The 139091-nt window shown below is 50.1% G+C and overlaps 6 protein-coding genes and 1 long non-coding RNA gene across 18 annotated transcripts in view; 3 read left to right on the forward strand and 4 right to left on the reverse strand.

Moving 5' to 3' along the window:
• Positions 1 to 1924: 1924 nt before the first annotated feature.
• Hapln2 (hyaluronan and proteoglycan link protein 2) lies at positions 1925 to 3785 on the reverse strand. The gene is made up of 5 exons (XM_038312003.1): positions 3698 to 3785; positions 3124 to 3477; positions 2884 to 3000; positions 2588 to 2770; positions 1925 to 2208 (listed from the first exon to the last, which is right to left on the reverse strand). The coding sequence occupies exons 1-5, from the start codon at positions 3783 to 3785 to the stop codon at positions 1925 to 1927; spliced, it is 1026 nt and encodes a 341-aa protein (XP_038167931.1).
• Positions 3786 to 17026: 13241 nt separating this feature from the next.
• Positions 17027 to 27749, forward strand: Gpatch4 (G-patch domain containing 4). 2 transcript variants are annotated; one of them, XM_038311481.1, is made up of 8 exons: positions 17027 to 17138; positions 22104 to 22237; positions 22634 to 22707; positions 22804 to 22896; positions 22993 to 23079; positions 25768 to 25850; positions 26100 to 26150; positions 26339 to 27749. In XM_038311481.1, exons 2-8 carry the CDS (start codon positions 22159 to 22161, stop codon positions 27138 to 27140), a joined length of 1269 nt encoding a protein of 422 aa, XP_038167409.1. In that variant the 5' UTR covers positions 17027 to 17138; positions 22104 to 22158; the 3' UTR covers positions 27141 to 27749. The 2 variants fall into 2 exon arrangements, with proteins under 2 accessions (XP_038167409.1, XP_038167410.1); XM_038311482.1 differs by lacking the exon at positions 17027 to 17138 and having other exon boundaries at positions 22104 to 22239.
• Positions 27750 to 27850: 101 nt separating this feature from the next.
• On the reverse strand, positions 27851 to 29873 carry Naxe (NAD(P)HX epimerase). Its single transcript, XM_038311483.1, has 6 exons — positions 29646 to 29873; positions 29469 to 29577; positions 29255 to 29365; positions 29059 to 29172; positions 28367 to 28514; positions 27851 to 28106 (listed from the first exon to the last, which is right to left on the reverse strand). Exons 1-6 carry the CDS (start codon positions 29807 to 29809, stop codon positions 27904 to 27906), a joined length of 849 nt encoding a protein of 282 aa, XP_038167411.1. The 5' UTR covers positions 29810 to 29873; the 3' UTR covers positions 27851 to 27903.
• An 8674-nt stretch (positions 29874 to 38547) lies between these two features.
• On the reverse strand, positions 38548 to 45030 carry Ttc24 (tetratricopeptide repeat domain 24). The gene is given in 11 exon segments (XM_042054171.1): positions 38548 to 38766; positions 39986 to 40144; positions 41617 to 41672; positions 41974 to 42071; positions 42138 to 42158; positions 42208 to 42316; positions 43937 to 44140; positions 44286 to 44308; positions 44310 to 44491; positions 44493 to 44685; positions 44687 to 45030. Coding segments are annotated over 11 exon segments (1608 nt in total).
• A 14841-nt stretch (positions 45031 to 59871) lies between these two features.
• Iqgap3 (IQ motif containing GTPase activating protein 3) lies at positions 59872 to 97741 on the forward strand. The gene is made up of 36 exons (XM_038311339.1): positions 59872 to 60024; positions 60465 to 60542; positions 63156 to 63232; positions 64357 to 64424; positions 64512 to 64625; positions 64839 to 65017; positions 65414 to 65492; positions 66312 to 66475; positions 67264 to 67351; positions 69760 to 69923; positions 71425 to 71582; positions 72811 to 72932; positions 73006 to 73169; positions 75048 to 75138; positions 75886 to 76053; positions 76127 to 76266; positions 76346 to 76516; positions 79134 to 79217; positions 79376 to 79447; positions 79543 to 79612; positions 83459 to 83667; positions 84238 to 84390; positions 84687 to 84850; positions 85145 to 85369; positions 87084 to 87224; positions 89266 to 89350; positions 89534 to 89766; positions 89994 to 90126; positions 90206 to 90308; positions 90751 to 90877; positions 92220 to 92307; positions 92920 to 93132; positions 93433 to 93599; positions 93834 to 93935; positions 94351 to 94459; positions 96995 to 97741. Exons 1-36 carry the CDS (start codon positions 59872 to 59874, stop codon positions 97106 to 97108), a joined length of 4770 nt encoding a protein of 1589 aa, XP_038167267.1. The 3' UTR covers positions 97109 to 97741.
• A 12946-nt stretch (positions 97742 to 110687) lies between these two features.
• LOC119801159 lies at positions 110688 to 114872 on the reverse strand. The gene is made up of 2 exons (XR_005283143.1): positions 112721 to 114872; positions 110688 to 112184 (listed from the first exon to the last, which is right to left on the reverse strand). It is a non-coding gene; the product is annotated as an uncharacterized LOC119801159 (long non-coding RNA).
• The window catches only part of Mef2d (myocyte enhancer factor 2D), a 32944-nt gene continuing 5633 nt past the window's right edge, over positions 111781 to 139091 (forward strand). Inside the window, exons 1-10 of one of the 11 annotated variants that reach the window (XM_038311646.1) lie at positions 111781 to 114696; positions 115004 to 115308; positions 127307 to 127484; positions 127973 to 128176; positions 129661 to 129798; positions 130733 to 130943; positions 131121 to 131177; positions 132786 to 132976; positions 133416 to 133436; positions 134586 to 134715. In XM_038311646.1, coding sequence (XP_038167574.1) covers positions 127431 to 127484; positions 127973 to 128176; positions 129661 to 129798; positions 130733 to 130943; positions 131121 to 131177; positions 132786 to 132976; positions 133416 to 133436; positions 134586 to 134715 — 1006 coding nt within the window. In that variant the 5' untranslated portion in view covers positions 111781 to 114696; positions 115004 to 115308; positions 127307 to 127430. Of the gene's footprint in view, positions 114697 to 115003; positions 115309 to 115455; positions 115948 to 116364; positions 122353 to 122390; positions 124944 to 126012; positions 126937 to 127306; positions 127485 to 127972; positions 128177 to 129660; positions 129799 to 130732; positions 130944 to 131120; positions 131178 to 132785; positions 132977 to 133415; positions 133437 to 134585; positions 134716 to 139091 lie in introns of those variants that run through there. The other 10 variants (XM_038311638.1, XM_038311639.1, XM_038311642.1 and 7 more) reach the window with 10 other exon arrangements.

A 139091-nucleotide genomic window follows, 5' to 3' on the forward strand; every position in this document is an offset into this window, starting at 1 on the left:
TTGTGCAGCAGCTAGGTATTTAAGGTTTTCCCTAAATTTGAATAAATGGCATTTGGCTGATCTCCTTTCAAATGACCCAGGTCTCTTGTGTGTTCTTTCAATCTCCAGGCCCTTGCCCGGCTTCCATCGGTACAGTGGTGCATGAACTGTACCAAGAGTAAAGCAGACACAGTTGTTACAATTGGAGGCCCCACTGGGATATCAGGATTACACAGCAGCTGTTCAAGGTGTATTCCTTCAGGGACTATGATGCCCCTTTCTCTCTTTGAACTCGCAGTAATATTAGCCATAGTGCTTCCTGTAGGGCTAATCCTGACAGATCCCCAGGCCTGGACTCTGACAAAATTTTATTACCTCTGCTGTATCTAGAAATAATAGGTTTAGATAGTTTTTATCTGATTTCTTTAATAACTCATGCCTTGGCCCTTATAAATAATAAATAAAACAGACCAATAATCCCTGGTCCCATAGCTGGCTTCACTGGAATCTATGATGAACCACCTCACTCCCTGGCCCCATGGATCTGCTTGTCCTTGTCCTCCGAGGTCTAATGATTGGGAGCTGCCTAGTTCACTGGCTGCTCCCGCACCCACTCCTTCATCAAAGTCAATGACTGAAGTGTAACCTAAGTAAACGAATGTGTGAAGTGACAAGACTACCCTGTCCTGGCTCCCTCTTGTGTTGGCTTACACTTGTCAGCCTCTACCCGCCACCTCCAACAGTCATGCCTAACACACTTGTCAGCCTCTGCCCGCCACCTCCAACAGTCATGCCTAACACACTTGTCAGCCTCTGCCCGCCACCTCCAACAGTCATGTCTAACACACTTGGGATTTCTGTGACTCTGGCCACAGTCCCGATGAATTAACCAAAATAATTCGTGTTTATAATAAATGAGGAAGGTGTAAGTAAAAGATACTGGCTATGCTCTGCACAGACTAACTATGCTCTGCCAAAAACAAATGTTGCAAGGCCATTCTCCCTATCACCTCACATTGACGCCCCCCTCCCGTCCCAGGGTACATGCACTGGGACTCTAACCCACTATCAATCCCAGGCCAGAAAGAAAGGACTCATTTGTCTTAATCTGCATGGTTGCCTGTATCTTTCTCAAATGGATTTATTATAGAACGTATGTGAACCATGTGTCTGCCTAGTGCAGAGGTGGGGTGGGGGGGTCAGAAGAGGAGCTGGAGTTACAGATGTTGTGGGTTCTGGACCACTGAGAGAGCAGCAAGTTCTCTTAACTGCTGAGCTATCCACTGGGTCTTTACTATCTTTAATTGTACACTTCAGCTGGGTTGATCTTAGCACTCAGGGGACAAAGGTAGACTGATCTGTGTGAATTCAAGATTAGACTGGTCTACATGGTGACATAGAACAACCAGGGCTATAATGAGAGACCTGTCTCAAATTAATTAACTAACTTACTAATCAATTAATTAAAACAGGCCTTGGAAACGTTTCTAAGTACATTTAAAGGTGTGCTTACACCCACCGAATGTCTGTTCTGTAAGGCCTCAGCAGTTTTGGGAGTTTGGAGTGCTTCTGGCAAATCTGAATAAGAAATTTTTGGGTGGCTGGCTAGATGTAAGGACAGCCAGGCTTCTCCCGCGAGGATGTCCAGGCCTGCGAGCTTTCCTCTCTGCTCTCCTAGCTCTTGATGGCATCTCATCACAAACCCTTAATTTTGCTGGGTCACAGAGGCAATAAAGCCTCTCCTCTAGATTGTAGACGTGTTGTATGTGCTTTGGGTCCAAGGCCAAAGCCTCCAAGTCCGACAGCTTATCGAACAGAGAAGAAGACGCCATGTTATTTTATTGGTAAGTTAATGCCTGGGACGCCCCTCCGCCCGGGAGCCTGGAGCGCCGCGCTGGCTCTTTCCGTCGAGAAGTGACTATCACAAGTGGCAGGGGCAGTGCGTTCACTTCTCTGCGTAGCAGTAGGTTCCGTAGGCCGCCTGCTGGGGCCGGGGGAAGCCGAAGCTGCGCACCCCGGGGTCAGGGAGACCCCCGCAGCGCGGCCGCGGCGTGGTGATGGGGAAGCGAACGCTGCCGTCCGCCAGCCAGCCTCCATCGCACCGATCCAGTCCCGAGAACTTCCAGGCAGCGTAGAGGTGCCCGACCTTGGCTACTACAGCTCCCCGCCGCCGGCACGCCGCGTGGGCTTCAGATAGCGTCAGTCTCCCGGGCACGAAGAACACCTGGCCTGGGAACGAGAGAGGGTGACCGATTGCCCCAAGTAGCGGGTCCGGAGGGGGACGCGACAGCGAAGCTGGGGAAACCCTGGCAAAACAGTGTTTGCGGGAGCCCAGAGGAACGCTGTCTGGGACACTCCAACTCTGCCAGAGTCCGCCCAAATTATTCTTCTCCGCTAGGCTGGCCGCACTGGGCCCCGGCCCTAGACGCTCCCCCTCCGCCCTCCAGGCCCCGCCCACGACCCTGGACGCTGGCCAGCCCCCGCCTGGTTTACAGGTCCTGCTTTCACTCAATCGGGCCGAGTCCTTCCTTCTGGCCAAGGCCAGACCACGCCCTTGCACCAGGATGGAGTCCCCAAACCCGGCACAGCTTCCAAGCAGTTGGCTCACCTGTCAGCGCCGAAGTGAAGCAGAAGGCGTCGTAGCGGTCACGGCTGCGATCGCGGGGCCCGTAGCTGCGGATGCCTGGCCGCCCTTGACCGCCACACGGAGCGCGCGCGTTGAGCACAGGGTAGCGCACCGAGCCCTCCAGCAGCCAGCCGGCGTTGCACCAGTCCAGCCCCTCGGTCCACGCTGGCGGAGCAGGGGGCAGGGAGAAGGGAAGTCACCGGCCCAAGCCAGACTCGAGCAAGCTTGCTGGGACCGGTGTGCAGCCCGGGGCGGTCAGTCGGGGATCCGGGGCTCACCCTGGTACAGTTGACTATAAGTGGCCAGGCGTCCGTCCTGCTCCTCGCACGCCTGCTTCGCCTCGAAGTAATTGAACTGGTAGCGGCCCCGGCTGGGTTGGTACGGAAACACCACACCTGGTGGGTGGAGAGCTTGGGTAGGACAGTTGGGTGCGGGGAGGAGCGCCGGCAGGGGAGGCTGGCATAGCTGAGGTGGCCGGCACAGCTAGGGAACAACAGTGCTGGAACAGAAGAGCTCACCCTCCAGGCGCAGGGTCAGTGCCACGCTCTCGTCCTCGATGCCATTGATGAGCTCGCAGCGGTACCGGCCCTCGTCCTCCAGGCGCACGCTCTTGATGACCAGAGAGGCGTCCAGTCGATGCCCCCTCCGCATGCTGGCACGCCCTCCCAGGTGCCCGTAGCCTCGGGCGTGCAGTCCATTGGTGATGAGGATTATCGTTTCTCGGAGCTCCCCGGGCTCCACTTTGCTCCAGCGTACCTTGTAGCTGGGAGGCGAGGTGCCCAGGACGCAGGGCAGTGTGGCCGTGGCCCCACGACGAGAGTGAATGACCTCGTGGATGGGGAGCAGGAGGTAGTGGGGACCCGGATGGGGGGCTGAGCAGAGGGGCCACAGTGGCAGGCCTCTTATCCTCCCTGCCCCAAGTGCCCACTCAGACCTAATCCCCAGAGGCTTTCCTGGGGACTCACTGGCACCACCCTCACCTCTCCTCACTGATTCTCACGCCCTAGGTACTTTCAACAGCTGCTCTTTTTAGCCCTCCATCCACTGAACCCTTTCCCAGTGTCCTGGTTGGGGGCTGGGCTAGGCTCTTACCCGGGTTCCCCAGGGCTTGGTGAAAGGTGATGAATGCCCAGGGGAGAAGGACGCAGCAGAGTGCATGGAGAGGGATCCGACTCGGCATGGCGGTGTCAGCAAGCGCCGTCTGCGGGGCACAAACGACAGACACTCCTCAGTACTGAAGGAAAAATGGGGAGGGGACAGAGATGAGGATCAGCTTCCTGCTGAATATGTAGAGGCATTTATCCAGGGGAGTAAGAGGCTGGTGGCGGGTTGCCTCAGCCAGGAAACCCTGCCTTAGCATCTCCTCCGGGGTTCCCTCATCCCATCTGCTTCCCAAGCCTGCCTTTGGGATGTGGATCTCTGAATTCATTTGACAGCGTCGCTTTCTACCCCAGAGTCAAAGTTAGAATGATTTCTCCTGCTTGGAAGAGTGGCTCTCCTCGTGCTGCTGATTTCTTCTTCACACAGTTTCCAGGGCTGGGGGCTCCAGCCCGCCCTGCGCTGCTAATGTCTATCCCCAGTCTGACTCTGCACTGGAGTCCAGGCGCAATGGACCTAAGAGGCATCAAAATTGGGCCTTATCTCTGGAAAACCTCCCTTCATTCTCCAATCTGTCTCGCGGTGGAGCATGAAGTCTACTGGACCAGACATGGAACTTTTCCTTATGCCCTTATCACTGGCTAAACTAAAGCAGGACACACACACTGGTAGGCTGTGTCCCAAGGGTTTCCCGTGGCAGAACATAACATTGTAGAATTATGTCAACAGTTCCAAGTGCAGCAGTCAGTCCGTCTGTCTGGGCTGTGGGTCCTGGACTCCTTTTGTACTTCCTATTCTAACCATGGTGAACTTTTTTTTAAACAAATGGTGGATTGATGACCCCTTGACTTGTTTTTATTCAGTCACAAAAAGGACTCTTCCATATGCTAATTGCATAGCCTTAACTGAGTAACAAAGTCAGCCTCAGTGTCCTGATTAGTACCGTGGTAATAGCCTGCGCCCTGTGGAGGCTAGTCCTCCCGTCAGCCTGAATGGATTTAGAATTGCCTCTGGGCATGACTGTGAGGATGAATTGAGGATGAGGTCCACCCTGTGGGCAGCACCATCCCAAGGGCAGGAGTACCAGACAGAATAAAAGGAAAAACCTGTGAGCCTAAATCAGTTTTTCCTAAAGCTGTTTCTGCTGGATATTTTGTTCACGGCAACAATAAGCATAGCTAACACACTACACTCAGCAGTGAATTAATCAAGGATTTGTAAAAACTTAACCCTGTGCCTGGCAGGAAAGAGCGCTAGAGAGTACAGAGTAGCGGCAAGCTGTGTGTGCACTGTTATGAACTAGCATTAAATGATTAAGGGAAGGAAAGATGGGAACAGTGGCACAGGGTAAAGAAGGCCTCAAAGAGTATCCAAACGCTGGGCTCCAAAGACCAGTTTGTAGCTGGAGAAACAGGTTAGTTACATTAAGATGGCTCAGAGGTTGGGAGCACTGGCTGCTCTTCCAGAGGTCCTGAGTTCAATTCCCAGCAACCATATGGTGGCTAACAACCATCTATAATGAGATCTGGTGCCCTTTCTGGCATGCATGCAGACAGAACACTGTACATAATAAATCAATCTTTTAAAAAAGGAACTTTCCATCAGGTGGTAGTAGTGTACACCTTGCACTAGGGAGGTAGAGGCAGATGAATCTCTGAGTTTGAGGCCAACCTAGTCTACAGAGCAAGTGTTAAGATGGCCAGGGGTACCCAGAGAAACCCCATTTCAACACCCTCACACATACAAAAGAAAAAACTTTCCAATAGGGGTTGGAGATACCTGAGTTTGGCTCCCAGCACCCATGCCAGGCTATTCACGAGTGCCGTAACTCCAGTTCCAGGCGATCTGGCGCCCCCTTCTGGACTCTAGGAGTACCTACTTCCGTGAGCGCGCGCGCGCGCGCGCGCGCGCACACACACACACACACCCTACCACATACATACACACGAATAATTAAGGAAAAAAATAAGAACTTTCCAATAGGGCTGGAGAGATGGCTCAGTGGTTAAGAGGACTGAATGTTCTTCTAGAGGACCCAGGTTCAATTCCCAGCACCCACGTGGCAGCTCACAACTGTCTATAATTTCAGTTCCAGGTGACCTGACACCCATGACAGAACACAAATGCACAGAAAATAAATAAATTTAAAAAAAAAGAACTTTCCAATAATAAAAATGGAGTGCCATAGTAGCACACCTTTTATCCCAACACTCAGGAGGCAGAGACAGGTGGATCTCTGTGAGTTCGAGTCTAGCCTGGTCTACACAGAGAGTTCTAGGACAGCCAGGGCTACTTAGAGAGACCTTTCTCAGTTAAGACAAAACACTGTGTGGGACAGGAGTTCATATAGGACAACCTGGTAAGTAAAAGTGACCTTTGCTTTCGGAAGCTGGTGAGATGGTTCCATGTGTGTAGGTGATACCACCAAGCCTGACGACCTGAGTTCAATTCCTAGCAACCCATGTATTTAAAAGAGAGAACTAGCTCCCAAGTTGTCCTCTGATTCCATTCGCACACCCTGGCACAAGCACCCACACCTGAACACAAAATAATAAAATGCAATAAAATGTCTCTAAAATAATGGACCAAGTGTGATGTGGGTTAGCCTCCATCAGCATCCTTGAAGTGCAATCTGATCTAGCCACCTTACTGTATACTGTGTGTTTATGTCTCTGGAGATTCAGGGAGGCAAAAAATAATACCACAGGGGCAGTCCCAGAACTGTGAAGGGAGAGTTTGCTGGGGTTTGATTCCAGACCTGACAGCCTTGAGCTCTTAGCCACTGGTCTAGAGTTCTGTAGTTACGAGAAACTACATATATCATTTCCACACCCCTTGTAGAAAGAAGCCAACACAGTGCCTACCTGAAAAGATGACCTCTCCTCTGAGGAAGGGTGTGGTGCTTAGCAGCTTCCTATCCTGCTGAAGAGGGTGCAATGGAGGTACTGTTGTGGATGCTAGGGGTTCAAAGCACCCTAACGGCCTCAGGACTTGGGCATCTGATCAATGCTCTGACTCCTTTGACACTTCCAGGAAGGCTTGTTTCCTGTGCCCAAAGAAGCTGGATGCTGAGACCCGTTCCCCAGCTCACACTAAGCCAGTGGTGACAGGATCGGTGGCTCTTGCTGTCTTGAGGCCAGGCCAGGTCAGGATGACGGAGGACAGAGCTGATCACCTAGAAGAGAACAGAGAGCAACTTCTCCTGTTCTTAGACCAGGGGTGGGACAGACCAACTGCAAGTACAAGTGTGTTGGTCCAGGCAGGGTGTGGATGAGCCCTAAGTGTGAATCCAGCTCTGTATTTCCATATGGGCCCCTCCCTCCACCAAAGCCCTCACCTGTGCCCTCCGTGCCAAGCTACAAATGGCCTTTTGGAAGAGACTGTCAAAGTGGGAATCACTTTCAGAATGTCCGGCTGCTTCAGGGCCCTGACCCTTTCTGTCTGTCTGTCCTTTCCTTTTCTGTTCCCACCCCAATGGGAACACAATTTCCCATTGTCTCTGTCTTTCCCCTATTGTTAGATAACAGGGCTCTTTTATTCATCCCTTGGGTAATGGCATGGAAATGTCACCAGCTGGGGATATGGGATGTGGGATGCAGGACAGGCTGGCACAAAGCACCGGAAAAAGGCCTGGGTGGGTGGTTAGCTCCGAGCAGAGACTAACATCCAAGGAGGATATAGGGGAAGGCTGAAATGAGGCACTCTCAGTTCTCCAAACTCCAACTTTGTCAGGAGAGTATACGTGATGGGGAACCACCTCATCTGTTCCTGGGAAGGCACATGCGACTCTTAGCAAGGTGGAACTATGGAAGCTCCCTGGTAGTTTTCTTACTATTATAGAGGTATGAGTGTCGCTTTGGGTGTATGGCGGTGCACGTCTGCGCCCACAGCGCCCACAGCGCCCACAACGCCCTGAAGGCCAGGAGAGGGCATCACAGTGTGAACCACAACTTGGCTGCTGAGAATGGAACCCGGGTCCTTTGCAAGAGCAACAAGTGAGCTTAACCACTGAGCCATCTCCAGCTTCTAAGACTGAGGTCATCTGAATAGGCAGCTTCTCTTTCCTCCGCACAGGATCGTCTTTGTTTAAATTCTCAGGAGAACTGGTGAGATGCTCAGTAGGTAAAGGCACTTGCCGCACAAACCTAGCAGGCTGAATTCAATCAGCAGAATGCACATGGAAGATAAAACTGACTCTCAAAAGCTGTCCTCTGGCCTCCATGCCCAAACTCAACCTTCAGTCCCTCATACACAATAAAAACAACAAAAATTTAAAATTCTGAAGAGGCCAAGTGTGGTGGTTCACATCTCTAATGCCAACACTTGAAATGCTGAGGCAGGAGGATTGCCATGAGTTTGAGACCAGCCTGGGTCACAGAGTGAAATCTTTTTTAAAAAAATATATTTTTATGGTTTATTTAACTTTATTTTATGTGCATTGGTGTGAAGGTGTCAGGTCCTCTGCAACTGGATCTTCAGACAGTTGTGAGCTGCCATGTGGGTGCTGGGAACTGAACCCGGGTCCATCTGGAAGAGCAGTCAGTGCTCTAAATCACTGGGCCATCTCTCCAGCCCCCACAGAGTGAAATCTTCCTTGAAAACAAATAAAAACAGGGTCAGAGAGAGGCCTAGAGAGGTTGAGAGCACTGGCTGTTCTTCCAGAGGACCTGGGTTCTATTCCCAGCACCCACACAGCTCACAACTGTAACTCCAGGCCCAAGGAATCTGACACCCTCTTCTGGCCACTGTGAGCACCAGGCACACATATGATACATGAACACACATACAGGAAGACACGCACACATATGAAATAATATTATATAAGTTAATTTCCTAAGAGGAGGATCTTTAATCTCTTGGGCAGAAATTGACTTCCTCTCCAGTTTTCCCGGTCTGCCCTCCTGGTGAAGTCTACTCCCACAGAGTTACAGTTCATGGACAGTCGTACAAAGCTGAGGTGTACACCTGGAGTGGTTCTCACCTGTGTACACCATACAGACAGGTCCCCGTTGAATTCAGATTAAGACCAAGATTACTTCTCCTTCTTTTTTCTAAGATTTTATTATTTTTAGCTGGGAGTGGTAGCACACACCTTTAATCCCAGCACTCAAGGCAGAAGCAGGTAGATCTCTGGAGTTTGAAGCCAATCTGGTTTATATAGCAAATTCCAGAACAGATAAGGTTACATATAGAGACCCTGTCTCAGAATGAAATAAAAAGATATTATTTATTATTTAGTCATGCGTGTATCTGTGTATAGGTAAGTGCAGGTGAGCGGCTGAGGAGTCCGAAGTGTCAGGTCCTACGGGACAAGCAACAAGCAGTGTGTGCTCCCAGATGTGGGTACTGGGAACTGAACTCAGGTTCTCTGCATAAGCAGTTCAGGCTCCCAGCCACTGAGCCATCTCTCTAGCCCCTTCAGATGGCTTCTTAGCTGTCCTTTTCCCTGTGGAACAACCGCACCTGGTAGCTTGTCTACTTTTAGAACAGAGCCCAGATGGGTAGAGATGAGAAAGACTATACTGCCCACCAAAGCTGATTTACAAATTAAACTTTTCACCTTTTTGTTGTTTGATGTTTGAGACCGAATCTCACTGTGTACATTTGGCTGGCCTGGAACTTGATGTGTAGAGCAGGTTGTCCTTGAACTCACAGAGATCCACCTGCCTCTGTCTCCCGAGCGCTGGATATAAGGGCATTCGACACCCCACCCAGCAAACCCCACCACTTCGTCACCTTAAATGTGTGTGGGTGTTTTACTTGCATGTATGTCTGTGCACCACATACATGTCTGCTGCCTGCACAGGTCAGAAGAGGACATCAGACCCTCCCTGGAACTGGAGTTACAGACAGTTGTGAGACTGCATGTGGGTTTTAGTACTCGAACCCGGGTCCTCTGGAAGAGCAGCCAGTGCTCTGAACCACTGAGCCAGCCCTCCAGCCCTCCAGTTTCTCTGCTAACGCTTCTCCTCTCTTGGTCTCCCTAAGCCTGATGAGTTCCCAGAATATCGTTTGGGAATACCTGACAAGAGGCCCAGGAGTGTACACACTCCTCAGGGCCAGGCTGACCACCCTTTTCTAAGCCGCCACACCTCCCACCCTCAATCCTGCTGCTAAGCCTTACTCCTCCTGGGACCTAGCCATCCCTCACTAGTGAGGAAACAACTAGCCCGCTGTCTCAGGGTTCAGGACAGCCTGATCCTGTGCATCTGATTGGCTTCCTCCCAAGGCAAACAAAGGAGAGAAGCCAGTCTAGAGCTGCCCGCCACCCGGGAGGGGCTTCTCCTCCCCGGAGCGCTGGCTCCTCTCCTCTAGTTGTGCACTGAGATTCCCCCAGGGAAGGGCTGAGCCTGGCCTCTCGGAACTACTACTGCAGAAGGAGGCCTCTAAGGAAGACTGAGGAAAGGGCACCTGCTGAACCGCCTGGTTGTGTGTTCAAGGCTACTTCCAGTTCAGTGCCCTGGACCCCGTGAAAAGGAAGCAGGTGAGTGCTCCTACTTGACTTAGCTTATCTTCCCTGGTTTAGCGGTTTCCCAGGAGAGGTTTGACCTCAGGATTCCACTCCCTGTCCGCACCTTCCAACTTGGTGGCCTTGGTCAAGTCAAACATGGTCCCAGGTGTGTGTGTGACTGCCAGGGGCCCCTCCGCTTCTCTAGGTGGCTAGATCTTGCCACATTGAGGGGTGAGCCTGAGAATGAGCCCTGAGGCATCTCGCTTCCGCTCAAGGCACTGAACTGATTAGAGTGAGGGCTCAGATAAGAAAGAGAAGTGCGGGGTGAACACTGCGTCGGAGAGATTTGAAACCACTAGTCTGCAACAGCAACAGCCCTTCAGATGAAAGGAAGGAGGGAGGGAAAGAGAGAGAGGAAGGCAAAAGACAGCACAACCAGACCTCAGCCTCCATTACAGCCTAGGTATAGGCTACTGCCCTGGCAGGAGACTGCACCTCCTCTCATTGCCCTGCCAGCCCAGAAGGCCTGGCAGAGGTGCAGCAACCTTCTCTCCACTTTGCTCCCGTGAACAGGAGTCCCCCATACCTGCTCGGAACCTAGAACCCCAAGGAGGCTGTGGGAGGGAAGAGCTCCCTGACATGAGGCTCCTTCCTGATACCCTGCTCTTAACCCAACCTACCAAAGGCCCAAGAGATCCAGAAGCTCTTCTCAGGGTTGTTGAAGGCTTAATGACTGAATTTTAATCTGCTTGCAACACTCAGTCCACTGCTGTGTTAAGTGAGCCACTGAACCAATCTTTTGTCCAGCTGCCCCTGTAGATAACTGAATTTCTTGACCCCTCGTTCTGTTAGACCACCTTGCTCTCCTGGGCCTTAAAGCTGCTGTTTCTGTAGCTCCACAGCCTTACCCTGAAAACCCCCCTGGTGCAGTCTCCCGAGTAATCCAGCTGTGGACTTGAGACAAGACACCCGGATTTGCCATCCAGCACCTGCTCTCTTACCTGTCTGTTGGTGCACACTCCTGGACTCACATGGGTCAGTCTTAAACCCAGGCCAGATGGAATGGCTGGAAGAAACAAGGGCTCCCCATTTTGTTTCTTCTTTCTCTACACTTTGTTGAAGAGGCAAATCCACCTCAGCGAAGGGGCTGTTTATTTCAGAACCATGAGGGGCAGACATAGTAGGTGTGATGGCTATTCTTGGTTGTCACTTGATTACATGTGGAAGTAACTAAAACCCAAACAGTTGAGTACACCTGTGAGATTTTTCTTGATTGAATCATCTAAAGTGGGAGGATCTGCTGTCATTACTGGGGTGTGCAGGCCCATATTTCTATACGGCATGGCAGCCAAGCCATCAAGCCATAGGCCACACCTGAGATGGGTCACAGATCCTGCCAGGCAGGCTGTCACTAACCTAACAAAAGGTCAGGATGTTTTGCTCCTCCCTTTGTAATTTGGAGGATGCCTGATAGAGCTGCTGATTCAAACCTACAGTGCCAGCATATACAGCAGACAGGTAGTTGTGGATGTGACTGAAAGCCATTTACCTGGTTACCTAGGAGACAGAATGCTAATGTATTTCCCCTAAGTTAAGTTTTGAGATAAAGACTGTTTGAAGAATAAAGGAAAAAAATTCTTCAGGATGTGAACTCAGGACTTCATGAGGGATCACTAAAAATCTCCCTCCTGATAAAGCCATGTGAGTTGTGTCTTTATTCCTGCGTCTCCACACTGGTCCAGGGAGAGATAGTTTATGTTGGGGTCTGGTCAAGAGAAATAATTGAGAGTCCGGGCTAGCATTGAACCCCGAAAGGGTGTTCCCTGACAAGTCTGCAATACCCATGAATCCAAAAGGGGCACAGAGATGAGCCACTTCAGAGACAGTTTCAGGGAACAGCATTTGCTTCACTGCATGTGAGCAGCTACTTATAGAATGGTGAGCACTTTACCTCAGACTGGACAATGAGCGCTCATATCATCAGGGTCTCTGTGGGAAAGGAGGTTGCCTAGGAAGAGTGAGGAGATGAGGTGGGAGAGAAAGAGCAAGCCTGTGGAAGTGGGGATAGAGTTGATTCGGGTGTATTTGGTTTGAATAAGAATGGTTCCCATAGGTTCATATATTTGAATGTTTAGTCATCAGGGAGTGGCACACCTGAGAAGGATTGGGAGGTGTGACCTTGTGGAGTAGGTGGCCCTGTTAGAGGAAGTTGACAGACCAGCTTGACTCTATTTTAGGATGAGAAGCCATCTTGTTACAAGGTCAAAAGAAGTTTTCATTACTGTTTTCTGTAAAAACTTAAATTTGATCATGTCTTGATCTGTTTTTTGGAATTTGACACGTTCTACATCCTATATCCTAAGCTCCACCCTGATAAGATCTGATGTTCTGCCAAGTTCCCATATAAACCAGAAACTCTTGAAAATCCCTGGCCTTGCAGTTTGGGGACTATAAAAACCCTATTCCTCCTGTGTTTGGGGTTATTCTCTCAAATCCCATCTTGGGGAGATAACCTGTCAGAAAATAAAGCTTGCTTAACTTAACCAAAAATTAGAGTTAATGGCCTTTATTCTCATTTGATGGGATTAACAAAGTGTGTCACTGGGGGTGGGCTTTGAGGTTTCAGAAGCTCAGAGGATCTCTCTTCCTGCAGATCTGGATGTAGAACTCTCAGCTTCTTCTCCAGTACCATGTCTGCCCATGTACTACTGTGCTCTCCAAATTGAACCTCTAAAACTGTAAGCAGCCCCAGTTAAATGTTTTATTTTACAAGAGTTGTCATGGTCATGATGTCTCCTCACAGCAACAGAAACCCTGCTGGTAGCAGGGAGTAGGTGATTGCTGTGACAGGCCTGACCATGCTGTTTGTTGGTGGAATGTAGACTGGATTTTGGATTAGGAAAGCAGCTGAACACTTCAAGTGGGATTTAATGGTCATATTAGTAGGAGCAAGGAAGATAGTGGGACTGAGAACAATGTTGACTATGATGGCTCAGCTCAAGAGGTTTCAGAGAAGAATAATATTAGTAAGTGACCTAGAATATTCTTGTGTTTGGTGAAGAATGTGGCTGCTTTTTCCCTTGTCTAAAAAAATCTGCCTGAGGCTTTGGGCTGCCTGGGTTTTGGACTAAAGGCATTGGCAGAGGAGACTTCAAGACAGCTTAGCACTGACTCTATGGTGAGGTTGTTAGTAACCATTTTTATGCAGATCTATAGCATAGTGACTAAGACACAGGGTGACATTGACTAGTTCCACCACCAGGAATGCAACACCATTGTGAGCGGTGATGGAAAGAAGAGAGGATTGACTTACAGCAGTGTATCCAGCCTGGGAGATACACTGTAGCCAGGGCTTCTCCGCAGCATCTGAAAGGTCTTTTTATAGCTGTATCAGGAACAAATGGAATAAATGGAGCTGTTGTAGGTGAGGGTCATTCCAAGGGCTTCGTGGAACGTCCTGTTTGGGTCTAGGGGGAGGTTTAGAAAGTAAAACACTTAACAGACAAAGAGAAGACATGAGTATGGAGATAAGGAGAGGGGAGTAACCCAGCAGAGGGCTACAGAGGTAGGGAACAAGAGCCCATATGTAGGAAGAGACTAATGCTAAAATTTTTGTCTGGGCCTGTGTTTTTGGGCCACGTCTCAAACCAGTTAGTCCCCTTCTCAGAGGTCACCTGAGCTGCATCAGGGATTTGGGGGGCACCAATCTTACTTAACAGTTTCCATCTGACAAAAAGTGTGTTGTAGCAGGGACAGAAGTTAGAGTGCCTCACAGGAGGGTTCCCCAAGGGGCTAGAATAAAGCGTAACAGACGGCAGAGGTCCAGAACATAAGACAGCCATTTGATAACAGTGTGTGTGTTCTTGTGTACACTATGCAAGAGAGGCAGTCTCTGTAATATATAAAAAATAAGCCAGGCAGTGGTGGTGCACGCCTTTAATCCCAGCACTCGGGAGGCAGAGGGCAGGCGGATCTTTGTGAGTTCGAGGCCAGCCTAGTCTACAAGAGCTAGTTCCAGGACAGGTTCTAAAGCTACAGAGAAACCCTATCTCGAAAAACCAAACCAAACCAAAACAAAACAAAACAAAACAAAAAACCCACTGGGCTGGAGAGATGGTTCAGAGGCTAAGAGAACTGATTGTTCTTCCAGAGGTCTTGAGTTCAATTCCCAGCAACCACATGGTAACTCAGAACCATCTGTAATGAAATCTGGTGCTCTCTTCTGGCCTGCAGGCATACATACAGACAGAACACTGTATACATAGTAAATAAATCTTTCCTATGTATTGATGACGTAGTTACCATCATCCATACCACAGCCAGACTCGAACTCTAAACCTTGAGCAGAGCAGTTGGAGCTCTTACCTTCTGAGCCATTCTATCCGGCTGTTTAGTAAATAAATCTTTAAAAAAAGAAGCTGGCATTTCTCTCTGTAGACTGGAGACAACCCACGTCCTCATTACAAACACTTCATTAAAAAAAATAAGATAGACTGTTAGTACTAATGTCATTTTTACTGAGTACATAGTTAAGAAAGTAGGACAGTTGTACCCTTAGTGGAAGAAAAGAACAGGCAAGGGAACCATCCCAGGAATCTTTGGCAGGCTTTGTCAAAGGTGTTAGGAAGACTGAACGACGGAACTCTGGTGCATGGTCCAGCCAGTTGTATGAATGCATTTCAGCTGCTAAACAAGCACACCAGTCAGGTGGTAGGATTATATACAAGGTTCCTTTGTGTGTAGCACCCACTTATGTCAGTCTAGCAGACACTGAGGATGAGTAATTTGCTTCTCTGTTGTTGGAGACAGTTAGGGTGTGGGTGCAGACTCTGAGATCCCCCACTGGGCTGTAAGAGACACAAACAATTCAGCTCTGTATAGATGTAGGAGATTTACACGGTTCTTCCCCCATGCATCCTTGTCCTGTAATGAGGTGAGCATGCAACTTGCTCCATCCAGATAGTAAAGAGCGGGATGGGTGTTCCTAAGGGATGGCCATGCTGTGCTGCCCTGCTTTTTCTAGAGAATTCCTAATGTGCATGAATGGGAAGTCCTGCAGGGGAAGAAACTTGCCCAATTTTAACTCAGAACACCAGTGAGCCTGGACCCCTGCTCTCATCCCGGAGACCTCTTCAGAGAACCACTTGTATACATTTTGGTGAGCTCTAGACTCAATCATCTGGATGAACCTCTGGGTGTGGCTGTGGGCAGCTGTCTTAATCTGAGAGATCTGTGTACGGGGAAAGGGGACGAGGGAAAGGGGACGGAGAAGCAGATTTCATCAGCCTCGCTTTCCAATTGTGGTTGCCGTATGATCAGCTGCTTCAGGCTCCTGCTTGCCCACCACGACATATTCTATCCTTTGGGACTGGAACTGTGAGACAAAATGACCTATACTAGTCAGGGTTCTCTAGAGAAACAGACTGATATAATATATATATATATGTGTGTGTGTGTGTGTGTGTGTGTGTGTGTGTGTGTTTATTAAAGTTGCTCACAGGTTGCGGTCCGACTATTCCAACAATGGCTGTCTCCTGATGGGAAGTCCAAGAATCCAGTTGTTTGGTCCATGAAGCTGGTCATCTCAGCTGCTCTTCAGCATAGGCTGAAGAAGTGGGTGCTAATGCCAGTGAAGGAATGAACTTGCCAGTAAGAGCAGGAACAAACAGGAGAAGAGCAAGAGCTTCCCCCTTCCACGTCCCTTATGTGGGCTGGCACCAGAAAGTTTGTCTAGACTTAAGGAGGGTCTTTCTACCTTAAATCCCACCTCAAATGATCCATTCAAGGAAAAGCCCTCACAGATGTACCCAGAACCTTGAGGGGGGAAGGAATGGCTGTCCTGTTCCATTTTGAAGTTCTGGATCCATGGTTCCTGCAGTCACTATTCCCCCTTTGTAACAAGCTGTCCCAGCTGAGACATAACCTTTTTGTCTGTTTTGTTTTGTTTTTTGAGACAGGGTTTCTCTGTGTAACAGTCCTAGCTGTCCTGGAACTTGCTCTATAGACCAGGGTGGCCTCGAACTCACAGAGATCCGCCTGCCTCTGCCTCCCACGTGCTGTGATTAAAGGCGTGCGCCACCACCAGGGATAATCTTGACTTTATGACTCATTTCCCAAGGACTCGGGAGCCTTTGGGGGAAGGGGATAGAAGTTAATTAGTCTGTGCTCTGGGAGAAGTTGCATAGCCGAGTTGCAGGGATCACAAGTGTTAAGATGTGCTGGGAATTATGTGGTGGGAGGAGTCTCAGACCCTTCTCCATTCTGTCTTATGAATTTATCTAAATCAATTTAGATATTAAAATCGATTCTTTCAAACTGGGCCAGTGGTGGCCATTGTCCAACTGAGGCCAGATTTGGACTGGGAGCCGAACAAGTATGGCTGATCTCAGGTCTCCTAAATGGAGATGTTTTTAGATTAGCCCACAGAGACACTAAAGATGTGTAATTTGGAACCCAGAGTCGGTGCAGAACCAAGTAAAAACAGACATCTGGAGGCATTCCTTCCGGTTTCTGATAGACCAAAAGTGCATGGAAAGTAGGAGGGGCGTCCCCAGATTAGGATATGTTTAAGGAGTCAGGTGCTCCCAGGCTGGGGAAAGCTCTCATAACTTTCACCTGAGTAAGTCTTGCAGGCGCTGGGGAGAATTCCTGGGACTCTCGAGTGAGCGAGCTTTGTGTGTGGAAAGCTCCCCGAAGCATCGACCCTGCAAGTCTCAAGATGAGATAGATCGGTCCTTCCCTGAGCCTCTGTGGCCTAACGAGGGACCTGAAACCGAGAGTCCTCGCTTCCAGCGGACCAAGAGGACGCTTGCTTTTAGCCAGGAACGCAGTTTCCATGGCAACCAGCTGGAAGCGTGGTCTCTAACAGCCCGGGCATCTCTATGGTTTCTGTATCCTAGAAGGACCAAAGTGCACTTCCGGGAAGATGGCGACACCCACGCCTGGTGTGACACGTGCTTCCACGGAGAGGACCGCGCACTGAAGGTAAGGGGTTTGCTTCCTCAGGGGCAGGAGCGAAGGCGGAGACCCGCCAGTAGTTCTACCCTGCTGACTCTGCTGCTGTGGAGAAAAGGCAGCCTTTTAGGCTGCTGCAGTCGGGTGGCTCTGGCCATCCCTGCAAACTGACTGGAGAGGGGACAGTGCCTCAGAGAGCGCTTGCAGCCTTCACAGATCTAGCTGCGTCTGCCTACGCCTGGCTATTGCAAGTATGTTGAAAGCAATTCCTACTTGCGTTACTCAGTTCTGTCCAAAAACACTGGACGCGTTCTTATTGTCAAGGGCTGGGAAATAAAAACGTCTCCGACTCTGGGGAGTATGGTTTTGAATTACTGTGTCGAAGAATAATAGGATGTGAGAAGTCTTACAGAGAGCATAACAAACTGTAAGAACCCCAAAATAGCTTCTGAAATTCCTCACTATCAGTCCTGGGTCTATAGCCACTTTGGTTTCAGCGAGTAACTAAAGTTATCAGTGCCCGATTTCTTCTTCATAAATTACGGATAAGGAATACCTTCTACGATTGTTGGCAGGCATAGAGAATCCATGTGAAGCAGTTAAGAGCAGGCTGGTGTTGAGTCAGTGCACTACAAGTGTAGAGTGTGGTTGTTGTTGTTAAAATAATCAGAGATAATTTCTGAGAGTTTTAAGGTGAACTCAGTATCTAAATTTTACTTGTGTTTCTATATCAAGAAGCAAGGAAGAGAGAAGCTGGCCAGTCTCTAACCCTGGCCAGCCGGTAATTAGACCCTATCTAAAAACAAGGGGCGAAGGGGTGGGGCCACCTCACTCGTTCTGTTGCCATGCTCAAGGTTCAGGTAGCACTTGGGCTTTATGTAACATCCTTCCTGGTGGAAAGGTGGATAGAAATGTGGTTTGTCCTAAATGTGCCTCCTCTTTACACTTGAGATGCCTGGTAGCCCCAGTCCCCCTTAAAAGGTTTTGTGACCTTTGCTGGCTTTTAGCTGTGCAGAGTTGGAGAACGTCCCTCGCCACTGGAGCACATAGGGTATATTCTCCCAACAGAGCAATGGTGTCCCTTTTGTGTGGCACCTGGGAAATTACATGGTCTGTGCAGTCATAAGAAAGGGAAAGGGCAAGCGCATGGGCGGATTTATGAGAAGAGTTTTACCTCGTGGGCCTCAACCCAAAGGGGTCTGGTTTTGAGAACCAAACTTATTGTTTGTGTGAGGTAGGGGCTCACTATGTCCCCTTTACTGGCCTGGAACTCAGTATGTAGATGGGATGGCCTCTCTCACTGAGATCTGCTAGTCTGTTCCTATGCACCACCACACAGGGCTGCCAGGACTGTTTTATTTAATTTTTTAAAATTTATTTTTTATGTGTACAAGTGTTTTGCCTGCTTGTATGTATGTACATCTGATGCATGCCTGCTGTCAATAAGAGGGTGTGGGAAGTTGTGAGCTGCCTTGTGCTTACTGGGAACCAAACCCCTTTCTCTTCAAGAGCAGCAAGTGCCTTAACCACTGAGCCATCTCTCCAGGCCCCAAAACTGTCATTCTATACATCATATAACTTCATTGTCTCTAACAGTCATTATCCTGTGTTAGTGTCACTGCTATGGAAAGAACTCCCACACATTTAGTGGCTTAATTCGATAAATAAATAATAACTCTAAAAAGAATTTATATGTATGGGTGTTTTGTCTGCTTGTATGTCTGTGTGCCACATGTGTGCCTGGTTCCCTGAGGAGATCAGAAGATGTCAGATCCCCTGAAACTGAAGTTTGTGAGCTGCCATGTGGTTGCTGGGAATCAAACCCTGCTCCTCTGGAAGAGCACCCAGTTCTCTTAACCACTGAGCCATCATCTCTCCAACCTCTGAGGCTTTTTGTTTGTTTATTTATTTATTTATTGAATGTGCATGCATATGGAGGCCAGAGGTCAGCCTTAGGTGTAATGTCTCAGGAATTAGCCACCTGTTTTTTGAGACAGAGTTTCTAACTGTTTGGTTAGGCTAGGCTGACCTAAAATAAAGACTGGAGAGTTCCCTGTCTCCATCGCCCACATAGGTGCACACCGCTGTGCCTGGCTTTTTTCATGGTACTGTCGCTTTTTAAAGTCCTGTCTTACACTCCGGCCACCTTTTATCTCTTGGTATCTTATGTTATGTTGCTTTGGAGTTTTGTGTTCCTTGAGATTTGTGACTCGGGAATTGGGTCATTGGTGGATTTAGTAAGTGGGCTGGAAAGGTGGTCAGGGGTTAAGAGTACTGACTGCTCTTCCAAAGGACCTGAGTTAATTTCCAGCACCCACATGGTAGCTTGCAACCATTTATAATACAAGTTCCAGAGCATCTAACAGCCTCTCCAGTTTCTGAGGGCACTCTGTACACATGGTCCACATACATGCAGGCTCCCCTGAAATTGGAATACTGTCTGCACAAAAAGTATCAAAGAGTAGGCCTACTATGAAGTACAGCAATAGCCAAGTAAGCACCAATCATTTAAGGAAGTAATAGAACATTGTGCATGGGGGAAACTCGAGGTAAAATGGGTGATTTGGTCCTGGGTTGGCAGAGAGAAACTAAGGAAGGAAATATATCAAAGAAGGAGTGGTAGGGCTGGGTAGGCCCTGCCTCTGGGATAAAGGCTAACTGAAAAGGCTGACTGAAAAGAGAAAGGTTAGGAAACACAGTCATATAACCAAGAACAGTCCCAGCTCCCAGGAGGGGGCCCTGTAGACCTGGTCGGCGGCGTGTGTTCTTTGGGGGCGTGTGTTCTTTGGGAGAGAGAAGGAAAGCAAGACAGAGCTAGCTAAAGAGGGGAATGTGCTGGAGGGAGGGTAGGGAGGGAGAGTATGAAAGCCATCTGGCCTTTGGTTGACTTGCTGATTCGGTCGAGTTTGAGTCTCCTTAGGTTCCTTCCCAGGCTTCCAGACGTCAGCCTTTGGGAGCCAGTGTTACAGTCATGGTCTGAGCATTGTTTCACAGGTGGCGTCTCAGGTACAAGTTACACCTCCTTTAGGTTCCTGGTTGCAAGTGCTGGGCCTGCCCTGTGTTATTCCTGCATCACTGGCACGCTGCTCAACATGTGTGTTTAAGCTCCCTGCAGATACTCGTCCCACTAGGTTTCCACACCAATGACCTTTCCCTGAGGTCTAGGGGATCCTGTCACTTGCTGTGTTGCTGTTTCCCAAGAGTGCAGTTCACAAGGGGGGGGGGGACCCTTTTGAAATGGTGTTTACAGCTGTTCTATCAGTACCAATGAAAGCCTGGCGTCTCTGCCCCCACTGGAGTATTCCTTTGTGGATTCTCTCACTCTGCCCTGTGAAGTGTCTATTATGGAATTACTATGGTACATTGTAGGTTTTCCAAGCCCCTCTCTCGAGCCGCATCTCCTGATGCTGAAGCCCCTACTCGCTAGGAGTAAGGAGCGCCCAGATCAGTCTCTGGATTTCTATCTCCTGCTTTGTAAAGTTCTCAGTTTGCTATCACAGCTAGAAACATTCAGGTGTTCCTCGTGTCTTACATTTATTAAATACCCTTTTCCTGTTAATTCCTTGGGAGACTTGGACAGCCCATGCCTGGATTCACCTGTCACCTTCTGCTCATCATTCTTAGATCAATATATAATGTTTAAGAGCATTTCTTAAAGTTTTTTAGACTCCATAGAGGGTATTTAGTAGACTTTAAATCTGATGAAAGTTTTGCCTTTTAGAGCTGTCTCTTTGAGAAGCCCCATTAGTCAGCTTTGACAGTTTTCTGCAGCCAGGGTGGTAGCACATACTATTAATACCAGTACTTGGTAGGCAAGCAAGCATATCTCTGTGAGTTCGAGGCCAGCCTGGTCTACACAGAGAGTTTCAGGCTAATGGGGGTACATAGTCTCAAAACAGAAATCAGTTGTCTCCTATGCCCATAACAGATGATCTTGGCACAAATTGACGCTGGTGGTCTGTTTTCAGTGTTGTGTGCCTGCTTAACTGCTTTGGAGGCAAATTTAGTGTACAAGGTGGGTCCAAAAAGAGTATGTGTGAGTAACTGTAAAGAAATGCAGTTTCTCAGAGTCATGCGATTTGGGCTAGTGTTCAGATTGCTTGAATGGGTCTTCAAGCAAGAAACCCAGGTCCTTTTTTCCTCACTTGTAGGATGAGGTTAATACCTATTGAACAGGACTATCTATGAAGTATAATGAGGTGATTTGATATGATACATGAGGTGATAGTGTGACACCCGTCTTTGTTTATTTAGTGTTGCTAGCATCCCCTAGCAACAGTGTAAAGGGAGGCTTCTGAAACCTGAACCAGTAATTGTTACAGACAGTAGGCTCTCTTAAGGACCAGTCTCTAGTTCAAGACACCAAACAGCTCACTGCTTTGTTTTTACAGGGTAATGATTCAGGGAGATCTTACAGACTCTGCAGACAGGCTTACTGGTTTAAATTCTCCATGTGTTAGCTGTGTGACTTCTAGCAAGCTACTCATGATAGCTTACATTTTAGTGTGTGTGTGTGCGTGCATGTATGTGCATGTGTGTGCGTGTAGGTCTGAAGACAGTCCATGGAAGTCAGTTCTCTCCTTCCACTAAGTAAGTCTCTAGGATCAAACTCAGGTCATGGGTTTGGCAGGAATCACCTTTACCCACTGAACCATCTCTCTGGCCATCACTTCCCATTTTCTAGAAGCCAAGGCCAGTGAGTGGTGCTGGGGATTGAACTCAGCCTCATGCAGGCTAGACAAGCCTTCTGCCTACTAACCACATGGTGCCTTTTCTGTTCCACTCACTTAGGGTCTCATATAGCGCAGGCTTCAACCCTTCTAAATGGCTCTGGACGGTACAAACTTCTGATCCTCTTGCGTCTGTATTCCAAGTACTAGGATTATACGTGTGTGCTATAGGATGCTGTGGGTTGAAACCTGGGACTTTATGTGTATTAGACAGGTGCTCTGTTGTCCAAGCTGCATCTCCAGGGCTTTCTTTCCCTATTCAAAGGATGGTACCACATCTTCCCTGGTGAGAATCTGAAGACAAAGGCTCTCTGCCCACCATGAGTGTCACCCCAAAGGTCAAGAGTCGCGGGATGAAGTTTGCTGAAGAGCAGCTGCTCAAACACGGATGGACTCAAGGTGTTAGGGCCCCTTCCATATCCTCCCCACTCCCTCCTTTCTTCTGCCCCATGTCAGTTCAACCAGAGGAGAAACTAATTTAAAAATTTTAGAAGCATTAATTTTCTGACCTATTGGAAAAAGGAAGAATGGATGAAATTCTCATTCTTCGATAATAGGGGATAATGAGGTACAAACAGTTGGGCAGCCTGGAGGAGGCAGCAGAAATACAACAAAAAAGATCATCCTGGGCCAGATAGCGGCACCTGTGGTGCAGTGTAGGAACGAGTGGAGTGAGGAAATTCGGGAAGGCTCATAGTAAACCCAGTGATCAGTGAAGGCACAGCAGTTGGCCCAGGAGGACTTGCTGAGGGCTCAAGGCAAGCTACAAAATAAACCACTTGCTGTCCTCTGCAGGCAAGGGCCTGGGCCGGAAAGAGAATGGCATCACCCAGGCCCTCAAGGTGACGCTGAAGCAAGACACCCATGGGGTAAGCCTGGAAAATGATCAGCATGAATGTGAGAGGGCACCTATGAGGGCCGGGGCGGTGCTCAGACTGTGACCTTCATTTATGATTTACCTGAAGGTGGGACATGACCCTGCCAAGGAGTTTACAAACCACTGGTGGAGTGATCTCTTCAACAAGACTGCAGCCAGCTTGGTAGTGGACACAGGGAAGGTATGAGCTGGTCAGGTACACTGATGGATGAATGTGTGTCTGGGATGCCACAGTGAGGTGCAGCATGCTGCTTTCTCAACCGATGCTTCCCAACAGGACGGAGTGCAGATCAGGCACCTTTCCACGGAGACTACCCAGCGTAATCACCCCAAGCCCAACCTGCTGTACCAGAAGTTTGTGAAGGTACCAGAATGAGAGGTGCAGTTCTTTACTGGGTCCCCTCTCTCCATGGGGCCTGATCCTTATTTTACATATGTGACCAAAAGAGTGGAACACAGAATGCTGAGGAACCCGTAAGTGGCTTAGAAAGGAGAAAGAACAGAACCCGGGCTTTCCAGCTTCTTTACTACAGCTGTGGAAAGCCAGCAGTTAGGAACATAAATCTGTGCTCGGGGCTTCCTTTTACGTTTCTACATCTGTTGGCACCTAATCTCTTTGCCTCTGGTCTGTTTCCAGTACAGTTAGCTGACTTTCCACAGAACATCCGCAGGGTTCTCTCTGAAACACAAATCGGATCATGATCCTTTTTGTTTTTCAAAATGGATTCTCTGTGTAGCCCTGGCTATCCTGAAACTCACTCTGTAGATCAGGCTGGTCTCAAACTCAAGAGATATACTTGCCTCTGCCTCCCTAGTGCTGGGGTTAAAGGCGTGCACCGCTGCCATCTGGTTCCACCCTTTTTGATGAGATTTATCCCTCTTGGCTCACTCCCACCTGTCTCTGGGACAGAAGCAGGTCTGTTGCTTCTCCTTCAAGAAGCTATGTTCTCCCTCCTGCCCTTTCCCTGCCAGTGTTGTCTCTGCCCTTTACCTGCTAACCACTTCTTGACTTTCAGACTGAGATTATACATAAGCGCCTTCTAGAAACTACTCAAACCCTGGCCTGAGCTATCTGTGGGAAGGACAACATTTATCCTAACTGCTCATGTAATTACATCTGGACTAGATTCATCTCATTCTTTTTTCTATTTATTTATTTTTTGTGCATGTATACATGTTCACATATGTATGGGTACATGTGTACAGGTGCTCATGCATGTATATGCATATAGAGGCCAGAGGTTGACATTCACTTGAATCCACCTCTTGCGTGCTGGGATTACAGGTGGGTAGCCATGCCTGCCCAGCATTACGTGGGTGCTGGAGATCTGCACTTAGGTCCTCACGTTTGCACATCAAGTGCTGTTACCAGCTGAGCTGTCTCCCCGTCTGGACCAATTCACTGTCCTTCTACTCTGTCCTGAGCTACACGGCTCATAATAGGTTCTGTTCATCTACTAAACAAAAATACTGGGAATAGGAGTGCTGCCTTTTTTGTCAGCTACTGGCACCTACTCCACTATGAAAACTTAACTCAAAACACTTTTCCCTGTGTTTGCTACAGTCAGCCATCTATGAGCCAGAGAAGCCCTGGCTGCTATGTCATGGTCTGGAGCCAGCCCAGACCATAAATTATTTCTCAAACCAGAGGGGAGGCATGGGAATAATTCAGGCACAACTCACATGGCTTTATCAGGAGGGAGATTCTCAGTGATCCCTCATGAAATCCTGAGTTCACATTCTAAAAATTCACCCGTGTTTATTCTCTAAACAGCTTTTGTACCAAAACGTAACTGAGGGGGAAGTTCATTCGCGTTCTGTCTCCTAGATGGCTGGGAGAGTGATGAGGTCACGTCCACGCCTGTGTCCATTTTATCTTCCTGTCTGTCTCCCTGCTCCCTGCGCCTGGTAGACCGAGTTAACCTCTTTCCCAGGCCGCCTCCCCAATTACAGAGGAGCAGAGCAACATTAGCATATCCTGACCCTTTGTCTAGGATGGCTTCAGGATGGCTTCAGTTTGTCTGGAAAGGCTAGGTAACCACCTCCTTAGGTGCAAACTATGGCCTGAAATTCTGACCGCCATACAGTGTAGAAATATAGGCCTGTATAATATGGGCCTACAATCCACTCCCTCTTCTTATTAATTTTAATAAAACCTGTGCTTCTGCAACAGGACAGATAATGGCGTCTGCCTTAGGCAAAGACTTTGCCATTTACCCAAATTTACCTGTCTTTGGAAAACAGGCATCCTAATTATGTGAGCTCCTGTCTTAGGCATCTGGGGAGAAGAAGCTTCAAATCCATCTCTGACTGCTGACCTCTGTGAACAAAAGGGATTAAAGAAGAGAGATACCTGTGGGCTCTGTGTCCTGGAGCCATATATTTTTGGGGGGGTCAGGAGAAATCATAATGCTTTATGAATAATCATGCTCTTAAAGCTAGAGTCTCCTAGTTAAAGGAGAGATCACCTGAGTTGAAAATGGTTTTTTAGCTGGTCTATAGCACTTCTTGAATGTTTTACATGTATCAAAATCTAAAATGTTTAACATATGTATTAAACCCACACATTTACAGGGCATGTCAAACTTTTCGCAACATCTTATAAGCAGTTATAAACATTATCAGGTCAATACCATAATTAACAATAAATCCATAATTAAATGCAAACATTTATAGAGCCTGTCAAACTTTTCTTAACATTTTATAAGCAGTTATAAACATTATCAGGTCAATACCATTAATTTTAGAGTGGGAATTAACAATAAATCCATAATTTTACATATCAGTCTTTTTAAATCCATATTAAAAGACAAAAGTTTTTTTCTGATGGGTTTTTTCTGGCCGCCATACAAAGCAAAAATATGGGCCCGTATAATATGGCCCTACACTGCTTCACTTCCCAATAACTGTGGCCCATCTGCTGCCCAAATTGAAATGCGCAGGCTGCACAGCTCTGCAAGGGAACAGTGGTGAGTTGTAGGGCTTCTTAATGGGAGGAGAGTTGGTAACAGTGTCGCTGGCTTCATCCATCTCCATGGTCCTTTCCCTCCAGACAGCCACACTGACCTCAGGTGAGGAGAAGCCTGACAGAGCCAGCAGCAGTGATGACAGCCATGAGCCTCTGCCTCCAAAGATGTGAGACTGTATTTGGTATTGAGGGCATGTGGGAGGAGAGACCTTGGCATCTTAAGAGAATGAACAAGTAAACCTAATGCTTGACTGGGCTCTTTGAAGGGAGGTTGTAGAATTAGACAGGCTATTCTTTGTATTCTTAGTACTTCAAAAAGTACCAGGTTTTGAACAAGAAATGGTGAAAATGTACATTTTTAGATAGACAAAATCAAGCCTTTTCACCAGGTTGTGGTTTGTCATCTGCCCCTACAGTCTGACTGACGAGATGCTACTCAAAGCCTGTAAGGGACGAACAGCACACAAGTAAGTTGTGGTCACCTTCTGGGTTTTCCCATCTTTTCTGCCTGTGCTTTAGAATAGCTGGTGCCACCTCTCAAATTATTCCCATCCCAGGGAAATAATTGCTGTTGTTGATGCATTTGTGTTTGAAGTTAGGCAGCTGCCCTCCCTCTATTCCCAACTTTCTATGCTGACTTGGACCCATCTCTTAGGGCTGCCCGGATTGGAATCACAATGAAGGCCAAACTTGCTCGTCTGGAGGCCCAAGAGCAGGCCTTCCTGGCTCAGCTCAAAGGCTCAGAGGATGTGGGCACCTCTCAACCACAGACTGACAGGGAGCCCTCCCGAAAGAAGAAAAAAAAGAGGAAACAGAGAGAGGAGGAAGAGGCTGTAACACCTGAAAAGAACGTAGGTGAGGCGCTCCTAGAATACACTGACCAGAGCGTTAAGAAAAGCAGGAAGAAGAAACAGAGGCGGAAAGAAGAGAAAGAGGGAATGGCTACAGGAAGTGGGGAGGAAGAGGCTGAAGGAGAAGGTGGGCCTAGAGATCTGAGCACAGTGCAGTCTGATCAGTCATCTAGGAAAAAGGAGAAAAAGAGGAGGCAACACCATGAAGAAGAGGGGAACATGGAAGTCTGTGATAAAGGAGGCAGAAATGTGACAGGCAGGCCAAAGGCAGTGGACCATGGAGCGGGCACAGACCAGTGGAGAAGCAGCAAGAAGCTGCAGCACTGTGGGGAGGACTTGGACACCCAAGATGAAGAAGGGAAGGATGGCCTAACAAAAGGAGAAAGGAAGGCCAGAAGAGGCAAGAAGAAAAGACAGAAGTGTCGTGAGGAGGTGGCCTTGGATGTAAGCGATGAAGATGGTGATGGCAGGACTGGGGAAGTAGAGACTGAAGGCGAGAGAAGTCGGGCGCATCCAAAGGAGAGAGCTGGCGTCAACACTGACCAGAGAGCCAAGAAGAAGAAGAAGCACAAGAGGGACCGAAGGTCTCCAGTGCAGCCCTGCTGATTCCTCTTCAGGGGTAGCATGGGTTTGCCCCTCTGCAAGCAGCTAAGGAACACCAGTCCGCTGAGGGGGAGACATTCCCTGAACAATGTCCTGCCCAAAAAGTGTAGACCCTGGTGCCCAGCTAAAGGGTGGTGGGAGAGGAATTAGGATAGGAGTTTCTATTTGAAGACGTGTCTCTGGTAAAAGTCTGAAAATGTAGACGTATGTGAAAAAACTTTTGTTTTTTTGAGACAGGATTTCTCTAATATAGCTCATGCTTTCCTAGAACTCAGACCCACCTGCCTCTACCTCGGCCTGTGGTAATACACCCTGCAGAATGTCTTCATTTGTAAATACTGTGAAGATTAAGGAAAACATACATATGGATGTATGGGCTGGGTTAGCCTTCCAGACTGCCTGTTTCTAATCATGATTAAATGAGAGCTTGGCCCCCAAGCCTATGGGTCATTCCCAGTAAACATCGTTTCCAGCATGTGACTTTCTGAAAACAAATTAGACGGCCCTTGGAGACTCTGTTACCCTCTTGGAATCTCGCTACAATGCTAAGCTGGGTTTGTTTAGAGGTATCCTCTACCTCCCTGTGTATCACAAATAAGTAAGAGTCTTTCATTCCTGGGTGTGGAGTTATTTTCTATTGCTTACAAATGCCTGGTCTGTTTCCGCAAGCAAAGTGTAGCCTGCTGATAATTATTAAGTCCAGAAGACTCCAGTTTGAAGAGAGACGGCACCAAGCCTTTATTAGAAAGCTGCCCGCCCACCTCCCTTACTGTAGACGGTAGACACACTCTGTGTCCGGGTAGGACGGGAGGTTTAGCTGGTACTTCTTTTCTAGAGCAGGTGGTACAAAGCGTCCCCCCAGGTAGTGATACCGGCCAGTAAACTGGGCTGCAGACTTCTTGGGCGCTGTCAGTGAGATGAGGAGGTCTGGTTGGATTCCTCCAGGGTTCCCTTTCTCTACATCCCATCCTGAAGAGAGAAGGTGTATGAGGAAGTACAGACGGTCTAGTCCTTAAGAATAGGGAAACTCAGTCCCAGTACTATCGGGTTTGGGTTTTCCCACAGGGTCGGCATGAACTTTGCTCCCCAGCCCTAATATGGGGCATGGAAAGGTACATTCAGATTATTTTAGATGTGGTCTATACTGTGGATCGAGAATCCAGTCCTCTGGGTACCAGCCTGAAGACAGGGTGAAACACCAGACCCCCGCACCATCTGGGTCCCAGCACCTGAGGGAATGTCGATGCTAGCAATGGGCACAGTAAGTCCACTCAGGACACTCAAGATGCTGTGGAATGGCTCCCGAACATCACCCTTGAAGCTGAAACCAAAGATGGCGTCCACCACCAGTTCATACAGCTCATCAACCATCATGGGCTGTAGGGGAGCAGGAAGAATGTCAGGAGCTGTTGTCACATAGGTATGGAGATAATTGCTTCCTAATGTGCATGCTGCGGCCATTCTGAATTCAGGTATATGTTCTATTCTGAGTGCCTGCCTGCCTGCTTCCTCTGGGATGGAGGCTGACAAGTGTAGGGAGCCTGAGCCTGGAAGCCAGAAGGGACCAATTCTGTCTTCGCTTTGCCTTGCTCCGATTCTGTGATTCTGGGCAAACCATTTCTCTGCATGTCAGTATCTCCATCTATAGAGTAAGTTAATTCTTTAAATTTCAGAGTTCCCACCCCTAAATCCATGCATCTACAGAAAAGGCTTAGGATGAGGGCCTGAGGGTCAGGTCTGTGAAAACTGCACGCTGAGGGAGACAGCTGATGCAGAACAGGGGTGCCCAGAGCTGCTAGTGTTGGGAAGTGCTGGAGCACACACTATGGAGGCAGACATCAGGCCGGCCAACTTGGTCTGAAAACATGAAGGGAGGGGCAGAGGCAGTACTTACTGGGGAGATGAGGTATAAGCCACCTACCTCTGGGGGCATTTCACTTAGGAAAGGAATGTCCATTTTCTGACACTGAGTCACTAGCCCAGTGAAGAGTGGCTTGTTAGGTCTTTTGGGGTAATAGATAGTTGGCAGGTAACCCTGGTTGGAAAGGAAAATAGCCATTCAATTTCTGATTCCAGACTGCTTATACCTTTTCACAAAGACTAGCTGATATACTCACAAAAAGTTTGAGGTGTCGCGCGCAGACCAGGCCGTCCCCTCCATTATTCCCGGGACCACAGATGACCAGGACGGTAGGGGGACTCTTGGACATGGACGTGGGGGGATAAGCCTGAAGGCAGAGGCGCAAAAGGTCGGGCAGTCACGGCACTCTGCTCCACCGCGGGAGGCCTCCCCACCCGTTCCTCCCAAAGGCTTTGCACCGCGCCACCTACCTTGGCAATGGCCGTGGCACAGCTCAGCCCGGCCAGCTCCATGAGTTGATCCACGCTGAATTGGTATTCGTTAAATAGCTCCTCGTCCACGGCCCGCGCCTCCTCCTGGCTGAGGGAAGTCCTGGCTTGAGTCCACGGCCTGTCCCGCCCCGCCCCCGTGGGAGAAGGTGGCCGTACCTCAGGTACTTCACCGCGGCGCTCGCCATGATCTCCGAGCCCCGGCGCGGCGTCTCCCACCAGGCAGGCCCTGCAAGGCACACACTGTGCCGGCCTGCGACACGGGGGAGGCGCGAGCCCGCAACCAGCAGCCCGACGCCCAGCAGCGCCCGCAACCCGGACATTCGGCACGCTGCACTCCGCCCGGCCGGCGCGTGCGCACGGCCTGCCCGGCCCCCAGCGCCGTTTGCGTCCAGCCGTAGGTTCCGTGTCCCAGGCGTACGGCGTACCGCGCACCTTCGTTCCGCTTTGCTTTCTCGCCTTTCTCCAGCACTAGTTCAAGCCTAGGTACAGATAGGCTTTGTTTACTACCGAGCACTCTCCTCGAACTCAAAGCAACTCTTCTGCCTGCAGCTTCCTTCGTGGGAGGTTGGCATTACACGCATGTACCATCGTGCTCGTCCCCCCCCCTTTTTTTAATTAGAGAATTAACTTTTCTAGGGCATGTCTTTGACCTTCCGCTGTGCCTTCTTTTTTAAATATTTAAAAAGTATGGGGGCGGGAGTGAGGAGGCGCGTACGTGCCCCTGGTGCACAAGTAGAGTTCAGAGGACAATTTGAGAGCGTCCGTTTTCTCTCCTTCCACCATGTAAGATCCAGGAATCAAAGTCAGTTTGTCAGGCTTGGCAGGCAGTGCCCTTGCTCCCCAAGTCGTCCTGTGGGCTCCTCCCATGCCTGTTTTACTTATTTAATGTAGGAAATAGAATTTGTAAGGCAGTGGTATTGGCTGGAAATTTAGATTACTCATCTAACTGTAATTCAAGTCCAAGGTTCCAAGGTCTTATTCAGAACCTCACTAGCTTTATTTTCTGATTTCACTAGTCTGTGAGTGGCTTCACTTTTACATGTTACTCAAGACTCCTTACGGAATTGCTGGAGAAAATAAATTTAGTCTTAAGCTGTTTGTTTGTTTGTTTGTTTTTAGTTGGCTGCTGCGTAAAGGTTTTCTGGCCCAATAAGCCTCTCTACCCACACAATAATCCAAATCAAACCAATTCAAACTGAATTAGAAAAAGCCTCGGTTTAATGGATGCCAGGTCCCGGGTGGCCCTCAGGATACCTGCAGCGTTACCCTAGGCTTGGAGAGGGCGATGGGAGTCACCAAGTCTGGGCCATGTCAATTTTCTGCAAGGCGAGTAGTTCGAAGGCTGGCATAGTCTCACTTCCCGATGTTGGTGAGGCTAGACCTCCATGGCATGGCATAGAGGATGAGCCCACACGGGCATTGTGATTTCCAGTGTCCAGGTTGCTCGCCGATAGAGCATGGCCTCGTAGTAGCAGAGGCCCAGGGCAATATCGTGCCAAATGGTCATTTAGGCCACATTTGTAGCAGGCTCTGGGAGAGGTTGACTAAGGCTGAGCTCCTACAGGATGGAGCCTCGTGTTTGACTTCCTTTGTGCCCCTCTGGGGGTCCCAGTGGCCTCATGACAGCTGCTAAGGCTTGGGCTTGGAGCCCTGCTGCCAGTTGCTGTCTCTTTTGGGAATTAAAAACTTTAAAGGCCATTTTTACCAATTCCTGTATGGGGTTTTGGGTTCCTACTTAGTCCTTTTCAATTGTTTTCTAATATCTGTTGCTGACTGAGAAATGAAATGGGTAGCCAGGACCATGGCTCCTGCTGGGGAGGCTGGTTCCAGTCTAGTATACTGAACCATGGTCCCTTGTAATTGGTTTAAGAACATGGCTGGGTGTTTGTCAACTAGCTGTTGTGGTCTCTCCAAGTTTGTCGAAATTAACTACTTTTTCCGAGACCACCTCCATACCCTGAAGGAGGCAGAGGACCATGATGTCCTGCCTCTGTTGGCTGTTCTGGCCTGGTTGATAATCCCAGTATGGTTCTGTGGCTGGCACCACAGCCACTTCCCCCACAGGGACTGTACTGTCCACTAGGTGGGTCTGGTCTGCGTACTGTCTAGCTGCTGCCTGAAACCTACTTGGCTCTTCAGGAGTGAGAGTAGAGGCCTGGATGACATAGAAATCATAGCGAAACTCCTCAATATAAACAGAAGGATTAACAGAGAAGGAACCCAACTGCTTTTTCTTTCTTTTCTTATATGATTATTTATTTATTATGTATACAATATTCTCAGAAGAGGGCACCAGATCTCAATACAGATGGCCGTGAGCCACCATGTGGTTGCTGGGAATTGAACTCAGGACCTTTGGAAGAGCAGGTGGTGCTCTTAACCACTGAGCCATCTCTCTAGCCCCTCCCCCAACTGATTTTCTATCTGAGAGAGGGCCATAAGAGAGAAGGGAAAATGGACTTTAAAAATGCCATCAGCTCCCCTACCTCCCTGAGAGGGCAGAGATAGTCAGGGTTATGGTGAGATCTGGTATGAGAGGAGACAGAGGAGGATGGTGGGGGGGGGGGGGGTTAGGCCAGTGTGTTGGAGTCAAAGAGGTGGGTTGTGGTGTGGAGGTGTAGGGAGAGGTGGTAGGAGGAAGGGTGGGGGAAGGTAGGTAAGAAGGAAAGAGGTGGCCTTGAACCTCTGGTTTGGCCGGGGAGGAATGTGGAGAATGTTGCTCCACAAGAAGGGAGTAGAGTAGGTAGTTTGGGTGAGGGAGTGGGGGAGGAGCCAGTGTCTCTGGCTGCTTGGTCATGGCAGAACTTTCAGGGTCCCAATTCCCTGATGATGGTCGGGAATCTGTAGGCGCCGTGACCCTGGCGACCAAAACCGGTGCTGCAAGACACTGGCTGCTGAGGGAGGGGTGAGACCGCAGTGCCCAGAAACCATGGATATATGAGAATTCTGTCCACTTATCCCCACAGTGGCAAAATTTTTCAAGGTCCTGGAGGATGGAAGTCAAGAGGTCCCTCTGGTGGCCACTGTGTCCCATTGTCAAGGTCACACTGAGGCCAGCTCAGTGCACAGAGAAAGCCGTTTGGGACAGACTATACGGGACAGTCCCAATTTATAAAGATTTTGTAAAAGGCAGCCCAGGGCGACAGAGGATCTGGCTTTGAATTGCAAGAGCCCATTTTAGAAGTCTATGTCAAATCTTGGGACTCAAGCCTGTCGCAATGTGTTCACCATGACAAGGTTCTTGAGTCAAAAAACTGGGGGGGGGGGGATTTTAGGGGTTTATGAGAGATGAGTGGCAGATGTCTCTATCCACTCAGGTCCCACCTCAGCAAGGACTGTCTCGCTGTTTGTGTTGGTACCTGGCACAGGACAGCCTGAAAATCGACAAGCACAAAGGGGCCCTGGACCCTAGAGGCATGTACTTAAAAAGAACTCACCAAGACAAAGCTGATCTTAGCTTGGCGAAGAGCGCTACACGTGGGTCTGGGCCAGAGGGAAAACAGCCTACCCCTCCACCGTGGGACCTCCAAATGTTAAGTATTTTCTAGCCCTACAAACCTCTCTGCCAAGGCAAATAATCCCAATAAGATCAAATCAGACCAAATTAAAATTCCCAGGTTTAATGGGTGCCAGCACACCCAGGTGGCCCCCGGGAAAACACAGGGGAGGGGAGTAGGAAAACCAAAATGACCATCTGAGAGGAAAAGCAGAGACCACATGTTCATTCTCTGGGCATCTTAAATAGCCTGTGGGAGTGGCTTGACCCTCCCTGGGGAGGGGTCACCATTTGGCCAGTTTTCTCGGAGTTTGGACTGAGGCAACTCCCAGAGGAGAGGACTTGGAATGGAGTTCTCTGCCCAGTATTCCAAAAATGGATGCCAGGGGGCTGGGATGAAGCCCCCGACTCTTTGTATAAAGGGGTGCCAGGGAGCTGAGGTGATGTTTCTGACCAAACAGTCACGATTTAGCGGACTTTCTTGGAGGTAGAGTCTGGACTGCGGCAACTCCCAGAGGAGGGGACTTGGGGTGGAATGTTCCACCCTAAATATGTTTGAATGGATGCCAAGGGGCTGGGTGACACTTGCAACCAAGTAGGCTGGTTTTGTTTTTGAGTGTTTCTGGTGTGGGTAGGTGCACATGAACTCAGGGGCCCACTTGATCCAGATGCCAGGTGGAGATACAAGGCATCTCATGTGGCATAGATTGCTCTTGGACTTATGCTGCCAAAAATGGCCTAAAATGTCTGATCCTCCTGACTTCACCTCCCACGTGCTGAGATACCAGGTCTGGGCCATTATGGCTGGCTCAAAGCTTGGTGATTCTGAAGACCAAAACACAACGTGAAACATGTTTCTTTGACGTAGATAGTATGTTGACACGTGCCAGGTGCTGACATGAACTACCTCAAATTCACAGCAACTCTATTATTCCCATTTCAAAGGCAAGAAATACGACCCGCCCAGGGATGGTGAGGGTGGGTGCTGGGATCTCAGCAGGCAGACCTACAGTCTGCATGGAAGACTTATCCTGTATTCCCCATTGCAGAAACATGTAAATAAGAGCGTATCCCCTCTGATTTCATCCTGATGAACTGTAACTATAGAATGAGACAAACGTTTCCCACCCACAGACATGAGACAACCAATGGGAGCTGTTTCCATGAAGGCAGTCTCTGAGTCCAATCCTCTCTGTTCCTGCCATGGAGCCTTTGGGTTTTCCTTTTCAAATCCAAATCAAGACTCACATGGATTGAGTCCCTGCTGAGCCCCAGAGGTTTTGCATCTATAATCCTTTTTAATCCTGCCAAACTCACAATGTACTTTTAGTCTGTCACAGATAAGCATATCCAATCAGGTAACACACTCATGGTTGGTTCAGGCCTGACCCAATAACGCATTCTTGTGTGGCAGACACTGTCATTTACCCCCTTAAAACCCATTTTCCTCTCCTCCTTTGCTAGCAGATTTCCTGATTTTCATCTCTTTGTACAGCAAAACCCTACATTCTCTCGTCTCCCTCCACCCTGTAAGAATGGCTGTAATTAAATCTTGACCACTTATGAACAGAAATGATGTCTATCCAACTTCCATAAAGTACTCCCAAAGGGGGGGGGCTGTTATTTTGTTTGTTGTTTTGGAGACAGAGTCTGACCATGAGCCCTGACTATTCTGGAGTTCACTCTGTAGACCAGGCTGGCCTCAAATCAAAAGATCACAGAGGGCCGGGCGGTGGTGGCGCACGCCTTTAATCCCAGCACATGGGAGGCAGAGGCAGGCGGATCTCTGAGTTCGAGGCCAGCCTGGTCTACAAGAGCTAGCTCCAGGACAGGCTCTAGAAACTACAGGGAAACCCTGTCTCGAAAAACCAAAAAAAAAAAAAAAAAAAAAGATCACAGAGATCTGCCTGTCTCTGCCTCCCATGTGCTGAGATTAAGGGTATGCACCACTATGCCTGACTTCATAGTGTACTTTTGTTTTTAGATTTATTTTGATTTTATGTGCATTGGTGTCTCACCTACACGTATGTCAGATCCGCAGGAACTGGAGTCACAGACAGTTGTAAGTTGCATGTGGGTGCTGGGAATTGAACCCTCGTCCTCTGGAAGAGTGGCCAATGCTCTTAACCACGAGCCATTTCTCCAGCCCCACTTCAAATAAGTCTAGCTTGTGTCAAGTTAATATAAAACTTTCCAGCGCTGAGCTATCATTGGTGGAGCTGACAGAACCTCTTCAGCGCAGTGCTGTCATCGGTGGAGCAGCTGACAGAACCTTTCCAGCGCAGTGCTGTCATTGGTGGAGCAGCTGACTGACAGAACCTCTCCAGCGCAGAGCTGTCATCGGTGGAGCAGCTGACAGAACCTCTCCAGCGCAGAGCTGTCATCGGTGGAGCAGCTGACAGAACCTCTCCAGCGCAGAGCTGTCATGGGTGGAGCAGCTTCTTTCTTCTCTCCCCATGGCCTTGTGCACGTGTTTCATCACTGAGCTACTTCCCCAATCCCTGAAACAGTGGTGGGGCAGAAACCCCATGCTAATGTCAGAGTTAGGTGTACAAATGTGTCAGCAGTTAAGGACCCTTGCTGCTGTTGCCTGGCAGTTGTGCCACACGCTTTTAATGCCTTTAACCACAGAACTCGGGAGGCAGAGACAGGTGGATCTCTGTGAGTTCGAGGCCAGCCTGGTCTACAAGAGCTAGTTCCAGGACAGTCAGACTACTATCTCAAAAACATATAATCAATCAAACAAACAAAATTAAAAGAAAAAAAACCAGAAATCAAGGAATGGAACACCCACCCAGCAACGATAGGCATTAACACCTAGCATCGCCTTGACCATCCTAATGTTCATCCATCGCTGGTGGGAGTGCAAACTTGTAACTATAAAAGCCAGTGTGATGCTGGTATAAATATAGAAGTCGGCTATGCCACTCTCAGATACAACCAAAGGACTCTGCATCCTACTACACAGACACTTGCTCATCCATGTTCATTGCTGCTCTACTCACAGTAGCCAAAAATGGAAACAGCCTAGATGTCCATCAACAGGTGAACGGATAATGAAAAGGTGGTAGATTTACACAATGGAATATTATTCAGCTGTTAAAATATGAAATTTGCAGGCAAATAAACAGAACTAGAAGAAAATCATGTCGACTGAGGTGACCCAGACCCAAAAAGTCAAACATGTTAGGTCGTCTTAGTTAGGTTTCTATTGCTGTGAATCTCAGGCACAGCGAGAAAGGATGAGAGTAAGACTTGCTTCTGTCACTTCATTCACTTCTGTAGACCAGGCTGGCATCGAGCTCGGAGTTCTGCCTGTGTCTGCTTCCCAGGCTGCACCACCTCCACCCAGCCATATTATTCATGATTTTATACAAACCTTAATAGTTACCTATCACCCACAATTTCCAGTTTATTTCTCTTTATATTTAGATTTATTTATTTTATTGCATGTGTATGAGTGTTTGCCTACGTGTATGTCTGTGACTCACATGTGTGCCTGATGCCCCCAGGTCAGAAGATGGCCTTGGTTCCCCTAGAGTTATGGATGGTTGTGATCCACCATGTGGGTCCTCTAGAAGAACAATGAATGCTTTTAACCTTCTCCCACACCCCTCCACACCCCCACTTCGCAAGTGGAGAGCCAGATTACTCTAGGTGCTTAGGGTCTGAATCATTTTGTATCTGATACAGCGGCTGATGGAGGAGGGTTATCTGTATATCTGTTGTTTCATTAGTTGATTAATAAAGAAAACTGCTTGGCCTGATAGGTCAGAACATAGGTAGGCGTAGTAGACAGAACAGAATTGTGGGAGAAAGAAAGCAGAGTCAGGCAGATGTTTCAGGCAGTCGCCATGCCTCTCCTCTCTGAGTCGGACACAGGTTAAGATCTCTCCTGGTAAGCCACCACCTCGTGGTGCTACACAGATTACTAAATATGGGCTAGTCAAGGTATGATAATTAGCCAATAAGAGGCTGAAACTAATGGGCCAAGCAGTGTTTAAATGAATACAGTTTCCGTGTAATTATTTCGGGTGAAGCTAGCTGGGTGGCAGGAACGTCTCATTACTACAAGCGGCAGCTGTTTTGAAGTGACTAACCTTAACCTGCAGCAGTGCTGGAGTAATTGCATGCTCACTTAGCCTGTGCCCTGTTAGGCCCTCAGTCCCTGACTACAAGTGAAGTAAACAGAAACAATAAGAAAAGTGATTTAGTTTGAATGAGTCTTTGTAGGATAAAGATTCCTTTCACACAAAGGTCCTGGATTCACATTTTACACTAACTCCTAGCGGCCTGCGGTCAGCTTGGGTGGGGGTGGGGCTGCATGGCTGGCTGAGTCCATCTCAGGGACTGTTCATGTGACTGGAAGTTTAACCCTTGGCCTTTGAGCCTCCTTCCCCTTATCTTTGTTTTGTTGTCAGATTTTTGTTTTGTTCTGCATTTTGTGTTTTTGAGACAAAATCTCACCATATAGCCCTGCCTGGCCTGGAACTTGCTATGTAAACCAGGCTAGCCTCAAACTTCCAGACATCTGCTGGTCTCAGCCTCCCTAGTGTTGTGGAATAAAATATTTGTTTAACTGTGTAAAGGTGTGTTTCATTTGTTTGTGCATTTTGTAAAGGTGTGTTGTTGTTTCACCTTGCCTGCCTAAGACATCTGATTGGTCAAATAAAAAGCTGAATGGCCATAGGTAGGCAGAGAATGGATAGGCAGGGCTGGTGGGCAGACAGACAGACATGGTGGACGTAGAAAGCAGGACAGACAGTACGCAGATGAGGTAAATGAGCCTCAGGCAGCACATAGATCAACAGAAGTGGCTTAGTTTAAGTTTTAAAAAAAAACTAGCTAGAAACAAGCTTAAGCTAAGCCCAAACATTCATAATTAATAAGTCTCAGTGTCATGATTTGGGGGCTGGTGGTCCAGGAAAGCCTGCTACACCCTAGTTGCTCTGTTACTTTTCAAGATAAATCTCACTATGTAGTCCAGGCTGGTCTTCAAGGGGTGATCGTCCTGCCTCCTTCTGAGTGTTGGGATCATGCCAGCTCTCTTTCCCTCACATGCTCCTGTGAGGAGATACCCGCCAGTGCTTAGGCTGTGGTGTAGGCCTGATAAATGTCACATCATTATTGCCGCTGTGACCTAGGGTGTCCTGCAGGGGGCAGTAGTGGAGTGTCTGTTTTTTCATCTTCTGCTCTATGGCATTCCTATCTCCCACATAGAAAAGGGGACACGGAGGTCAGTGGTCCCAAAGTCAGCTGAGCTGGGGAGTCACCTTTAGAACTGACAAAGGCCTTAGCAGTTATGACATCCTAATCCAGAAAAGCAAGGGTCAGTGTCCACCAGCCATTTTACAGTTTTCTTTTGTCCAATGAGTTATGGACTCCCCAAGAGGAGCAAAGAGAATCTCAGTGCTGAGCCAGCACAGACCTTGGTCTGCCTGCTCAGGAGTGCTGTGTCCATACTCGGCTAAAGAGGCTCCTTTATGCATATATTAAAAAGCCCCTAAATGCATATATTAAGAAGTTCCTGCTGGGGTAAGAGCTGTGGTCAGCAGGCACAGGTCACATGATCATGCAGAAGCCAGAATGGGTGCGTGTCCTCTGAGGGTTCCTTCTGATGGCTTCCTTGGTGCACTTCCTTCTGATGGCTTCCTTGGTGCACATGGATGGCCTAACAGAGGCAGAGGGGCCTGCCATGGGGCAATGGCGAAGCATAGGAGGCAGGCTCCCTGTTTGCAGCATCTCCTCCCTATCTTCCTCAGGACTCTGCCTTTCCCAGGCCTGCAGGCAGGCCGTGCAGGAGCCAGGGATACCGCCAAACACTAGCGCCTTTCTTCTCTCAACCTTACAACCGGGTACCCACAGGATATTTCTTTTATTGTGCTGTCCATCCCCCAGCCTCCACCCCTCCCCTAGGAACCTACCTATCTACTTGGAGCTTGTGGGGTGCTGTGATGACGGGGTGCTCCACTCCATTGGGACTGAGGACTCCAGATGGAAGATGAACTGTGGCCCCTAAGCCTGGATGGAGGGGGTCAGATATGTTTATTACAAGCCTCCTCATGACCAGGACAGCACAGTGGAAGAGAGAAGGCAGGGCTGGGGTCAAGCAGGGTGGATGTCCAGGCATGAATCGGTCACTTCATGAAGGATGCCTTGTATGGACCAGATGCTTGATAAACACGGGCTCCTGTGTCAGAAGGGAACACACTGAAAAGAACATATCAGTAGTTCAAGCCAGCTCACCAAGCAGTAAGGCCTTTAGGACAGTCTAATAAGAATCAAGGCCCAGCATGGTACCTGACATGGAGCGGTATTGACTGAGGTTTCTGTCCCACCCTGTCCTGCAGTCATTCAGTCCCAAAGAAATACACAGAGGTCTACATTAATCATAAACTGGTTGGCCCATTAGCTCAGGCTTCTTATTAACTCTTATAACTTATATTAGCCCATAATTCTTGTTTGTGTTAGCCACGTGGCTTGGTATCTTTTTTGGCGAGGCAGTCACATCTTGCGTCTGGGTGACGACTACAGACTGACTCTTTCTCTTCCCAGAATTCTCCTGTTCTCATTGCCCCGCCTCTACTTCCTGCCTGGCAACCGGCCAATCAGCATTTTATTAAACAAGTGCAAGAAACAAATGTTTGTAGGGTAAAACCATTGTCCCCCAGCAGAGTGGGCTCTCCATCCTAAGGTGTTAGGACAGGAGGAAACACACACATCTGGGAAGGGCTTGGGGGAGATGGACCAGGCCTTGAGGAGACATGCAGAAATGTGGGAAGGCTGCTGCAGGGGTCAGCAGCCTGGGAGCCAGGGGATGGGTGGCAGGCCTGGGTGGGGGCACCAGGAGAGAGAGTTCTGACTGCAGGAGTGGGCATGCTTTTCCCACTCCCTCCACTCACGGTCCTGTCTCTGAGGTTTTACCAAAGGGACATGTTCACCAGTCCCTCCGCCTCTTTCTCCTCGTGGCCCTCATCTGGCTCTTCATCTTCCCACCTACTGAAAGGTTTTCAGGGACAGAGAACTGAATGTGGCGGCTGTGGGACACACTGTCCTTCCAGCTACCTTCAGGGAGCCACAACATCCCCACCACAGACCTACTTGCTGGAGACAGCCCAGGGGTTTCTGAGATCAAATTCTGAGACATGAGTCCTTTGATCTATAAAGGCCCACCTACTAAATCTTATGAGACAAACCAGGCTTGCTGACCAAACCATAACCTGACCACTACCCCGTCATGCCTGAAGTGCTCTGGTACTGTCAGAGTTGGTGAAAGACCTTAACTAGAGCCCAAGTCTTTTGACTTTTAATCCAAGCCCCTGCCTGTTCCAGGATAACCACCTCTGCCCCCCAGTGTGGTAACTGAATTTAGGGCCTCTATTGTGGGAAATCTGATCACACTGTAAACTCCAAGTTTGTATTTGCATTAATTAAATACAATCAACCTTGGGTCAGGAGGCTGAGTTATCAACTAATTGACAGAAATCAATCAGAGAGTCATGGGTGTCTGTGAGACAATAGAGAGGTGCACAGGAAGTAGTAGGGAGGGACCTTTGTTTTGGTGAGCAGAAGGATGCTCCAGGCAGAGAGAAGGTCAGTTAGTCGCTCCTCAACCTCTCTGAGCTAGCAGCCTTTGACCCCCGAATCTTATTGATAAATAGAACAATAGAGATTTAACTAAAAGCTATATTTGGCTATAGTAACATAGCCGGTGCCTGCGGGAACAGAATTCTCACCAGCCTGGGCCACTGCCAGAGAGACAAGCCAGGAACTGTGGAGCTGCGTTTACTGGCTAAAACAGCAACAGATTAAAGCTCAGCCCCTGTGCTGACGGAAAAACAGGCCTCACATATGTTGGGCAAGCGTTCTACAACTGAACTACACTCCCTGCTTCAGGTGAATTTAATTGTACTCAGAGATTATACAGTGTCCTGGTCTTTAAAATGAGAGGACGTCAGGCAGTGGTGACGCTCACTTTTAATTCCCAGCACTTGGGAGGCAGAGGCAGAGGGATCTCTGTGAGTCCCAGGTCTACAGAGCTAGTTCCAGGACAGTCAAGGGTACACAGAGAAACCCTGTCTCAAAAAACAAACAAAACAAAAACAACAACAAAAGAGGCCATTCAACCCGATAATAAGGCATATATTTCAGTTCTTGGGGTGGGGGTAAGTTTGCTACGGAGAAAAGCATTTGGAGGGCCCATGACCTGTGGAGGGAAACGAGGAAGCAAAATGAGATGGAGGCAGAGTTTAGGGGAACCTGGAGCATCCCCCACCAACAATACAGCTCCTGGGGCTTTCTTGGAGCACCACCCCCTCCTGTGGCCATTTAGGGAACTGCGCCCAATGACTGACTTCCCAAGTCTTTGCACCCAATGGATTTACCACTCAGTCAGTGTAAGCTGTTGTGGTACAGCCCTTGTGCAGACACAATCTCCTCCCACCTCCCTGCCCCACCCCCACAACCTGATATACATACAACCCTCCTGCAAACCCGGAGGCAGATGAACATAGGAGCAGTTAAATGTGGCATCGCTGAGAGCATCCTTTCTGGTCAACTTGCTCCCACCTCCTGGTCTCAGGGGTCATATTACCAGGATATGAGCCTGGGCTAGCCTCTCCTGGCACCCACCAGCCTGGCCACAAGCCGCACCCGCACAGAACCTGGTTTATGCTGGGGAAGGGGAAAAGTGGGGGAGTGAGAATGGGCTGGGCTGTGCATTCTGCAGAAGGAAGGGGACAGAAAGAAAGCGCAAGGACGCCGGTTGCCTTTTTTTTTTTTGTGCCCTGACCCCATGCCCTTGAGTCCCGAGCCCTGAACTGTGGACAGACTGCCTCTTCCTCCAAGTAACAGCCCAGGATGGTGTTTCTAGTGAGTAACTATGAGGTGGGGCGAGGAACAAAGGCCGCAGAGGCAGCAAGAGAGTTTCTGGAGGCGGGAGGGCAGGAAGAGTAGGGCCGTCATGGAGGGTCTCACCTGTCACTGGGCCAGCTCTCTTGTAGCATTTCAAGGCCTGGTCATGTTGCCCGCGTCTGGCAGAAGCTGCTCCAAGGCCCTTACAGGCCTGCACTGTCCCTTCATGTCCCCTAAGGAGGAGAGCTTGAAAGATCTTTTCGTGTTCCCTCTTCCACAGACCCTTCCAGCATGTGCACCCTGTGTTTGCCGCCCCTCCCCTAGTTACAAACTAACCCCCTCATTCTTACCAGTTTCTTGGGCAGCCACAGGGCATGGAAATAGCTGTCCCAAGCAGCCCTGTGGTCTTCCAGTTGGCTCAGCGAGAAAGCCAGGCCGCCCAAGCTCCGATCTTGCTCCAACCGCTGGCCCACAGAGCCTGAAACCAGAATACATCCATTTGTATAGGGGTTTGGTTGCTGGGGCATTGATACCCTGCCCACAAGGGAGGGTCCCAGGTTCCTAGAGACCAGCCTCAGTACCCCTAGGTGACCCACGCTCAGTACCCCTAGGTGACCCATGCTCAGTACCCCTAGGTGACCCACGCTCAGTACCCCTAGGTGGCCCACACTCAGAACCCCTAGGTGACCGACGCTCAGTACCACTAGGTGACTCACAAAGGCCTAGGCTGTCTGGGTTTAGACTCTCTCACCTCAAGCTTTTACCCCAAAAGCCAGTGAGTCAGTCAAGGTTAGCTTGATAGTTTGAAACAAACAAACCAAACAACAATAAAAAAAAAAGCCAACATAAAACCACTTCTCACTATGTAGGACCTGACTAGTATAATTCACAGAAATCTGTCTCTACTTCTAGAGTGTTAGGGTTGAAGCAGCGATTTTCTACCATGTCCTGCAGGAAAAAAATCTATTTAGGGAGGCACCCAAGTCATATTTACAGTCCCACTTACGTGGTGTGGAGGCTGGGTTTAATTTTTTGTTTGTTTTTGTAGTGCCTGGAATGGAATCCAGGGCCCTGTGTATGCCAGGCAAGCACATTACCACCGAGCTACACCCCCAGCTATCCATTGTTTTAATTTTTCCACATTTATTTTTGTAGGGGTGTGTGTGTGTGTGTGTGTGTGTGTGTGTGTGTGTGTGCACAGGTGGAAGTCTGAGGACAACTTCCGGGAATAGGTGCTCCCCTTCCTCAGCGTGGGTTCTGAGGAGTGCACTCAGGCTGGCTGCTTCCCTGCTGAGCCACTTCACCAGCCCCTCATAGCCCCATGTTTTGTTTTTGTTTTTGTTTTTTTAAGATTTATTTATTTATTATGCATACAATGTTATATCTGTCTGTATGCTTGCAGGGCAGAAGAGGGCATTGGTTCTCATTATAAATGGTTGTGAGCCACCATGTGGTTCTTGGGAATTGAACTCAGGACCTCTGAAAGAGCAGCCAGTGCTTTTAACCTCTGAGCCATCTCTCCAGCCCTCATAGTTCCATGTTTATGTGTGGAATCTGAAACTTGGAGATAGGAAGTGTGTTGCTGCTAAAGTCACACTCAGTGGAGGAGATTCAGGGCAGCACTTCTGGTCTCTTAACCTCCAGGCCGCTGAGCCTACAACCTTCTGCTCTGTCCTTTCTCCCATTTCAGGTAGTCCCAGAAGGTCCAAAGATCCATCCACCCAAGGCTACTGGGTGTGAAGCTGTACAGATATAGCATCCAATCCACTCCTCCAGGTTCCCAGTCCCCTCCAAACCCTAGGGCACCACCAGGCCCATTGGAAACTCACTCTTTTTCTATTTTGACAGATACCATGTAACCCAAGCTGGCCTTGAAGTTGATATGTAGCCAAGGATGATTTTAAGCTTCTGCCTCTCTTGCCTCCACCTACTGAGTACCAAAATTACAGACATACACCACCACACTTGGTGTATGGAGTTCTGGGAATCAGTTCAGGGCTTTGTGCATGCCAGGCAAGTGCTCCGGCTTATGTATTCCCAGTCCTGAACCCTCTTAATCCTTTAGTCTTGGCCCCACTCTCCAGCCCTAGACACCCACCATACAGCTTGGCCGCCTTCTGGTGAAACTCCTTGGCTTCTTGATAGTGGCCAAGGACATTGTAGGTCACTCCAAGGTTTTGAAACACTGTTGCCTGGTCTGCTGGCTGTTGACACCAGGGTAGGGCCTGCAGGAAGGCCTCCACTGCCAGAGGAAACAGTTGAAGTTGGAAGTGAGCCATGCCTAGGTCATTGTAGAGCGGCCCTGGAGAGCACAGTCACTGACAGTCAAATGAGCCATGAGAAAGGCTGCACAGGTACAGTTCCTGACCTGCTCCTCCTAGCACTCAGGGCACCAGGCTTGGGCTCAGCCCCTCCTCAGATCCCACACCTTCCTTACTAAGGCTCACCCAGCAGGCCCCGAGCAGTGCATCAGCTCACTGCGCTCCTCCAGAGCCTACAACACCTGCAGCGCTTCACTCAGCCCACCCTGCCCACTGCTCAGCATGCATCTTACTGCAGCCACCTATGCATGAGCATAGGCCTGGCTTGCTTCCTGTAAACTGCAGGATGCTTGCTTAGGCCATCCCAGGGCCTGACAGCAGGCTCCCATTTTTTGCCTGTGTTTCCCCATGGTCACCCTGGGTCTGGTAATGGCCCAGAGCCCTGTGGTACCAGTCCAAAGCTTGGGTCAGTTCACCAAGCTCCTGATAGGCCAAAGCCACATTGAAGCACTGGTCAGCACGACACCAGCCTTTGGACTTCTCTTCAGGATGGGCTCTCAGAAGTAGCTCAAGTCCTATGACTGGAGGCAGCACCCATGTTGAAGGCACAGGCTCGAAGAACAGAGCTGTCTCTGGAAGATGGGACCTTGAAGGCTAGCAGGAAGGTCTTCTAGAAGCTGCCCAAGGCCTCCTGAGCTTGACCATCCTGCAGAGCTGTGAGGCCAGCTCTGGTGAGGGTCTGGACATTGGTTTCTTGCTGCAGCCACTTCCTTTTCTCCTTTTTCTTCCCACAGTTTGAAGACTTGGGCACAGGCTCGAGCTTTGGGTGGCTGTCCTTGGGGACAGGGGAAGACCTAGGGCTGACACCAGAGAACAGAGGGGTCAGCGTGTCAGCCTTTACTCCCCCTGTACCCCTCCAGTAGGATCCCATAATGGAAATTTGAGTCTACCTCTGACCTCAGGGGACTAAGAAGTCGCCCTGACTCTTACCTTGCCTCCTGTGTCATACAGGGCAGCGTTCTGACTCCCACTTTTCACAGAACTCTTCCTCTGTCCTTTGTCAGTGCTCAGACCCCTTCAGTGAATTAATCCCCCCGCTACCCAATCCAAACACCAAACAAGCAGAGGCCCCTGCAAACTTCTGTAATTTTATAGGCCTTTTCTCCCCAAAGTCTTCCCCCAACCCAGACCCCCCAGTACTGGGGATTGAACCCAGAATTCAGGACAAGCACTCTGCTACTGAGCTACACCACTGGCCCCATTTATCACATAGGGTTAGCAAGGGTGACTCTCTTGTCTTCCTCTAGCCTGGGAACATGTGGAACAACTAGATTTCAATGAAAGTTTACTAAAGGGTGCTGGAGCAATGGCCCAGCAGTGAAAGCACTTGCTGTTCTTGCAGAGGGCTCAAGTTTGGTTCTCAGCACCCACATGATGACTAACAACTGCTTATAGAAACAAAACAAAGAATCAACGAGACAAAGAGTTGATTCTTCGAGAAAATCAACAAAATAGACAAACCTTTATCCAAACTAACCAAAAGGCAGAGAGAGAATATCCAAATTAACAAAATCAGAAATGAAAGAGGGACATAACAACAGCACGGAGGAAAAACAGAGAATCACCAGGTCATATTTTGAAAACCTGTACTCCACAAAATTGGAAAACTTAAAGGAAATGGACAACTTTCTAGATAAGTATCACTTACCAAAAATAAATCAGGACCACATAAGCAAATTAAACAGATCTATAACTGCTGAAGAAATAGAAACATGGGGCCTAGAGAGATGGCTCAGAGGTTAAGAGCACTGGCTGCTCTTCCAGAGGTTCTGAGTTCAAGCCCCAGCAACCATCTGTACTGAGATCTGGCACCCTCCTCTGGCGTGCGGGCATACATGGAGGCAGAATGTTGTATACATAATAAATAAATCTTTAAAAAAAGATAGAAATAGAAACAGTCATCAAAAGTCTCCCAACCAAAAAAAAGCCCAGGACCAGATGGTTTCAGTTCAGATTCTACAAGACTTTCAAAGAAGAACTAATACCTATACTCCTCAAGTTATTCCACACAATAGAAACAGAAGGAACATTACCAAACTCTTTTTATGAGGCTACAATTATCCTGATACCCAAACCACAGAAAGGCATTACTAAGAAAGAGAATTATAGACCAATATCACTCATTAACATTGGTGCAAAAATACTCAATAAAACACTGGCAAATCAAAACCAAAAGCACATCAGAACCATCATCCACCATGATCAAGTTGGCTTCATCCCACAGATGCAGGGATAGTTCAACATATGAAAATCTGTCAATGTAAGCCACCATAAAACAAGCTGAAAAATAAAAACCACATGATCATCTAATTAGATGCCAAAAAAGCATTTGACAAAATACAACATCCCTTCATGATAAAGGTCTTGAAGAGAGTAGGGATACAAGGAACATACCTAAACATAATGAAGGCAATATACAGCAAGCCAACAGACAACATCAAACTAAATGGACAGAAACTCCCAGTGATTCCACTGAAATAAAGAACAAGACAAGGTTGTCCACTCTCTCCATATCTATTCAATATAGTTCTTGAGATCCTAGCTAGAGCAATAAGACACCAAGGGGTGACCAAGGGGATACAATTGGAAAAGAAGAAGTGAAACTCTCATTGTTTGCTGATGATATGATAGTTTACATAAGTGATCCTAAAAATTCCACCAAGGAACTTCTACAACTCATAAACACTTTCAACAATGTAGCAGGATACAAGATTAACTCAAAAAACCAGTAGCCCTCATGTGCACAGATGATAAAAGGGCTGGGAAAGAAATCAGAGAATCAACACCCTTCACAATAGCCACAACTAACATAAAATATCTCGGAGTAACTCTAACCAAACAAGTGGAAGACTTGTATGACAAGAACTTTAAATCTTTGAAAAAACAAATTGAAGAAGACACCAGAAAGTGGAAAGACCTCCCATGTTCTTAGGTAGGCAGAATTAATATAGTAAAAATGGCAATCTTACCGAAAGCAATCTACAGATTCAACACAATGCCCATCAAAATCCCAGCAAAATTCTTCACAGACCTTGAAATAATGATACTCAAGTTCATTTTGAAAAGCAAAGAATCCAGGATAGCCAAAACAATCCTGGGTAATAAAAGAACTTCTGGAGTCATCACAATCCCTTACTTCAAATTCTACTATAGAGCTACAGTACTGAAAACAGCCTGGTATTGGCATAAGAGCAGACAGGAGGGCCAATGGAACCGAATAGAAGACCTGGATATCGATCCACACATCTTTGAACACCTGATCTTTAATAAAGAAGCAAAAAAATATCAAATGGAAAAAAAGAAAGCATATTTAACAAGTGGTGCTGGCATAACTGGATATCAACATGGATATCAACATGGATATCAAAAATGAAAATAGACTAATATCTATCACCATGCACAAAACTCAAGTCCAAATGGATCAAAGACCTCAACATAAAGCCAGCCATTCTGAACCTTATAGAAGAGAAAGTGGAAAGTATACTTGAACACATTGGCACAGGGGACCACTTCCTAAATAGAACCCCAGCAGCACAGACTCTGAGAGAAACAATTAGTAAATGGGACCTCCTGAAACTGAAAAGCTTCTCTAAAACAAAGGACACAGTCAACAAGAGAAAATGACAGCCCACAGAATGGGAAAAAAATCTTCACTAACCCCACATCAGAGGTCTGATCTCTAAAATATACAAAGAACTCAAGAAATTGGACACCAAAAGATCACATAATCCAATAAAAAATGGAGTACAGACCTAAACAGAGAACTCTCAACAGAGGAATCTAAAATGGCTGAAAGACACTTAAGGAAATGTTCAACATCCTTAGTCATCAGAGAAATGCAAATCAAAACAACTCTGAGATTCCATCTTACACCTGTAAGAATGGCCAAGATCAAAAACACTGATGACAACTTATGCTGGAGAGGTTGTGGGGGAAAGGGAACACTTCTACATTGCTGGTGGGAATGCAAGCTGGTACAACCCCTTTGGATGTCAGTGTGGCGATTTCTCAGAAAATTAGGAAACAACCTTCCTCAAGACCCAGCAATATCATTTTTGGGTATATATCCAAAGGATGCTCAATTGTGCCACAAGGACATGTGCTAAACTATGTTCATAGCAGCTTTGTTTGTCATAGCCAGAACCTGGAAACAACCTAAATGCCCCTCCACCGAAGAATGGATAAGGAAAATGTGGTACATTTACACATAGTAGAAAAAAATGACAGCTTGAATTTTGCAGGAAAATGGATGAAGCTAGAAAACATTATTTTGAGTGAGGTAACCCAGACACAGAAAGACAATTATCACATGTATTCGCTCATAGGTGGTTTTTAAACATAAAGCAAAGAAAGCCAGCCTACAAACCACAATCCCAGAGAATTTAGACAACAATGAGGACACTAAGAGAAACATTCATAGATCTAATCTACATGGGAAGTAGAAAAAGACAAGATCTCCTGAGTAAATTGGGAGCATGGGGACCTTGGGGGATGGTTGAAGCGGGGAGGGGAGAGTCAGGAAGGGGAGCGGAGAAAAATGTAGAGCTCAATAAATATCATGGGAAAAAAGATAATAAAAAATGTATCACAATGGAAAAAAATAAAGTCAGCAGTAGACAAGGAGGGCTCCCTCCAGTAAAGAAACATCTCACAACTAAGGAAACAATCAGCTCTGGGAAGCCCACAGAATTGGCGAGAATCTTTCCAGCTAAGACATAGGACTGATATCCATAATATACAAAGAACTCAAAAAACAGTCAAAGAAACCAAATGACCCATTCAAGAAATGGACCTGGAACTTGAATACAGAGTTCTAAAAAGAAAAAAAAATTGGCTAGGAAATATCCCCCAAATTGTTCTTTCTCCCTAGTAATCAAGGAAATGCAAATCAAATCAACTTTGAGATTTAATCTTACCCCAGTCACAATGGCTAATATCAACTGTGGGGGCCAGCTATGATAAGCTAAGTATTGACAGGTCACCCAAAGAAAGTTCTTTATGTCCTACCATTATCATCTGCCAGAGTAGAACTCAGCCCTCATAAATTTAATAAGAGGCCTGAGTCTCAGTAGTTACACAAGGTTCGGGAAGAGGCCCAGGGGACACTGTGGAAGAAGGGGTAGAAAGGTTGTAAGAACCAGTTCTTGGAGTTTTCTGGCAGATTGTGTCTTCTAGGAATGTCAGAAGCTACACCCACAAAAGCTCACCGATATAACTAACCAAACATGAGTTGAACAAGGACTCCAATGGGCATGCCAGAATGAATAGGGGAAAGTCCTGAGGGCTCACCCTTGTACAAAGAACCATGGGCTGTGAGCAAGAGACAGTCTCTCTATATATAAAATTATATATATATATATATATACATATATATATATATATATAAAATTTTTAAAAAAGCAACGGAAGAGAGAAAGGATTTATAGTAGTTCATAGTTCATCATGGTATGAAGCCAGAGCAACAGGAGCTTGAAGTAGCTGCATCTCCAGTCAGGAAACAGTGAGGGACAGATGCAATGCTTTGTGCTCAACTTCACTTCAAACAGTCTGGGATCCCCTGTCCAGAAAATGGTACCTCCTGCAATTTAAAAAGGTCCTCCCAAGTCAATGACCATAATAAAATAACACCCCCATACACAGGTGTGCCTAGAGGCCTAGCTTCCAGGTGATTCTGCCAAGCTGACAATTAGTAACAACCATCATAGAGCCTTTTCAAATATCTGCTGTGAGGCTTTGAGCCCTTCTTAGCCACCGCAACTTGTTTGGCCTGAGGAGAAGGGATAAGGGAGAAAAGCAGGTCAGAGAAGCCGAGCACACACCATGCTCACTCCTTTTCTCACCATAGATATTATCATTGTCTTCATTAGTGAAGCTATCTTATCTGTCCCCTGCAACACTGAAGTAGCTTCCCAATTAGTCTGTACCCAGTCTCACTGTCTCCAAGCCCTGGCTGCCATCTTCTCTAAAGCCTAAAACCGCTCTGACCTGCATCTAAAGGGCTGGGAGTTGCTCACCAGCCCTGGTTTTAGTGACTTGGCAAGGGACCTGAGGTGTGTGGGACATGTCCTTCTCCCTGAGACCTTTCCTCCCCATCACTAAGATAAGTTCAATGTCCCTAATATTCTTGCACATTCTATTGCCACTGTGTGGAATGCCCCTCTCCTTTAATCTGGTAAATCCTTCCATTTTCAACTTGGATTATCAGGCGCCAGAGGCATAGCTTCACGCTGCCACTTGGAGCAGCCTGAGTTCTTTTCAGAGTCTGCTACCGGTAAAGCCAGGGTTCTGATCTTGCTTCAGAAAGAAAATTGCAGGACAAGTCAGAATGAAACAGAATTGGAGTTTTATTAATAAGAGTTCTGAACACAGACGTAAGCACATCTGATAATAGGGGAAAGAGAAAACACCCACCCAAACATGGGGGTAGGCTTCTGTGTGAGTCATGCTTTCTGTGCCTTTGTAATAACCATAGATCAGATTTCGGTGTCATCTGAAGTTACATCTGAGAAGGTTGCCAAGGAACTTAAATAGGCTGGTTGTCAAGGTGCACAGGGAAAGCCATAGGCAGACAAGAAGATTGCATAAGACAGTTGAACCATGTTTTTTACTGTAAACAATGATCATATTCTTACTTGCAAGATTCCCAGAAAAGGGGCTTGGCATTTGTGGGAGGGGCTGTCCCAGCATTGCTTTGTGAGAGCCTGCAGAAGTAAGCCTGCAAGCAGGCAAATATGCCTGTTGTCTTGCGCGGCAGGACCTTCAAAGGGCACACTCCTTTATTCCCAGGTTCTGGGGCTCCAGGTCAAGACAATGTAGCTGACTTAGATGGCCCCTTAAAATTCAGCAGTTACCAAAGGCGCCACAGGATGGGATCCTTAAGGGACTTGGGGAACCCTTGGGCTTTCATGCCACACTGCAGGGAATTTCTGGAAAAGGAAGAGTAAGGCCCCACTGGAAGATGCATATATGCTTAGGTCTTAATCATATTTCACTGTAATTTTGATATGTTTTTCTTTTGGCAATTTCATATGTGTATACAATGTGTTGTGATGGTGTTCATTCTTCATATTGTATCATACTTGAAATATTTGTTTAAAAAGAATATTATCTCTGTAGGTAGCTGTCTCATCAATTTTGTAAGTAGTGTGGACAGTCTTTTCTTACGGGTTATGTGTAGGACCCAGCCATGACAACCTCAATAGAGGCCTGGGTCTCCGGAGTTTTCCCTGGTTGCAAGAAAGACCACAAACTGAGACCACCAGGCACCACCCAGGAACAGACCATCCAAAGGAAATTCCTAACGTTCCAACGTTCCAACGTTCTAACGTAGATAGGATCACCTGCCAGCACACACCCCTAGACAAAAGTCAGCCAATCAAGGGTAGAAATCCCCCATTCCCCCCCCCCCACCTCTGCTACTATAAAGGCCCAACCCTAACTGAAGTTTGCAAATTTGTGTGAGAATATAGGCTCTTTGCTTTTACATACAGGACTCAGCCTTCTGGTTGGTTTTGGGGGGACTCCGTGATCTGGCCATAGCATTATGTATTTTCATTTTATGTGCATTGGAGTTTTGCCTGTGAGTGTGTCTGTGTGAGGGTGTCTGGTGTCTGTGTGGGTTGTGAGCTGCCGTGTGGATGCTTGGAGTTGAATCCAGATCCTCCGGAAGAGCAGGTAGTGGTCTTAACACCATCTTAAGTCTTAGCTGGTGAGAGATTTCAACCAGACTCCGGGGCCCTTTACTCTTTGGACTCTCATTTTTAGCTTGGCTTGTTTATTTTATTTTATTTTATTTTATTTTTTGGCTTTTTTTAATATTTGTTTATTTATTATGTATACAATATTCTGTCTGTGTCTGCAGGCCAGAAGAGGGCAGCAGACCTCATTACAGATGGTTGTGAGCTACCATGTGGTTGCTGGGAATTAATGGGTTAAGAGCAGGCAATGCTCTTAACTACTGAGCCATCTCTCCAGCCCGCTTGGCTTAAATTATCCTGTCTACCTTTTTCCTGTGGGCTTTTCCCTTTTTCTTTTCTTCCTTTTTTTTTTTTTTAAGATTTATTTATTTATACAGTGTTGTGCCTGCATGTATGTCTGCAGGCCAGAGGAGGGCACCAGATTGCATTATAGATGGGTGGTTGCCAGTGCTCTTAACCTCTGAGCCATCTCCCCAGCCCCCCCTTTCTCTTTTCTATATACCGTTCTTTACTTCTTACTCTGTGATTTGTTGTGGTCTCTCCTACTTACTTCTCTTGCTCCCAGATCTCTTCCTAGAGTTCTCCTATTTATTCTCTCTGCCTGCCAGCCCCGTCTGTCTTTCTCCTGACTAGCTATAGGCCTTTCAGTTCTTTATTAGACCAATCAGGTGTTTTAGGCAAAGGAACACAGCTTCACAGAATTAAACAAATGCAATATAAAAGAATGCAACACATCTTTGCATCATTAAACAAATGTTCCATAGCATAAACAAATGTAACACATTTTCAACCAATATTCCACAACACCATTCCCAATCCATGCCCTTCTATTTAGATCTGTTTTCTGTCTTGCCTCAAGATCAGCTAAAGCCTCCATTAGGAAGACTCTCTGCCCTCCACTCAATGGTTCTCTCCCTCAGTGCGGTACTCACCTCCAAGCTTTTTGATTTTGTGTCTATCACTTGTTACAACAGCACTTTCTAGAGAGCATGTATACCCCTGTGTAAAACACCACGTAGCGTACAGGGAGTTCCAGGAATTCTATAAGAAGTGGGACACGTTAATGAAAGGAAGGGCAGCGGCAGGGACTATTTGAAAAAGCCAGCTGAGCGTAGAAGGAGCCATGCAGAAATTGCAAATCAAGGAGCTGCCCCAAAGCTACCCCTAGTCGTCCCACCTGAGAAACTACGAAACCCAGGATTCCGTGCGGTACGACCGGAAGTGTCCTCTCTCGGTGTGACCGCGGTGAGGACTGGTGTCCTAGAGGCGGGAGATTCAAAACTGGCAGGAGAAGGAACATGGAACCGTGCGCTGCAGGCCGGGCTCGGACAGCCTGTGAGTGCGGCGGGGATCTCAGGAGGGTGGAGTGGGGGTGCTGCTGGTGGGGCTTAGCCTTGGTGGGAGGGGCTACGGGCTGCTGGGGAGTGGGCTGGTGTGCGCAGAGTAACCTTCGAAGGGAGCTCCCCCTTTTTCCCAGGTTCTGGGGCCCCAGGGTTGGGGAATGTAGACGATCTCGATGGCCCCTTAAAATTCTGCAATTCCCGTTTTTGTCAAAAGGTGTCAGAGTTGGGATTCCGCATTGAGACAATACTCTCAAACTACTTGGTTCCTAATCACCTGGCCCCTTGTTTTAAAATGCAGAACCTGGAGAGCCGGCTTGGTGGCGCACTCCGGCAATTCCGGCAGTTGGAATTCCGGCAGGAGGTCAAGAGTTCATGGTCATTCTGACCTGGGCTGCCGGAAACACTTGCTTTCTCAGAGAGAAACCCAGGTTCCTGGGAAGGGTTGAAAGGATGAGTGGAATGAAAAACAAAACCTGCTTTCTGTACCCCTTCTCCAAACCGGCGTCCACCATTAGGGAATGCTGCTTAGAAGCATAAACCATTTTGTGGTGGTGTTTTTTTTGTGCGGTTTTTTTTTGAGACACTGTGTGTGTGTGTGTGTGTGTGTGTGTACGTGTGTGTGCGCGCACGCGCGCGCTCCAGACCCCTCCCATTCCATTTTACTGAGTCCCTAACTCATAGCTCTGAGGTGAAGTCACTCACTGGTTTATTTTCCATTCTTGAACAGCCAACTCTTGTTCCTTGTAAACTCCCTCAGAGGAACTCATGAGTTTTCTGCCGTTGGCCAGTACTTTCAAAGCTGTATTTGGAAGTGTGTGTCTGTGGGTTTGAACTTTAATAACTGCCAATTCAAATAAGCCCAGCCCTTCCTGAAATCATAGAGCAGGATATCCAAGATGAGGCAATCGGGTGAAGTAAAAATGACTGGGACCCAGTAGAAGACAAATCGACCAAGCTGTCTCTTGGATGTTCTCTGAGCTCATTTGTTGCGTGTGCATGCGACTTTTCCTCACCCTGTGTAATTTTGTATTGTGTTCCCCATGAAAAACAGAGCGATAGAGACTATGGCTAAGGCAGAAGAGAAATGCTATCCCATTTAAGGCATTCCCTGTTCTTGAGTTTGGAGGTCAGAGTGTTATCCACATTTTGTTTAACTTGAAGATCACTTTCCTCCTCAAAGGGGGTACAGAAAAAAAAATAGTGCTGGGCGGTGGTGGCGCAGGTCTTTAATCCCAGCACTCGGGAGGCAGGGGCAGGCGGATCTCTGTGAGTTCAAGGCCAGCCTGATCTACAGAGCCAGTTCCAGGACAGCCAGGACTGTACGCAGAGAAACCCTGTCAAAAAAAAAAAGATAGTGATGATACCTGTGTGATCTTTAAAATTCTCTTTGTCCTTACATTTAATCTTTTGTTTTTATTATGTACACATTATTCTGTCTGTGTGTATACCTGCAGGCCAGAAGAGGGCACCAGATCCCATTACAGATGGTTGTGAGCCACCATGTGGTTGCTGGGAATTGAACTCAAGACCTTCAGGAAGAGCAGGCAATGCTCTTAACCACTGAGCCATCTCTCAGCACCCCCCCCCATTTAATCTTAAGCATATAGTATGGATCCCTTGTTGGGCCACCTGTCCTGCTTTAACCTGCTTGCTATTCTACGACGCTCAGATAGAATAGTTGGCTTCCTCTGCTAACCTTAGATCTTATTATTCACTGTCTTTTACGTTGCACGGATGCCTAGGGCCAGTGAAGGCCAGAAGAGGGCATCAGATCCCTGGAACTGGAGTTACAGACAGTTGTGAGCTACTACATAGGGGTTGAGAATTGAGCCCAGATCCTTTGCAAGAGCAGTCAGTGGTCTTAACTGCAGAGCATCTCTCCAGCACCCATCTTTATATTCATGTTCTGTTCTTTTTTTAAGACAGGGTCTCACTATGTAGCCCTAACCACTCTGTAACTGACTCTGACTCTGTAGACTAGGCTGACCTTGAACTCACAGAGATCCATCTACTTCTGTCTCCTTAGAGTTGGGATTAAAGGCATGCACCACACTGGGCTTGCATTTTTTTAAGAGTAGGGATTCATTAGCCCAGGGCCCAACAGAAAGGGATTGAGTGGATGAATGACTGCTTAATCGCTGATTGCGTCAGCCAGGCGTCCAGGGTGCACCTGCGGCAGCACATGGAGAAGCCAGTCCCCAATGAAGGGGAGGACTCGAAGCTAACCTCCCAGATGCCGAAGGCTCTGGATAGCCGCCGGTGGCACTGAAGGGCCTTCTTGAGGCAGACTCGGGAAAGAAGAGAAAGACAGGAAGTTGACTGTGGAGGAAAGAAGGAGATGTCTGGTGGAGAAGGATGGATAGTGGGTGCCCTGGGGAAAAGAACTGGATGTGAAGAGTGCTTCTGTACCCAGAAGGGGCTGCCTGGGGGGCGTGCGTGCACAAGCAGCTGTCTCAGAGCTGAGCTTCCCTCCCTCTGTGTGTGTGTGTGTGTGTGTGTGTGTGTGTGTGTGTGTGTGTGTGTCTTGTGCATCTGGGTGTCCACAGATGGCAGAAGAGGGCATCGGTTCCTCTGAAGCTGGCTGGTTACAGGTAGTTGTAAGCTGCCCAGTGTGGGTGCTGGGATCCTTCTCTAAGGCTGCATTCCCTACCATGTCCCCTCACGCTTCAGATGAACGCCTCACAGCTGAGGAGATGGATGAGCAGAGGCGGCAGAATGTCGCTTATCAGTACCTGTGCCGACTGGAGGAAGCCAAGCGGTAAGCAGGGTCTGGGAAGATGGACTCCTATTGGTCCACCTTTCCTACCTCTCCTAGTCCAGGCATCTATCTCCAGAGCAAATGCAGACAGACAAGGGGCTGTGGTGTGGGAAAGGGCAAGTTAAAATAGTTTTGTCATGCCAAGCATGCATACCTATAATTTCAGTGCTTAGGATGGAAGAGAACAAGAAGTTCAAGGCCAGCAATAAGGGAGAAGGCTCAGTTAGTGCAAGCATGAAGACCTGAATTCAGACCCGTAGCACACATTAAAACGTCATCCACGGCAGCATGTACCTGTAATCCCAGTGCCGGGGAGACAGAGGCAGACAGATCCATGCAGTTAATTGACTGGCCACCCTCGCCAATTAGTGAGCTCTAGGTTCCATGGGGAAAGTGAGAGACCCTGCCTCAAAAATACAGGATGGGAAATAATCAAGGAAGGTGCCTTATGTCAACCTCTGGCCTCTGCATGCATATGCACACACTTGCACATGTGTCCCCATATGAACAGGGGTACCCCCCCACACACAGTTCAAAGTCAGCCTCTACTATAGCAAGTCTGAGGCCAATCTGGACTTCATGAAACCCTGTCTAAATACAAGACAGAAATGAAAAATAGTATTTTCTGTCTTTTAAGGCCAACCCCAACCACTCCATTCTTTCCCCCATAACCTTCAGTAATATCTCACTCTGCAGTCTTTGCCTGCCACACTGTCATATGCCCTACTACATTACCTGTGAGTCCTTGGGAAATCAGGAGCCAGGCCATTTTCCAGTTTTATGCATTGTCTAAAAAGAAAAAAAAAACCTGTCTTTATATAACAGAGTACCATGTACAATGAGTACGTACAGTGAACATTTTAAATTAAAAAGAAGAATCTAGCCGGGCAATGGCGGCACACACCTTTAATCCCAGCATTTGGGAGACAGAGGCAGTGGCGCTCTGAGTTCGAGGCCAGCCTGGTCTGCCGAGCGAACTCCAGGATAACCTGGGCTACACAGGGAAACCCTGTCTCAAAACCACCACCCCCTCCCAAAAGAAGCCTCTAAAATGTTTGCACGTGACACTGCCTCTTCGGCCTGCACCAGCCAGGACACCTCTCCCTTGTTTATTTCTTATGTCCCTGACCTTTTCAAGAAATTGGATCTCCTTTTCTGGCATTCTGGCTTCATTTGCTTCTTTTTTTTTTTTTTTTTTTTTTTTTTTTTTTTTTTTTTTTTTGGTTTTTCGAGACAGGGTTTCTCTGTGGCTTTGGAGCCTGTCCTGGAACTAGCTCTTGTAGACCAGGCTGGTCTTGAACTCACAGAGATCCGCCTGCCTCTGCCTCCCGAGTGCTGGGATTAAAGGCGTGCGCCACCACCGCCCGGCTTCATTTGCTTCTTACGTTGTTCAGCTCCAAACCCCATATTTCCTATAAATGGATGTTGGCTCTTAGAGGCTTGACTGGTCTCAGGTTCAACGGCAGACTTCTTGGTGGTGGCATGTGCATCATATGGCACCTCTCAGGGCAACACGGTCTCCTTGTGCTGCCTCCAGCAGCGCAAAGTCTGATGTGGGAGTTCACGTGACGCTGATCTCGAGCCCATGATTTCCCATTAGCTTTCACCACATGACATGTTGGTCCTCACTGGAACCCACTATTGGGGATGCTGGGTGACTGCTCGGTTCTTTTCTTGTTTGCTTGTTTGTTTGTTTGTTTGTTTGTTTTGTCCATCCTGCCCCCACCCCCCCCCCCAGTGCTAGAGAGAGAACCCAGGACTTTATGGAAAACAGAATGACTATTTTCCAATGCTATCATGTTTTCTTCATTAATTAGTTGCTGAAATTCTTTCTTAAAGGATTTCCCAAGCTGGGGAGACGGCTCAGTAGGTTGGCGTACTTGCTATGCAAGCTGGAGGACCCAGCACTCATGTAAAAAACCAGGCATAGCTATGCATGTCTTAGCCTCAGAAATGAAGGATTGGAGGTGGGTGGATCTCAGGAATTCACTGGCCTGGCAGCTTAGTCAAACAGTCAGCTCTCCAGGTTCAATGAGAGACCCTGTCTCCAGGCAGCCGGGCAGAGAAGGACAGGATGACACCTCTGCCTATGTATGAGATGTGCATTATTCATCCCTGCACACACTTACAGACCACACAAAGCACAGAAAGGACTTCCTCCATCATCTGAGGGTTATTTGGTTACTTTATGGTTGTTTACCCAAGAGAGGCATGGCAAATACATAGTGCGTGTGTGTTTCTGGTTTGGCGCTGTATGTTTCCGTTTGTATGGACATCAGAAGAGGGAGTCAAATGTCCTGGTGTGGCACTCCTTAAGACAAGCGCTCTCACTAAACCTGGAGCCAGGCTAGTGGCTAGCATATCCCAGCCATCTTCCTGCTTCCCCGTATAGTACTGGGGTTACAAGTGCTGGCATCCATGCCTAGGGTTTTATGTAGGTGCAGGGGATTTGAGCTCAGGCCCCCATGCCTGTGCAGCAAGCACTCAGCTCTGCTGAGTCATTTCCCCAGGCCCCTTTTCTTTCCTTTAAAGTTTTTTAAAATTTATTTTTATTTATTATTTTTATTATTATTATTATTATTATTATTTGTTTTGTCTTGTTCTTTTGAGACAAGGTTTCTCTGAGTAAGAGTCCTGGCTGTCCTGAAACTTGCTTTGTAGATTAGGCTGGCTTTGGGCTCACAGAGATCCTCCTGCCCCTGCCTCCCAAGTGCTGGGATTAAAGGCATGCGCCACCACTGCCCATTAAATTTTTTTTAAAAATTTTTTTTTAAAAAAATTAATTTAAATGATGTGTATGGGTGTTTTATACACATGTAGGTCTGTGTACCATGTGCATGCCTGGTGCCCTTGGAGACCAGAAGAGGGTATCAGATCCCCTGGAACTAGAATTATAGATGGTTGTGAGCCACCATATGGTTGCTAGAATCAGACCCAGGTCCTCTGGAAGAGCAGCCAGTGCTCTTAACCACTGAGCTGTCCCTCTTTTCTTCCTATTCTTTTCATTCTAAAATAGTCTATTTTATTGTTTTCCAAAAAGAAGGTGAGGTAGAGCAGATGAGAAAGCAGGTGTCGTCTGGGTGTGGTAGTCACACCTGTAATCCCAGCATTTAGTGCTGCTGAAGCAGGTGGGTCTCTGAGTTCAAGTTCAGTCTGGTCTACTGAGGGAGTTCCCGGACAGCTAGGGCTGTCTTGAAATGCTGTCTTAAAAAACAAACAAAGAAAGAAATCAGGTGTCCCGCAGGGAGGGTGTGGAGCAAGGTGTACTTGGCTCTCTTTGGGAATCTGGAGAGTCTACACAAGGAGTCTTTATGCTTGCCCTTTAGCCTCACCAGCTCACCGAATCTGGCAGCTGTCCACTGAAGCCAGCGGTACCAGTGATGTTGGCCTCCTTTTGCAGAATGTGATTGGGTTTCAGAGCCGAAGTGAGGGAGATGGGTTGGAAAGTGGCCTCCAGTCCTAAGAAGTGCAGCTTTTCTGTCCCTTGTGCCGTTCCTCTTCCTTCAACCCACAGAGCCCCTAAAACCCCTCTTATCATCAGAACTGAACTGTGAACTGTGCAGATTATTCCATAAGACACGAGCTTTCTGTGTTTAAGTTTTCAGAATCATGCAGAATGAGAGAAGTGGCAGATTCCATTTGGTTTGAGTCAGGTATGTAGCCAGACAGAGTGAGGGTTTACCTTACATTACAGCCTGGTTAAACCTCCCTGAAGACAGGCAGGTATGGAGACTCAGGGAGTCTTTCCAGGATGAATAAGGAAAGGGTTGACTTGGTTAGGCATCTAGCAGCTTGGGGAAAGTTGGGAACTGTGAGGCAATAGGAAGAGAGGGGGATTTTAGGTAGGGAGGAATAGTGTGTTGAGTCACTGAGGGATGGGCGGGTCCTAAGAACTGCTCTCTGCTCCCAGCTGGATGGAGGTATGCTTGAAGGAGGAGCTTCCTTCCCCGGTGGAGCTGGAGGAGAGCCTCCGGAATGGAGTGCTGCTGGCCAAGCTGGGCCACTGCTTTGCCCCCTCTGTGGTCCCGCTGAAGAAGATCTATGACGTGGAACAGCTGCGGTACCAGGTGGGCACAGTGTAATGAATCCCCTGCCATCTCCCTCCTAAGATGCCCCTTCTCACAGCCGTGAGGGCATGGTGACCACGTAACTTAAAAATCCATGTGTGATCACTTTGGCGGCTGGAAAGCAATACAGTTGTAGGTATTCACTAGTGTCTCTGCCAGGCAGGTGCTGAGGGTACTGCTGCATGGGCTTTAAGATGCATGTGCCAGTTTGGAAGCCTTACTGCACTGCCCTCCCCTGTGCCAGCCTTCCCATTGTTCAGCTGGCTCACCCAGTCCTGGTGCTTTCAGCTGTTTCTCTGTTCCGTGGGGCAGAGGATACACAGGGTGGGGTCCTTTAGCTTTGTCTACCCTTCACCCATGAATCTTTAAGCTGGCATCTGGGCTCCACCCATAGGGAACCCTGAGAACTGTAGAACCATTCTCTCTTTTCTCCCTTTCAGGCAACTGGCTTGCATTTCCGCCACACAGACAACATCAACTTTTGGCTTTCTGCAGTAGCCCACATCGGTCTGCCTTCGGTAAAATGGGATGCCAAGATGCTTATCTGTCTGCTCTAAGAGAACAGTTCTTGGGGCTCTGTGCCTTGGAACCAGGTTGCCTTCCCTCCCTGTGGCTCCTGGGCTGAGGAGCGTCACTTCTGTCAAAGAGTGAGCGTCTGTGTAGTGTGGATGGGCTCATGTTAGCCAGACGTTTTCCCACCAGAATTTCAGAGTGAAGCAAGAACCTGCCACATCCCAGGTGGGAGACCTCAGACTGGAGCCTTAGGCCCAAGACCCTACAGTACTCGTGCTCCATGTCCTTTCCCGCTGTGAACCCCAATTTGTTTATCACCTATAAAGTAGGTGTGGTAATTCCCACCTATAATGTTGGTAAGAGAATTGCAGGGCCTATGTGAATTCCCTTTGTAAAGCATTATACAAATTGAAGCTAGGCAGGATTCTACAGTGTATCGGTCCTTCTCTGTGTTCCTTCCCTGGAGAAGGTAACTATAAAAATTAGGTGAACTGGGCGGTGGTGGCACATGCCTTTAATCCCAGCACTCAGGAAGCAGAGGCAGGAGGATCTGTGAGTTTGAGGCCAGCCTGGTCTACCGAGTGAGTTCCAGGACAGCCAGGGCTACACAGAGAAACCCTGTCTTGAAAAAAGGTGAGGTGAGAGAGCTCAGCAGGTAAAGGAGCTTGCTGCTAAACCCAGCAGCCTGAGTTCAATCCCCAAGTGCCACATGTTGGTGGAAGATGAGAACTAGCTCCTGCAGGTGGGTTTTGACACCCATCTACACACACGCACACACACGCACACACACATGCACACATGTGGGTGGAAAGAACAGCAAAGACATTTTGGTGTTTATGGTGGTGATGCAGATCTGTAATCCCAGAACCTAGGAAGAAGCTGAGGTGGTGAGATTGTGAGACTGAGGCCTGCATTATATAGGGAACCCTTTTCAACAAAAGGAGAAAGGCTTGTCCTGGTGGCACAGGCCCTTAATCCTAGCACTCGGGAGGCAGATCTTTGTGAACTCAAAGCCAGTCTGGTCCACCTAGTGAGCTCTGGTCTAGCCAGGGCTACATATAGAGACCCAGTCTCCAAAAAAAAAAGGAAAGAAAGGAAGGAAGAAGGGGTGGGGGGGAGAAGCATTAAGAGTACAACTGCTCTTGTAGAGGGTTCAGACTCAATTCCCAGGCCCTACATCACGTGGCTCACAGCTGACTGTAACTCGAGTTCCAGGGTGTCTAGTGCCCTCTTTTGGTCTCAGTGGACACCTGCATACAGATAGTGCCCATACAGACAAGCACACACACACATACATAAATAAAAAATAATTAAAAGAAAGAAAAAGGAGCTAAAGAGATGGCTTAATGGTTAAGAGCACTAAATGCTTTTCCAAAACCTGGCTTTGATTCCCAGTCCTCACACAGTGGTTTACAACCATCTATAATTCCAGTCAGAGAGATCCCATGCTGTCTTCTGCTCTCTATGGGAACCAGGCACACATGTGATACACAAACATACATGCAGACAAACCACCCATACACACATTAAAAAGAAACTTAATAGGAAAAGAAAAAGACAGTTTAGGACTGGGACATAGCTCAATGGTAGAGTCCTTGTTCAGCATGTGAGACCCTGGACTCCTCCCAGTTCTACAGAAAAAAGAACAAAGCTGTTATACTGGGAAACACTGTCTCAAATAAACACACAAAAACAAAAGGCAAAAAGCTGAGCTTCCTGGTGCATCTCTGCTTCCAGAATAGGGAGGGTAAGGCAGGGGGTTAGGAGTTTCCAGGCAGGGCCTGTTAGGGTTGTTCAGATTTGATGGTAGCTTGAGTGAGACCTCATTTCAAAAAGAGTGGAAGAGGGACGGGAGAGGTGACTTAAAGATTAAGTGTGCTTACTGTACGTGCAGAGGCTTGTAACCGCGTGCACCCCAGTTCCCGGGACCACTATTCCCCTCCTGATCTCTGCAGGTGCCAAGCAGGCATGTGACGCACATAAATACACGTAGGCAAAACACGTGCACATAAAGGAAATAAATCTAAATTTTAAAAAAAGCAAAAGAGACAGGCGTTTTGGTGGGAGACGAGCAAAGGAGGGTGCTGTGTTGGGGCGACTGGGGCCTCTGGCTTTGGGCCCTCGTTCAGCTGAATGTGGTATGGGATGCACCGAGCTCAGGTTTCAGTTCTTAAAGGGGCTTCTGCGGTCCAAAGGCCTCTATGGGCCTTGACAATGTATGCCTTGTTGGCCTCCCTGGGAGCACGGTCCACTCCTGAGCACTTCATGTATGTGCTGGAAGTCTCGGGTCAGGGACCAGGCTCGTGGAGGCCAAGCGTCTGGGGCCTGTTCTTCCTGGAGACTGCATCCTGTTCCCCTGAGGGCTCATCTAGGGTCAGCTAACCCTGGACACTGTGACTGTGGGACTGGCTGTGCCTTGGCTTAGTAAGCCTTTTTTACACTGGACTGAATGGGGATGGCTATAGAAATGACTTAGAAGCCAGGGCTGTTGGTGCTCACAGCTCTGATTGGAGAAAGATGCATTGCTCAGCCTGAGCCTCTTGTCTCACGCCAGCTTACTGCACTGCCCTCCTCTGTGCTGTCCTTCCTGATGAGCAACTGTCTGATTTCTCCTCTAGATCTTCCTCCCAGAGACCACAGACATCTATGACAAAAAGAATATGCCTCGGGTGATCTACTGCATCCATGCTCTCAGGTGAGGCACCCCGACTTTAGTCAGCCAGGCGCCTCCAGGGCAGTGCTCCTCAGTCTTCCCAATGCTGTGCCCCTTTAATACAGTTCCTCTGTTGTGGTGACCCCTGACCATAAAATTATTTTGTTGCTACTTTGTAACTGTAATTTTGCTACTTTTGTGAATTCTAAGTATCTGTGTTTTTTGGTTCATCTCAGGTGACCCCCGTGAAAGGGTCATTCAACCCCTAAAGGGGTCACAACACACAGATTGGGAACCACTGCTCTAGGTAGATCAATTAATAGATGAATAGCTATTAAATAAAGGATGGGAGGGTAGCCAAATTAGCAAATTGGGGTGGGTGAGATTTTAGATCTGCATGGGTTTACATTCATGTGTATGTTTGTGGGCATGTTTGTGTGTGAACCTTGTAAATGAAGGAACAGCAGGATAAAGTCCTTAGTTTGTGACTGGGATATGAAGGAATCAGAACCAGGACCATCAAGAGTATCACATGCGGGGCTGGAGAGATGGCTCAGAGGTTAAGAGCATTGCCTGCTCTTCCAAAGGTCCTGAGTTCAATTCCCAGCAACCACATGGTGGCTCACAACCATCTGTAATGGGGTCTGGTGCCCTCTTCTGGCCTGCAAGCATATACACACAGACAGAATATTGAATACAGAATAAATAAATAAATATTTTTTTAAAAAAAAGAGTATCACATGCAAGCCACTTACAGCAAGAAGGAAAAGCTACTTGGTTCTACTCTCGGGCTGGTATACCAGTTGGCATAATCATAGAACGGAACTGTCTAGTTCCTGTGTCCACTCTGTCTCTCATGCCTTCTTCTCCCATGCCCTTCTTTGCCTCCATTCCTGGCCTCCGCAGCTTTGCTGTCGTCTTCCTCTTGTTCTTCTCCATCTCGGGTCCCATTTATGTTCTCTGTGGAGCCATCACAGTTACAGACTCCTATGGCATCTTGTTTCTTCTCTTGTCTTGGCTGCTCATTCCTGTCTGCTTGAGTGACTTGAGGGCAAATGCTAAGTGCTCTTTACCTCTGGTCTCCGTGTAATTTCACACACCTGTCGTGGACAAGGTGTGGCAATCAGTAGATCCCAGCATGTTTTAATGCCTTCCGTTCTTCCCAGTCTCTTCCTCTTCCGGCTGGGATTGGCCCCTCAGATCCATGACCTGTATGGGAAAGTGGAATTCACAGGTGAGCCAGCTCCTTCCTCTTAGCCATAGACTAAGCAGGGGCCTGGGGTTCTGAGCCTAATGAAGAACACCTCTGGTACTATTGCAGCTGAGGAACTCAGCAACATTGCCTCTGAACTGGCCAAATATGGCCTTCAGTTACCAGCCTTCAGCAAGATCGGGGGCATCCTGGCTAATGAGTTTTCAGCCGATGAGGCTGCAGGTAGGACTTTGCCCTAAAGTAGGACATGGGATCATGGGGCGGGGCGGGATGTGGGATGGGATGATAACAAGCCTCATAGCCCTTGGATGGGCTCTGGCTGTGCCCTGGCTGGACTCTGGCTGGGCTCTGGCTATGTCCTGGCTGGGCCCTGGCTGGGCCCTGGCTGGTCTGGGCCCTTTCTGTCTTCTTGACCTTGTTCTTGTTCCCTCCAAGTCCATGCAGCTGTTCTTGCCATCAATGATGCAGTGGAGCGAGGGATGGTGGAGGACACTCTGGCTGCCTTGAAGAATCCAAATGCTCTTCTGGAGAATATTCGGGAACCTTTGGCAGCTGTCTACCAAGAGCTGCTGGCCCTAGCCAAGGTGGAGAAGGCTGCCAATGCCAGGAACCATGTAAGGATACACATTTGGGATACAGGAGCCGCCAGGTTGAGAGACCTGGGAGTCTACAGTGGAATTAGGACTGCGGTCTGTCCTGTCTTGAGTTCCAAAGATCCTCCTGTGAGTTTAGAGAAGTAGAAGAGGAAATAAAGTGATGTCTATTGAACAGGAAGCCTGGGGAAGAGTCTAGATGGCTGAAGCGGCTCTGGCATGAAGCCTGAGCTGAGATTAGACGGGGGAGCCCACAGGCTGATGGGCTTAGCTCTTATTGCCAGGGTGAGACCCGTGTTCTCCTCAGAACCCTAAGGTCCCTGGGCCTGGCCATTGGTCTACTACAGAAGTGCGTGTGACAGGATAGGGGGACGATCGCAGTGTCTCCACATCTCTTTCTGAATCTTGCTTTTGCAGGATGATGGTCAAGAACAGGACATCTATGAGTCCTGCCTCACCCAGGCAGAGATCCAGGGCCACGTCAACCTTGCCAATGGTAGGAGATGACTGGGAGAACCTGGAAAACTTTGGGATGAGAGGCAGGCGGATCTCTATGAGTTCGAGGCCAGCCTGGTCTACAAGAGCTAATTTAGCAAAGGCTCCAAAAGCTACAGAGAAACTCTGTCTCAAAAAAAAACAAAAAAACAAAAAACCAAAACCACTTGGAGATGGCTGATTTAAGAAGCTCCATGGCCTGTGTGAGCCAGATCCTGCCCTAGGGAAAGATCACAGGCCAGGGAGTATACACCTCTCCTCTGGCCACAATAAAGAGGTTCATATCAGGTAGCTCCTGTAGGAATGGAAAATTACAAAGACAGGCAAATGGGCAGGTCTTTCAGCTCCCCATGCTGGGGGTGGATATTTGGATCAGGGTCCTTCAGGAAGGAAGAATAGCTGGGAGTACCACACACCTGTGATTCCAGCAGTCAGGAAGCTAAGGCAGGAAGATGAAGCACTCAAGGGCTCACAGGGCTGTACTGTGAGGCCTTCTCAAAATAAAAGGAAACAGGAAGAAAGAAAAGAAAGTTTGAGGATTGATGGGATAGGGAAGATGGTGGACAGAGGGGCAACCTGAAGGCTCACAACAAGGGGACATTGCCCGCTAGGATCAGGGTATTCTCGGGGTCTGGAACCGTGAGATGGGGGTGGGGGCGATGAAGACCCAGAGGAAGATGTAGGCTGGACCTCAGGAGCTCACCGTGTCAGCGGTCAAGGAAAGGTAACTTTTGGGAGGCAGAAAGAAGGCAGATTGCCAGGTCTGGCTGGGGATGGTAAGAAGAGGGCTTCACACACCTGGAGTTGTGCTGTTTTTCAGTCCAAGGGGCTCTGGAAGTTGTTGATGATGCTCTAGAGAGACAGAGCCCCGGGGCCTTGCTCGAGGCCCTTCAAGACCCTGTCCTGGCCCTGCAAGGGGTGAGAAGAGATTTGGCTGACTGGTACCTGGAAGAGCTGAGTTCAGACAGAGAGCAGAAGTCACAGGTCAGGCTTGTGTGCCTAAAGGGTGGGAAATGGCCACATGTGCATATGATCACTGACTCCTTCTTTAAATGGTTGACTCACCCCCCAAAGCACAGTGGACCAGGCTGTCTGCTTAGAGTCCCTCAGACCGAGAGGGAAGGACCAGGCCTGCTTCTCATTGCTGACTTGGGGTCTTGACATTAACTTTCTTTGCAATGCTTTGACCCCTCCCACATTTTTCATGTGTATGTGTCTCTGGTATGCGTGTATGTCTGTATGTGTGTTCACGTCGGGGAGGGCCAATGTGTGAGCTTGCGAAGTATGTGAGGATGTGCATGAGACCCAAAGTTAATGCCAAGAATCATCTGAAACCACTCCTCCTCCACCTTATTCACTGAGGCAGACTCTCTTATTTAATTGAGCCCAGAGCTCACCAATATGGCCAGTCTCACTAACCAACTTGATCATCTCATCTCTGCATCTAAGGCTGGAATTACAGGCAAGACTTATGTGGGTTCTGGAGATCCAAACTACAGTCCTCTTGCTTACATAGGAAAGACTTTAACCAGAGAGCCATCTCTCCAGACCTTAATGCATTGACTTTCTGTTTGATGTTATTTATACTTGCACCTAGTCTGTTGTTATTTTAGATGCATCCTGGGCTGAAAACAGTGGTAATAAAGGTAGAGTACTAGAGATAGGTAGGCCAGGTCCTTCTACCTGAAGGGAGAGCGGGACTGAGTCCTGGCAGCTCCCACTGCACATCCGTGGCCTGGGGGCTCTTCCACTGCACCTCTGCTCTCTTGCAGGAGCTGGGCCTGGTGAGGCTTCTAGAAAAGGAGGAGATCCAGGCCGGGGTGGCTGTGGCTAACGAGAAGGGTGATCGAGAGCAAGCCAGTAAGTTGTCTCCAGGGGGCTTGGGCGCTGCTGGCTCTTGGTAGTGCATCTTGCCCCTTTTCTGATATATGGATTGGATGAGGCAAACTACTGTCTCCTTCCAAGCCTAGCAAGGGACTTTACCCTCCATTTCCTCTGCCCTCTGCATCCCCCCGGAGGGACACATCAAATGAAAGATAATGATGTGTTGCTGCCAGCTTGGACTAGACTTCTTCTGGGGAGTCTATAATATTGTTTCTGCCTGTTTATATTTCTTTGACTTCTGAAATGTGATTTCTCAGGTAAGGAAAACAGTTTCTAATTCAGTGTCCTTTAAAAGAACATTGTATGTAGGACTAGAGAGAAGGCTCAGTGGTTAAGAGCACTTGTTGCTCTTGCAGAGGACCTGGCTCAGTTCTTAGTACCCGCTTGGTGTCCCACAAATATCTGTCATTCCAGTTCCAGGGGATCCAAACTAGATCCGAGGCCTTTTCTGACCTCTGCAGGCAGGAGACACGTGGTACACACACAACCTGCAGGCAGAATGATGTTACCTAGATGATAAAGGAAACCTAAAAAAATTATATACAATACTGATTCAAGGTATGAGTGAAGACCATTAGTTGCTGGGGCAGCTACCGGGTCTGTAGTTTTGCCTCCATGTCAGGTTTGAGGTCTTCAGTCACTACCTCTGAGTAACTGCATCCCCCCCCCGAGACTGCTCCTGGCTGCTGCCTGCCCTGTGGCCCTACTTCATGCCTGGGATCTTGTGCTCATCTCTCAGCAGAAAAGCTTCAGCTCTCCATTCTTGGTTTGTTGTTGTTTTCTGAGATAGGATCTTACTGTGTAGCTCAAACTGGCCTGGAGCACAATGTGACACTGTTGCCTCACTCACACACACACACGCACACACACACACACACACACACACACACACGTACGTGCTCACCCCGAGTGCTGCTGTTACAGGTGTGAGGCCCCACACCCAACTGCCTCATATATATACATATATATATATATATATATTTTATTGTATGTGCATGGGTGAGTGTGTCAGATCCTTGAGAACTGGAGTTAGAGACAGTTGTGAGCTGCCATATGTGTGCTGGGAATTGAACCTGGGTCCTCTGAAAGAGTAGCCAGTGCTCTTAACCACTAAGTTATCTCCCCAGTGCCCCCCATTCTTTTTTTTTTTTTTTAAGATTTATTTATACGGCGTGGTGGTGGCACATGCCTCTAATCTCAGCACTCAGGAGGCAGAGGCACGTGGACCTCTGTGAGTTGAAGGCCAGCATGGTCTACAGAGCAAGTTCCAGAACAACCAAGGCTACACAGAGAAATCCTGTCTTGAAAAACAAACAACAAAAAAGATTTAATTTTGTTTTTATATAAGTCTATAAGTGACTCACTTGCATGCATGTTTGTGCCGTGTGCATGCATTATCCACGGAGGCCAGAAGCAGAGGCCTGAAACTGAGTTCTAGATGAGTGTGTACCCCTGTGTGGGTGCTAGGAACTAAACCACCCCTCGCCAGAGCAGCAAGTGTTCTTAGCTTCACCCGGTGCAGCCGAGCTCCTCCTTGCTTCCTTCCCAGGCCCTGGCCTCGGGCCTCTCAGTGACATTTTCTCCACCAAGCAGGTGGAAACATCTGCAGAGCTGTCTCCAAGGCTTCTCTGTGAAGTCGTTTGCCCCCTCTTCCTCAGCACCGTCGTCACCCTGGGGTGGGACCGCTTCTAGCATGGCTCCTGCAGCTGGGCACTGTCGGTCTCCTGGTGTCCTTATCCCTCCCCAGAGGTTATGTGCTTCTTGGGGCTAGTGTCCATTTCTGCTGACATCTTACTGGCCCCAGAGTATGTAAACTAACCACACTGGTGTGCCATGGCCCCTTTTAGCTTTCTCCACCCGCTGTAGTGTAAATGGAGCTGGCTCTATATTTCTCTGCACTGTCACTAAGGTTTGGTCCCCAGAGCCCTTTGACTTACTTCATCTTAGTTATGCGCCATTGCCAGCTGTCGGTCTTGTGCTCACTGCTGCTGTGACAGCCGCTTTCTGCTGCATTCTAAGCTATGCAGCTCCTGGGCCCAACACATTGCCTTTCACAGAGCCACCCCCCCCCCCCCCCCGTCTGTTTTTTAAGACAGGATTTCCCTGTAGCCCTGGCTGTCCTGCAACTAAGTAGACCCAGCTGACCTCAAACTCACAGAGCTCTGCCTGCCTCTGCCTCCCAAGTGCTGAGATTAAAGGAGTGCGCCTCCACCGTTTAACCAGAGCCTCTCTTTTAAAGCACCCGTCCGCCTTTCCTCTGGAACATTTTGAATCTAGTAGAATGACTTTCTAGAAGCCGTTTCCCAGCAGAGCCTGGTTGGTAAGGACAGCTGAGATAACAGGGACTCTCAGCCTGTGTGATTTCTTGCTGTCCTCCCCGGTAGTGCTCCAGGCTGTGTGGAGAATCAACAGAGCCATCCAGAGGGAAGTGGCCACTGACACTGTGAAGGAGCTCATGAACCCTGAAGCCCAGCTGCCCCGAGTGTACCCCTTTGCCTCTGCTGTGTACCAGCAGGAGCTGGCTGTGCTCCAGAAGCAGCAGCAGGGGGTAAGTCCTGGGGGTCCCAAGCAGCTAGGAGAGTGGCCAGAAATTAGGAGGGGCAGGGCTGCTTCCCAGGAGCATCATGGCAGCCAGTAGCGGTGCACATACTCGGCACAGACAGCAGCCCTGCCAGGTAGGTGCTGGGTTTAGAGGTAAGGAGAGGGTCGCGGATGTTGAACACCTGGCTGTCCAGCTGACTGGCAGGACATGCTGTGACTACGAGACTGCCCCACCTCACTCCTGTCCACACAGCCCTTCTGACAGCAAGGCCCGAGCCTCACGTAGAGTAGCCTCACATAGACTCACCATGTCGGCTGCGGGAGTTAGAAGTCTCCCGATGGCCAGGCGGAGGTGGGGGCCAGGCGGAGGTGGGGGCCAGGCGGAGGTGGGGGCCAGAGTAGATGATGAAGGCAGTGACCAGGAAAATGAACCAAGCAGTGCTAGAGGGAGTTTGGGAGGGCTTCCTGAAAGAGACTCCACAGTGAGTTCCCCCAACAGCAGGTGTTCACAGAAACATCCTGCACACAGCACTGTCTTTGGCAAGGGTACAGTGACAGCAGCTGAGTAACAGGAGAGCACCCCAGAAATATAAGGGGTGAAACCATAGTGCTGAAGGTTATGGGGTCGAGAGGCTTGAGTTCAAATCTCGCTCTGTTACTTCTTAGCTATGTGACATTGATGGTTCATTTACTTTCATCTGCTTCTCGGTTTCTTTATAAATGGTCCCAACCTCATAGCCTTGTTTCAAGGACTTTATGAGTTAACAGATGTGCTCAGAGGAGTGCCTCGCAAGGAAGCTTTAGCCGTCACTGTTGTTGCTTGCAACTCCGCTCCAGGAAAAGGCAGCAGCCTAAGCTAGTATTTGAAGGGAACCAAAAGGAAAGTGGGTTGGAAAATGGGGCCGGGGCCTCGTGGTGTTCAGCACAGCATGAGATGGCCTCTTGGTCCCTGCCCCGGGCCCTGTGCAGTTCTGTCTCCTCTCTGTCCTTTTTGGCTTTTTGAGCATCTTACATAGCTCATGTTGGCCTTGACCTTATGTAGCTGATTTTCCTGCCTCTGCCTCCTGAGTACCACAGGGATTCATCCCTACAACTGGCTTCATGCGGTTCTTGATATGACATGGGATGGAAGGCTGTTGGCAGAAGTCACATGTTGAGTTAACCTATATTGCTAGCTATGGGCTTGGCTGGGAAGTGGGGTTATTAATGGTACCTACCTCATTTGGCTTGTTATGGAATAATACGACACCATGTATGGTCTTCATGATTGTGTTCACAGTAAACATCCCCAGATATAAAGTACAAGCGTTGGTGAATGAATGTGTCCCAGGTGTTGAGCCTGAGCAGGGTCAGTGGGTGAATGTGGCCCAGATGTGGCCCAGATGTTGAGTATGATGGTGTTGTGAGGTAAACAGCTCCTGGAACTTGGGATGGAGATGGATGTTGGAGAACTTGAGGCAGGCAGGCTCCAGCAGCCCCCCAGCTCCTCTCAACTCTCTCCTCTACAGGAGCTGGGCCAGGAGGAGCTCTTTGTGGCTGTGGAGATGCTCTCCGCTGTGGTTCTCATTAACCGTGCTCTGGAAGCGAGAGATACCTGTGCCTTCTGGACCAGTCTGGTGAACCCTGCTACTGGCCTGGCCCAGGTAGAAGAAGAAAATGCTCAGCGGTGAGTGAGGAAGCTTTAGCCACATGTCATAAGTGAAGGACGGCATGGGAGTGGCTGACTGGACGGCAGCCTGTCTGATGCCCGTTCTTGGCGCCATCCCCTAGTTCTCTTCACAATTGCCCCTTCTGTGTTTCTTCCCCAGTGGGGAGCACGTGGTCATCTTGTTTCCTTTCCATTTCTTTGGAGCAAATGTTTGAGAGACTACACTGCCAGATGCCTGCCATTCTAGGTGTTGAAAACTGTGACTAAACCAGATCCCTGCTCTCGGCAAGCATGCACACAAGCAGGAGTCATGATTGGATGGGCACGGAGCTATGGGGCCAAGCCAAAGGAGAAGGGGGCGGGGCAGCTTTCCTAGTCACATGATGAGGAGGTTCACGCGGAGAAGGACCTGAGGAGCCTGAGTTCTTCCCTCCGCTCTTCAGGACAGGAGAGTGTCCTAGGTGCACTCACAGGACATGGGGACGAGCTTGGAAAGAGCTCAGGGGTAGAGCACGTGCATGGCAAGTCTGAGGCTCTGGGTTTAACATCCCAGTGTGCAAAAAAAAAAAAAAAACTTAAAAACAAAGACTACCAGGAAGCCAGAGTAGCCAGATGGAGTGGGCTAACAGACCAGCCCATGTCCTCAAGCGTGGAAGGAAGTTCTGGGGTGTTCAACAAGGAAGGAATCCTTCTGACGTGCTTTACCAAGATCATTCTGGCTGTGCTGAGACTCCGGCATGGGCCTGGGCCAGGGCAGGGTGGCAGGGATGTCTTGGATGTCTTAGGAGTGCTGCTAGACCCGAGGTGGGGGCGGCAGGGCTGGGAAGAAGGTGCCTGCATGCGAATGTATTCTGAAAGCAGAATTGACAGGACTTGGTGGCAGAGGGAACGAGTGGGAGATGACTCAACAGATGTTTATCCAGAAGGGACTGACTGAGGCACAAAGACAGACCGAGGGAATGAGGAGTTCAGATGAGACCCTGTCTGGCATTCAAGATGAGTTCCTCAGTAGTCCCCCAGGCCAGTGAAAGATGGAAATATACCTTTGGGATTTAGTGTAACTCATGAAAGGCTTGAGTAGCTGAGGTCTGGGGTGAGAGTCCGGAGGGAAGAGGGCTGACGCTTGAGCTCCGAGAGCCACACGGGGTTTGGAACCGTCTGTAAGGGGAGAAGACGAGAAGATGTGGCCTGGGAAAGACCAGCTGCTCGCGCTGCTGCTCACGCTGCTCCTCTTCTCTGCTGCTAGTTACTTTGATGCCCTGGTGAAGGTGCGAAAGCTAAGAGGGATGGACAGAGCCTTCCTGAGTTGGAATGACCTGCAGGCCGCCGTGTGCGAGGTCAATGCACAGGTTCAGGAAGAAATGGATCGTGAGTGTCCCTCAGACAGCCTTTCCTGTGGTCTTGAGTTTGGGGCTGCCGCTCATCCAAATGTCTTCCTCAGAGGTCCTCGCCATCAGCCTCATCAATGAGGCTCTGGATCAGGGCTACCCTGAGAAGACTCTGTCTGCTCTGCTGCTTCCAGCGGCTGGCTTGAAAGATGTCAGCCTTCACGTTGCACCTCGATATCATCTCCTCCTCGTGGCAGCCAAGAGAAAGAAAGCCAAGGTGAGGTTAGAAAAAGATGGCTGGTTAGACACTAGAGCGAGAGGCTCAGCCTTGGCCAGAGCAGGGCCCAGCACGGTGGATTCAGACTCTGATGCAGGCAAGGCACAGGTGGGATTTGATCATCATGATGACAAAGTGTGGGAAAAGAGCAGGCCTGGGAATCAGGTGCCTGGGCTCCCCACTCTGATCCCCAACGACCACCTGATCTTGAGCAGTCCCTCAGTATCCCTGGGGTGTGTATACTTATCTGTAAAACGCTACATCCTCTGCCCTTGCACTTCATGGTGCAAGTCCAGTGAGCTAAGAGTGGAGCCGGGATTTGAACTGACACACGCTGAGGTTTGTGGCAACAGAATGAGGCTGAGACCTGGGGCCCCGAGCCGGATGAGGTTGCATCCTGCGGCTCACCGTGCAGCGTCACCCAGCCTCCCTGCGCTGCCGTGGCCCTGCAAACCTGTGACAGCAACAAGCTTATCCCGCAATTGCTGAGCTTGAGTAAGTGCCGTGGCAGGAGGACCAGCCAGCATTCATTGAGTTCTCACTTTGTGCCAAATATTGCTTGGTCTGCCTCGCAAGTTCTGATTCATGAAGCCTGGACAGAGAGTCTGAGTTCAGTTCCCAACACCCACATCAGGAGGCTCACAGCCCCAGATACAGGGGATCCAGTACCTTCTTCAGGGCACTTTCATTCATTCACATGTACACACCTCCACACGGAAATATTCGTAGACACCTAACTAAAGTAATTTAATAAAACTAATTCATGCTGGGCAGTGGTGGCACACGCCTTTAATTGCAGCTCTCAGGAGGCAGAGGCAGGTGGATCTCTGTGAGTTCGAGGCCAGCCTGGTCTACAGAGCTAATTCCAGGGACTGGAGAGATGGCTCAGAGGTTAAGAGCATTGCCTGCTCTTCCAAAGGTCCTGAGTTCAACTCCCAGCAACCACATGGTGGCTCACAACCATCTGTACTGAGGTCTGGTGCCCTCTTCTGGCCTACACACAGACAGAATATTGTATACATAATAAATAAATATTAAAAAAGAGCTAATTCCAGGACAGGCTCCAAAGCTACAGAGAAACCCTGCCTTGAAAAAGAAAAGAAGGGCTGGAGAGGTGGCTCAGTGGTTAAGAGCGCTGACTGCTCTTCCAGAGGACCTGAGGTCCTGAGTTCAATTCCCAGAAACCATATGGGGGCTCACAATCATCCATAATGAGATCTGGTACCCTTTTCTGGCCTGCAGGCTATACATAATAAATAAAATCGAAAGAAAAAGAAAACAAAAACTAATTCATAAGTCTTAGGAACAATACCGGATAGCTTACACCTGCAGTAAGTCTGAGGTTGGCTTGGCCTACAGAGCCTTTTAGAAAAGAAAAAAAAAAAAAAAAGACAGGCAGGCAGGTGGGCACCTGACACATAGTGCTCAATAAAAAACTCTGTAAGAGTCCATTTCTGATGATGAGAAGAGCGCATTGAGCTGACCATAGCAAGCTCAGGCTTCCTTGCCCTGTGTGCACAGTCTTCCTGCTACCTTTTGGTGACGAGGAATGTGCAGCCAGGAGACACAGTCAGCACCAGGACCGGGCTAAGGGCTGTGAACTGGGGCGGGGGGAGGGGAGGCTGCAGGTAAGTGTCGCCAGGTGTGGCTGTCGGAAAGTGCTGGACACTGAGGGTATGAAAGCTGTGGAGATCCCTTAGGCCAAGCGGAGCCTTCTGAGCCTGGCAGCCATCCTAGGGGGCCCCGGGGTCACGACTCCTCAGGGCAGAGAGAAGAGAGCCTTCCCCCCTGCTCCAGTCTGCTTTAGTTCCCTGCTGGGCTTGTGGGAGCCTGAAGACACCAGTTTGGGGTCTTGTGTTTTTTTCATCTTTTTGCCAGGTGACAGGAGATCCTGGGGCTGTACTGTGGCTGGAGGAGATCCGCCAGGGAGTGGCCAGAGCCAATGAGGACACAAACACAGCTCAGAGAAGTAAACAACCAGGCACTGGAAAGGCAGAGTGGGGCCCCACCCCGTCTCACATTAGCCATGGGAAGCATCTTAGCTTGCTTTCTATTGCTGAACAAATGCTGTGACCGAGAGCAACTTGGGGAGGACAGGGTTTACTCTTAGACTTCCACATCCCAGTCCATCATCAGAGGAAGTCAGGGCAGGAATTCAAGATAGAAACCTAGAGGCAGAAACCAAAGCAGAGGGCCCCGGGAGGGGGGGCTGCTTGCTGGCCTGCTCCTCATGGCTTATTCAGATTGTTTTCTTATACACCGCAGGACCACCTGTCCACAGGTAACACGTCCTCAGTGGGTTTCCACACCAATCATTAATCAAGATATACCACAGGCCAATCCAGTGGGGGCACTTTCTCAGTTAAGATTCCTTCATCCCGGATATGTCTAGATTCGTGGCAAGTTGACTGAAACCATCAAGCTGAGAGAGGGCAGGACAGAATTTGTGCAGGAGGGTGCTTTGACCACAGGGTAGATTTCCTGGCACACAGCTGGACAGGATTTCCATCCCACGGGAGCCCTTCCCTAACGGCCCTCGTCTCCTCTAAAGTGCAGCTGCCTGCTGCTGCTTCCCAAGTACAGCTGTGCCACCCTTGACACCCCATCCCCTCCACCAGCCATTGCAGCTGTGTCTCCTGAATCCAGCCCCACTGGACAGGACAGGGCTCATGGGAGGGACTCCAGAGGATTGACTTTTCTCTCCTATGCCCATCAGCAGCCCTTGGTGTGGCTGCCATCAATCAGGCCATCAGGGAGGGCAAGGCAGCCCAGACGGAGCGCGTGTTGAGGAATCCCAATGTGGCTCTCCGAGGGATAGTTCCCGACTGTGCTGACAGCTACCAGCAGGCCCTGGAAGGAGCAGTGTCAAAGAAGCGACGTCCTGGTAGTGGCCCTGGCCTAACCTCTGCTGCTTTTCCTCCTCTGAGCCCTCTTGGCTCACTTGGGTTTCTGTTCAGGGGACACAGCCTTCTGGGTTCAACATGACATGAAGGATGGCACCGCCTACTACTTCCATCTTCAGACCTTCCAGGGGAGCTGGGAGCATCCTCCCAGCTGCCACCTCAACACCTCCCATCTAACCTGGGAGGAGATTCAGGTAGACAGAGTTCCTGCCTTGGTGGGGGATCATGCATGGGGAGAGGCTCCTACCCACCCAGGGCCTTCTATCTCTGCAGTCAGTCATCACCAAGGTCTCCGCGGCCCATGACTGCCAACTGCTCTGGAAGGCCAATGTTGGCTTTGTCATCCAGCTTCAGGCTCGCCTCCGTGGCTTCCTTGTCCGACAGAAGTTTGCTGAGTCTTCCCACTTCCTCAGGACCTTGCTTCCAGCCATCGTTAAGATTCAGGTGGCAGCTTTGGCTTTTCCCCATTCCTGAGAAGATGGAGATATAGGGTGGCCACCCCCTTTCCCTTTCCCTGGGTGATGATTCTTGGACCTATGAGCAATAGTGACGGAAGGTGTGGACTTGAGCCAGATTAACGTGGTTAGAAGCCCAACTCCGGAACCTGTTAGCCATGTGGCCTTGTAATTACGCTATTCTTTCTTTCTGTGCCTCAGCTGTGCCTCAGTTTACTCCCCCCCACCAATGCATATGTCAATACCACTTTCCAAGGTAGCAAGAGCGATTTAATAAGACAATGTCTAGAGTGTTTTTGCAGCGTGGGAGCAGGAAGTAAGCACCAGTTATTGGCATCATCGTCAGCATTGGGGAAGAGGGAAGAGTGAAGTGAGATTCAAACACTTTCCCTGGAGCAGAGTTGTGAGGGGTGGCCCCGGGCTAGACAGGGAGTCCGTCTATCCCCTTCCTGTGGAATGGTAGCCTCTGCGTTGTCCTCTCTAGTGGGCAATCCATTCAGTTCTTCTGTCCTATGCATGGCTTGTGGCGTCTCTGGGGCTGACCTGCAAGTGACCGGGGCAGGACACTAGCGGGGAAGATAGCCAGAGCACTCCATGAGCTAGAAATAGGGGCCCTTCCCTTGTCAGGTATGTTGTGGGGAGCCATGGGGATGCTGGCAGTGTAACCCCCTTTGCAGACTTTAATTAGCATCCCTGTTGCCTGGTACCTTTAGAGCATGCCCCAGTGTGCAGGGCAAGGTTGGGAGATGGGTGTGGAACCCACAAGTGAATGGCCATGTCTCTCCCTTTCAAGAACTGGAGTATGGCTGGCATCAGATGTGACAGGAGGGACACAAAGGGAGAAACGTGAAGCTGGGGGTTGGCAGATAACCTAAGCCTGCAGTAGGAACTGACGGCTCAGGCTCTGGAGTTGGCCTCCTGGTTAACTACCCTCTGGTTAAGGCCCGGGCACCCTACTCAAGCCCTTGCAGCATTCTTTGCCTTCATAGAGACACTTGGTTAACGCCTTGGATGTGAGGAGTTAGCAGGAAATTGCTTTCATCACTAGGTGTGGCAGGGCTCCCTTGGTAACACCCCATTAGATGCTGGTGTCAACATTGATCCCATAATTCAGTAATGGAGTGGCCCAGGTCACAGACACCTCTGATTCCAGACGAGGGCCCACATGCACATAGACAGAGGCAGCCCAGTACCACCAACCTCTTGCCTCAGCTTTGGGAAAATGAGACTCGAAAGTGAGGCAGCCTAGATGCCCTGAGATTTACTTGCTCTTGAAAGCTCTGACCATCGCTGGATCTCCATAGTTCTCAACACTGACTAATCCAGATTGGAGTCATGTTTTGGTTTTGTTTTATTTTACATTTATATGTTTAGTGTGTATGAGCATGCATGCTTGTGCATGCACAGCACATGTCATGACATACGCTGAGGTCAGAGAACGAGTTAACAGGAGTTAGCTCTCTCTTTCCACCATGTGGGTCCTGGGGACTGAGCTCTGGATGTCAGGTTTGACTACAGGCACCTTTTCCTACTAAGTCATCTTATCAGCTCGGGAAGCAGGTTTTTAGAGAAGAATTTTGTCAGGGCTGGCAGTATGGGAACATGGTGCATTCTCTAGTGAGCAGGGGCTGGGTGCATGGTTCATTCTCTGGTGAACAGGGGCTGGGGGCATGGTGCATTCTCTAGTGAGCGGGGCTGGGGGCATGGTGCATTCTCTAGTGAGCGGGCCTGGGGGCATGGTGCATTCTCTAGTGAACAGGGGCTGGGGGCATGGTTCATTGTCTAGTGAGTGGGGCTGGGGGCATGGTGCATTCTCTGGTGAGCGGGGGCTGGGGGTATGGTGCATTCTCTAGTGAGCGGGGCTGGGGGCATGGTGCATTCTCTAGTGAATAGGGGCTGGAGGCATGGTTCATTCTCTAGTGAGCGGGGCTGGGGGCATGGTGCATTCTCTGGTGAGCGGGGGCTGGGGGCGTGGTTCATTCTCTGGTAAAGCTGGTGAACATTTGTGCTTTATTAATATTTTGGTGTCCATGCCTTTTATTTGAGTTTCTATGAGGAGGTATCAGGGTACATAGTCCTAGTCTTTCTCATAATGCTGGCAGGCCTTTGAGAATAGGGCCAATTTCTCTTCTCTACACTTTCTCTCTTAGTTGCTGTTCTATTGCTGTGAAGAGACACCATGACTAGGGCAACTTAGAAAACTAGGGGCTTGCTTACAGTTCAGAGGGCTAATCTATGATCATCAGGCCAGAAGCATGGTGGCAGGCAGGCAGGCAGGTGGGCGAGCAGGCAGGCAGGCAGGCAGGCTCTGAAGCAGCGACTGAGAACTTATATCTGATTCATAAGGCAAGGTGGAGAGAGTGAGACCAGACCTGGTGTGAGGTTTTTAAAACCTCAACCCCATCCTTGGTGGCACACCTCCAACAAGAACACACCACCTCTAAACAGCCCATCAGCTGGGAATTGAACGTCCAGAGATTTGAGGCTATGGGAGATAGTCTCATTCAAACCACCATAGCATCTTAGAGAACCCAGGGTAAAGCTGCCCCTCCCCCAGCCTCTTGAGCCCAGGGAGGTCTGCTAGGGTCCCCTCTTCTGCTTGGCAGGCTCATTGGCGGGGTTATAGACAACGAAAGACTTACCAGGAGCGGCTGCAATATTTTAAAGCCAACATGGATGCTATCATCAAGGTACCTATGGTGGTCTGGGTGACTCCTTCCTCTTGAGCGACCCTCAGAGCACTTTTCTCATTCTCTTGCCTCCTCACGGCCCAGGAGCCGATTGCATTAGCTGGGGTCTGAGCGTGGGTCTCAACCAGATGCTCTGAAGGCAGTGTCTTTTCTCTCAGATCCAGGCCTGGGCTCGAATGTGGGCAGCCCGGAGGCAATACCTCAGGCGTCTGCGCTACTTCCAGAAGAATGTGAGTGTTGCCCCATCGTACCTGCCTTTACTCATAGATGAGAGCCAGGTGAGCAGAAGGGCGCTCAGTCACCTGTTCTCTTGTGCCCGTGGTAGGTTGACTCCATCGTGAAGATCCAAGCATTTTTCCGAGCCAGGAAGGTCCGTGATGACTACAGGATGTTAGGTATGCTGGGGAGGTAGAGACCGGGAGCCAGACAAGCCAAGGTGTCCCTCTTGGGGATGCACAGCAGGCAAGGGCATCACAAGTTGTCTGAGGGTGTAGCGTTCCCTCCTTCCAGTACCAGGCAAGGCTCCTCTACCAGGTACTTCCTGAGCAGGCCTAACGTATCCATCCCCCTGTGGTAGGCTCTTCCTCTCTCTGAGCTTCCCAGCTCCCAGCTGTGCCATTTTCCTTGGTCCAAACTCCCACCTCCTGGTCTCTAGTATAGACACACAGGCCTCGTAATTTTTCTGCTGGGAAAAGAACAAAGCAGTAGAGGATCACTAGCTTCCTGCCCTCTGCTTTTCGTAGTTGGGCACACATGTAAAGTCTTAAGGAGGTGTGTGTGTGCGCGTGCGCATATGCATGTACATATGTGTATGTACGCGCACACATGCGTACGTGTGTACACACACACACATGGAAATCAGATTAATGTCAGGTATCTTTCTCTATTGCTCTCTACTTTATTTTCTGAGACAGGGTCTCACTGAACCTGGAGCGTACTGATTGACTAGGCCTGATGGCCAGAAAGTCCCCAGGATCCTCCTGTCTCCACCTCCCAGACTGAGATTACGGGCATGTGCCTTCATGACTGGCTTTTCACATGATACAGGTCCTTCTGCATGTGCAGCAAGAACTTTCCAGTAGAGTTCTGTTTCTAGCCTAGTCCTTGTCCTGCAAGTCCAGAATCCCAGCCTTGCATGGGAATTAGCACATCGATCCATCTCATGTTCAGGAGGCCATTTCTTTTCTGTGCTTCTCGTGACAGAGTCCTCTTCCCTCTGGCCATCAGCGTGGGCTGCTCTCCCTCACCACCATCTAAATCCTTTGCTGTTACCCCGAGGTCCCTGCTCTGCCTGCCTTTTATCTTTCTTCCTTCCCTTCAGTTCTGGGGAAAATGTTCTCCCAATGCTTCCTCCAATTTCTTCAGCCCCCAGAATCGGTCACTTACTTAGCTTGGTGGCTTCTGTGTTGAGGATTCCTTCCTATCAGAGATGCTGTCTCTCGTCATGATTTCTGCAATCATTTTAATCTACTAATCCTGAGCCTAAGTCTATTCTTATTGGCTGATCTTGGTGTCCATGAGTTTGCAGTCATGCTCCTCGGTGCTGATTGGACTAGATTGTCCTGACCATGGCTCCTGCTCCTCGGTGCTGATTGGACTAGATTGTCCTGACCATGGCTCATGCTCCTCGGTGCTGATTGGACTAGATTGTCCTGACCATGGCTCCTGCTCCTCGGTGCTGATTGGACTAGATTGTCCTGACCATGGCTCCTGCTCCTCGGTGCTGATTGGACTAGATTGTCCTGACCATGGCTCCTGCTCCTCGGTGCTGATTGGACTAGATTGTCCTGACCATGGCTCATGCTCCTCGGTGCTGATTGGACTAGATTGTCCTGACCATGGCTCCATGGAGCTGAGCAGTTCTGCTTCTTGTCACTCCTTTGCTAACCTCTAGTGGTTCCTATTGCCTGAGGTCCAGTCATGGCACCCCTCCCCTTGTTTCCCTGTACCTCCCACACCTTGTCTTAGATTCCTATGGCATAACCATAAACACCATCACCAAAACAACTTATTTCCACTTCCTCCTCCATGCCACTGGAGGCAGAAACCTGGAGGCAGGAACCAAAGCAGACACCGTGGAGGAAAGCTGCTACTGGCTTGCTCCTGACTTGCCTGGCTTGGTTTCCTATATACCCTAGAACCGGACCACAGCCGATGGGGCCCTTCCACATCAGTCATTAACCAAGAAAATGCCCTACAGACGACCCTCCAGGCCAGTCTAATGGAGGCATTTTCTAGTTGAGGCTCCTTCTCAGGTGACTCTGGCTTGTGTCAGATTTACACAAAGCAAACTTGCCATCCTGTGCGGTACTCCGGGCACACTGCATTTTCGCCTTTCCTGGCCTCTGCTGCTGCCCCTTCCCATTTCCCCACCAGATAGGTGGCGCACACAGCTTGTGGCCGTTTCTTTGCTCTCCTGTAGGAGTGGGGTCCACTTCTTTCCCAAGGCCCTCCCGCTTGCCCCCTCAAAGCATCGGCCATGCAGTACTTAACAGCGGCCTGTCTGCCCAGATGCCTACGAGATTCCCTCGAGCCACAGGGCCTAGACTCATTCAGCCTCCAGATCTGACTGTTTCATTCATTACCAGCTGAGTAACCTAGAGCAAGTTACCTGCCCTCTCTGTGCCTTTGGAGGCTCATACATAAGATGGACACAGCAGTGTCTGACCCATTGGATTTGGGGCTGGAGAGGTGGCTTAATGATTAAGAGAACTGGCTGCCCTTCAAGAGAACCCACAACTGTGTCCCAAGGGACCTGATGCCTTCTGGCTTCTGTATAGTGTACGGACACACATGCAGGCAAAACACCCGTACACATCAAATTAAATGAAAACAAAACAGGAGCGCTCAGACTCAGGCCTGGTGGCCCCACCTGTAAGTCAACACTTGGGAAGCAGAGCAGGAGAATCCTAAGTTCGGGGCTCGCTGGGGCTGCATAGCAAAACTACCTGAGAGGAGCCAAACCAGCAATAAGACATGAGACACCCTGCCTCTCTCAGTGAGCATTCTGTATATTATCTTGTTTCTGTGAAGTTTAGCTCAGAGGCTTCTTTGAGGGTTTTGTTTATTTGGTGAGTTTGTGGAGGTTTTTTTGGTTTATTTTTGTTGTTGTTTTTGTTTTTGTTTGTTTGTTTGTTTGTTTTTGAGACAGGGTTTATCTATAGCTTTAGAGCCTGTCCTGGAACTAGCTCTGATCTGCCTGCCTCTTCCTCCCAAGTGCTGGGATTAAAGGCTTTGCGCCTCCACCGCCCGGCTGTTTTTGTTTTTTCTGACCTCTCCATTATAAAGTTGACCTCCTTAGCTACACTCCACACAAGTGCTACATGACGCTGGCAGGGCTAAGTGGTGGCTGACAGGTCAGGGGCATGAGGAAAATGGTCTGCCCAGCAGGAAGGGGAACAGGTAGGTGATGCAGAACACTAGTCAAATAATCCCAAGCTAACTTCAAATAGAGTGTTCTAAGGTTTTTCTTTATTAAAGGGGAATTCACAGATCACAGCGAGGAAATTAGAGATGGGGTCTGACATCCAGGTGTGTCTTGCGAGGAGAAGAGAGAGGGAGCTGCGGCTTTTTGGTCCCCTAAGTCACGCTCCAACCTGGTCCAGCCTCTTAAAGGCCATTGGCTGAAGGAGGTTCTCCATCATCTCCCCCTTTTGTCTAAATAAGAGCGTTCCAAACCCAATACAAAACTATATACACTAAGAACAGATACCAAGTATAAAAATTAGAATTACAACCAGCATAAACAATATTAAGCAAGGAGCATAAGCTAAATGTTTTAATAATCATTTTATCCTAAGGAGTCTAAATCTTGTATTAGAAATGGCTCGGCTAGGTCATAAGATGAAGGTAATTATGACTATCTAATCTTCAACTCCATCAAAGGCCTGAGAAGGGAGATAATATTACTTGAGTAGGCAGGAAGTGCAATCAAGCAGCTTCCAAAATGTGCAGTAGATGACAGGGACCACGGCTGCCTGGGCAGTCACGCAGTCTCATTTACAATGTTGGAGCAGCCAACTTTGGCTAAGGCCTCAAACAAGGATGCCTTCGGAGAGCATCACAAAGCACTGGGGCCTGATTTGGTGGGGAAGTCACTGGAGAGGCCCACGTGTGTGGTGCATGAGGGCAGAGAGCAGCTGTTCACTCCTAGGCGTGGGGCGAGAGCCTGGGGTCGACCTGGCAGCTGCTGCCCACGAGGCTTACGACGCCTGCCTGACCCTTGTCGCCCGTCTTGCCAGTGCACACACGCCACCCACCCCTCTCTGTGGTACGCAAGTTCGCTCACCTCTTGAACCAGAGTCAGGAGGACTTGGCAGCTGAGGCAGAGCTGCTGAAGCTCCAGGAAGATGTGGTCAGGAAGATCCGGTCTAATCAGCAGCTGGAGCAGGACCTCAACCTCATGGACATCAAGATTGGTCTGCTAGTCAAGAACCGGATCACCCTGCAGGTGAGCGGGCCCCTGGGTCACCCCTCCCCAAGTCCAGTTGCTCCCAAGAGGGAATCCTTACCATTCTTCAACTAGTAATTTAGTCCTTTCCTGATGTGTGTAGGTTAGCACCTGGCTGTGCCACCAGTCCTCTGCCCTTGAGGTCTGCCATTGGGTGTATGTGGGCAGAGCCCCATGGGTGGGGTGGGAATGGCTGACTGCTGACTGCTGACTTCTGGTGCAGGGGCTGTAGGTGATCCGCTGACCTTGAAGTCTGTTTCCTCTTTAGCTCTCTGGAATAAGGAGTTGCTATGTCCCCTGGCAGAATACAGAGACAGATATGAAAACTCTATAAGTTACATTCAGATGAGGAGTAACAGGTTGATGATGCTGTGGTATCTCCACCCCCAAGGCTGTACATTAGTCAAAAAGAATGGTAGCCAAAGCACAAGCAGACGCAGTCCCTCTGCCTGGCAGCCCCGAGCCAGGTGCAGTCGTAGGGCTCTCTCCTCCCACGAGCCCTAGTTCTTCCAGACACTGAGTCTGCACCGCCTGTGTTCATGGTGGGTTTGCCCCCGCCCCCACATCCAGGATGTAGTCTCCCACTGCAAGAAGCTGACGAAGAAGAATAAGGAGCAACTGTCAGACATGATGATCCTGGACAAACAGAAGGGATTAAAGTCCCTGAGCAGAGAGAAGCGGCAGAAGCTGGAAGCTTACCAGCACCTCTTCTACTTGCTGCAGGTGAGCAGGACTCTCCAGGAGAAGCCTTAGGCAGGTGTAGTGCGGTGGTAGAGATTGTCCCTTGCACGCATAACACTGAGAAAACAAAACAATTTAAAAGCCAAAAAGTCTCCATCACCTGAGCTTGTTCTCTTTGCCTTTCTCCGTGGCCTGTCTACTGCCCTGTTGCCGGAGACAGAGCCTAGCTCTCCCCATTTGTATGGAATATTGCCAGTGCCACATCAGAACCAACCTTTGTAACCTATCTGACCGCCAAATTCCCAAGAGCATCTCCTCTGCCTCCCCATTATTCACAGACTCAGCCCATCTATTTGGCCAAGCTGATCTTTCAGATGCCGCAGAACAGAACCACCAAGTTCATGGAGGCTGTGGTTTTCAGTCTGTACAGCTATGCCTCCAACCGCCGGGAGGCCTACCTTCTGCTCCAGCTGTTCAAGACTGCACTCCAGGAGGAGGTCAAGTACGTTCTCCTGATGCAGGAGCAGGGGTGGGGATGGAGACGGTGGGTCAGAGATGGCAGCTGTCTGTACCTTAGAATGGCACCACAGGGACATTCTTCTCTTCAACTCATAGGAAGAATGTAAGACTGCACTGGAGCAGCATGGTGGGGGGGGGGGGCTGACCTAGCAGGGTGACCAGACAGCGGGACCTTCCTTAGGGAGGGTACAAAAGTAGACTTGAACAGGCAAAACTCTGGAAAGGGAAGCACAGCTATGTCTTCAACATATGAGGCCAGTAACCTATTGTACCACAGGTCAAAGGTGGAGCAGCCTCAGGATGTGGTAACAGGCAACCCAACAGTGGTAAGGCTGGTGGTGAGGTTCTACCGCAATGGGCGGGGACAGAGCGCTCTGCAGGAGATCCTGGGCAAGGTTGTCAAGGATGTGCTGGAAGACAGGTCAGTCAGCATCCACACAGACCCTGTCCACATCTATAAGAACTGGATCAACCAGGTGGAGGTCCAGACCGGGCAGCGCAGGTGAGCCAGCAGGAGGGAGGTTCAGGCTTTGATCGGGTCCCTAGGCAGATCTGTAGGGAAGCCTGCATGTGTTTGAAGGTGACACACAAAGGACTTAAAGCAGAGATGACGCAGGCCTACAGGAGATTTAAGCCCTGGCTTTCTCTGTTCCCCAAGCTGTCGAGGATGATTTGCTAGCAGAACCTTGGTATCTGCTTTTGAGTCTGACATTTCCCCTGCTCTTTCCAGCTGCTCTGTGACTCCTGAGTCCTCTCTCTTGTGTGTATCCTCACTGCTGCAGTCCCCCTCCTGTCCCTCCCCCTCCTCCCCCTGTGTATCCTCACTGCTGCTGTCCTCCCCCTGCCTCCCCCTCCTGCCTCCCCCTCCTCCCCCTGTGTATCCTCACTGCTGCAGTCCTCCCCCTGCCTCCCCCTCCTCCTCCTCCTCCCTCTCTCCCCCTGTGTATCCTCACTGCTGCAGTCCTCCCCCTGCCTCCCCCTCCTCCTCCTCCCTGTCTCCCCCTGTGTATCCTCACTGCTGCAGTCCTCCCCCTGCCTCTCCCTCCTCCTCCTCCCCCTGTGTATCCTCACTGCTGCATTCCTTCCCCTCCTGTCCCTCCCCCTCCTCCCCCTGTGTATCCTCACTGCTGCAGTCCTCCCCCTGCCTCCCCCTCCTGCCTCCCCCTCCTCCCCCTGTGTATCCTCACTGCTGCAGTCCTCCCCCTGCCTCCCCCTCCTCCTCTTCCTCCTCCTCCCTCTCTCCCCCTGTGTATCCTCACTGCTGCAGTCCTCCCCCTGCCTCCCCCTCCTCCTCCTCCCTGTCTCCCCCTGTGTATCCTCACTGCTGCAGTCCTCCCCCTGCCTCTCCCTCCTCCTCCTCCCCCTGTGTATCCTCACTGCTGCATTCCTTCCCCTCCTGCCCCCCCCTCCTCCCCCTGTGTATCCTCACTGCTGCAGTCCTCCCCCTGCCTCCCCCTCCTCCTCCTCCTCCCTCTCTCCCCCTGTGTATCCTCACTGCTGCAGTCCTCCCCCTGCCTCCCCCTCCTGCCTCCCCCTCCTCCCCCTGTGTATCCTCACTGCTGCAGTCCTCCCCCTGCCTCCCCCTCCTCCTCCTCCTCCTCCTCCCTCTCTCCCCCTGTGTATCCTCACTGCTGCAGTCCTCCCCCTGCCTCCCCCTCCTCCTCCTCCCTGTCTCCCCCTGTGTATCCTCACTGCTGCAGTCCTCCCCCTGCCTCTCCCTCCTCCTCCTCCCCCTGTGTATCCTCACTGCTGCATTCCTTCCCCTCCTGTCCCTCCCCCTCCTCCCCCTGTGTATCCTCACTGCTGCAGTCCTCCCCCTGCCTCTCCCTCCGCCTCCTCCCTCTCTCCCCCCGTGTATCCTCACTGCTACAGTCCTCCCCCTGCCTCCCCCTCCACCTCCTCCCTCTCTCCCCCGTGTATCCTCACTGCTGCAGTTCCCCTCCCCCTCCTCCCCCTGTGTATCCTCACTGCTGTGGTCCTCCTCCCACCCCCCACCCCCGTGTATCCTCACTGCTGCAGTCCGGCATCCCTGACACCTCCACTTACCCCCTGCCTCCCGCCCCAAGCGCTGCCTTTTTCTGGCCCTTGCTCTTGGTACATGGGTCTGTCTTGAGCCTCACTGTAGAAAAGTGTATCTTAGAGAAGAGTTGGTGGGGAAAGTCTGGGAAGGGAGGCCACAGAGGGACTCCAGTTTTACCATCTCTTTCTGCCCACAGCTGTCTCCCGTATGACGTCACCCCTGAGCAGGCTTTGAGCCACTCTGAAGTCCAGAGGCGATTAGACATCTCCCTACGCAATCTCCTTACCATGACTGATAAATTCTTCGTCGCCATCAGTTCATCTGTGGATCACATTCCGTATGTGTAACCACCTCCCCCAGGGAAGGCCAGTCTGGAAGGGAGAACAGAGCAAGTGACATCTGAAGGAAAGGGGCTGGAAAAGAGGAGGCTGAGGTGTCTGCAGGGCTTCAGGTGTTGAAGCCCAGCCAGGGGGCCAAGCTGGGAGGCTACAGCTGGGTCTTTGTGGCTGCTCACTGGTCAAAGAGAAACCCAGTGTGTTGTCAGGGAGAACAAGTAAAGAAAAGATGGGACTCTTTGGCCCACAAAGTCACAAAAGGGAATATTCCAAACTGCTAAAGTACCTCATGATTATAATCCTTCCTCCCATTCTTTCCTTCTTTGTTTCTCTCTCTCTCTCTCTCTCTCTCTCTCTCTCTCTCTCTCTCTCTCTCTCTTTCTCTCTCTTTATTTTTTAAGTCAAGGTCTCTACATTGCCCTGGCTGTCCTGGAACTTGCTATGTAGTCCAAGCTGGCCTCAAACTCACAGAGATCCACCTGTTTCAGCTTCCCAGTGCTGGGATTAAAAGCGTGTGCCTCCACCTCCTGTCTTGGCCCTTTTATTTTAAAGGTTTCTCTTTAACGTGTATGGTGTTTTACGTGCATGCGTATCTGTGTTTTTCTTTAATGTGTATGGTGTTTTGCATGCATGCATATCTGTGCACTATGTTTGTACCCAGTGCCCTCAGAGGCCAGAAAAGAGCAACAGAGCCCCTGAGCCTGGAGTTAGGTTGTTGTGATCTGCCATGTGGGTGATGGGAAATTCTCTGGAAGAACAGCCACTTATTAACTACTGGTCCATCTCTCCAGCCTCCAGTTCTCTTCTTTCTTAGAAACTGGCCAATAACTTGGAGGTAGAGGCAGGGTGGTCAGAATTACAAACAAACCTTATTCTACGTTTGAGTCCAGCCTGAGCTACATGAGACCCTGTCACAAAACAAACAGGCAAACAAAAATCCTTCAATAAAAGCTTTGTTGAAAACTATTTGATGAAACCAGGTGGTGGTGGTATAGCCTTTAATCCCTGCGCTCAGGAGGCGAGGCAGGGGGATCTCTGAGTTCGAGGCCAGCCTGGTCTACAGAGTGAGTTCCAGGACAGCTAGGACTACACAGAGAAACCCTGTCTCAAAACAAACAAATTTGTTTAATAAATTATGAGTGGGTGTGTGTCATCTAGATCCAGCATCCAGCCACGGGCCTTGGTTCTCAGCGTGAGGGTGGTTGAGCATCAAAGGGGAAACAGCCCCAGACTACAGAGCAGGACTGAGGCTTCACATTCGGGAATAAGGAAAAATCGTCTGACATCTAAGAAGAGAAATACACAGCGAGTTATAAATCTGCTGGAATCTGGGAGCTGAAATAGCTTTTCGCCAAGTCTAATTAGCTTTGCAGTAGCAAACCCGTCATGGGAGTAACAAAGGTGCTCAGCATCTGGAGTAACCCTGCTACTTTCCCAAAAACCCTGTGAGACTCCAGCCTTCCCTGCCAGGGGACAGGATGCAGATGGGAAGGACATGGCAGAGAGTAGATTTTTAGCAGGTTGGCAGGCAGGCCCTGCTCCAGCCCAGACATGCTACTCGGGACCTCTGGGAGCTGGCAAAGTTGACTGCCTCAGAGCCTCCTGGACCATCAGGTACCCAAGAGGCAGAATAACTTGCCTCTGTAGGAAGGTGAGAGATACTGTAAGCAGAGGTGGTCTGTGGGGAAGTGAGAGGGCCTCAGAAAAGGTTCTTGAGCTGGAGGTGGTAACACACAGCTGTAGCAGAAGCACTTGGAAGGCAGAGGTTGAGGCCAGCATGTAGTACGCTGCAAGACCCTGTCTCAGAAACAAGGAGCATAAGGCCAGGAGAGGCTCAGGGGCCAATAGGGCCCTGTCCCTGGTATTGATACAAGACTGGAGGAAGGACAAAGGCTCAGGGGCCGGACTCCAGCAGGGAGCACGAGCAAGTAGAGGGAATGTGTGTGGACCCTGGTGTGGCTGAGATGGAGACAGGCAGCCAGGCTCATACTGGGTCCTGAGACAGGAATCCGAAGGGCCACACATGCCTGTTTTGTTCCTAAGGTATGGGATGCGGTATATGGCCAAAGTCCTGAAGACAGCCCTGGAGAAGAAGTTCCCCAGTGCCACAGAGAGTGAAGTCTATAAGGCAAGTGTCGGGTCTCCTCTGCCACCTCCAAGACTCTCCTTTGCCCAATTTTGCCAGTGATCCCAAGACAAGCAGGATGACAAACTATGCTATAAACCGAGTCTGGCCCACCATGTGGAATGTGGAGCTATGACTGTCAGGGTAGCTTCTAGAACTTTCTAGAAGGTTCTCCTCTGCACTCAGGTGGTTGGGAACCTCCTGTACTACCGCTTCCTGAACCCAGCTGTGGTAGCACCTGATGCTTTCGACATTGTGGCCATGGCAGCAGGCAGCACAATGGCCGCCTCACAGCGTCATGCGCTAGGGGCTGTGGCCCAACTCCTACAGCATGCTGCTGCCGGCAAGACCTTCTCTGGGGAGAGCCAACACCTTCGAGTCCTGAACGGCTACCTGGAGGACATGCATCTCAAATTCAGGTCTTGGGTGCTGGCGCCCCATCCCTCCCTCCGCCCTTCCCTGGCCTCTTCCACTCCTCATGGCTCGCATCCTACTCTTCTCTCTAGAGTCTGAGGAAGAAGCACCCAGAGACACGGGGAATGGGGGCCTCCCAGGGGACAGAGAACATCAAACCAGATGAAAGCAGGGCAGGGCTGAGACTGGCAGCAGACCCACCCCACTCTGACACACCCTCTCTCTGGGACAGGAAGTTCATCTACAGAGCCTGCCAGGTGCCAGAGCCAGAGGAGCGCTTCGCCATAGATGAGTACTCAGATATGGTAGCTGTGGCCAAGCCTGTGGTGTACATCACTGTAGGGGAGCTGATCAGCACGCACAGAGTAAGGGGTCAGCCCTGGAGGGAAGATCCCTGACCCCAGAGCCAGGCCTGGCTCAACTCTTTCCTTCTGCCATCCACAGCTCTTGCTGGAACACCAAGACCAACTGGCCCCAGATCACCAAGACCCCCTGCACCAGCTCCTAGAGGATCTTGGGGAGCCACCTTCTATCTCTGACCTCATGGGTGTGTGCCTTTTTGGCATCTGGAGCCAGCTAGACCTTCAAGGATGGCTGTCAGCAGGCAGCTCATCATAGGGACTCCTCTGTTGTTCCCTATGACTCTGAGGGACACAGACTCAGCCTTGTATGGACAGTACAGATATTGATGCTACAGGAGGCCAAGCTATAACGATGACCAATGAAATCATATATAAGAAATGTGGGGTCCTATTGCATCTAGATGTCTAGCTCTAGGGCTCTGGGATGAGAGGAACGAGAGGAGTTTGCCATGCAGCGGAAGGGCAGTGTTGGTGGAATGCCAGGACCTCCACACTGCAAGCCCCAGCTGGCACCCAGGTTGAGATCATACAGAGGCCCATGGGACAGTGGGGGTGGGCAGGGCTCCCCGAAAGGTGCTGTAACCTCGTCTTCGTGTGCCTGCTCCACTCATCTCTCACGCATCTCAGGTGAGAACACAGCCACAGATGGGCAGCTAGATCTGAGCAGGCTCGAAGTGTCCCTGACACTCACCAACAAGTTCGAAGGGCTGGAGGCAGATACTGACCACACCAGCAACCAAAGCCTACTTCTGAGGTAGGTGTGGGGGCTCTCCCGGGGCTCCCTGCTGCCTAGACGGTGGTTCTACTCAGAGATGGCCATCACACTTCCTATTGCCCCACCCCACCCCTGTTCTAAAAGTTCTCACTGAAGCCTGTGTCTCATTTGCCTCGCTCAGAATAGAATCAGCTCTTCTCTGGCAACCTCTTAGTCTTTTCCCTGGAGACAGAATCTCCCGTTGTAGCCTCCCGTAGCCTAGATTTTCTCTGTAGCCCAGGCTGGCCTCAAACTCCAGTTAATCCTCCTATCTTAACTGAGATTGCAGACATGAGCCACCATGCCTGGCTTGACCAAATGCTTTTTAGGTTTGCATTTCACCTTGGGTACAAACTGCTTCAGGGGGGCTGGAGCGATGGCTCAGCGGTTAAGAGCATTGCCTGCTATACCAAAGGTCCTGAGTTCAATTCCCAGCAACCACATGGTGGCTCACAGCCATCTGTAATGAGGCCTGGCGCCCTCTTCTGGCCTTCAGGCATACATGCAGTCAGAATATTGTATACATAATAAATATATATATATATTTATATATATTTATATTTATATATATATATATTTATATATATATAAAACTGCTTCAGGTGAGGAGGGGGCTCAGATGGAAGCTTCCTCCAAAGTCCACGACTCAAAGTCACAGCCTGTGGGAGGTGGGAGGGACCAGGTTGTCATGCCTGCTCTAATGATGGTCAGACAAAAGCTCAAACTTTTTTCTCTAATTGACTTATTGTTGTATGTATGTGCATGATTGGGGCTGTACATGTCATGACACAGGTATGGAGATCAGGACAGCTGTGAGTAGCCACTTCTTTAAGAGATTCCATCTTCACATGGGTTCTGGGGATGGAACTCAGATCAGCAGGTTTGCACAGCGAGTGCCTTTACCAACCCGTCTTACCAAGCCAGGCCAGGAATTCAGTCTTCACACTTCTGCAAAAGCCAGTCAGGAAGGACCACACAGCACTGGGCTGGTTACCTGGGCAGTTAGCGGCACCATCTCCCTAAGGCAGCTTCACCCTTCACACGCTGGCTGTCAGTGAGACAGCCAGAGTGGCGCCTGTTCTGTCAGCAAAGGTCTTAGAGTTGGGAACACAAGCAGAAAGCTACCCAGAGGAGAAGCAGTCATGGGGACCCACAGGAGGAGGTGAATACCTGGGCTAAGTTTGAGGAAAGGTGTTCTAAGGGGTAGCACCTCCCCTGGACCATCTCATTCTTCATCCCTGGCATCCCTAACAGCCCAGACCTGGGGCAGGATCCACTTACCCTTAGCTCTTTGGCCACTCCGTCCAGACCCCTACTGAACCTCACCCTGTCTTCCCCTTAGTACCAAACAGATGCTGGCTGACCTCATCCAGTTCCACCCTGGGGATTCCCTTGAGGAGATTCTGTCCTTGTCAGCTCCCAGAGAACAGGTAAGAAGTCAGGACAGCACCACACAGATAGTCCTTAACTCTTCTCTCCCTTAGCACTGCCTGTTCCTCCCACAGAGGCCCCATGGCCCAGAAGACCACGTCTCGGACCTTGACCCCAGAGGCCACAGGCTGAGGGAACAGCCTAGGCAGCCCACTCCCTCCCTCCACAGGGCTGGGATTAGGATAGTGCTGAGGGCGGTCTGTCGAGAACCACATACAGGAATTGCTCTAGGGAGTGGTGGAGGAGGGTTTGGAAGCAAGAAAAGATGCCAGGTGGGCTCCCTGTTGGAAAAAAGGACAAAGCCAGGAGTTCCCTGAGTAAAGGTGGTAATGGCACACAGAGGCATATTCCAAAACAGCTAGGCAAGCTCTAATACACCTCGTGCCCATAGGGCACCTCAATGGGGTGGGAGGCTGGTAGCAGCCAGTGTCTTCTTGACCTGTGTGTGTCCTTTAGGATCACCATGTGTGATGGCCTGTGTGTTCTCCATCTCCCCACTCCCCACCCTACCCCAGAAGCTAGACGCACAGGATCCCAAGCTCTGGGGTTTGTCCTGATCTGAAGTAGGATAGTAGGGCCAGAACCTCCTCAGCATCTCTGCCCCCTCCCAGGAAGAGGCCCATCATCGGCTGATGTGTTGGCGCCAGGCTTGTGACACCCAGAAGCCAGAGTCACTTCGACGGCACCACTCAATGATGGCGCACTCCCTCCTGCCACTGGCGGAGAAGCAGCGACGTGTCCTGCGGAACCTGCGCCGGCTACAGGGCCTGGGGCTGGTCAGGGCCAGCGACTACTATCAGGGACTGGTGGATGAGCTAGCCAAGGTGATAACCTAGGCCAGGACTACAGGTGGCTTTCCAAAGGCAGACTTCTCCCTGGTAGCCTGGAAAGGAGCACTGAGTTTGTCCCCTGGCACATTCCTTGGATTGTCTCTTAGATAAAACTGCTCTCACGGTTGCCTTTTCCTGGTGCTGGGAATGGGACTCACATGCTTGGCAGACACTCTACCCTAAGCCACTCCTGCCCCAGGCCCTTTCTGTTTTCCTAGCCATCTTCACAGTGAGCTAGTGAAGTGGTCTAGGCCTCAGGAAGACTGCCGACATGCTTCCTGTCCCCATCTGCAGGACATCTGCAACCAGCGCAGGCAGCGGCAGTGGTGCAGGGCAGAGATACTAAGACTCCGGGCCACACTGAAGGGCCTCGATGCCAAAACCACCTTCTATGAGGAGCAGGGTGACTACTACAACCAGTACATCCAGGCCTGCCTTGACCACCTGGCCCCCAAAGCCAAGTAGGTGTTGTGAACCCTGCCCTCACTAGAACTCTGCACCTCTGCCCTGCCATTCCCTAGCCCTGGCTAGGAATCACCCCAGTTCAACACTACGTGCCCCTAACTCTGACATTTGTGACCCCCTCGCCTTCCACAGCAGGGAGGCTCCTCAGGGACTGGCATCTTCCTGCCAGGCACCAGGAGCTGGCAGCCAGTATTGAAAGTTTTTCAGACAACTCTCCTTCCTTTAAGCAGGAGTTCTGGGAAGGGGAAGAAGCAGCCGTGTCTTCATTACACAGCCGCCCAGCTCCTGGAAAAGGGTGTCTTGCTGGAAATTGAAGATCTCCCTGTCTCTCAGTATGTGTCTTTGGGGGGCAGAATGTCAGACCCTTCCTGTCTCGTGGGAGGGACAAGGCTGGGATGAAGCTCTGAGCAGGCTCTGTGTTGGAAGGAGGAGGAAGTTGCTTGCTGAAAGAAGGTGGGGAGGTGGAGCATCTTCAGGCAGACGGGAGAGCAGCAGACATGTTATAGCTCTGGTAAGGATGTGGGGAACGCTTCCTGGAGATGAGGCCAACTTGGTAGGGCCAGGCAAGTAAAAAAAGATTAAACAGGCAGAAGTCAAACTGGGAGACAATAGAGAGCAGGCTGCCAGCCATAGGGCACAAGAAGCCTGGGCTGTCAGTGGCACCCACCACTGCCCCAACAAGCAGCTGCAGGAGTGGGGATAGGGCTCTGAAAAGAGGAGTCCTGTGTTGACTCCTTTTCCTGACAGCTTCAGGAACGTCGTCTTTGACATCACTCCTGGAGATGAGGCGGGAAGGTTTGCCGTAAACGCCAAGTTCTTGGGTGTGGACATGGAGCAGTTTCAGTTCCACTACCAGGTGAGACCCTTCCACAGGGAGAGCCGGGTCCGTGGGAGGTGATCTGCAGTCCAAACACCCAAGAGACTGAGGCAAAAGGACCAAAAGTTCAAGACCCAGGGCTGGCGATGGTTCAGCTCACCATACCACTTACCTAAAAAGCCCATGCTTGCATCTTGATCCCTATAAGGCCTACCCACACGGTAGAGGCAGAGAAGACTCCTGCAGGATGTCCTCTGGCCTCGGCACATGTCCTGTGGTGTGTGACCACACACACGCGCACACACACACACACACACAAATAAAATTAAGTAAATAAATATAAAACGAAAAACATTTCTTTCCATTTCAAGGCCAAACTTGAACTACAGCGTTCAAGGCCAGCCTGGGGAACTTAGTGAGACCTTGTTTCAAAACAAATATAAAGCTGGGATGGTGGTCACGTCTTTCATCCCAGCTCTGGGAGGCAGGGGCAGGTGAGGAGTTCCAGGCCAGCCATGACTGCATCATGAGACCCTGTCTCAAAGTAAAGACACAGTTAAAGATTAAAGTTAAGAGAGCTGGGGATATAGCTCAGTGCTGAAGTACTTGCTTAGCATATGTGAAGCCATAGGTGTCAGCTGGCACTGCCGGCTTTATAACCCCTAGTAGTCCCTCTGTAGCATTTACCCATTTTATAGGCTCAGAGGCTAAAAGGTTAAAAAGCTGACCTCAGTCCTAGCTAATATTCAGGGAAGCAGTGATTTCATTTTTTATTTGCAACAAGGTTTGGTGACCTTGAATTTATGATTATCTTGCCCCCTCCTCCCAAATGCTAGGATTACAGTATGCACTACCTTACCTGACTTATGGGGTACCAAGGCTTCACACATTTTGGCAAGTACCATTCCAACTTACACCCCCAATCCTGTATTTTTAAAGTCTTGTTATTTTTACATGGGTTCTGGGAGTCCAACTCAGGTCCTTGACAGGCACTTTGCCAACTCTGCCATATCTGGCCCTATTTTCTGTTGCTGTTGTTGGGGCATTGGGGGCGTGCATATGTGGGGGTGTACTCACATACACATGTGGATGCCAGATCTTGACATTTGGAGTTTTCCTGTACCATTTTCAGTGGTTCGGCTAGCCAGGGAGCCTCTGGGGTCTTTCTATCTCTGCCCCCCTGGACCGGGGTTATAGCACACAGCTCCATGGGCGCTCTCTCTGCCCCCCTGGACCGGGGTTATAGCACACAGCTCCACGGGCGTTCTCTCTGCCCCCCTGGACCGGGGTTATAGCACACAGCTCCATAGGTGCTGAAGACCCACACTCAGCCCTGGCTCACATGCACTTTCTCTGCTAAGCCACACCCTTAGCCCCCTTATTTTTTTTAAAGGGATATTTGATTTCTGTGTGGGTGGATGAGTGCCTACACCTAGGTGTGTGCAGAGTCCAGGAAAGGACATCAGATGCCTTGCGGCAGGAGGTATAGATGTTTACGGGACACAGGTACAGGATCTGAGCTCTGCTCCTCACAGCAAGACAGCAAGTACTCTCGTCCCTGAGCCATCTTTCCAGTCCATATTTGATTTGTTTGTTTGTTGAGGTAGAACCTCCCTTTTGTAGGTCAATCTGGTCTTAAACTCAAGGCAACCTCCTGTCTCAGCCTCCCAACTTTACGGCTTTGCCACCACATCCAGTGAATCAATGGTTTTATCTTATTTATTTGCTTTTATTATTGTTGTTTTCTAAAGCCAGGGTTTCTCTGTGTAGCCCTGACTGTCCTGGAACTCACTCTGTAAACCAGGCTGCCCTCAAACACACAGAGATCCTCCTGCCTCTGCCTCCTGAGCTCTGGGATTAAAGGTGTCTGCCAACACTGCCCGGCTTTTTAGCCTTATTTTTTAAGACAGGGTTTCACTCTATAGCTCAGGCCTCAGACATACAGAGCTTTGCCTTCTCTGCCTCACAAGTGCTAGAATCACAAATTTTTGCACTACCATGCCCAGCCTTATTTTTGATTCTTGTATTTGTATATGCACACTCATTCAGATGTCCAGAGGGGCCAAAAGAGGGTGTTGGATCCCCTGGAACTGGAGTTAGGCAGTTGTAAGCCACCTGATGTGGCTGCTGGGTATCAAACCCAGATCTTCTGTGTGAGTAGCAATCGCTCTTAAGTACTGAGCCATCTGTCCAGACCTATTTATTGGTTTTTGTTTGTTTTTGAGAAAGGGCCTATTCTATAACCCGGCTGGCTCAGCGTCTGTCACTGCCCTCTTGCCTCCCGCCCCCACATGCCGGAGCTACAGGTGTGAGCCCCCACAGCCTGCTTCGGAGCGGTGATTTTCCTGTTATTTGTTATTTGTGAATACGAAACCTGGGTTCAAGCCCTGGCTCCACTTGGCTTAGCATTTGATCAAATCACTGTGCCTGTTTTTCTCATTTGTAGAGTGGGCTTTCCACACCCTGCTTCAGTGGCCAGTGTTCCTGGCAGCTGTAAGGCTTTGTGACAAGTGTTTCATAGGCCGCACCACTCCCAGAAGCTTGTAAACCCCCTCCCTGTTCCTTCCCTCCTAGGACCTGCTGCAGCTGCAGTACGAGGGTGTGGCTGTCATGAAGCTCTTTAACAAAGCCAAAGTCAATGTCAATCTTCTCATCTTCCTCCTCAACAAGAAGTTCCTTCGGAAGTGATGGAGGCAGTGGAGCTGCCCTGCCCAGCCTCTAACCTGTTGCGCTTCCTGCAGACCAGGCTCAGGCCTGCCTGTGACTCGCGGTTCTCGACCCTTGCCTGCAAACGCTGATGTCTCTACCCGGCTGAAGTAGGCCTTGCTTCCAGGCCCAGCCGTGTGGCTTTTCCCACATACACGGCTCCTTCCCTGTGAACTAGAAACCTGCACTCCATCACTTCCGGAAAGGCTTGTTGTATTGTGTTGCAGTCCTGCTCAGCAGCCGTCTCCCTTCCTTCCCACAGACTCCAAAGCCATGGCCTCCCCTTAGTAAGCCCTGGGCATTACTGCCCACTACAGCCCAGGACCCTCTGTGCTGTGCCCTCAACAACCTCTAGCCTCTCATCCCATCTGGACTTAGGTGCAGCATTTACTGGCGTCCTGCATGGCAGCGATGGTCTGTTTCTTCTGTGTCACTGGGGTCTGTGCACCTTAGTCATGGTGTCAGTTCTCACTCCTCACTTCAGCTAACGCCCATTCCACTTTCCTCTCCCTTGTATTCAAGTCTCTTGGCGCTGGAGCAGGGAGGCTCCTGGCTCCCGCCAAAGAACCCATCGTCTCAGCTGTTCGCTGTCTGCAGGACAAGGAGCAGCCTTGCCATCTCGTCACCTCAGAGCTGACTTCAGGGGGCTCCATAGATCTGCAGGCCTGCCTTTGCCACTCTCTGTCCACTCCTCTCCTTCCAGCTTCTTACCCTTTCTGCCCCCTAGATTTTCCTGTCAATAAAACCAATTGTTAGCCCACATCTGTCAACCCCTCTGTTATCTCCTGTAGTGCAGCTCTCAAGTTCTGGAGTACAGTTTCAGAGAACTTGGGGATGCCCCCCTCAGCAGCCTTTCCCTGCTCTGGGCACATGCCCATTGTGCTCAGGCTTGTACAGTACAGGATGAGGCATCTCACTCTCTCTTATCACCCAGGGGACAGAGAGGGGAGAAATGCTTAGGTTGATTTTGTTTCCATCGCCACTCTAAGAGCTCAGGCCGGGAGAGCCCAGTCCAGACGCCATGGCCACTTTACACAGCTCTCCCCTGTGCTCTCCCCTGTGCCGTGCCTAGGCCTGGCCACAGCTCCTTACATCCAAGTCCACTATCCGTGGAGAAAGCTTCCTTGCTTTCAGGATGCCGCCAGGGTCTGTGGGGGAGAGGACAATGCACACCTGCCTGACACTTGAACTCCACAGCATCAACTGGGCACACACACCCCCTTTTCCTGGCACAGCCTTCCTGCCTCTACTCCACTTGGTATCTGTCACTTGGTATCTATCTTGCTGTCACATTCAATTTCACTCAAAGCCTCTTCCCCCTTGACATGTCACAGTAAAAACTTCAAGTGCTGCCTTGCTCAGGTGACAGTGACATATTCCAGAATCCTAGTTTCTACACACACAGTCATTAAATATCTCACACTCACCGAGTAGCTCTGACATTGTCCTGCGTGTGCACACACGCGCGCATACACACACACATACAAGTCACGCGCTCAGCCACACACCACATGGAGCAATGTCTCAGTAGCTAAGCTGTAAAGGCCAGCACAGGACTCCATCAGTACAGTCCCTGTATCCATCCCGGAGACACATCAGTCTCGTTGCTGCCACACTCCTTCACGTGGGAACAGTCCCTAATAAACTGAATGTAATCAATGTCCTTGCCCACTTCCAGGGCCCACAGCCTCTGTGGGTGGGAGTATCAGAAGTCTAAACACAAAGTGCTAGCAAGCAGAAAAAAGTATTCTAATTTAGGCATCTCAGCACAGAACAGTAAAGGCCAGCCTTGACTATACCCCACATTCAAGCCCCAGGGGCTAAGAATATAACTCAGTGGCTCTGTGGTATGGTCTGCTACACCCAAGGTCTTAGGCTGAATCCTCAACACTGGGAGGAAAGGTGGGTTAGTTCAGTAGGTGGTTCTGAGAAAAACTGGAAACTCACGTTTAGAAAGGAATGACATTGTCTGTTTTGTTTTGTTTGCTTTTTTGAGACAAGGTTTCTCTGTGGCTTTGGAACCTGTCCTGGAACTCGTTCTGTAGACTATGGTGGCCTCGAACTCACAGAGATCCGCCTGCCTCTGCCTCCCAAGTGTTGGGTTTAAAGGTGTGCGCCACCACCGCCTGGCTCTAAGCCCTTTCTTATGCCCTATGCAGATACTGTTTTCTTGAGATTTTTTTTTTTTGGCCTAGAATTTGTAATCTTTCTGCCTTAGCCTCCCCAGTATTGAGGGGTAGGGAAGCTCACTTAAAGTAGTTCATGGAATCTAAGTGAAAAACAAAAAAACTATAGAACTCTTAGAAGAAAACAGACTGAGCTAGGGCTCAGTAAGTAGGGAGCCTGCCTAGAAAGCACAAAGTTCTAGGTTTGATTCCCTGCACAGCACAAAACCAGGTGTGGTGTGGTGTGCACCTGTAACCCCAGCACTTTAAAGGCAGGAGAATCAAGTTTGTGTTGAGTGCATGTCAAGTGCAAAGCCACCCTGGAGTACACTAGACCCTAACGTGTGTGCATGTCACACGTGCGTGTGCACACACACATAAACCTGAATTTTCCTTCCTTTGGCTTGACAAATATTTTTAAGAAATAAAAAGCAAAAAAGAGCAGGCAAGCTGGCTTTACCAGCCTGAGAAGCTGTGCTCTGAAGGACACTTTCTTTTTTTTTTTTTTTTTTTTTTTTTTTTGGTTTTAATATATAGAATACTATTTTATTTTTTATTTTATTTTTTTTCTCATGGTTTATTTTTTTTTATATTTAAAAATTTCCATCTCCTTCCCTCCTCCTCCCCCCTCCCTCCCCTCCTTCTCCCCCTTCTCTCCCCTCCTTCTCCCCCTTCCCTCCCCTCCCCTCCACCCATACCTCCCCTCCCTCCCTCTCAAGGCCAAGGAGCCATCAGGGTTCCCCACTCTATGCTAAGACCAAGGTCCTCCCAACTCCCCCCAGGTCCAGGAAGGTGATCGACCAAGCTGAGAAGGCTCCCACGGAGCCCGTCCATGAAGAACAATCAGAGCCCAGAGCCATTGTCCTTTGCTTCTCAGTCAGCCCCCGCTGTTGGCCACACTCAGAGAGACGGGTTTGGTCGCATGACCCATCAGTCCCATTCCCACTGGAGTTGGTGATCTCCCATTAGTTCTGTCCCACCGTCTCCATGAGTGAACGCACCCCTCTCGTTCCTGACTTTCTCCCTCATGTTCTCGCTCCTTCTGCTCCTCATCGGGACCTTGGGAGCTCAGTCCAGTGCTCCAATGTGGGGCTCAGTCACCTTCCCCATCTGTCGCCAGCTGGAGGTTCCCTCACGGTCCTGACTTTCTTTCTCATGTTCTCTCTCCTTCTGCTCCTCATCAGGACCTTGGGAGCTCAGTCCGGTGCTCCAAGGTGGGGCTCTGTCATTTTCTTCATCTATCGTCAGGTGGAGGTTCTTCTTATTATCTTCTCAAGGATCCCAAACTTATAGGCTCGATGTCCTTTAATCATGGCTAGAAACCGAATATGAGTGAGTACATCCCATGTTCATCTTTATGGGTCTGGGTTACCTCACTCAGAATAGTGTTTTCTATTTCCATCCATTTGCCTGCAAAATTCAAGATGTCATTGTTTTTTACCGCTGAGTAGTATTCTAGCATGTATATATTCCACAGTTTCTTCATCCATTCTTCCACTGAAGGGCATCTAGGCTGTCTCCAGGATCTGGCTATTACAAATAATGCTGCTATGAACATAGATGAGCATATGCTTTTGTTGTATGATTGGGCATCTCTTGGGTAGATTCCCAATAGTGGAATTGCTGGGTCCTGGGGTAGGTTGATCCCGAATTTCCTGAGAAACCGCCACACTGCTTTCCAAAGTGGTTGCACAAGTTTGCATTCCCACCAGCAATGGATGAGTGTGCCCCTTACCCCACAACCTCTCCAGCAAAGGTTATTATTGGTGTTTTGGATTTTAGCCAATCTGACAGGTGTAAGATGATATCTCAAAGTTGTTTTGATTTGCATTTCCCTGATAGCTAGGGAGGTTGAGCATGCCCTTAAGTGTCTTTTGGCCATTCGAACTTCTTCTGTTGAGAATTCTCTGTTCAGTTCAGCGCCCCATTTTTTAATTGGGTTAATTGGCATTTTACCGTCTAGTCTCTTGAGTTCCTTATATATTTTAGAGATCAGACCTTTGTCAGTTGCAGGGTTGGTGAAGATCTTTTCCCAGTCAGTAGGCTGCCTTTGTGTCTTAGTGACAATGTGAAGGACACTTTCAAGATAAGACAGGTAGTCCCGCACACTTGTAACCCCAGCACTAGAGGAAGCAGGATTGCCATTAGTGGGAGGATGTGGGGGATGGGGACCCATGCAAGCCATGGTGACTGCCTGGGGGTTAAAGGATGACTTTCAGTTCCTTCATTCCACTATGTGGATTCTGGGGATGCAACTCAGGTGGCCAGGCTACCCACTGAGCCATCTCACAAGCTACATAATAAGGCCCTGTCTCAAAAAATATAAAACAAAGATATCACAGTCAAACCTATTTAAATGCTTTTATTAAATTCAGACACATTACGCAGCATTTCCCAAAAATACAGGTCCCAGAAACATTAAGCCCATTATTCTTCTGTTTTGATGTGCTGGGGCTTGCACACATGTTTTCCTGCTTGCTAAGCATGCAGTCTCCAGTTATCTGCCAGTTCCAGTCCCTCAACCCTTGGAAGAGTTTGCAGCGCAGTTTCCCTTCTCTGTTCCACCTTACACAAATGAGCTAATACATATACTATCTCATCAGAGAAATCTTCAGGAGTACAGAAGTAGTCAAACCACCCTCCCCCCCCCCCCTCCTCACAGGAGGCACTGCTGGCAGCCTGGGGCAAACCCTTCAAGACCTTCCTTCTACACGCTTGTTTTCATGTGCATGCTCAGATCATGGCTAGCTGTATTTCCCAAAGTCAGGCCTTCTGCATGAGACAGTGGCTCTGGCTTTCACCCTAGAAGCTAGACAGGCTGGTACCCCCGACTGCCTTAGCTACTGCATGGCCTGGTAGTGCTGAGGCCAGGTCACTGCTAAGGTTTAGACCTGGTCTGCATCCTTAATCCCCATTGTGTGGTATTGAGAGGGTGGAACTGAACTTGGGGCATAGCTCAGTGATAGGGAGAACGTGAGGTTCTGAGTTCAACTCAAAGCCCCCAAAAGAAAACAGAAAAGAGGACAGAATTTAATAAGACCATGGTATTTGGGGTGGGCCTTTGGGGAGTGATTAGGGTTAGATAGGGACACTTGGGTGGAGCCCCATGAGTGACTTTACAAGACACAAAGTCCCTGATATTGCCCTGTGCCACATTGGGACTTCCCTAGCAAGAAGGCTATCGTGAAAAGTGGCCAAGATGTCCATTTCTAAACATGAGTAATTCTGAGATCCCCATGTGTCCAGAATGGAGGGGGGGGGGTGTGGCGGTGTGGGTGCGCACACGTGCATGTGTGCACAGCACATTCTTCATTTTTTTCTTTTTCTGCTTTTTTTTTTTTTTTTTTTTTGAGACAGAGTTTCTCTATGTAGCCTTGACTGTCCTGGAACTCACTCTGTAGACCAGGCTGGCCTCAAATTCACAGAGATTGCCTGCCTCTGCCTCCCAAGTGCTGGGATTAAAGGCATACACTGCCACTGGCCAGCCTGGCCAGCCTTCCTTCCTTTCTTTTTTTTTTAAAGATTTATTTATTATGTCAACAGTGTTCTGCCTGCATGTATGCTGCATGCCAGAAGAGGGCACCAGATCTCATTACAGATGGTTGTGAGCCACCATGTGGTTGCTGGGACTTGAACTCAGGACCTCTGGAAGAACAGCCAGATCTCTTAACCTCTTGGCCCCCTTACCAGCGTGCCCCCTCTTTATATTTATTATTTAGAGGTCAAAGGGATGGCACAGCAGTTAAGAGTTCTTGCTCCTCTTGCAGAAACTTAGGTTTGGTTCCCAGCACCCACATGATACATAACAACTGCTTGTAACCCCAGGGGCAGGAGATCAGATGCTCTCTGACCTCTGTGGACACCTACATGCATGGCATTCATGAAAACATCCACATAGAGACATAAAATATTTTAAAATTGTGTATGTGTGCATGTGTCTGAGCCACAGTTGGAAGAAGGCATGGGATCCTTTGGAACTAGAGTCCCAGGTGATTTTGAGTCACTTGATGTCTTGCTTGTCTTTTTTTTAAGGTTTATTTATTATGTATACAGTGTTCTGCCTGTATATATGCTTACATGTCATCTCATTATAGATGGCTGTGAGCCACCATGTTGTTGCTGGAAATTGAACTCAGGACCTCTGAAAAAGCAGCCAGTGCTCTTAACCTCTGAGCCACCTCTCCAGACCTAATGTCTTACTTTTCTATTGTTGTGAAGACACCATGACCAAGGAAACTTACAGAAGAGAAAGTTTATTGGGCTTCCAGTTTTAGAGTCTGAGTCCATGGCCACCATGGCAGGCAGTCTGGCAGCAAGCAGGCACGGTGCTAGGGCAGCAGCTGAGAGCTCACATCTTGATCCACAAGAACCAGACAAGGAGAGCTAACTGGGAATGGTGTTCACCCCCAGTGACACGCCTCCTCCAACAAGGCCACACCTCCTATTCCTTCTCAAACAGTTCCACCAACTGGAGACAAAGCACTCAAATATATGAACCAATGGGGGCCATTCTCATTCAAACCACCACATGTGACCTGGCTACTGGGAACTGAACTAGTCCAGTCCTCTGGAAGAGCAGCAAACATTCTGACCCACTTACTTTTTTTTTCTTGATAACACCTTCACCATGGTGCTTGGTCTGATTCTAAGTGTGCTTCAGTGTTGAGGGATATTTGTACATGTGTGAAGATGCATGGCTGTGATTGGTGTAATAAAGAAGCTAAATGGCCAATAGCTAGACAGGAGGTGTAGGTGGGACTTCTAGGGACAGAGAGGGTTCTGGGGCTGGGCAGTGTTGGCACACATCTTTAATCACAGCACTCAGGAGGCAACTTCTTTATTAACCAATGGTAATAAAACATATTCATAACATACAGAGGGGAATCCCACATCACAGAGGCGGGCGGATCTCTGTGAGTTTGAGGTGAACCTGCTCTATAGAGCTAGTTGCAGGACAGCTAGAGCTACACAGAGAAACCCTGTCTCAAGAAAACCAAAAAGAATAAGTAAATAAATAAATAAATAAATAAAGGACTCTAGGAAGAGAAAGATGGAGACCCAGAGCAAGCAGGATGGGCAGGAGGAGAGGTAACAGCCATGAGCCTCGTGGCAGAACATAGATTATATAAATGGGTTAATTTACGTTATAAGAACTGGTTAGGAACAAGCCTAAGCTATAGGCCAAGCTTTCACAATGTGGGCACATAGTTCATTATTTGGGCATGATGGGCACAGAGAGACTTGCCACGCCAGCACTCCTCTACCACCTCTGCTGTGCCACTGTGACCATGGAAGGCTGGCGCTTTGCCTCGGCTACGGTAAGATCCAAGCTGGGTTCTCCCTGTGTGCTTTACTCTTGTCTGGCGCAGGCAGCACTGAATTGCCAGCCCACTGCGACTTTCTGAGTTCTGTTTTGTTTTGGACACAGAGCTTCACTAGTGTTGGTCTCTCTGCAGACCTCCTGCTCCCATCTGAGGAAAGCTGGACTCTAGGAATGAGGGACTGTCTAGATACACAGCCACTTGTTGCTGGGTGAATATGCTCATTGGCCTCTCTGATCTTCAAGATTCCTTGTCCAAGAGGCCTCCAAGCCCTAGTGAGCAGGAATGAAAAAAAAAAAAAAAAGAACACCTAGACCCTTTTTGTCCACAACTCTTCCTGTCTCACTGCCTCGTGTCCCTTCAGCAGCCTGCCCTGGCTTAGGGCTGGAACACTTCCATCTGCTCTTACAGGAGGGCTGCAGCAGGTGGGGCCATACCACGGTGAATGGCAGAAGACTGGTAGCCAGCAGGCGCCACATACGGGAGCCCAGTGTCACAGCAACCTTGTTGAGGTGTCAGCCCTCTGGGATAGGTACCCAGCACCTCAAGGGGTACTGAGACAATCTGGCCAGTGGATTCTAGTTGCTTGGTAAAGGCCTGTTACATAAGGCTGCTCTCACCAGGAGAGAAACTGAGCCAGCACTCGTGAGAAGTAGGAGAGTCAGAAATTCAAGGTCATTCTCAGCTACACACCGAGTTCAGTGCCAGCCTTGAGTATAAGAGACCCTAAGTAAATAAGTTAGAAAAGTAATAAATAAACCAGGGAAGGTAGTGGTGTGGTAGGGAAACTAGGCTTGCAAAGTCCCAGAGGACCAATGTATGCTGTACTACCAAGGGGACACACCCAGTGGCATCCAGATCCCACCAGCTTCTGCCTCCTTTTCATGCTTTGGCTTTTTTTGTTTTGTTTTGTTTTGGTTTTTCGAGACAGGGTTTCCCTGTAGTTTCTAGAGCCTGTCCTGGAACTAGCTCTTGTAGACCAGGCTGGCCTCGAACTCAGAGATCCGCCTGCCTCTGCCTCCCGAGTGCTGGGATTAAAGGCATGCGCCACCACCGCCCGGCCATGCTTTGGCTTTTAAGGAGGACGCCTCACCCTTACCTTCAACAGGCAAGCACTCCATCCTGAGCTATACTGAAACCCAGGACTTATGCTTAATCTTGTATTTCTGTCCTAGCCCTGCACAGCCCAGGCTCTCAGACCTGTTAGTGTCTAAGGCTGGTACCTACCATCACCAAGCTAAGGGAAGGCTCACACACTCTTCCTCCTTGCTTGCTGAGCTGTGGTCATCCTCGCTCTGTAGCTATGGGAAAGCAGCCCATCCAACCCTTTCCAGTCTCCTTGCTCACCATCAGTGTCAGGACCCCTCCTATATGCCTTCTGTTGCTTGGTAACCACACATCCTCCCTGTCCTGCAGCAGCACCCTAGTAGCCTCAGTGGTGATGCTGTAGGGAGAACCTTACTGGATAAGTCGCTAGTCCAAAATGGCTTAGGTGTGAATTGGGCTGCATCACATTCAGGCCCGGCACCAAGTCTGGCTGCTTATGTCACATCTGGTAAAAAAGCTGCTGGGAGGTGGTGGCGCATGCCTTTAATCCAAGCACTCTGGAGGGAGACAGATGGATCTCTGTGAGTTTGAGGCCAGCCTGGTCTACAAGAGCTAGTTCCAGGACAGGCTCCAAAGGCTCCAACGCTACAAAGACAGTGAGTTTAGCACGGAGCCAGCTGAGGTAAGACTGAAGGCTGAAGGGCGTGCAGCAGGGTGGGGCAGCTAGCGGCCAGAAGGCTGGAGGAGTGAACTGGAAGTTCGGGGCAGGTCGCTTTCTTATAGCTGAGGAAGCCAGCGGACAGTAGACAGCAGGTACTTTTAGTCCTGGGCCAAGTGATCTCACCAAACCCCATTGCTTGATGCTGTTGCAACCTGGAGAGTCTCCCAGCTCTCCTGGGTCCCCAAGTAGAAGGGCTTTATATAGCTCACTCCCTAACTTGGGTTTGAATAATTAAACAGCGTGGACAGAAATAGCAGCCGGACAGTGAAGATGGGTTATTTTGGGGTTTTCTGGAACACAGCACTCCTGGTGTCACCCAACCGCTACAGAGGGTGGAGCCAGCACCAAGGCTCACTGGAGATTCCTGTGGGGAAACCCACCTCACTCTTTGGATCGTCAGGGCTGCTTTGAGCCAGAGGAGTCTCAGCTTTACTTGGGCCTCTTTTTCCAGGATAAGCTGGTGGCCCTGCCTCCTGGGCTCAGTTGTTACCAGGCAGGAGGTGCCCTCTGGTGTCTGTCAGGCCTTCATCCTTGAAGAAGGGGACAGAAAAACTGACAAGGGGATCAATAAGCAGCTGCAAGACAGGCTGAACAAGGACTAGGTGGTTTTGAACCACAAGAAACTGGAATCAGGTGACAGGAGACTCTGCTCTCTCACCACGGGGAATGAAGGTCAGGGTGGGGAGTGGAGGCAGAAATAAGGAGAGGATGGCAGCTGGGGTGGGGATCAGGGAGAGCAGGGGTGGGCTTCACAGAAGAGAATACCCAGGTTCCTGCCTTAGACATTGCATTAAGTATCTGTAATTACACTCATGCTGAAGTCAGATTGCAGATTCAGGCCATCCTGGGCCACAGAATGAGACTGGGGGCTGTGAGTCTCCTGCCTCCCATGTTTCAAAGCATTTGGCTAACTGAGGCATACTTTAGCTGAACCTCGGCTCTCAGAGTTAAAACCTGCCTTGATCATACATACCACGCTCTCTCTTGGGATAATTTCAGAGTAGGAACATAGTTCAGAACTGGGAAATACGAAAGTCATTAACTTTGTCATTTTTACTTATTTAACCAGGCATGTATTGTGTTGTTTTGTTTTAGATGGTGTCTCATGTAGCACAGGGAGCTTGGAACTCTTTATGCTGTCCAAAGATGACTTTCTTAGTAACTGTGAGGTCACTGGATGTGGTGTCACTGGGAGGTGATGTCACTAGGATGTGGTGTCACTGGGATATGGTGTCGCTGGGATGTGATGTCTCTGAGAAGTGATGTTACTGGGAGATGATGTCACTGGGATGTGGTATCAGTGGGATGTGATGTCGCTGAGATGTAGTATCACTAGGAAGTGGTGTCGCTGGGATGTGATGTCTGTGGGATGTGGTGTCGCTGGGATGTGATGTCTCTGGGATGTGGTGTCAGTGGGATGTGATGTCACTGAGAAGTGATGTCATTGGTGCCACTGGGATGTGATGTCACTGGGATATGATGTCGCTGAGAAGCGATGTCACTGGGATGTGGTGTCACTGAGATGTTACTGGGATGTGATGTCACTGAGAAGTGATGTTACTGGGATGTGGAGTCAGAAGGATGTGGTGTCACTGGGATGTGATGTCACTGGGATGTGATGTCACTGAGAAGTGATGTTACTGGGATGTGGAGTCAGAAGGATGTGGTGTCACTGGGATGTGATGTCACTTCATTGCTGTGATGAACCACCATGGCCAAGGCAACTTACTAGAAGAAAGCATTTAACTGGGGCTTGCTTACAGTTTTAGAGGGTGAGTCAATCATAATCATGGTAGGGAGTGTGGCAGCACGCAGGCACGTGCAGGAGCGGTAGGTGAGAGTTTCCATCACAACCATCATAGGAAGTGTGGCAGCACGCAGGCACATGCAGGAGCCGTAGGTGAGAGTTTACATTCAGACCCATAAGGTGGAGGCAGAAAGAGGTGGTGGGGGAATTAGGCCTGGGCCTGGGGTTTTGAAACCTCAAAGTCTACCCCCAGTGAAACACATCCTCTACTTCAACAAGGTCACACTTCCTAATTCTTCCCAAATAGTTCCACTTACTGGGGACCAATCATGAATCTATGGGACCATTTTTATTCAAACCACCACAGTGACTAAATGTCACCACAAGAGCAGTGTCCCCCCCCCCCTTTTTTCTTTCTTTCCTTTCAAAACAGTTTCTCTGCACAGCCCTGGATATCCTGGAACTCACTCTGCAGTCCAGGCTGAACCCACCTGCCTCTGTCTCCCGAGTGCTGGGACTAAAGGCGTGTGCAGCTGCCTGGCGCTGCCAGTGTCTTCTGACATCTCTCCAGCCCCCGATCTACCTTTACTTCTATATGTTGATGTGTATGGGTGCCTGAGGAGCTGGCGTTCAATCCCCTGGAGCTACAAGCCGTTGTGACGTGGGTGCTAGAAGCCGGACTTGAGTCTTCTTCAGGAGCATTGAGCCATCATCTCTCCAGCCCTCAACAAATGTTAAAATAATTCGTCACAGTTGTGTGTGTACGTTCTCTCACGCACACATCAGCACTCTTTTTAAATATTTATTTATTATGTATACAATATTTTGTCTGTGTGTATGCCTCCAGGCCAGAAGAGGGCACCAGACCCCATTACAGATGGTTGTGAGCCACCATGTGGTTGCTGGAAATTGAACTCAGGACCTTTGGAAGAGCAGTCAATGCTCTTAATCTCTGAGCCATCTCTCCAGCCCAATCTTGTCCTTTCCTACTTCCCATGTAGGCAAGGGAATTTTTGTGAGTCCCAGACCTGTCAGGGCTCCACAGTGAGATGCTGTCAAACAAACAAGCAAAAAACTTCCGATGAAATTGCCCCCATTTGGGCTGGAGAGATGGCTCAGAGGTTAAGAGCATTGCCTGCTCTTCCAAAGGTCCTGAGTTCAATTCCCAGCAACCACATGGTGGCTCACAACCATCTGTAATGAGGTCTGGTGCCCTCTTCTGGCCTGCAGGCATACACACAGAATATTGTGTACATAATAAATAAATAAAATATTTTAAAAAAAAGAAATTGCCCCCATTTAATGTTCCCACCAAGTAACACTGCCCAAGGTCAGCCAACTAATAAATAGGAAAACCAGAGCTGGGACCTAGGTTCCTCTGCGCATGGCTCTAACGTCCAAAGAGCTCAATAAAAACTGTACGCATTTCAAAAGCAAGATCACCTGGTACCTGAGTGTGTGTTCTGTGTGCATGGGACAGATACGAGAGCCTATTGAAAAGGGGGAGTCGGCATGGGGCACAAGGCACCAATTATCCCATTCTACAAATACTTAACTGAGCGTCTACTCCATCTTTGCTCTAGATGGAGCATAACACTTTGTGAACAGATACACTGAGTAGAGTGAGGGAAAAGACTGTTATGTTTTTTTGTTTGTTTTTTGTCCTGGCCCCCCTACCAGACAGGGTTGCACTATGTGGCTCTGTCAGTAGACTAAGCTGGAGTTCACAGAGACCATCTATGCCTCAGTGCTTCCACCCAACTAGAACTCAGGGTTCTTGGGGGGTTTTCTTTGTTTTGCTTTTGTTTTTTTGGTTTTGTTCATTTTCTTTCCTCTCTTTCTCTTTCTAGTATTTCAAGACAGGGTTTCTGTCTGTAGCCTTGGCTGTCTTGGAACTCACTCTGTAAAACAGGGCAGCTTTGAACTCATAGGAGATCTGTCTGGCAACTCAAGGAGGGTTCTTAAAGGCCAAGCCTCTTTTGCCTTTAGACTCAGCCTGCCCCTCAAGCTCCTGGGTTCCTTTCCCAGATAAACCCAAACCTCTGGGGGGAATCTGAGAATGCTTGGTTTAGGATTCACTTTCTTGAGCTGGGCATGTAGCTCAATAGTAGAATAGTAGTGTACTTAGAATGTGTGAGACCCCTAGGTTCAAGCCCTAAAGGGGAAGAGGAGCGGAGAGGGAAGGGAGAGGGAAGATTAAAAGTGGGCTCAGCTTGTGGTCCCAAAGCGCCGAACTCCGGGAACCACAAGGTGGAAGAAGCAACTGCTGCAAGTTGTCCTCTGACCTCCACACTGGTACATACCACACACACAATAGGAAGTAAACTTTAAAAAAGAGGAAAACAGAAAAAAGAATATACTTTCCTACTCTGAGAAGTCTTTTTAAAAAAGATTTATTAGCTGGGCAGTGGTGGCAGTACTCGGGAGGTAGAGGTAGGCAGATCTCTGTGAGTTCGAGGTAAGCCTGGTCTACAAGAGTTAGTTCCAGGACAGGCTCCAAAGACAAAAAAAACCAACAACAACAAAAAAACCTGTCGTGAAAAACAAACAAAAAACCAACAACAACAACAAAAGATTTATTAATACATTACATTATGTGTGCGGGGGAGAAAAATGATGTGAAGGTCAGAGGATAACTTTGGGGAGGTGATTCTCGGGCTTGCACAGAAAGAAGTACCCGGATCCGCTGAGCCACGTCGCCGGCCTTAAGCAATCCTGAAAGTCTGAAAGTCTCCCCTGCATTTCTTCCCGCTCCAACAGTTTCCAATATTCCATTTAGCTTTTCCATCTCCGGTAATCGAAAAGGCCCTGAGCGACTGGCCCTTTAAGATTGCCTTCTTCCCCCCACGTGCTGTCTGGTTGGGCTGGAGATGCTGACGCACGATTGACGTCAATAGCAGCTGGTGGAGTTTGGGCACTTGGAGAGAAGTTGGAATGGGGGTTGGGGAGGAGGGGGAGCAGAGCAGGAGGGCGACCATTTGCATTTAAAGGGGCCTCCTCCGAGTTAATCCACGCTTTCCAGAAATGTGTACTGGGCAAACTTTCTGTTCTAGGCTGGAGAGGGGGGCAAGAAAATGGCGTGATACAACTTAAGTCCATGGCGACGGGTTTGAGATGTCCTTCCGCGAAAAATGGGAAATAGTCCCTCGGTGCCCAAGCTGAGAGCACGTGACCCGGAGGGGGTGGAGGCAGGAGCTGGGGTGGGGGGAGAAACTGCTGTCGGGCTGCGTTCGTCTGCCCCCACCCCCACATCCTGCCCACCCAACTGCAGCTGCCACCACATCCTGCCCAGCCGTGGGGGGGGGGCAGGGAGCTCCTGTGGGGGTACACGGACCTGGGACCCGCTCTGGCACCTCTCCCTCTCAGCTCCAGGGGCTTCTGCTCGTGTCCCCACGTCTGGTCCCAGGCAGCGTAGGGCACTAATGTGCCACGCGGGCCTTGACTCCGGCGGATTCGGCTATCTATTCCTCACCCCAACTCTGCCCCGAAGTAGAATCGTAGGACCCCAGATTCGACCCCTGTGTTTGGCTTCCACGATTATCGATGCAGAAATGAGGTGTTCAGTAGAGTTTGCACAATCCTAACTCACACAGCTGCGTATATACATTTGCTAAGCGTGTTCCACGCCAGCTCTGCAAAGATCTGCATTCCTGCAGGAACTCAGGAGCTGGTAAGGAAAAGTACCTTAGAAACCCAAACCAGCAAGCTAGTGCGTCCTGAGGAGACAGGGACAGAGTGCAGAGTCCCACCTTCGCGCAGAGAATATATACGCCCACCTGCTGAGGGTCCGGTTCGCAAGCTCGGTGGCAGATGCGGGGAGAGGTTGGGTAGGGGGCTCTTTGCTGGAATCACTTAAAAACTGGAGGAAGAAGGATGAGTTCGGTGGCTGAGCTGGGTGTGGAGGTGGGATTGAGAACTGTCCAGATGGCGCAGGGGAAGGAAGGTGAGAGGAGGGCCTGGCAGGCAGCTCATCAGACTAGAAGGGACGGCAAGAGCACTTTTCCTAGGTTGAGGAAGGACTGCCAGGTGGAAGAGGGGTGTTGAGAGAGATGGGAACCTGCGGGAAAAGACACCAAGCACAGGTGAATTGGAGAAGCCTGAGAAGGGGCGGATAAAGGAGGGTTAAATTTTGTTTGCCAGAGAGCCTTGGGAAGACAGCACTGCAGGTGAGTTTACACGGTATTATTTTCAGGACTTGTGGGCATCTAAGTGCCCCAGGGGCCCACGGGGGGATTGGGCTGGAGGGTGACTTTTCTTTAGAACAGATGGGTAGAAGCCGGCGAGATGGCTTGGCCAGTAAAGCGATTGCCAACCAAGCCTGGCAACCTGAGTTTCAGCCCAAAACTCATGGTAAGTTGGAAGGAGAGATCAACTCGACAGAATCGTCCCCTGACCTCTAAGCATGCACTATGGCACACTAACAAACAATAAATTAATTCATAAGAGATAGGTGCACAGTCAGAGATGGGAGAGGAAACGTGAGACAGTCATTTGACACCCAGAGGATTCTGGGATGGGAAGTCCAGGGGCCAGAAGAAAAGAATTCAGAGTCACTTTCAAGAAGTCCAGTTTTCATCCAACCTCCAACATTACCTTGGCCCTTTTCGGTCCTCTGTGGAAATCAAGACCTCACGACTGTTACCTTTTCTCTTCTCTTCCAAGACGTTTTCAGACTCTGAATGTTGTCCCTCTTGTGTTACTGCCCCCTACTCAGGTCTCGTGTGACCTGTCCAGTCAGCCGTCAGCGTCCAGGGCCCCCACCTCCCTGGAGCGCTTCCCCCTTCCTTTTCCTCCTAGCTAGTCCTTTAAAGTCTTCCCCAGGTGACTCACCTTCCTTCCTCATTCCTTTGTTAAAGACTCAACATTCCAGGTCTAGAAGGCCCAGCCAACCAATCCTAGCTCTGGAAGGCCCGCCTCAGGTTTGAGATTGGCTAGGGTTGTGGTTGGCGGGAGGCTCTCCAGGCAGACCTACGAGAGGGTGGGAAGGGGGATTCTGGGAAAGAATTTCTTCTGGACTTAGTTGTTGTTTTGAAAAACAGTCTTCAAATAGAGCTGGGCCAGAGGGCTCTCTAGCTTGGATAGCCTCCAAGGTTAAGGCAGGTTGGAAACTCCTGAGGGCTTAGCTGTCCTGGGCCCATCCTGTTTTGTTTTCCTGTGAGCTGGGACCCAATGGTCTGAAGGCTGTGTTCTCAGGCCCGTTCCTGAGAAGTCTTTTACGGCAGCCCTGGATCTCTCCAGTCTCAACATTCTGCTTTTCCCGACGTCGGAAGCAGCCGGAAAATAAACACCCTGATGACTAAAGGATTTCTCCTGCTAGAGCCTGGGGAAGCACTAAAAATAGAGGCCTGAGTGAGGGGAGGCTCCCCACTGGGAGGGCACCTTCTCATCCCGCTCCCACCACAGCTTCACGCCCGAACAAGGCTGTATTCTCCAAGTGCTTGGGGAAGGACAGATGCCCTCCCTGAAGTGTTGGGGCAAACCAGCCTGCTCAGGAGTACTGGCATCTCTGTGCTGGGAGCCCCCACCCCCATACTACTAGGGAAACTAAAGAGCAACATTTGGGGACCATATGTGATACTGTATAAATAGGGCTTCTGGAAGGAGGGGCCAAGTAGAAGGATTGAAAGGGGAGGACAACGGAATAGAAGCCTGCTAGCTTCCTGTTTAAGGAGGTACATACAAGTCTCCAAGCTCTCTGCAGAACGGTCCTATTGAACTTGTCCCCCTTGAGCCTTGTCTGAACTCACCCTGGCCTAAAAGGTTTTTCTTTCTTTTTTCTTTTCATTTGAGCGGCCCATGGGTCATTACAATGCAACATGAGGCATTGTGCTAGTCTCCTGGGAACTAAACTCACACCAGATTCACAAGTTAGGTACTATCCTCACCGCCTTCATCTTAACCAAGAGGATGGAGAGTTAAGAAATGTGCTCTGCTCTTCATAAACAATGAAAGGATTTGAATTAGACAGTCTGACTCCGAGTTGATGCTTCTAACCCACCACTTGTTGCCTCTCCCAGTCCCAAATACCCAGAACAGGGACTTTGTCCAGAAAACCAGACTCTAAGCTTGTAAAGAGCCTTGTGCTTCTCTACTGCAAGGCTTGGTTTTGAAGTTCGAGCTCCAGGTAGAGCCAGCGGAGGACTTGGAAGTGACAGGATGCTGGACAGGAAGTCTGATGGGTCCGTGTTGAGAAGCAATGGTATGCACAATCTTGTGAGCATTTAAAAATTCGCCACGCCCAGAGGCCACCAGGGATTTTAAAAGGTTTTTTTCTTTTAAAGAGAGTTACTGTTTCTTCTCTACGATGAGGCTTCTGATGTTTCCTGTGAGGTGGTGGTTGTTGGGGTCCCGCCCCTTTAAATTGCCCCCTTGATAGTTAAGAGCGCTGGGGCCGCAGGCACTGAACATTAGGTCACCAGAGAATTATGCACTGTTGCTTTAAATGTCTGGGCGTCAACCGAGCCGGGCCAGGGGAAAGGAGGGGACCTGTCACAGGTAGAGGGAGCAGCGGAGCTCCCCAGGTAACCCCGAGGAGAGAACGCGATCTGCCTTCGGAGCTTTGTCACACAGTAAGTGGAGGAGCTGGGGCCTCCCAACACTCTCGTCTCCCCAAAACTTATCTACTTAGACCTCTGCCAACTCTGGGCCGGGGTGCTGAGGTCCCGAGGCCACGCTCTGTCCCGTAGGCGGAGGGATCTGGGCTCCACGCGCCGCGGTCGCGCGCCCCGGTGGGGTGGGGCGCAGGCTAGGGCAGGAGGCGTGGCTGCGCCAGAGGCCGCCCCGCAAGGCCCCGCCCCCTCCCTGTAAGGCCCTCCCATTGGCCCCCCGCTTGTCCATCACCCTCGTCTTCCCCCCCCCCCCCATCCCGCAAGCTAGGGTGCGCGGTGCCTACGTCGGCCTCGAGTCTGGGGCTGGAGGAGTTGCCTTTGGAGCCCGAAAGGAGGAAGGAAGCAAAATATCAACAACCGTCGAGGCGGCTTGGGCGCTCGGCCGCGTCCCCGCCGCCCGCCGCCGCCGCCCCCGCGCACACCAGGGGTTCCGGGCCCTGCGGCGCCGCCCAGGCCGCGTGGACGCGGCGCCTTCGCTGTTCCCCGCCGGAGCTGCTGCTTCGCGCAGCCGAGGATACCGCGGGCCGGGCCGAGGCTCCCGGCGCCGTGACAACCCCGTTCCCCCGCGGGCTGGTGAGTCGCGACTCGCGCCGGTCCCTTTAAGAGCCCCTCCCCCACGCCGCGCGGCAGGGCGCAGGGTGGTCTGGAGCGCGAGGGGTGCCAGGGCTCCCAGGCGCGAGAGTCCCGGGCCGGGCGGGGCGGCGGCGGTGGTGCTGGGGTGACTGCTGTGACAGCCGCGCCTGGCACCCGAGCCCCCACTGCTCCGCGGTCTGGCGGGCGCAACGCACGTGGCTCCGGCCGCGATCTCGCACCCGTGGGGCCCCCGGGTCGGGTGTGTCAGCGATGCCAGCTGGAGCACCCCAAGCCAGGAGTTTCAAGCTGTTCACATCTGGCAGGACCTCTCTCTCCGGGGCCTCCCTTAGTCGGTGCTGGCCGAACCGGTGCGAGTAGGGTTCGAGTGGTGAGGCTGGCCCAAGGGACTACGGTGCTCCTGGCTTCCCATGGCGGAGATGGGGCAGCGAGGCTTCCTAGAGATTCCGCCTAGCCCTTGGGGTTCCTAGTGGTCCTGGACTACCCAGGTTGACCCGAGTGCCAGCTCTGCCTGCGACTGACCGGCGCATTAGGGCCAGGCCAGGGGAGTACAGTGGGGTGGATCCGGTACCCTGCCCTCGCCGTGTGAGTTTCCCTCCGAGGCCTAGCTGCTTTGGCTGAGTGAGTGGCGGATCTTCTCCCTCCCCCTAACCCTCAGTGGGCCTGAGCTGTCTTGACTGTGGGAAGTTTGCCGCCTGGGACGGTGACCTTGGGCTGCTCTGGCCGGCTCCCGGAGGGGAGCCTACTGAGTGCACTTGGCCTTGGGAGCTGTCCACCTTCTGTTCCCCTCCCAGCTCTAGCGGAGGTGTCCGCGGAGGGGAGTATTGGCGAGGTACCTGTCAGAGTTCCCAGACACCCAGCTTCTGGCCACCGGCCACCAAGCCCCAGTGCTCAGCCTGGCCGTCCCAGCTCTCATGGTCTTGCCTGTGAATGAATTTCCTTCCTGCGTCTTCCAGGATGGGGGTGGGGTGGGATGGTTGTGGGAGTGGCTGAGAACCTTATTTTGTGGGGTGGTTGGGGAATACTGGAGCTTCTGTAGAGCAGTTTCCCCATTTACCCCAGAAATGGACGCTGGGATCATGGGATCTCAGTAGTCATATTCTTTATTATGACTCCTGTGCCCTTCAAACAAACCCTGTGTGTGTTTGCTGCGTGTACTTTTGTAAGAAGATTCACTTGGAAGGCAGGAGCTTTCTTGCATTCACATACCTACCAGAGTGGTCAAACATTTTACTGGAGATCGCACAGCAAATCTGTATCAGAGTTTGGCTTTCCCCTCTTTCTGCCACAGATTTCATGCAGGGAGAGATTCTTAAGGTTAAGAATGAAGCTATACAAGCCTTGTTCTTGCAGGCATTGGCCTACAGAAGCATCAGGACCCAGCCAGAAAGTACGGGAAGCTTTGTGTTGGGGGATGGGCACAGGGTTGTGCCTGGAATAGGGTGTGGGGGACTTGGGCAGGAGGCAGGTGCAGGCTGCATGTCCCTCTCTGTGTGGTGACACTGGGCTGGAGGACCCTGCTCTCTACTCTGGCCCTCTGACTTCTTAGTGCTCAGAGGCTGGGCTATGTGACAGGCAGGCTGGTTGCCGTTATATAATCTGTCTCCAGTAGGCTTTTTTCTTTCTTCTCCCTGTCTTCCTGGGTTGGTATGATGGGAAAGGCGGAGGAAATCTCCCCAGGTTGGGAGCTAGACCAGGGGATGGGATTAGGCTCACTGAGGCCCCATCTGACCCTGCTCTGGAAAGGGGCCTCTGCTGCAACATCCTTGGCCCTTCTGTCCTTGGCCTGGACCTCTGCCCACCTTCCCAGCTTTGTCTTCCTTGCCAGCTGAGCTCCTGTCCTCCATGGATGGCCCTGGCCTGACATCGCTCCTTGTTGGACATTTTGCCACACACTGGAGTTGAGTGGGTAGGCTGGCTTTTCTCCGTTGCCTCCACTTCTCTGTCCCCCTGCGCACACAGTGTGGCCTATAGAGGAGCTGCAGGCAAGGAGGACACTTGGTATCACAAATACAGTTGGGCGCTATCCAGGTTCCCTAAGGGGGGTTGATCTAAGGCAAGCCCACTGGCAAGGGTCAGAGCCAGGGCTGCAGCTCTGTGGTGGCGGGCTCTTGCCACCCCTTTGAAACCATGGCTGGGACTTTGTAGGCTCTCTGAAGCCAACTGGCCTGAGAAAATTATCTCCCTTTACAGGGAAGCGGGAAGGAGGAATGGTCGCATGCGGTCCATCCTCCGCGTCGCTGTAATCACTGGTGGCTTTTATGAGGTAGTCATGGGGCCAGAGTCCATCCAGCCCTCGCTATCCTTCTGTCCCGGTTTGGTGACTTACTCATGGGGGAGAGGTAGTAGCATTAACTAGAAGCTGTGCTATAGAAGCGGACATCTGGCTGTGCTGTGGCTGACATCGCCCTCTACACAGTTAGGAAAGCTGGATATCAGAAAGAACTTCCCAGAGAAGTGAGGGGGAATCTCAGGCATTCTCCAGTGACTCTGCTAAAAAGGCTTTGACCTTTGGCCTAGTGGGGCTGGTGCTGTTTGGCTCCTGGAATATTTTCTCATCTCTCCCTGCCTAGGACAAAACATATTCTGAGGAGCTGTCCTGGAGCTATGGGAAGACTCACCTCTGAGCCCCTTTCCCCAGAAAGCAGGCTGGTGGGGTCCTGCAGCCCCAGCTGCACCTGGCAGTCTGCAGCAGGTCATGGGACACACGCGGGAAGGTGTACAGCACACCCTTAGGGGTGTGACACCCACAGAGCAGCTGCTGCGGGGGTGGGGGCAGCAGTGGTAAAGATGATTAAAGGATTGGAGAGTGGGGGGTGGTGAGGGACTAGAGGCAGGAAGGGAAAGGCAGGCGCACAGACCCGGAGAGCCTGGGCTGGAGCAAGGGTTGAGGTCAGAGCACAGATGGGCAGGCAGGGCCTGTCTGTGGAGAGCATGCTTTGTGAGTCAGGGAGCACTGGCTGACTTCCACCCTCCCTTGCGGCTCTGATCCCTGGCTAGCCACTGTCCCCCACCCTGGCCTTGGGTAAGTTGCCCCCTCCCTCCTCAGCCTCAGCTTTCCAGGTGTGCAGGAGTCTCCCTTTCGGTGACACGTGTGTTTGGTCCCTGCTGCCGGAGCTTTGTACCCGCCTTCCACGAGTGAGGCTGCTCTGCTGCATTTTGGGGCACACTCTTGGTTCAGGAGGTCCCCACAGCTTTCCTTTGTGTTGGCTCAGCCCTTGTGCCAGCCCCGTTCCTGTTGCCAGTGGCAGAACTAGGCAGGACTGCTGGTGTGGCGTGGATTGAGGGGCTGACTGTGGCTGACAGCCCCTTCTGTGTAGGGTACTAGAGGGAGTGACCTGCCCCAAGCTTTGGCCTGTGGCAAACCACACCCAGGCGGAACCGTATTTACTCATTTAAACCCTCCCAGGAGGCCCTGAGCTCTAGGCTTGGTCACTGACCTTGGCGTGGTGCCCCCGGCTGTTCTGGGGCCTCTCCCCTAGCACTGGGCAGACAACATGCCACAGGGAAGGCGTGTCCTGACTGTCCCTAGCTCTCCCCTCCAGCATCACCCATGCACACCCAGTTTAACAGGGTGCATGGTTCAGAGTCAAAAATGAAGACTTTTGAGATTCCCCAGAACTGGTGTTGTCTGTGAAGAGTCCTAAGCTGGTCAGAAATCTGTCCACAACTGGTCGTTGGTATTGGAGAGACTGAGGCTGAAGGACTAAGGGTTTATTCAGTGAAGCCCACTGTGAGGGTTCAGGGCTGTTGCCTAAGAAGGCATCTCTCTGCAGGAGGGAGGATCCAGGCCACTCTTGACCACGGTACCACCTCGATGCAGCACTCAGAGGTCTCCGGTGGCAGTTTGGGGGTGTATTGCTCTGACTCTCGAGACAGTAATTCCTTCAGATTTCCCCATTGATGCAAGAAGCCCCAAAACAAGGACTAGAGCAGGAGCCAGCAGTACACAGAGACCCCTGGAACTCTGCTTGGAGCAGACAGGAAAGGGATTGAAGGTAGCACAGGGACTGGGCAACCTTATCTTCCTCCCCTGGCCCATGCCTTTCCTAGAGGAAGAAGGTTCAAAGGCAGGTGTCACAGCTTCACCCTCCCTCAGGACCCTCGGCCAAGACCTGGGGTGTAGGGATAAGGGCTTGAGAAGGCTTTGAAGGGACCACCAGACCCTGGGGTGGCATGAGAAACAGGATCTCCTTCCCATGCCATGCCAGGTGCCTCCTAGCCTCAAAACCTGCCCAGCAGACGACCTAGGTTCTTTGCTAGTCCTGCTGATGTCCTCCTCCCTCCAGGCTGGGTTTGAAGACTGGGAGAATAAAGACTAAGACATGAGGGTCCATGGAGTGGGGGTGGGGCAGATGGTAGGGGGAATAGGTCTCTTTTCTAGGTTCTTCTTTTTCCATTAGAGGAAATATGATGCGGGGCCTGTAAGCAGGGGCTGGAGGCTGCCCTTGGGACTGGCTGCTCTCCTCTAGCCTGTACCATGGGTGAGGGTGGTTCTTCTTGCTCTATCTCCCCTTGACATCTGGACCCCTCTCTTTTTGCCCTCACACCTGCCTGCCTCTTGGCAGACTCCCCGTGTGGTCCCCAATCAGGCCCTTGGCCAGGCATGGAGTGGAAAACAGGTGTCCTGGCCCAGCTGTTTCTACTCTTCTCCCCCACCTGTCAGCCTGCAGTTGGGGGTGGGGAGCTGAGGAGAAAGGAAGCCTTCACCTGTTCCCAGGGATAGATAGGCCTTGCTTGTAAAAGCCCCTGCGAGCTTCCCCTCAGAGGAAGGAACCCTCTGGGTCATGGCACAGACAGCAGTCATTGCTGACAAAGTCAGAGGGACCTCTGCCGCTTTCTGATCAAACAGTGAACCCTGTTTGATGAAGGTGTGTTTCGATGAGAGTATGTGTTTGCCCAAGGGTGCTCAGGACCCACAATGTAGGCACCCATCCTCACCTAGCCTCTTTCCTTAAAACAGTAAGATAATCCCCCACAAGAGCCACCTTGCCACCTTCTGTTTAGGGCTTAGAGACCCAGCCACTGCCCAAGGCTCCTTTAAATCCTTGCTGCTCCTTGAGGTCACAATACCAGGAGGATTTGCCTTCCCTGATTGGATTGGCCTCTTTCTGGCCTGGCCTGTCTGAGTGTGGGTGGCCCTTTAGTCTGTGCAGTACCTCCCATTACCCCTGTGCCAAAAGCCCAGCAATTAGGGCTCAGCTCTTGGTCTGTTCCTAGATGCTTGAACAAAAAATGGTGCCCTAGGAGAAAGCTGCTCTGGCCCAGGGCATGCTCTGAGTTCCCTACTGTTTCCATTTCACTGGAAGTCCCTCCACTCGGCTGGCTATCATCCACTTGTTGCATTAGCAGGCATCCCCAAACCAGCTTGAGTGGCAGCATGCTCATCCCAACGCTTGTCAAGATGATCTGTCCTCAAGGCCCAGCTGTGACTTTCACTTCTGTCTCCTGAGACCCCAGGGGGAAGTAGGCTAGGGAGGTGGAAGGTGACACTCTTAACGGTCCCAACTGCCCCCACCTCTCCTCAACTAAGGCTTCTGATGGTCAGGGTCACTCTTCTTGTCTAGATGACAACCATGACATGGGCTCTGCGAGAAGGATGGCCGTTAGATACCAGAGAGGACTTCCCAGAGTTGGCAGACTTAGCAGGGCTTCGATTCAGACTTCCACATTCTCAAGGGGCTGGTTGTCTGCCCAAACCTGTGGTAGGAGCACGGCACCTTCATGACCCCTATATCTCCCCAGCTGCCTGTCTTGTTTATTTAGCTTCTGACAAGGTGAGCTTGAACCCTAGAGTCGGCTCTTAGTAGGACCCAGTCTTCAAAGTTCTCTCTGTAATCTAACTCATGGCTACTGTATTGGACTCACTCTGCACAGTGGAGAGTGGACTCCAGAAATAGGGTAGGAGCACCCTGCTGCTGCTATCCCACCTTGAGTCCTGTTCCAGAGGCTCCTAGCTGGGCTGTGCACTGCTGCCCCTCTGTCCCTTTCCCAAGGATGGGTGCAGCATGCTGTTCTTGGGCCATTTGTGCATCGAGGGGTGTGACAAAGAAGATGGAACCAGCTCTGAGGTCCTGGGTGCCACGGTGCTGGATAGGAGTGGCCTACACTCTGGAGTGGGAAGTTGGATTTGGAGGAATTAGGGTGGAGACACTATGCAAATCACCATGCAAATGAGCAGCAGTGAGTCATGGTTACTTGGCCTGGTAGGCAGCGCTAAAGCAAAGCGCAAGTTTGGGTTTCCAAAATGGACCACTCCAGCGACAGTGACCTTGGGCCAGCCAAGACTAGGACCCTTGGCGGACCCAAATTCTGGGTCCCCTAGGTAGACCAGGTGTTCGACGGGATCCTGAAAGCTGCAACTGTGACCAGGGTGTCCTGCGCTCTACCTGACAGGAGCATCAACGGAGTGGCCCAGAGTGACGCTTCAGACAGCACATCCCAGGAAGTGCCCCTCCGCACCAGCTGAAGAGGGCTAGACTGGCACCCCTGACCTCACGGCTCTGCCCTTCTGTTGCTGCAGGGGCCACTGATGGATTTGGGCACACAGCAGGGTCTCAGTATAGGCTAGAGACGCCCAGACTCTGCAAGCCCTCCTGTCATTGCCTGACCTCACTCAGCCCTTTGCTACCAGGGTGTGTCCGTAGCTGGAATGGTTCCTGAGACCCAGCAGCGGCTCTAGGAACTTTCTTGTGGGTGGGAGGAGGCATGGGGAGCCCCAAGGCCTGAGCTGCCACAGGAAGAATGGGAGCTAGACTGCAGCAAGGACCGGGAGTAGGGCACAGTTGACAGTCCCTCATGGAGAAAACAGGATGACACTTTCCCAAGAGGTTTGCTAAACAGGAGAGGTGGGAAGCTGAGGGTGGAGTGTGGGAGAATTGCCCAAGGGAAGTCAGGGGAAGGCTATGGCCCTCTGGGTGCCCCTCAAGTCAGTTTCTGTCTCTACAGGTCACAGTGCCTGGGACCACCCCTCCCTAGCTCTGCTTTCCTGGACTGTCCCCTAGCCCGCCCTCAGGTCCCCTGTTGGTGAGTTATAATTAGCTCACTGCCCAGGCTAAAAATAGCCCCTGCCCAACCCCAAGCTGCTGACTGGGGGAGGGGATGATAGGACTTGGTGGGAACCAGGGTTTTAGGTAGTCAGCCTGACAGAACTTAGAAGGCGTGGGACCTGCGCTTTGGTGTGCTGTTGGGAACTCTGGAGAAGGGAGTTGTTAGCTTGGGGCTGGGAGGAGAGGAGAGGGCCTGGAGGATGCCCCCAGGGCAGGCTGCTGGGGTACCCTCAGCTGCTCAGCCCAGCTGCTCTCCCAGCCCTGTGCCTTTGCCTCACTGGCCCTTTTCTGTCTCCTTCCTGTGTCTGTGCATCTGTCCTCACCTTGCCCACGCCTCCTCCCACTAGCAAGCAGGCTGCCCGACTATGGGGGTGACAGGTGGATTGGATTGTCGCCCCCTCCCCCAGTGCCTGCTGCTTATTTCATGCCCTGCAGCCCTACAGGGAGAAGGTGGAGGAGGGTGACAGCTGTCTTCAGTGCAGCCTGAGGCCCCCCAGCGGCCTAGAAGGGAGGGGGAACGCCTAATGAGAGCAGATCTCTCCTTGTCTCCCACTCGCTTCAGGAGGAGCCCAGAGCTTGGCCTTTCTGGCCTCTGCTCCACTGAAGTCTGCTGGTATAGGACTCCAGGGTCAGATGCAGCTTTTCAGAGCCTCAGGCAACCAGGGCACAGTGCTCAGGGCAGAAGAGTCTGAGAAAGCAGACAACTGGGCCGTGTGGCTAGAAAGCCGGGAAGATGGAGACTGGAGAAAGAGTGCTCCTGCCTGGCCCTTCAGCAGTGGCTCAGGAACCCAGTCCTGACCCCACTCCCATCTCCACCCAGGCCCTTCACACAGGAACTGAGATGCCTGATTCTGAAACCTCAGAGTGGTTTGACTATTGCTCAGGTACCAAGAGGTGTAACATTAGGGAGAAAAGAGCCTTTACTCCCATGATCCTTCACACCAGTGCCCCTTTGCTTTTCACCTGTCCCTCCTTTGCGTATAAACAGTGCACAGTTGCCATAGGATCCTAGCTCCCAGACTTCCTGCCTACCACCATCACCCTGCGTCGGCTTCCCTACAGATCCCACCAGCCAGGGCTTTCTTCTTTCCGCTGCTGTTGTCGTTGTCATATCCTGCTGGGAATACCACCCTGCCCAGCTAGAACCTACTTAGGGGCACTGCTGTGCACAGCTGTGGCCTGAGGTCAGGATGGGAGGCCTGTGTGTGCCAGGAGCTGCAGACTAGGCTTAGAAGAGCAGCAGCCCAATCTGGGCGGTGGCTCAGCCTTTAGTCCCAGCACGGGGAGGCAGAGGCAGGCCGAGCTCTGAGTTTAAGGCCAGCCTGGTCTACAGGATGAGTGCCAGGACAGCCAGTGCTACACAGAGAGACCCTGTCTCATCTCCGCCCTCAAAAAGAAGAGAAAAAAAAAAGAGCAGCCCGAAGGCCAGGGCATGAGAGAAGAGGGGTTGACGAGGCCAGGCAGGAGCAGAGCCTGCATCAGGAGAGCAGATGCCCAGGCCTCTGACTCCTGGCAGTTAGTTAGGTTGTTGAAGAGAGGACTGATTAAGCAGGTCCAGGTGTTTGTTAAAACCTTCTGATGAAGTGGGAAGGTTGGGTTGGTCCTTTGTGGCCATCTCTGCCCAGACACCCCCATTCCAGAACCAAGACTGAGCTCATATCCTTGCCCCAGGGCTTTCAGAGAATCTGTAGCAGTGTGCAGCGCACAGCAGAGGGTACAGAGCCTGCTTTGTAAAAGAGCTTGTGGTTAGCTGGGAGGAAGGACTGCCCACAGCAGGGTCTGAGCAAGACCTGGGAGGCATGGGATTATTATAAATGGCTGAGCTAGTATAGAGGGAGTCAGGGTTGCAGGGGCTTGACCTCTTAGACAGATTCCCTGTTAAAGGATACTCACTGGGCCTCTCTGGCTTCCCTGCCTTCTCAGCCATGATCTCTCTCATATCCTAGCTCCCCCAGCATGCGGCATGGATGGGGGGGCAGTATAGGAGATCAGCCAGGGAACTGGTTGCCAGGCGACAGTTGCCTAAGCAACCCCATCCTCTCCATCTCCATGTGCTCAGGGCTGCTCCTTAGAAGACTTAGAGTCTCACCCTCTGCACCAGCCGAGCTGAGTGTAGCGAGGGATGAGGGTGAGAGCGGCAGAGTCAGTTGGAGGGTCAGTGGTTCCCAAGCTGTGGATTGAGGGCAGCTGATAGAAGGTTCTAGCTGCTCTGCAGAGGACAGTGAGGACAGCAGGATGGACAGAGATTAGACTGAAGGAGGGACTTCTCACAGGCTCACATGTGTTTGCATGGGTATTTTCTGGGTTCCTCCTACAGGCAATAGCATAGTAAAAAGACAGATCTGGTTCTTGCCTTCAAGATGCCCCAGCCACGGGGGAGCTAGGCACAGAAGAGAACACGGTTATTTAGAGATTGTAATGCTAGAAAGATGGTTAGAATCGCTGTTTGGAAAACTGAAAACACTGGGACAGTTCACGTCCCCCTGCCTGAGGAGCCAGCATGGGCCATAAGCAGGAGACAGGTTCTGTCATCAAGAATCTGCTCATGGGCCGCAGTGGTGAGAGGAGGTAGGAAAGGGAACAAGAAGGGAGGTGGCCGCGTGGCCAGTGGGGTCAGGGGACCCTGCACTGTGGGTTTGGATTGGAGTTCCTGAGGCTGGGCTAGACAAACCCTAAAAAGGCCAATTTACCATAGCCCTTGCCCCAGTGTGCTGTCCCACCTGCCCAGGCCAATGAGGAGGCAGTTTGTGGATGGTCCTAAGACTTAGGGGTCTCGGGAGGCAGAGGCAGGCGGATCTCTGTGAGTTCGAGGCCAGCCTGGTCTACAAGAGCTAGCTCCAGGTCAGCTCTAATGCCACAGAGAAACCCTGTCTCGAAAAACAAAAAAAAAAAAAAAAAAAAAAAACCAAGACTTAGGGGTAAAGTCTGGAAATTCCAGCTGGAGCCTCTGCAGTGAGTTGGGCAGGGATTTGTGTTAGAGGCCAGGAGAGGTGACTGTTGCTTGTTTGGATCACGCGGGGCTGTCTAGGCTGCTGCTGGTCTGAGGTGTAGAGAGAGGGTGGGCAGTAGGCCAGGGACTATGGAACTCTTCTTTTGGTGACCTTACATACATGCAGACAAGACACTTTCTTCCAGGGTAAGGGAAGGGGCTGGGATACTATCTGTAGATACTTAGGCAGAGTTGAAGCTAGACAATGAGTCCTGAGGTATGGTCATGTGATCTATGATGATCCTAAGCAGGTCGAGACCATCCACCCCACATCTCATCCTAGTCAGGTGCCTAGTGAACTTCGCCTACTCTGTAACCTTAAGGCCCTGTAGAACAAGCTAGAAAGGCACAGGTTCAAATGCTCAGAAGCCGCTGGCACCCAGCTGTTGCCAAGGAATCCCTTGTCTTTTCACTGTGTATGTGCAGTGCCCGTGGAGACCGGATGACTGGCTTAGAGCCCCTGGAACAGGGGTTAAACATTTGTAGGCCAGGTGGTGGTGGCGGTGGTGGCGGCGGTGGCGGCGGTGGCGGTGGTGGTGGTGGCGGCGGCGGCGGCGGCGGCGGCGGCGGTGGTGGTGGTGGTGGTCACACCTTTAATCCCAGCACTTGGGAGACAGGCAGGGGGATCTCTCCGAGCGAAGGTTCCAGGATAGCCAGATCCACTACACAGAAAAACCTTGCTCACCCTCACCTCCCTCCCCACCCCCAGAAAATAAAGAGACATTTGTAACCCTCCAAATGGGTGCTGGGAACTGAACCCAGGTCCTTTACAAAGACCAGCAAGGGCTCTTAGATTTGAAGCAATCTCTTTAGTCACCCAGAGCACCCTATTTGCATATTTCCTGCTGCCCCCCTCATTAATTTATTTTTGTTTGTTTGTTTGTTTTGAGCCAGGGCTCTCACTCTGTAGACCAGGCTGGCCTCAACTCACTGAGACCCACCTGCTCTACCTCCTGTTAGGGTTAAAGGTGTACACCACCACCACCTGTTGTCTCCTTCATGTCAGCTAGGCTCCTACAGCGGAGCTAAGCATGGCTACAGAGTTTACAGGCTGCAGTGCTGATTTCTGGCACTTCACAGAACACTGCCTGGATTGGGGTGAATTAAGTGCTGGAGCACTCACCTAGAGAGTGGGAAACCCTATGTTCCAGACTTAGCTGTGGTGTAGGCCTGTCATAGCTTCTCGGGAGGTCGAGGCAGGAGGATCACATATTTAAAGGCAGCCTGGGAAACTTGGCAAGACTTAGCTCAGTAAGTAAAAGTGGGGGCTGAGGATGCAGCTGGGCAGAGCACTTTCCTAGCATGTGCAGGGCCATTGGGTTCAGTCCCCAGTACGAGGTGAGGAGTTAGGAAAAATAGGTTTGCTGCCTCCAACCTAGAGTAGTTTGTTTGTGTCTGAGCAGCAGGACATCCTCCCTTCAAACAAAAACCTACTCGGGCTCTGATTGGAGTGGGCATTCTATAACTCCAGCTACCACTGTCCCCAGGTTCCGTTCGTCCATGTAAGGATCCTGCCACCAACCTTAACTGGGGCACCAGACATCCTCTCTCTGCCTGCTGCTTTCAGTCTGGGTAGGCATTAGCTCAGTATGTTCTCACTGTGGCTCAAGCATAGCAGCCTTCACTGGTCCAGGTGGTGGGGGTAGGAGTACAACACAGAGTACAGAGAACAGGGCATGGGTGCCCTGGACCTTCTGTGTGACCCAAGCTCAAGAAGAGCAATGACTTGGGGAATCAGCCTAGACCAAGTACTGGTCTAGGGGGAGCCCAACTTGCACTTGGTATTGGGGGGCGCATTTCCTCTATAGCAAATATTGCCACAATTTCGGGATGGGGCAGAGATGCCACTAGCCTCTTGCAGGTGTAGTGTGCCTGGCCCACATCTCAAGCAACAAAGCTGGGGACTGGGGGCTCTAACAGTCCTTGTGACCCTCTCTCCTAGGAGCCTATTCACAGGTGTTCTGCAGACCATGAAATAGTCCTAGACATTCATGAGCACAGTGTGAGGCTCCTGACCACCACCCAGCAGCCCTTTCCTCTCTGGCACTAAGGACCCCCCAGAGAAGATGGGGAGGAAAAAGATTCAGATCCAGCGAATCACTGATGAGCGGAACCGCCAGGTGAGGAAACCTCAGAGCCCCATGTGGTAGGAGAACAAGGGCAGGGAGCCAGCTTCTGTCACCCATGAGGTGACACAAGAGGAAGGTGACACACAAGAGGAAGTTAGGGACTCCTGGAGGCTGTGACAGAGAGGTGGAGAGAGGGGCACCTTCGTGTGCCTCCTTCACTCTGCTGCTCTGAAATGGGCCAGGGCCCTAACCCCACTGCCGGATCATCCCTCTCCTCACCTGGGAGCTATGCTGCTCCTCTCAGCCTGTTGCACAGAGATGCGGCCTCCTGGCCATCTAAATCCTTTCCCATCTGAGGCTGGTTCTGGTGTGTCTTGGCTGTGGTCTGGCCAAGGGATGCCATTTTCTCTTTTAGATGCAGGATTTCCATAGAGTGGTTGAGTCACCCTGAGAGTGGAACTCTGTGGTAGGGACTATGTCCAGATATCTATGGGCACAGGGACTCTTGTCAGACCTGGCCACCCTCTTATCTCCTGCAGGTGACGTTCACCAAGCGGAAGTTTGGACTGATGAAGAAGGCGTACGAGCTGAGCGTGCTGTGTGACTGTGAGATCGCGCTCATCATCTTCAACCACTCCAACAAGCTGTTCCAGTACGCCAGCACCGACATGGACAAGGTGCTACTCAAGTACACGGAGTACAACGAGCCGCACGAGAGCCGCACCAATGCCGACATCATAGAGGTGCGCCTTTGTGTGACCTCTCTCTTCTGAGCCCAGGCCCAGGGGAGCGAAGGCATGAGACATGTAGGCAGTACCAGGCCTCTGCTGCCTGGTCTGAGGAGCATCCTGCTGTCTTCTGCTCTCTCTTTAGCGCCTCCTTCCTTCATCCTCTGGGATAGTCCTTTTTGTGTTTCCCTCTTTGTTCCCCTATCTCCTTTCTGTCCCATGACTTTATGGGTCTGTGTGGCTCTTGCCTTCTGTTTCAGAGTCAAAATGTGAAATGTCGAAGGGCATGCGCTTTGGGGTTCACCCCTGCTCTCCACTGGCCGCATGGCCTGAGGCAGGTGCTTTGACTTCTCTGAGCTGTGGCCTCCTCAATAGACTGAGCAGTGCCGGCTTGCAAGGGTGTTCTGTGATTGAATGAGACAGCCAGTTCACGCTCTAGGGTGCCAACTTGGGGTACAGAGATTAAGAGCACTGGCTATTCTTCCAGAGGACCGCAGTTTGATTCCCAGCACCCACATAGCAGCTCACAACTCCCTGTAACTCCAGTTCCAGGGGATCCAACCTCTTCTGACCCCGCAGACAATCAGGCACTCATTGGTAAACATACACACAGGCAAAACACATATACACATGAAATAAACTAGAAAAAATAAAAATAAGCTGGGCGGTGGTGGCGCACGCCTTTAATCCCAGCACTCAGGAGGCAGAGGCAGGCAGATCTCTGAGTTCAAGACCAGCCTGGTCTACAAGAGCTAGTTCCAGGACAGATAGGGATACACAATGAAACCCTGTCTTGGAAAGAAAATAGTAAATAAAAGTTAAAATGAAGCAAGGGCTGTCGAGATAGCTTAGCAGATAAAAGCACTTATTGCCAGGCCTAATGGCCTGAGTTTAATTCTCAGGATCCCTGTGGTGGAAGGAAGAGAACCAGTGCCTATAGGTTGTCCTCTGACATGCACTCATGTGCTATGGCATGTGCACGTGCACACATGTAAATAAACATGATTTGAAAAAAATATAAAACGGGTATCTTTAAAGTTTTGAGCAACCACAAGTACTTGCGTCTGCTGCAGGTACACTTTAAGGCCATGTGCAAGGCTTTGGTCTCTGAGTAGTCTCGGGTAGTACAGAGCAAAAAACGCAGTAAGTGCAAGTCCTTTGTGCTTTCCTGTATCGTCCTTTCCTGTTTCCATCCAGCTCTCTCACCTAAGTTGAACCTGGGGCTTGGATGGACAGGGTCCCCTGCCCCCAAGCACACCCTTAGGGAACAGTCTGGGGTTGGTGTCTTCCTAGATGGAGCTGTAGAACATACCTGCCCCATGCCTAGGTCAGGGCCCCAAAGGAACATTGTAGGCGGGGAGGATGGCTCTGAGGGAGGGACTGGAGCTTCTGGGAACCACTGGAGGAAAGGTTGGAGAAGAACCTTGGGATCCTTGGGAGGAGCTTGGAGGAGGCAGGAGGACCATTGCTGGCTGGCTGACTGAGTGGTGCGGTTGCAGACCCTGAGGAAGAAGGGTTTCAACGGCTGTGACAGCCCAGAGCCGGATGGGGAGGACTCACTGGAGCAGAGCCCCCTGCTGGAGGACAAGTACCGGCGGGCCAGTGAGGAACTGGATGGGCTCTTCAGGCGCTATGGGGTGAGCCCTCCTCACCTTTTCTTTGGTCCCCTTCCGGCCCTTCCCCCAGGCGCTGCACAAGAAGCACAGGGAATGTGAGAGCCCTGAGGTGGACGAGGCGTTTGCCCTGACCCCCCAGACGGAGGAGAAGTATAAAAAGATAGACGAGGAATTTGATAAGATGATGCAGAGTTATAGACTGGCCGTGAGTAGTCGCATGGAGGAGAGCCTCCTGTGCTGCATGGTGTGGCTTCACCCAGCCTTGCCCGGCCCTCGGCTGCCTCTCATGGGTGTACTAGGCTGAGCCATCTTTGAGCTGGTACTGACCACTGAGAAACTCCTGACCTTGGTCTTGATAACCCTCTTTTTGTAAAGTTCTTACATAAGCTAGAGAGATAGTCAGTGTCCCTTCACCAGCAAAAAGTATGCAGATATCGTGAGTCTTGAAAGGGCGAGGAGAGTACGATTTTTGTCCTGTTGTTTTGGGCAGAGTCCCCCTTGTGCTGTTTTGGCATCCCTGCCTAAGCATTCAGCTTTGTTTAAAGGAAGCTGAACTGCTAGGCAAAGGCAGGGAGGTGGGCACAAGCTGCTCCTGAAGCAGGCCGGATGGTGGGTGGCTGCGTAGTGAAGCCACGGTCTCGAGCAGTGTGTGAGTTTGGGACTGTACCCAGGGCACTAACTTGCTCCCAGTGTGTCCTGCCTGGCTGAGGACTAACCCACTGGGGGTATCCAGTCCTGTCTGCAGTGGGCAGAGCCTTGCTCTCCTGCTGTGGACCAAAGCTATACTGCAAGGTGCTCTCACCTTTCTGATGGGAGGTAGACAGGGAACCCAGGCTGCTGACCCTTGGAGATATAGGTCAATGAACCAGAGAACCCTGTGCCTACCCTCTTGGGCAAAACGGGTCCAGGGCAGAGCTCCACCTGGGGTGACGCTGCCCTCCGTCTTTTTGTCTAGTCATCTGTTCCGGCCCCCAACTTTGCCATGCCTGTCACAGTGCCCGTGTCCAATCAGAGCTCCATGCAGTTCAGCAATCCCAGCGGCTCTTTGGTCACTCCTTCCCTGGTGACGTCATCCCTTACGGACCCACGGCTCCTGTCCCCCCAGCAGCCAGCACTACAGAGAAACAGTGTTTCTCCGGGCCTGCCCCAGCGACCTGCTAGTGCAGGTAAGTGGTCTGGATGGTGAATTGCCAAGGTGGAAGTGAGGTGCGGAAGGGCCTCTGGGTTTCCGTTTTCAGTGGTGGGTCTTCCCTTCACAGCGTTCCTGCATGTTTATGACTCCTCAGGGTCCCCTCTTGTGCAGTACCAAGACAAAGCTCATGGTAGCTCTGCTTTTCTCGCAGGAGCCATGCTGGGTGGAGACCTCAACAGTGCTAATGGCGCCTGCCCCAGTCCCGTGGGTGAGTGGAGCTGCCTTCCGCAGGGTGGCAAGGGAGGAAAACGGCAGCGCCTGAGCAGTGTGCATCAGAAGATTTTTAGGCCCCTGCATTATTTTGGTGTTTACAGCAGTGACTTAGTCCGCAGAGGTGTGGGTCTGAAGAATGTCAGAATGTCAGGCAAGCTAAGGATGGATTCATATTCATAGTGCTATGGAGTGTAAGGGTCAGCACACACACACACACACACACACACACCCTTTTTTTTTGAGACAGGTCTCACTATGGAGCCCTGGCTGTCCTGGAACTTGCTATATAGACCCAGATGGCCTCAAATTCATGGGATCCACCTGCCTCTGCCTTCTGAGTAGTGGGGTTAAAGGCATATACCACCATGCCTGGCTATGGTCCAGCATTTTCAAATTAAATAGACAAATGGTAGGCATACATGTGCCACCCATGCACACAGGCTCTGTGTTCCCATGGAGTTACCATACAGATATGTGCCTGTGGGCGTACATACCAGAGTCACAGAAGGACTACTGCTGCCCCTGTGCCCAGCCACTTTTGATCTGTGCTGATGTCTGGCCGGTGACCTTCTCATGTCACCATTGACGTCACCCTGTCATTCTTGCCATACCCAGAGTGATCTTGGAGTTGGGACAGAGACAGTAACACACTTTGAGGGTTGTAACCGTATGCTATCGGGACAGAGCAAGGTGTGGTTTCATACTATAGTCACCGCCTACATTCCTGACCCTTAGACTCCTCCAGCTCCGTCTCAGCCGATGTGCCACCCCTCTCCTGTCCTTTGTAAAGTGCATGGGTATGAGGGTGCCTCAGCATAGTTGTGCACTGGAGTCAGAGATGATGTACTAGAGGCAAACCCTCCTTCCCTTGCTCATGGGCCCTGAGCCCAGCATTGGGAACTCAGTGAGATACCCTGGGCAAGTCATCATACCTAGTGCCATGCTTCCTCCTCTGCCCAGAACTGATAATGCCCATCCCATGCACCTCCCAGGGCTGATGAACATGTATGATACTGTATGTGGAAGGCCTGTACCTGGAAAGTACAGAGCAAATATAAATGATAGTTGTGATGCCTTTATCCCCAGTCTAGTTATGGTAGTGACTCTATCATCAGCCCCTAGTGCTAGCAACACCATTACCAGCAGCCAGTGGCCTGTCTCCCCCAAGGCTGCAGGCTCGTCTTGTGATCAAAAGCACAGAGTTCCAGCTAAACAATCTAAATGGCTGGCTAGCTCTAATCAGGCTCCTTAGTGAAGACCAGATCACATATAGTCTACCACCTATTTCCACTCTGGTCATTGTGTGTCCTGTGTGAAGTGGATGGAGGGATCTGAGTGCTAGGCATGGCCAGAGGCATGGGCGTCAGGCTCTTATGTGCCCGGGGCTGGCAGTGACAGTGGTTGCTTCTTAGTTATACCTTTGGCCCCATCACTTTGACTTAGAAGCTGACTTTGGGCCAAGTGATGGGAACCAAGGCTTTAGGGAGTTCAATGCACATGTCGAACCCTGGCATGCCTCTGAGAGCCTCCAAGTGACAGATATGGGGCAGTTGACAGGGACAGCAAGCAAGCCAGCCTTTCTTTCCTCTTCTCACTTCTCCAGGGAACGGCTATGTCAGCGCCCGAGCTTCCCCTGGCCTCCTCCCTGTGGCCAATGGCAACAGCCTAAACAAAGTCATCCCTGCCAAGTCTCCGCCCCCACCCACCCACAACACCCAGCTTGGAGCCCCCAGCCGCAAGCCTGATCTGCGGGTCATCACTTCCCAGGGAGGCAAAGGGCTAATGCATCATTTGGTGAGTGGGTTTCTGGGCCGTGGCGGGGGGGGGGGGGGGGGGGCTGGGAAGTGGGAAGAAAAGAGTGACCTCCAGCAAGAGAGATGAAGGTTAGGCGTGTAGGACTTAGGGATTGAGAGAGGGAGAGGGTGTAGTGTTCTTGAACTTTTTCTTCCCTGAGGGCCTTTGGAATGCGGTGGTGCTGACCAGAGGGTAGTAGAAATGAGCCGAGATAGGAGCAAAGGTTCCATGAGGATGATAAAGGAATTCACACTGATGCATGAGAGTACGGACTAGCTCACAGTGTCTGACTGGTAGAGGCCAGGATACAGCATTTTCTGGATATCAGCTTGCCAGAAAGAACACTCTGCTCTCAGACAGACAGGTGGATGGGGCGGCTGTGTGGGAAGGGCAGAAGCCATAGCCTGAACGTCCTCTTGGTTTTTATTTCTGCTCCCAGACTGAGGACCATTTAGATCTGGTAAGTGCGGCCGAGACAGCAGAGCCTTTGGGCTCCAGCTTTGCCCAGTGTTAGCAGTTTGCAGCATGACGAGTATGTGTAGCAGTCTTCGCCCCGTGTGTCTAACGTGTGCGTCAGGAGCTGTGCTTAGAGCTGATTGGGACACTGAGGCGAAGGGGCGGCGGGAAGGGCTGGACATGGTATGCATGTGTATCCGTGTGTGCATGGGTGTCTATGTGTTACTGCATTTATTTAGACACACGTATGTGCGTGCATCTGGAAAAGAGCATGAGGTGATCCCAGGCCTTTGAGACCCCAGCCAGAGCCTGAATTGAGCCCTTGGATCCCTCTGGCTACCTGACTCCACTTAGGCCCATGTAACATTGGAACCCAAGACAGACCTAATCCTTAAAAGAAAATCTAAGAAAGGCAGTTTTCCAGGAAAAGCTGAGGCCTGAGGCAGGACTAGAGTTGTTCTTAGCAATGACTTCCCTGCCTGCCTGTTTGCTAGCTCCTACCCTGAGCCCATCTCACAGGCACTTAGACACATACACAGCCTCCCCCTGTGCTTACGTACGCACCATCAGCCAGGAAAGAAGAGGGTGCTTCCTCCCCAGCTTGCTGACAGGAGGCCAGAAAGGCTGGAAAAGGCAAGCAGGCTTTGGCGGCCAACACAGCAGCAGTTTCGGCCCCAGCGTGGAGCTGGAATAAACAAGTGACTCAGCAGCAGATGGAGCTGACGGCTCTACACACGTGTGTGCGCATACATGCAATCACATGCCACCCCAGATAGCACATTCCATTCACAGATGCCAGAATAAACTTCTGGGGCATCTGCTACTGTAGCGGGTATAGAGGAGACCCCAATTGTCCTAGCCCAGAGGAGACCATGTCTCTTCCTCCTTCTACCCCTCCACCCAGGAGCAGGCAGTGTTCATACTGAGCTCTGTGCGGTCGCCCTGCCTTCCTTTCTGCATGGATGCAGATACAAGTGAATCCGTGTGCGTGTTTTATTCTGAGTCCAAAAACACCAACTTGTGTGTGTCTGTGGGCCTCCATGCTATGGTACCTTCCCTAGAACTCGGGGACCTAGCTCAGATGTGGTGTGGTGGACCCCCTTGAGGCAGCCCACCCATTTGCCATCTCTTGACAAACAGTTTTCTCCTACAGAACAATGCCCAGCGCCTTGGGGTCTCCCAGTCTACCCACTCGCTTACCACCCCAGTGGTTTCCGTGGCAACACCAAGTTTACTCAGCCAGGGCCTCCCTTTCTCCTCCATGCCCACTGCCTACAACACAGGTGAGCGTTGCTATAACTTGGTAAGTTGTCCGTTTGTACTTAGGGCAGATGAGCGGCCAGAGAAGGAGAATTAGAATGCGGGAGGGGCCGCCGTTGTTTAGTGTTGTGGTTAGTAGCTCAAACAAATAAAAACAAAATGCCAGGTTGGGGGTGTAGCTCAGTCAATAAGGTCCTTACCTTGCAGGCATGAAACCTTGGGTTCAGTTTCTAGCACACTGTAAGCCAGATGTGGTAGCACTTGCCTGTAATCTGAGCACTCAGGAGGTGGACACCAGAGAATAAGACATTCAATGTTACCTTCAGCTACATAGGGAGTTAAAGTTCAGCTTGAGCTACATGAGACCTCATCGCATAAAATAAAACAGGAACTAAAGAAAGTACTCAACAATTAGGAACACTTGCTGCTCTTCCAGAAAGCCAAAGTTCAATTCCTAGCACCTGCATTTGGTTACTCACAGCTACTTGTAACTTCAGCTCCAGGGAATCCAAGATCCTCTTATTGCTTCTCTAGGCACCTGCGCACATGTGGCACACACACACACACACACACACAGAGACACACACACACACAGAGACACACAACCTTTTTTTAAGTATATAAACAGAAATAACATTCAGGTAAATTTGAGCTCCAGATAAAGTAAGTACTTTCTTAGTCTTAAATATATCCCAGGGCCTTCTTTGTGTTAAAGCATATCCCAGAGACATACTTTTTGTTGTTTTGTTTTTCAAGACAGGATTTCTCTGTGTAGTCCTGGCTGTCCTGAAACTCGCTCTGTAGACCAGGTTGGCCTCAGACTAACAGAGATCCGCCTACCTCTGCCTCTCGAGCACCCGCTTAGCTATACTTATGTTTTTTTTTAATGTTTTGTTTATCTGAAATTTACTTTCAACTGAGTATCTTTTATTTTTAACATAGGTCCTTATGGAAGAGTAACCCCTGTCCAGTGTGAGGGGCAGGACAGAGTTGGCCTAAGCAGAGGTGGCCAAGGCCACCAGGATAATAGACTTGAGGTTCGAGCCTAGAGAGGGGGACATGGCCAGTGCAGCAAGGCCTCCCGAGAGAAGAGGCTGGGGGTATAGAGTGGATTTGTTAGCTCTTAAGGGGCTGGTTCTGTGAGCAGTGAGCAGGAAGCAGGCTGAGGCTGGTGGAGGCTGGATGGGTCTAAAGGTGAACAGTTCCCCCAGGGCGTGGGAAAGGCCTCTGGGCAGGAGAACTGTGGGGACACAGCCGCACGGCCCCAGAACTGTGGTAGGACACAGCCGCACGGCCCCAGGGTTGTTCTGGTTTTGTCGGCCACTCATACCTTCCTCCGGAACAGTGTTTTGCTCCCAGCCATCCTTGCCTGCGTTTCACTCTGCTGCGTCTGTCGGGAAGGACTTGCTAGTGGGAAATGCTTTGTTACCTAGTTTCAGAGCTTCTATGTGTCGGTAGGCTCTTTCCCATTTCCCTCCTCGAACACTGGCCCTCATAGTTGCTGACCTGTGCTCAAACTGTTCTTGCTGTAAGAATAAACTAAACCAGAAGGCCCCAAACTATGCCACTTCCCTAAGACCTCATAGTGCAGAAGCTTGTTAAGGTATAGACTCCACCACAGATATCCGTGATCCCCTTTGTCCTCCTTCCCAGCAGCGGGAGAAATCCTGAGTGCAGGCGGCAGCCTATTCCATGCATCTGTAGGGCAGATTTCCTGCCCAGATATCTCTGATCCCTCTTCTTTGGGGGCTTCACATGCAGACTCACTCCCTGAAGTTGGGAAAAGGCTGCTTCAGAAATGGTACCCTGGGGCTGGAGAGATGGCTCAGAGGTTAAGAGCACTGACTGTTCTTCCAGAGGTCCTGAGTTCAATTCCCAGCAACCACATGGTGGCTCACAACCATCTGTAATGAGATCTGGTGCCCTCTTCTGGCCTGTAGGCATACATGGAGGCTGAATCCTGTGTACATAATAAATAAATAAAATCTTTAAAAAAAAAAAAAAAAGAAAAGAAATGGTACCCTGTGGGCCTATCTCTTGTCAGGGAATATTGGTAGATGAGAGGATTCTGAGGCTCTGCTAGCTTCCCCACCCCTACCCTCCCCTGCCCAAGGCTAAGGAGAAGTCTTTCTCCTGATCTAATGGGAGAATGGGCTAAAAACAGTTCTGATCTCCTTGGAAGCTTTGTTAGAGAACCCATGGTGGTTCTCTGTGCTTTTCCCACTTAATCTTGTGAAGCAGGAAGTTAGTTTATGTGGTGAACCTGAAACAGGCTCTCAGTAGAGCTGACCGTGGACTCCTATGTATCACTGTGGTATGGCTTCAGTTCCTGTTGTCTCGGGAGTAGCTAAGCAGACTTCTGTCAGCACCAGGTAGTTGTGGGTACCCCATATGGTGTAGACCAAACTCCAGCAAGTGCTGGATGGCCTACTCCGGTTATCCTGCATAAGAGATGGGTTTGACCCCTGTGGACACAGGCTTTAGAGGTCTGTCTGTGGTGACCACAAGAGCAGCTTGAGGAGAAACCAGGTGGCCTGGAGGTTGACCTGTTGGCCGTTAGGAAATAAACTTCACTGTAGATAGGTCTAGTGTGGTGGGATGGGGTAGGATTAAGAAGGGTTGGATTGTTCTGATCTCTTCCTGCGGTTCTTGGACAAGGCCCCGCCCTGTTCTGGGCCTAGCTTCCTTGTTTGTAAAATAAGTGTTAGATAGATATAGTGTTAGATAGATATAGTTAGATAGATAAAGTTAGATAGATATAGTTAAATAGATATAGTGTTAGATATAGTTAGATAGATATAGTTAAATAGATATAGTGTTAGATATAGTTAGATAGATATAGTTAAATAGATATAGTGTTAGATATAGTTAGATAGATATAGTGTTAGATATAGTTAGATATAGTGTTAGATATATACAGTGTTAGATAGATATAGTTAGATATAGTGTTAGATATAGTGATATATATATATATATATAGTGTTAGATACATACAGTGTTAGATAGATATAATTAGATAGATATAGTGCTGGATAGATAGAGTTAGATATAGTGTTGGATAGATATAGTGTTGGATAGATAGAGTTAGATAGATATAGTGTTAGATAGAGTTAGATAGATATAGTGCTGGATAGATAGAGTTAGATAGATATAGTGTTAGAGTTAGATAGATATAGTGCTGGATAGAATAGTGTTGGATAGATAGAGTTAGATAGATATAGTGTTGGATAGATAGAGTTAGATAGGTATAGTGTTAGATAGAGTTAGATAGATATAGTGCTGGATAGATAGAGTTAGATAGATATAGTGTTAGATAGAGTTAGATAGATATAGTGCTGGATAGAATAGTGTTGGATAGATAGAGTTAGATAGATATAGTGTTGGATAGATAGAGTTAGATATAGTGTTAGATAGAGTTAGATAGATATAGTGCTGGATAGATAGAGTTAGATAGAGTTAGATGGATATAGTGCTGGATAGATATAGTTAGATAGATATAGTGTTGGATAGATAGAGTTAGATAGATATAGTGTTGGATAGATATAGTGTTGAATAGAGTTAGATAGATATAGTGTTGGATAGATAGAGTTAGATAGATATAGTGTTGGATAGATAGAGTTAGATAGATTAGTGCTGGATAGATAGAGTTAGTCCTAAGGCCCCACTTTTAGCTCTTATATCACTCTGTCTTTGTTTTTGATTTTTGGGTTTTTGTTTGTTTGGTTGGTTGGTTTTTTGGTACGTATGTGTTTTGTTTTGTTTTTTCGAGATAGGGTTTTTCTGTGTAGCCCCGGATGTTTTGGAACAACTCATTAGTAGACCAGGCTGACTTTGAACTCACAGAGATCCACCTGCCTCTGCCACCCGAGTGCTGGGATCAAGGTGTGCACCACCACCAGTTCTCCTACACTGCCAGCTGGTGGAGGTGGTGCACACCTTTCATCCCAGCACTCAGTGAGCTCAAGTCCAGCCTGGTCTACAGTGCGAGTTCCAGGACAGACAGGGAAAACTCTGTCTGGAAAAACAAAACAAAACCCAAATCAGTAACTAGGTATCTGGAGAGATGGCTCAGCAGTTAAAAGCACTGACTGCTCTTCAGAGGACTCAGGTTCATTCACCCACATGGCAGCTCACAACTGTCTGTAACTCCAGTTCCAAGGGCTGCAACATCTTCACATAGATATGCACGCAGGCAAAACACCAATGCACTTAAAAATAAGTTATTTTTTTAATTCTAGGGAAAAAAAACTTAAAAATGTGAAAGAAAAAAAAAGAAAGCTAGTAACTGGCATTCACCAGGCTAGAGTGAGGTTTAAAGGTACTAGGAAAGGGTGCCCATGGTCATGCCCACCTTAATCCCAGCTCTCAGGAGGCAGAGGCAGGAGGATCTCTGTGAGTT

This window comes from Arvicola amphibius, chromosome 14 (assembly GCF_903992535.2).
Source record: "Arvicola amphibius chromosome 14, mArvAmp1.2, whole genome shotgun sequence".
Taxonomy (NCBI): domain Eukaryota; kingdom Metazoa; phylum Chordata; class Mammalia; order Rodentia; family Cricetidae; genus Arvicola; species Arvicola amphibius.

Excerpts from the sequence above, each read along its gene's own strand:
- Hapln2 (XM_038312003.1), bottom strand. The coding sequence starts at position 3,785 with ATGCCGAGTCGGATCCCTCTCCATGCACTCTGCTGCGTCCTTCTCCCC. Across the intron at positions 3,478-3,697 it reads CCAAGCCCTGGGGAACCCGG|CCCCCCATCCGGGTCCCCAC; the intron begins GTAAGAGCCTAG and ends CCCTCTGCTCAG. Across the intron at positions 2,209-2,587 it reads CTTCACTTCGGCGCTGACAG|GCCAGGTGTTCTTCGTGCCC; the intron begins GTGAGCCAACTG and ends TCTCGTTCCCAG.
- Gpatch4 (XM_038311481.1), top strand. The coding sequence starts at position 22,159 with ATGAGTGTCACCCCAAAGGTCAAGAGTCGCGGGATGAAGTTTGCTGAA. Across the intron at positions 25,851-26,099 it reads GAGCCTCTGCCTCCAAAGAT|TCTGACTGACGAGATGCTAC; the intron begins GTGAGACTGTAT and ends CTGCCCCTACAG. Across the intron at positions 26,151-26,338 it reads AAGGGACGAACAGCACACAA|GGCTGCCCGGATTGGAATCA; the intron begins GTAAGTTGTGGT and ends CCCATCTCTTAG.
- Naxe (XM_038311483.1), bottom strand. The coding sequence starts at position 29,809 with ATGTCCGGGTTGCGGGCGCTGCTGGGCGTCGGGCTGCTGGTTGCGGGC. Across the intron at positions 29,366-29,468 it reads GTGCCACGGCCATTGCCAAG|GCTTATCCCCCCACGTCCAT; the intron begins GTAGGTGGCGCG and ends CTCTGCCTTCAG. Across the intron at positions 29,173-29,254 it reads CGCGACACCTCAAACTTTTT|GGTTACCTGCCAACTATCTA; the intron begins GTGAGTATATCA and ends CTTTCCAACCAG.
- Iqgap3 (XM_038311339.1), top strand. The coding sequence starts at position 59,872 with ATGGAGGTATGCTTGAAGGAGGAGCTTCCTTCCCCGGTGGAGCTGGAG. Across the intron at positions 65,018-65,413 it reads CTGCCAATGCCAGGAACCAT|GATGATGGTCAAGAACAGGA; the intron begins GTAAGGATACAC and ends TTGCTTTTGCAG. Across the intron at positions 73,170-75,047 it reads CCAAGAGAAAGAAAGCCAAG|GTGACAGGAGATCCTGGGGC; the intron begins GTGAGGTTAGAA and ends TCTTTTTGCCAG.